Genomic DNA, 144179 nt, shown 5'->3' with positions numbered 1-144179 from the left:
TCCAACACCCAAATTAGCTATAAGACGTCTGAGCCACACACACTCAATTGTAGCTATAAAAGCTACCCTGTACTCAACTTCACAGCTGGAAGTGGCCACTGTAGGCTGCTTCTTGCTAAGCCATGATATACATGAATCACTAAGGCGAAAGCAAAACCCACTAGTGGACACTCGTGTGTCATAACATCCAGCCTAATCTGAATCACTAAAAGCATGCAGCTGTGACTCACCCCCCTTTGGATAAAATAATCCAAAATATTGAGTGGCCTGTAAATAGTCTTCAAGATTAAACGTCTTCAATAGCTTCTGTATATATTTAGACTATAGCACAACAATGCCATCATTGCAGTGCATAAATTGAATCCCCAAATAGTAATGCAAGGGCCCCAAATTTGACATCTCAAACGATGACTACAAATTAGCCTTAAAGGCTGAAATTTGATCTATATTGGGTCCCATGAGCATCATGTCATCAATGTATAGAACAATGACCAAAATGTGCCCTTACTCTTCTTCACATATAGAGGGTACTCTGTGTTGGACTTTTGCAAAAATCATTTGCAACCAAGTATGCATGAATCTTCTCATACCATGCTCTAGGTGCTTAAGGCCATAAAGCGCCTTTTTCAACTAGACTCTTCTCCTTTCACAGCAAAACCAGGAGGCTGCGATACATACACCTCCTCATGTAAATCACCATTCAAGAATTCAGTCTTAATGTCCAACTGATGTACATTCCACCCATGATGTGCTGCCAAAGCAATGAGACACCTAATGGTAGTCGTACGAGATGTGGGTGCAAAGATCTCATCGTAATCAATGCCCTTTTGCTATGCGCATACCCCTTTGCAACAAGTTTAGCCTTGTAGCAATCAATGCTACCATTTGCTTTGCGTTTTAACTTGTAAACCCGCTTAGTACCAATGGCCTTCTTGCCCATGAGGTAGATCTATCAAAGACCAGGTGTCATTATTAAGTATAGAGTTATACTCATCTCCTGCATAGCATGCATCCAATGATCATCATCCTGTGCTTCCTCAAAAGAAACAGGTTCCTCCTCATTACATAAAGTAGAAATGAGAATATGATCCACATGATGAGAACTTGCACGAGTTCTACTAGGTAAAGGAGCTGCCAACTTGCTATCCCTCAATGTCTGCACAAGCCATTTTGGCATACGCCTAGATTGTTCTATGGCTGCTCTCTCCTCATCCACTACATCCTCAATAATTGCCTCATCAAAAGGCTGATTTTGCATCGACAAAGGCTGAATTTCAGCACTTGGTTAAGCATTCAATTGCTCTACATATGGCTACCCTCCGTTAAACAAAGGTAGGATCGAATCAAACATGTCATGTGAGCATACATTCTAGTGTTTTTTGCATGAAAGCATGGGCTGAACTAATTTTTCAACAAAAGTAACATCTCTACTTACCAAAATCCGCTTTGAGTCCGGATGGTAGAGTCTATATCCCTTGCTTTTTAAACTGTATCCTACAAATATGCAATTAATTTCCTTATCACATCAAGCTTACTACGTTGTTGCTCAGGCACAAGAGCATAAGCAAGACAACCAAAAACACACAAATGAGCCATAGAAGGCTTCCTGCCATGCCAAGTTTCATAAGGAGTTTTAGACTGCAAGGTCTTGGTAGGGCATTTGTTCAACACATAGTTTATGCACATAGTTGCCTCTAACAAAAAACCATAAGGTAAATCTTGGGCTTTCACCATACATCGTGCCATCTCCAATGAGAGACCTGTTCTTCCTCTCAACCACACCATTTTGTTGAGGTGTGTATGGCACTGTACATTGATGCCTTATGCCTTTTTCAGCCATATGTGCATGAAATTCCTTGGACGTATACTCCCCCCCTCGATCTAAACAAAAGATGCCAACTTTACATTCACATGCATTTTCAGCCATGGATACAGCGCCTAAGGCACATAAAAACCTTTGACTTCTACTTTGATGGATACACCCAGCTATATCTAGAGTGATCATAAAAGTGACAAAGTAGAGATATCCCCAATAGATGGTGTCCTCATAGGACCACATACATCACTATGTATAAGCTGTAATTTCTTAATAGCTCTCATAGATCCATCCTTTGGAAATGATGCCAGATGCATTTTACCAAGAATACACCCCTCACATACATGTCTAGTAGGGGTCTCAAGAGTTGGCAACTCGGACACCATATCATGCCTTTGAAGGTGTAACAAACTGTCATAATTCAGATGGCCAAATCATGCATGCCATAATTCTGTATCACTCATAGCACGAGTCATAGAGACTGAGCAAGCGTCATGCTGCAACTTCTCAAATACATCCATCTGATATAGGCCATGAAACAAGGTACCTGAGGTAATGATAGAATAACCATCATTTCTATCCTGAACTGTACATCTGTCATCCACAAATTTCAGCATCAAGCCTGACAAGGCTAAGGCTGAAACTGATAACAAGTTCTTCGTAAATGCCTGGCACATATAAAACTTTAGAAAGAGCAAATGCATCCTCATTTGCAACAGTGAGCACAACTCTACCAACTCCTTTGATAGGATATGAGGAACCATTTGCACATGTGATGGTTCCTGCACTTGGGACAAATTCCAAACATGAGAACAAATTTTTTCGTGAAGTAATGTGCTTACTAGCACCACTGCCAAAGTACCAAGCATGTGATTCTGCCACTAGCATGCATACATCATGAACAGAAGGGTCATAACTGCAATGTACAGTCCATGCCTAATCGTCTTGAGAAAAACTTGTTGATTCCTTCTTCTCTGCACTTGGTGCAGATATGATCAACCATAGCCATGCCCGATTCTTTCTTTTTCTCCTTCTCTATCTTTTTCTTGCAATCATTTATGTAGTGCCCTGGTTTCCTGCAATAGTGACACTTTCCCTTCTTTTAAAGCTTATCACCTTCTTTCTCTACATCCTTACCTAAGGATTCTGATTTTGGCTTATAGCCACCATGAGAAGAAGCTTTACCTTTGCCTTTCTAACTGTCAACATAAGTTTGATCACCAACTCGCATAACATATCTATTTTTCCTAGACTGCTCTCTTCTTACAAGAGTATTGAAACCAGCTCATCAAATGTAAGGGCATTTGGATTTCCCTTCATCAACATGAGTCCAAGGGTAGAGGTAAAACTCTGATAAGAATCCGACAATCCATTGAGAACTATGGGCACCAATGTAATATCAGGATATATCTCATCCACACTAGCAATCTTCTCCTTAAAATCTTTGATCTTGGTCAAGAAGCTATCCATTGAGTCTCCCTCATTAATGTGCTCAGCCTCCAACTGTTTGCACAGATATGCAACACGTGCTTCATTGCGCACCTGGTACAATGTAGCAAGTGCATCCCATTCTTGTTTTGAAGTCTTACACGACCGAATATGAGAAATAATGCTTTGCTTCACAGAAAGTGCAAGTAATGCATGTGCTTGTGCATCTTTCCATCCCATCTTGTTTGAGCAGTAGTGGGAGGTACTGGTGGTGCATGTGGAGGAGCCATATCTATATCAGATTCTACTTCAGATATACCTACAGCACCTGGTCGCAGTAGTAGTTGTGAAACAGGATGAGTTTCACTACCACTGTGGCCACATTCCAAAGGCCTTTAGCAACCAGTACATGCCTCATCATATAGGACCAGAATGGGTAGTTAGTCCCATCAAGTTTGTCCTCAGCCAGACACCATGTTGAATACATCACTACTGCCAGCCATGACTGTCTACCAAATGCAAAATCTTTCAATACACTGCAAGCACTCAGTATTCACTGAATGCAACCCCAGATGGCTACCAACTGACTAAATCACCTGCAAAGTATATGAAAAATAACACAGAGTCGAGAATAGAGTGTTATTGGCGAAAGTATGATGGTCAATGTTGTTGAAGACACTGTAGATGTTGCTACACACCAAATCTTTGCTGCTACACAACCCAAACACCCAAAATCGAGTAGAACCAATCCAAAATAACGCCTCTTCAGAACGTCTACAGAAACCTTACGGTGCCCAAAACGTGCCTGAATAGCGGCGAACCCCGAAAACTTAGTATACTTTGTATATAACACTATAGTATATACCTTCTTCTCCTAAGAGGATATTATCTCAATTGGAGACAGAAAAATAGGGTCGTTGAGGAGGGAGGTAGACTACTAGATCAAGTGTCAAGGAAGCTAGCTCTGATACCAATTGTTGGAATTAGGGTTAGGATCACAACAATGCACACACACAAGATAGAGAAGCTTGAGAGCACACAAACTCACTAGATTAGAATAAACAAATGTGTGCCAAATACAAAAGATAAGTACGCACCCCAAAATGAGTAGATAATAGGGTGTACATATGCATGGGGGGAAAAAACCTCCTAGTGAGGGAAAAAGTGCCCAAGCGGTCCTAAGTGTGTTCACACACATCACTATCATATAATGCTACATCATTGATGGTTACTTGTCTACTGTACAAGATGTGCTAGTAGGGTGCTCAAGACCATTACAATTCAGATTCTTTCATATGTAGGAAAAGGTTCTAGTCATGTAATATAAAATTCATCCTAAATCTATTGATTAGTTTCCAAAGGATGGTGGTATTGAATTATGGAAGAAGTATAGTGATAGTAACACAATACTAAGATAAGGGATTCATGTGTTGTTCTAATGTTTGAGAGGATTACATATGATATTGGAAAAGTTGGGCTGATGTTCAAGGATCTGATGTAGCTTTCACCTTGTACATATGCCATATGATTGAGTGTTGGGAGACCATGGTTCAGAGACGAAGTGTTCAGGATGGAGGCTTCTATCAAAACTTTTGGCCAAGAACTTTAACCACACATGTGGATGATATAGCTATTGATATTGATGTGTTGAATTCTTGGGATTGGAGGAATTTGATGATCACTATTGCGAAACACAAAGTAAAAGGTCGAAGAAAGATTTTTAGCCCATGTTTGATGTTAAACAGGGAGCATTTGTTCTTATTCGACATTGGAACCAATATATCCTATATGGTTGGGTGTAGCTCAAAGTAACATAGATGTGAACAAATCAGCTGAAAACTACAAGAGGATTTTAATACAATATTGGGCACGTGTGTAAAACAAAAGTGTTAGTGATATTAAGGTTTATAGAGATTGATGCAACAAATTATGAATGTGTAACAAGAAGGATCCTATGCATTGAGAACTATCAGACATGATAGTTTTTACATAGGTCACTAAGGGGCAAAAAGTTCCACAAAAGATTAAGATTCTAGAAAATGTGTGTGCTAAGGCAAAGGAGAGTTTGGAAACATCTGAGGATTATGATGAAGGCCATTTATTTTAGATTATTAGAGTACTATTTGGATCTATGTTGGTCACTTTTTGTTTATGAGATTGTGCATGTTAGTCCCCTACTATTTAGAATTTGATTATTTTTATACTTTTCTTTCAAATTTTATGGCTCTTTCCTTGGCTACATTGTAGGTTAAATGGTGTTTGTAAACACCCCATATGCATTATTATCAACCTTGAGTAGCAACGCTTTCTCTTTCAAATTTAGTGAAATTACCAAAGTCATCAAAATCATCAAATTAATTTAAAAAGACAAATTTAGGAATTTTGGAAATTATTCAAGTCCCATTTCTTATAGGATTGGTTGGAAACTCAGTATTTTTGTGTAGTTTGAGCTAACATCTATTTGTTGGTGCACTCTTTATGCCATTAGATTATATCTTGACACAGCTATTTGGCGTATTTGTTTGTAGTTGTATAGATACATACGTCAATGCAACAATATTGGAAGGACAAGGGAAACATGACACTAAACTTAATTGAGATTATACAACACCTTTCATATGAAGAAGATAATGTTAGATACTATCTCCACTTTGAGACATTGAAGTAAAAACAAGGGGTTTATTTAATTTGCCAAAAGAATTCTAAATATCATTAAAAAAGGAACCTTAGAAATGAGAGATCTCTAAAGGGTGTGGTGTTAGAAACAACAAAACAAAAAGTAAATCTCAATGACAGTAACAATGTGCTAAGTTTACAATTGATCCACAGATAAAAACCCATCTTAGACACTATATCAAGATTATAAATCATGATATATATGCTCAAATTTGAGGGACATTGAAGTAAAAACATGGGATGATAATGCCAAAGAACACTTGTTACATTCAATGAGATTGTTACATTCAAGTTTACAATTCATCTGAAGACAAAAACCCTTCGTTAGACACTTTGTCAAGATAATAATTGAGTACAAATTGTATCTCAAACATAGCGTTTTCTCTGTATTGCTCCAATACATACAAAGTTTCTCTATCATAAGCTACTTCAAGTGTTGCAAGTATACTCCCGTTTGTTCTTTGCATAAATCCTACCAAGTAACCATGCGCTGATTGTTGTCTCCAAAAAACTTTGAAGCTCCTCTATATTTTGATTCCACATCTTTGGAAAAATCAAGTAGGTTCCGGGCATATTCCACATTACATTGTAGAGGGTATCATCAAAAATAAGCATGTTATTTCCATCCAGGTCATGAAAAATTCTCCATGCTACATCCAAGTTTTTGTGGTATACAAATCGATGTCCAATTAGAAGATTCGTCTTTTGACATGCTGCCTATCCTGCTACGACCTTAAACTTTTGATGGTGCCGAGGAAAGCACAACTCAAGAATGCGTCGAGTCCTTTATAGTCTATTAGTACTCCAGATCCATACCTCAAACCATTGCATACAAAAATCAAGGAAATGGAATGCATCTTTGCGAATCAAATGCCAAACACTTGTATTCTCTTCCACAAGATGCATATGTTTGGCCCAGTCTGGACATACATCACCATGCTACATCTCAATGGTCTTAAGTAAAACACCATTGAGTTCAAGTATCAATACTCTTCTTTGTTTCCTTATTGTATCTAGGGGTGGTGGAACTCTTTTGCTTCTAGGTACATGAGTCACCAATGGTTGGTGGTGCCACCTCAATAGTAAGTTTTCTGTACACTTGAAATCAAAGCTATATGCTTCAACATATCCTATTGAAAACAAAATGTTTGGTTAATGGACATTCAAAATTTTGAATAAATATATTATGTGCCAACAACATAAATTCATCCATGATATGGATGGTCTTAAACCTTCAAAGACAAACGCTCCAATACCTCATTAGTTCAACCAAAAAAATAAAAGAGCGAGTATATTGTCAATGCTAAATTTCATCAAATTTATTGAATATGATGTATAAAAGATTTTCATTGTTGAGATAATTGAGTCTATCCAAATTAAATTATGATATTCATAGCCTTACACCTTGACAAGGCAATATCTTCAATAAAAAACAAACACATCTTCATTGCAATCGAATTGCAAATATTGACAAAAGAGATAATCAAATGACAGTAAGTTTGGAGACATTTGATTTCTTGATACAATAGTGTAAAGATTTGGCTCGTACAATCCAAAAATTAAACCCATCTAAGCACATTGTTTTGGCCAAAGCCTAAGTCTATCTTATGGGCTTTTAGTACAAAATGGCTCCAAACATTCTGCACCCCACAAGTCTTGATATTTGTGCAGATCCCATACTTCAAACTGCACATTTAGACCTCAGAAATGGTTTCCTTCGCCCTTGAGCAACAACTAGTATGGGTTAGGTTGGAATCTGATTATACTGTCACTCAATGTTTAATGAAACCAGACATTATCCTACCCATAAGCTCAAGTAAGCCTTTTGTAGCCTTGATATGTATGCTTTTGCCTGCAACTCCACTTATGAGATGACCACGATCATATCCCAAGTGAGTAGCATAAGCAATAGCGTGTTGATCACTCAAAATCCTTCTTTTGTAACACACTTTTAACAAGTTTAGTTGGTCTTTGGATAGTAATGGTACTCCAGCTTTGGATACCAACATTGCTAGATCCTTGCTTATGGATTCTACTTCTCTTTTTTCCCCTCTTGATTGGACATACTTTAGCTTATCACCATACAATGGTAAGTGTGAAGATGCAGAAGATGAGTTTTCCACTTCATCTGAATATTCATTGAGCTCTTCTCGCAAAAATAGGGAGGTGAATTGGAGCCATTCTTCCAGTACATCTTGAAAATCGATAAATAAATTATGGCCATGTGTGATAGGAGATTGACCTAGCCGATTAAGCAAAATAATAGACCTAATGTCATTTGTATTATTTAGATTTAAAAGGTAGGGTAGAAGGTCATTGCACAGTACGTAGTCGTGTCCTCCTTGAAAACTTTCAGGGAAGAGACAGTTGTCTTTTGGATTAACACATCCCTTGAAAGGGCTATCATCACAATAAGCAATGTATTCTTCTTATTGCAAATATCTTGGCACTGATTCCAAACCTTGAGTAAAGGTTTAAACATAGCCTCAACAGTAGGCTTATCTGGCCTATACACTTTTCGAAGATATGGATATAACATTCTTCTTGTCCCCACACCATAAAGAAATGATATTTCTTATGTGCACACTGTTCAAGAGTGTTTACATAGGCACAAACATTCTTGTGTAGCATGGTGGACCAAATACCAACATGAAAGTACTGGCAAATCTCATCCAAAAATTCAAAACACCCGGGGCGAATAACAACTAAAGTGCGACCAATATCAATTTGAATACAATTTGTTTGTGGATGCCTCTTCTCTTCCTTGTTGAGTAAAACTCCATTAAGATCAAGTATAAGTGCATGTTTCTTTTGGTGATTGTTACAGGAGGAATATTTTCTGCATACAATACAGAAGAATGATAACACTTTAATGTGTTTACATACTTAATAATATTAAAACAAGTGATCCTATATTATCAATGAGAGCTAATTACAACAAAACATCCACAAGTTTACTTTCGTTTCATGCTCCCATACTCATCTATGACGATGGCTCCTAGACTTGATTGAATTTCCCTATTGATTGGTGAAGATTGAAATACTAATCTATCTCCATCTCTCTCAAAAGAATATAAACTTCCTAGAGGCCTACTCTTTTGTGTATCGGAACGTAGCTCCTCAACACATTGCTCTATTTCTTGCGCACTTAACTTGTGATTGTTAGAAGCAGCTATACCTGCAAAAACAACTCTCGCTGAGAAACATACTTTTTAACACACAAAATTGCTGAATAAATCATCTTAAATAACATCCTATTGAAAAAGATCTACCTTTAGTTTTCTTGGCACCCTCTGCCAACAGAGTCCTTGATTTCAACTATTCTCTCTTTATTCGTAGCATATGTAACCTCGTCAATTTCTTCAACACCCTCTGCCACAGAGTCCTTGATTTCAACTATTTTCCCTTTATTCGTAGCATATGTAGCCTCATCAATTTGTTCGACAATCTCTTCTTGTCTCTCCTTGGTTGCAAAAGTCTCTTGAAGCTCTTCATTAACTTTATCTTTATTCTCACTAACCTCAACATTAACTTGCAAATCAAGAATGTCCTTAGTCTCTTTAGTCCTATCACTTGAAGGCCTTGAAGATGTTTGCAAAGCTGAATCATCGATGTGATCTACCTCCACCATGTTGTCTTCATTATTTCTAGCATTTGAATCATGAGAGTTGATCTCTCTACTAGTAGGGCTTTCATGATGATGTTCTAGTTGAGCAATGTTATCTTCATCTTTCCCTTCTTTGTATATATCTGTAAGATTAAAATAAAATGCTATTACTTTTAGGATTTAAATAATACACCAAGGCTAATACAATGCTAGTCATTTTTATATCTACACATATACTTTGTATCCAAACTTAGATTACTCAACTTCGAGTGATGTACCATAATGAATTAGGAACCATAACATAAGGGTCAAACTTGAGTTTGAGCCTCACTTACAAGGGCAACGTAAAAATCGCTCAACTTGAGATTGTGCCTTGTGTTGGAAGACATCCCCAAGGTTGGACATAAGTGGAGGTACGGCTGAAACTTAAGTTTGAGCCTCACCGCTACACTAGGATATGGAGTAAGTATAATTTCTTAATAGTAAGTGTGCGTCATCATTTGTATTAGGCTCAAACTTAATTTTGAGCCTCACTGCTGTACTAGGATATGGAGTAATTTCTTAATAGTAAGTGTGTATCGTCATTTGTACCAGACGTTGACATGAAATAAAGGATAAATAGAATAGAAATATTCACTTTAATAGAAAAATGTTAAAAGTGAATCCAAAAAAGCCAATGTATTAATCAAAAGACTAATAATTATTTCAACAAATCCACACTTTGAACAAAACCTATGCTAATATTAGTTGTTGATAAGGTCCTTTCAATGATCACCATTCGTTGTACATTCATAATAAGCACTATCAATGCACTTTTCTACCTTTATTTAGTTGAGAGAATGATGGACTATGAGCATGGAAAGCCTTGTTGATATCTATATCCCCAATCTTCTCAACGGCCATAGCAATCCCAACATTTGTAGCTTCCATGGCTTTTGCAGTATCCAATATATCATCACCATTCCCACCTTCATCATCATTTTCATGCCTTCTAATATCTTCAAAATTGTCTTCGGCATCCTCATTGAATAGAGCATCATTCCCTTGGTCCTCTTCATTCCTTTGCCCTGCATCTTCAAAGTCTATAGCATCCCCAACTTCTTTATCATCATCTGTGTCATTTTTGTTGTCAATATCATCACCTTCGTCTTCCTCCTCTGTAGTTTGTGGGTCGTCAATGTGAAGATTTTGAAGGTTCTCTTTTTCTGCATCATCTAGTGTTTGCTTTTTTGTGCCGCCACTTGCACCACACCACTCTTGCAAGGACGGGTGACCGTCTAAAAGAGCAGAGCACTTTGATTCTAATGCCATCGCTTCCAAATCATCTTTGCATAAAGCAATACATCGTCTCTTCTTTAGCAAGCTCTCCTCTAACACAACTCCACCACAATATATCTCTACAACATAGCTCTGTTCAGGACAAAACCCTGTGATGAGACCGTCAATAAAGCCTTTGTCGATGAATTCTCTATTTTGGCCACTAGAGCCTGAGATGAATACATTTTTTGTGAGAACCTTATCAATGGCCTCAAACTTGTCAACCTTGCTGTTGAAAAGAATAACAGTTGCAATCTCAACTGTTCCAGATGTCCAGGCATCATCTTTTTGTGTGTGGATCACGCCAAATTCATAGTGCACCTTTGTTGACTCGCTAGAAATCCCTTCGATAAGCATTCCAATGGTGATGAAATCAACAAAACACACAAGAATATATTCATATTGTGAGTTTAGTGTGTTCAAAGTAAGTGCCAACTTGGAGAAAAATTCTGACGAGAGCTGCTCCTTTGTACCATGTAGGTCCATGATTGCCAGTTGAAATGGTACATGCTCTTCACTACAGAAGGCTATAATCTTTGTCATATCAAAACCCACCCCCTAATTGTCCAAGGAATAGACTCTTGTTGAGATACAATACCCATAGATGCTCTATATAGGTGACTCAGTAAAGTTACTACACTTTTTGGAAGTGAAGGATTTTTTTTTGAATGATTGAGAGCATCCCTAACAAAGGACTGGCTGTAGCTCCTCAATTGATTATACTCATACTCCCCTAGCTTATATGTCTCACACACCTGTTCCCAAGTCATCTTTTCCCTTGTCAGATCAAAATAGAAGGTGATTATTGCATCTTTGAGAACTCGATCTGTTTTTAGCTTCCAAGCCATCTCCTCCATATCCATTCTTTGATGGGTTTGCTTTCCCTTTTTAAGCAATATTCTCTTGTCAAGAAGTGTTGTTTGAATATTCAAAACTTCACTCTTTTGAAGGCCTAAAATGCACCTAAACAACGTTGGGCCTAGTGTGACTGTTCCTGGTGCCTGCTGCTGAATTTGCCCACTCTTCAAAGTTGGAAGTTTGGGATTTTGATCAAGACCTTTAGTTTGAGTTTCGCCCTTTGTATTTGGTAGCAAGCCTTTTGCATATAGCCTCATGATCTTAACCCAATTTTGCACCATACATCATCATCACATAGAACCAAGTGTAAATCATTTTTGACAAAATTCTTATGTAGTGTGTGCTCCGTGGTCTCCACAAAGGCCTACAAAGTTGCAAAGTAAGAAGTTAGCCCCCTCACTATAGATATCACAAAATATTAGGAGGAATCATGCATCTATGGGTTTTCAATCATTTAGAGCTTATGCTCAAACTTGAGTGTGAGCCTCACTTGCCAGTGCTAAACTAGTATATAATGGTGATGCTCGATCTTAGGTTTGAGTGTCACCTCCGTATGCAAATCTAGCACTTGCAAGTGAGGCTCCAACTTAAGTTCGAAAGCCACAATTAGATGTGCAAGTGCTACACCATCACAGAGAGGTGAGGCTTGAAGTTCAATTTCAAACCAAACTATTAAGTTTATGCAGTTTGAGAAGAAGCCTCACATGCATCTTTCTTATACTACTGCTACACTTGAAACTATAGATCCGTAAAAGATATTATGAAAAGTAAAGAAGAAGTAATGTATGTCTATGATTTACCAAGATATAGCAAAGAATCAAAAGAGTACCTTCCAAGACTCGTCCATCTTGGGTTGATTGACACCAGGCAAAGGTTTACTAGGACGATCGTTTGCATGCCATTGTGCTCGAGCTTGTAGAAGTTGATCGAGAAATGGATCCTTTTGCATTGACTTTACAACAGATAAATTTGCATCCTTGAAAATGTCACGAGAAATCTTGGGCGGGCAATTTACAATTATCTTTGATCTCCTAAACCTAAATTGCTGACGTACTTGAGGGGTCACTTTAGCCATATTTAGAGCCTGCAAGCTTTTTGTAGCACTAATGGAGTGTTGACCAGAGATAATCCAATATTCAACTTTATGAATATCTTCTTTTGCGAGTTTATCAAGGGGTTGTTTCGTAGTACGATTACAGGGCATCAAAATTGCAAGTATCTCCTCTTGCTTTGGATCCTCACAATAAAGTCTTGGGTCAAAATATGAACCCAATCCTTATTTAACCTTCTATACACATAGTTTGAAGGAGCAGGATAACATTTCATCACATCAATGCTGTTGAAGACCTCATTTAGACCAAAGGGATAATATCCCTTCTTTATTTCTAATGAGATAATTGCTTTGGTGCCCTTGTTTAGAGTCTCAACCTCCATTAGCTCGTCATTGGACGCATCTATCTCCTTTGAACCACTTGCTGGTTTTGTCCTTTGCCTCTTTGAAGAGATTTCTTGAACCTTTGTAGAGTGCTTTGCCTTTCTCTTCTTTGCAAGTGCTTGCTCCTCTTCTTGCACCTGAGAGCCTGCCATGTCTTCAGCTGCTATTGTGTTTACATCAAGGACTTTTATTTTGTCACCCTCCTTTTTATGTTTTGAAGAAGTTGCACCAGCATTTGTAAGTGCACTCTTCACTATGGCCCTGCGTCTTTTTCTCCACAATTTTCCTAACTTGAGTGGTTGTTGTCTCCTTTTCAGGTATGGACTTTTTCGTGAATCCAAAGCCTTCTTTGCATGCCTCACCGCTTTCACCAGGTCCTCCACATTATCCACCCCTGAGTCTTCTTGATTGGAAAAGTTAATGATCTTCAATCCTAGCTTTACAATAGAATTGTCCTTTCCCCTAGTTTACTGCCAGTCATGTCTACTGAGTGAAAAGTGTCCAATGATAAGCAAAACTTATTTGCTTTTATAGTTTCTCCTTCTGGTAATACAGTGCATGCGAAGCATGGGTTTGCTCTTGCATCCACATCATCCTTAGTGCCTACCACAATCCCCATATCTCCATATGATGTATCACCTTGAGACAGAAACAAATGGAGGACTCCTTTGAAGTTTGCACTAGCATCGTAGCTATCCACAAACCATTTTACTCCTTCTTTGTTACTCAATTCAAAGGTTTTATCCACCTTAATTCTAAGAGTGACACTTTTAGCTTGAGTTGTTGTTTCGAGAGCATCCAGAGTAAAGATTGGTGAACCATGTGGTTGCGAGGTAGCGGGCGCTCTGCTAGCTTCCATTGCTGTGAAGCACAAAAAAAGTTTCAAAACCTTAGAAAAAAATGGATTTAAATGCTACATATCAAATCAAAACCTATCAAACTTAAGAAACTTAATGCATGCTACAATTATTGATGCTTCACTTAGTTTTCTTGAATAGCGGGGGCCTCACTTACATTTACTTAATCCATATAGAAGCTCGACTTAAGCTCGAGCCTAGATCCAAGTTGTGCACTCATATGCTAGGGGTACGCTAGCATAGAGAGGCAAGGCTCAAACTCAAGTTTGAGCCTTAAGGCGAAGTTCCATGTATAGGAGGCTTGAACTTAAGTTGGAGTCTAGATCCAAGTTGTGCACTCATATGCTAGGGGTACACTAGTATATTGGAGCCTTAAGGCCAAGTTCCATATATAGGGGAAACCCGAACTTAAGCTAGAGCCTAGATCCAAGTTGTGCACTCATATGACAAGGGTACACCACCATATAGAGACAAGGCTCAAGCTCAAGTTCGAGCCTTAAGGCCAAGTTTTATGTAGGAGAGGCTCGAATTTAAGCTGGAGCCTAGATCCAAGTTGTGCACTCATATGCTAGGGATACGCTAGCATAGATAGGCAAGGCTCGAACTCAAGTTGGAGCCTTAAGGCCAAGTTCCATGTAAAGTTAAGCATGGAGAATGAGCCTTAACACATAAGTTCCATGTAGAGGAGGTTCGATCTTAAGGTGGGGTCTATATCCAAGTTGTGCACTCAGATGCTAGGGGTGCACTAGCATGGAGAGCAAAGGCTCAAACTCAAGTTCAAGCCTTGAGGCCAGAGTACACTAGCATGGAGAACAAAGGCTCAATCTAAAGTTCGAGCCTTAAGGCCGGTGTACACTAGCATCGAGAGCCAAGGCTCCAACTCAAGTTCGAGCCTTAAGGCGGCCGGTGTACACTAGCATGGAGAACAAAGGCTCCAGCTCAAGTTCGAGCCTTAAGGCAGGTGTACACTAGCATGGAGAACAAAGGCTCAATCTGAAGGTCGAGCCTTAACACCGGGGTGTACTAGCATGGAGAGCCAAGGCTCCAACTCAAGTTCAAGCCTTAAGGCCGAGCATGGAGAATGAAGGCTCAATCTAAAGTTCGAGCCTTAAGGCCGAGGTGCACTAGCATGGAGAGCAAAGGCTCAAACTTAAGTTCGAGCCTTAAGGGGCCGGGGTGCACTAGCATGGAGAGCAAAGGCTCAATCTGAAGTTCGAGCCTTAAGGGGCCGGGGTGCACTAGCATGGAGAGCAAAGGCTCAAACTCAAGTTCGAGCCTTAAGGCCGGGGTGCACTAGCATGGAGAGCAAAGGCTCAAACTCAAGTTTGAGCCTTAAGGCCGGTGCACTAACATGGAGAACAAAGACTCAATCTAGGTCGAGCATTAACACATAAGTTCTATATAGGGGAGACTCGAACTTAAGGTGGAGTCGATATCCAAGTTGTACACTCAGATATGTGACACATATACCATGTTTATATAGGGAACCCTTGTCATTTAGATTATATAATGTGCACAAAGATCAGTTTTACAGGTTCAATCTAGGTCGAGCATTAACACATAAGTTCTATGTAGGGGAGACTCGAACTTAAGGTGGAGTCGATATCCAAGTTGTACACTCAGATATGTGACACATATACCATGTTTATATAGGGAACCCTTGTCATTTAGATTATATAATGTGCACAAAGATCAGTTTTACAGGTTCAATCTAGGTCGAGCATTAACACATAAGTTCTATGTAGGGGAGGCTCGAACTTAAGGTGGAGTATATATATCCAAGTTGTGCACTCAGATATGTGACACATATACCATGTTTATATAGGGAACCCTTGTCATTTAGATTATATAATGTGCACAAAGATCAGTTTTATAGGTTCTCGACATATGTGAAGATACAAAAGAGAGCAGCAAGAAGTGCAAACAATCTACGACGAGCAACGAGTGACAAATGGCACACAGCGCGTGCAATCAAGTAAGCGTTTATATTGATATAGACAATCAATTAAAGAAGGACTTACTTGCTGCGTAAAGTATTCAATTAGATGAGGGAACACATGAAACACAGATGGACGCACGAAAGTCTCCGATGTCGCACAGACGTGACGGATGCTTGAAGTATCCGATGGCGTGTGGGCGTGATGGTTCTGCAGGAAACAGAGATCGGAACCAACACAGACGTGTCGATTGTGGGAGGAAAAGAAACTGTTTGAAACGTAGGGTTGAGCGAGGACTTCAGAGACAGGAAATAGAGATGATTATTGCGCACGATGGCGTGTACGAGCACTACATGCTCACCACACAGAATCGTGTTCACTCACCACACAGAATCGCTCCAGGGTTCCTTTTGTCTGGTTCAAACGTGAGGTCGGCCGCTTTTTCGTGTGAGGTTGGTGGGGGGAAGGCAGAAGGCGAAAATTTTGTGAGGTTGGTGGGAGGAAGGGAAGGTGGAAATTTTGGATTTGGTTGGGGGGAAAATTTAAATTTTAAAATTCAAATTTGGGGGGAAGGGGGGAAATTTTGAAATTCAAATTCGGGGGGGGGGGGGGGGAGTTTGAATTTCAAATTCGGGAGAGCAGGGGCGTGTGCTACGCCGAAGAAGGCCGCGGGGATGTGGGGCGCCGCCGGACGGGGCACGAGAGAGGAGGCGGTGGGCGAGGGCTGCGCCGGATGGAGGAGAGTGGGCCGGCGCCGTGGGGCACGAGGAGGCAGTAGGCGGGGGCTACGCCGGATGGAGGAGCGGGGAGAGCACCATAGGGCATGAGGAGGCGAGGGCGGGGGCTGCGGGCGGACGGAGGAGAGGGGGCCGGGCACCGTGGGGCTGTGCCGAATGGGAGAGGAGGAGGCGGGGGCGTGGGCTGCGCCGAACGGAGGAGAGGGGGCCGGCGGGCAGGGGCGTGGTCGGACAGGGCACAGGAGAGGAGGGGCAGGACGGGGAGGAGGCCGAGAGCAATAGAAAGTCGGAAGAGCGTCGTCCCATCCCAGTGCAGTAGAAAGTCGGGTTTCGGTTTCTTCCCCAAACCCAAACCCAAACCCAAACCCAAACCCAGGCCCAGGTGTCCCAGGTCTTTTGATTATAGCTACTTTCACTTTTGGTTATATACCCATCTTCACCCACACCCCACTTGTTCTATGGGATTATCCTAACTTCCCTCTCTATTCCTACTTACTTGTGTAATAGACAAGGCTCAAACTCAAGTTTGAGCCTTGAGCTTGTCCTTGAGCTTGAGATTTCTTCTTTTCTTCCCCAAACCCAAGCCCAAGCCAGCCCAGGTCCCAGGTCTTTTGATTATAGTTACTCTCACTTTTGGTTATATACCCATCTTCACCCACACCCCACTTGTTCTATGGGATTATCCTAGCTTCCCTCTCTATTCCTACTTACTTGTGTAATAGACAAGGCTCAAACTCAAGTTTGAGCCTTGAGCTTGACCTTGAGCTTGAGATTTCTTCTTTTCTTCCCTCTTTCCCCATACACCCAAATATACTTATAAACTATGCGAGTAAAAATTCAACTAAAATCTATATAATGCACAATGGCTCAAACTTGAGTTTGAGTCTCACGAAGGAGAAGAGTCTCAAATCCAATGTCCGTTTGCTCATTTCCATGTCACATTCTCTTCACTAGCATATTGTTTCTCTCTATTGCTTTCTCTTTGCCTTTGCTGCTATTGTTACCACTCATCTTTGCCTTTTGTAGCTATGAAACATTGATGGCTAATTGACACCATACCTTGACTCAATATCCCAATGAAACGGTGTGGCCAGATGCAGAGGGTGATGAAGCCTACCTCTTGGGAAACTAGCATATACATGAGGTGAGGATTATTACTTCAATTGGGACCTCTTAATAGCAAACTAGCATATGAAGGTGAGGCTCAAACTTTGGTTGGAGCCTCCAAGCAAACTAGCATCTGCTGTGGGTGAGGTTCAAACTTTACTTTCAGCTTCCTAGAAGCGAACTAGCATCCGCGGGTGAGGCTTAAACTTTTGTTGGAGGAGCCTACCCTTCTAGCTAACATATGCAAACTAATATATGATGCAAGTGAGGATGATAACTTTAACTGGAGCCTCCTAGCAAACTAACATATGATGGGGAGGCTCATGGAGCCTCCTACTAACAAGCTAGTATATGCAGGCAAAGGCTCAAGCTTTAGATGGAGCCTAGCTTCCTAGCAAACTAGCATTGATAGGTGAGATTCAAACTTTGGTTGGAGCCTCAACTCATGTTGAGATTGAATTACATTTATAGTTTTGTGTACTACCGCAAAAACATCGCTTCAATGTTTCTTATTGAGATTTTGATTTTCTCAGGGATTGCAGGGTCTAAAACAAGGTGCTTCAGTGTTTCTCATTGATGGTTCTGCAAGGAAGGCATGCGGGGTTATTCATTCCATTGATGCATCTCAAACATGTGGTTTTCAATTCATTGGTGAGACATGTGCAGCAATACATGTTCAACAAAGCTTTGATGACACATTTCTCATTCCATTTACCACAATGGATGCAAGAACAATGTCTCAAGCAATTGGAAGCATCATCAAATGGCCGTTGGTCAACCTTGTTATGGACAGAGACATTACTAATACCAAAGAGGATAATTTTGCGAAACTTCTTGTTGATCAAGAAGATCACTTTATAGATAGGGAGAGCTGGAAAGAGAAAAGTGTCATCCTCTGGGATGACAACAGATCTACAAAACTTGGCAATGGAGTAGTATTGCTGGTCCACCCATACGAGGCTATAAATTGTAGAGAACTAGGGGAGAGTAGCTTGGGTGTCATTATAGAAGGATCTTTGCATCCAAGTTCAACTTGTGTTTCAGGTCTGAATTTGGTTAGTTGGCCGATCATGCAACTCACATTTGAGAATGGTGAACCATTAGTGAAGGACACATAATCTTCTTCTATTGATGAGGGTATTCAAGATCACTTCATGCAAAAAAATATTGATGAAAAAGAGGATGATGATGTAGAGGGTATTCAAGATCACTTCATGCAAAAAAATATTGATAGCCTAAACAATTCAAGTGATGAAAAAGAGAATGATGATGTAGAGGGCAATGATGGCGATAGTTCTGATGATAGACACCATGATGCCATGATCACTGACTATGATATCATTGAAGGGACAAATAAGAAAAGGAGCTATCTATGTCCATAGGGTAAGGGTAATGAAAAATTACGATAAAACCCATGGAGCTAGCAAAAAATGTGATGTTGCAAATATTCACAACGTCGCAAGCATTGATTGTTGCGAGAACCGATGTTGTCAATTTGGAGATAGATCCAAAATCATGCAAGCTAGGGTACACTTTTGGGGACAGAGCTATAGTACACAATACACATTTGTACTAGATTGCATGGGCATGGCCTATAGACAAGGTCAAGATGACGAGTGCTTTGAGTTCACATTTGATGGGAAGAAGGTTTGTAGTAAAGCATGGTATGTAATGTATGGCATGGGTAAGTCAACGTTCTATAGGCTCAGAAAGAAGTTCTTGAATGGTGCATGTAATGTCAGTCATGGCAACAGTGGGATAATACGGAAGGGCATGACACATGTTGAGATGGCAAAATCAATCATACAGGGCTTCATAGATAATAATGCCGATCAAATGCCACATAGGTCAAGGACAACTATGCATGGAGCCCGCGAGACCCAACGTGTTCTACCAGCAATGTACAAACAGGTGGACATATTGCGTGAAGTGAATGACACATTGTCTCATTCAAATACCGGCCACTGTCACAACCATCATTCTCAAGATTGTGGAACACAGAGTTCAAGACAGTTAGTTTATCAAAAACCAGCACCTTCTCAAAATGCGACATTTGTATGGCAATCAAGGTCAAGTTGGAATCAACAAAAAATCAAGAGGAGCGTGCCAGATACATGGCACAAAGAAGGGCACACATGTTGCAACAAATGAGTTGTAGAAATCTATACTATGCTTGGAGAAGCTCTTCCGAAATGAACCCAAACAGGTATTTGTGTATTATACATGATAAGATGGACCAGAGCAAGACTGCCATACCACAAATTAAACCAGTTCCTGAATCTCTCAATGGGGTTGAGAGGCTTCCAGTATCCTTAACAGGAATGCTCACTCATGGACATGGACAAACAGCTTATGGTCACTTTGCCTTGGGGTTATGGCCAAGTGATCCCAACTTCACAATTTCATCTCTCTCAAAATGTTTAAGAAACTTAGAAAGAGGAGAGCAACACATGTATGGTGACTTGAGCTCACAAAACTCAGATGCTGAACCACGAACAGATCTTTTTTATTATGTTTTGTCTACTATAGCCCTGTATCAGCATATGGAAGTGCTGAAGGAGAGAAACGCATATTGCAAGCAGAGCATTGAGGATGCAGATGAAGAGACAAAAACAAATGTGGATACAGAGGGAAATTGTTCTTCACATATGCAGTCAGTCTTCCATACTAACACACATGTGCAGGATAGGGGCAATGGAAATGCCTCAAGTTTAATGCCATCAAATTCAAGGACATTTTTTAAGAGATTGCCAAGGACGTTGTTGTTGCAACTTGACAATTGTGGTTCTGAAAATAAGAACCGTTATGTATTTGCCTATCTATCCCTATTGGTTGCACGAGGAGTGTTTGACATGGTGCAGCTTGGTTTTCTTATGGTTGGTCATACTCATGAAGATATTGATGCATTGTTTAGTCGCTTCTCTGAAAGTTGAGGAAACAAACCATTTTTACATTTCCACATTTGATAAAGATCTTTAATGAGTGTGTTAGCATGCATCCAGCACCCTTTCTCCTACACAAAAGGTGGCAGACTTCAAAGGCTTTGTCAAGGGATGCTTACATGATGGAGCCGAGAGCTTGATTGGACATTCAAAGCCATTGCAATTCAGGTTTTATATGAGTGATGGAATACCTTTGATGCAATACAAAGTACATCCCAAAAATGTTGATTAGTTACTAGAAAGTGGTATAGAGTTATGGAAGAGAAATGACCAGGGAGGACCCAAGCTTGATTGGACATTCAAAGCCATTGCAATTCAGGTTTTATATGAGTGATGGAATACCTTTGATGCAATACAAAGTACATCCCAAAAATGTTGATTAGTTACTAGAAAGTGGTATAGAGTTATGGAAGAGAAATGACCAGGGAGGACCCAAGCTTCCTGAAGGTTTTCCAAAAGTATTGCCACCCTTTGAGTATGTTAAGGAAAATGAGAAGGTTGTGGAGGGCTTAAAAAAACATGTCAATTGGTGGAAAGAGCACTTGCAAGAGAAAGGAGACCAAAGTGATTATGCTAAGTGGATCAATCCGGTCCTTGCCTATTGGGAGAATCTTATGCTAAACATGCAAACCCCTAGTGCAAGAGAAGACATTGGATTTCATGACTTTTGGCCAAGGAGTGTATGCAAAAAAGTTGAGCCTCTTAACCTTCAAGTGGAGGATAATGTAGATGAAGGGTTTGATGTAAATGAGGACCATTATTGTGGTCCAATGCGCAATAGACCTGCTGAAGAGTTCAACCCGACTCTTGATATGTCTAAAGGAGATTTTGTGCTTGTACAACCTTGTGATGCAAATTACCCAATATGGTTGGGAGTGACAATAAGTGATGTTGATCAAAACAACAACTCGATAAACTACCTACAAGTTCAGATACAATATTGGGCACCAATTTCAAAGAAGAAGAATGCAAGTGATGTGGAGGTTTATAAGGATTGCTGGAACAAGTATTGGCGAGAGAATAGAAATGATCCTCAGCACTGTGGGAAGACACTAGCTGCATCATTTGGGCATGGAATCCCAAGGGTGGACGACTTCCAGAGAAAATCAAGATTCCAAAGGCTATAATACTCAAGGCCAAACAGAATCAATTGAATCAACATGAAAGTGAGGCACCATCACACGTCAGTGCAGTTGAGCAAGAATGATTTGTTAGCACATGGGCAACTAGCTTCATAATCTTTTAGCAATGTTGTATGAAGCTACCAAACTCATAGTTCAATCATTATTCAGATTGTAAGGCTTTCTTAAGCTTTTAGATTTATGGTTCACCCATTGTTCAAGAATTTTGATTCAATACAGATGGTGATCTTGTTAATTCTATCACCTAGTCTTTCTTACAACTTAAAGTTACATTGAATATCCTTTCTTTGTTAAAGTTTCTATGTTTGATGGTCAACTGGAGGCTATGTGATATAAACAAACTTAATTCTTGGTGTGCATGTGTGTGTGTGTGTGTGTGTGTGTGTGTGTGTGTGTGTGTGTGTGTGTGTGCAGGCAAATTTACATCCCACCAACATCATATATACTTGTTACAAATGTACAATAGTATATAAATCATATCGCGTTATTCTAATGCTTGTTGAGAACATCCAATAATAAATCTTGCATATCGCACAGTAAACATTGTATTGGATCTAACAAAGAATTGTCCCAAAATTATGCATATTTTTCAAAATTCCTAAATTTAAGTGGTGCAAGCATTCTCTAAAGAGGCTGTGTGTAGCACCTGGCATTCAAAAAGGTTTTCTTCAACCATGGATGGTAGTGATGATTTAAGAATAATGACATATATGATGGAATTTTAGTTTATGAGAGTTAGAGAGAAAAATCTATGTTGTTGTGATCAGAGGGCAAAGAGAATGTATTGTGGTCAAAGGGCAAAGAGAATGTGTTGGAAAAGGGGTCATATTGTTGGTCTTTACATATGAGGCCATTAGTTTTGAAGTTTTAGGGGGAGATGATGTGGTGGTGGTGGTTGATCAAGCCATCTAATAAGTTCAGTCATCACTAACTTTTTTCGATAATGGTACTAATCTTAGAAGTATGTTCAAGGTCATGGTATGAGATGCATGGTATTTTAAAACATTTTACAAGTGCAGGTGTCAATTTGAGAATAGTATTATATGAAGATCAATGGATAGAAACAAGAGATTATAAGAAAGGATCACATTAAACTAGGAAGGACAATGATTCAAGAATTTATACAAAACAATTCTAAGCAGATACCTCACAGGAGTAGGACAATGGTGGCAGATGTTCTAAGAGAACCCAGCTAGTTATCCCAGATTTCTACAAGTAGGTGGACATTTTTAATGAGGTTAATATGACATTGAAGCATCTCAATCGGAAAGAAATATCAACATCAACATTTGGTAGGTCTAGAATACAGAATTCAAGAATGTTAGCCTTATCAAAACAAGTGAGTTTTCAAAGTGCACTGTATGCAATGGTATAAAGGAATAGTTGGGAGCCACAAAGTGCCAAGATGAATGTAATATATTAATGCATCAAAGAAAATCCCACATGTTGCAATAAATTAGGTATAGAAACCTCTACTATGCTTGGAAATTGACCTCACAATTAGATCCTAATATGTGCTTATGCATAATACATGACATGGACAAAAGAAAACAATGATACCAAGATTGAAGGTGCATTCCAAGGAGACTAACAAGTTAACATAATTTCTGTTGCCACTAATGGGAATGATATGGACAAGGGCACTATGGAAATTTTGCTATCATCTTTGGTCATCTAATCAAAATTTCACAATAGATTCTCTTACCTTGTGTCTAAGAAACCTTGAGAGGTGTGATAAACATGAGTATGGAGATCTTGCCAATGATGGTATGCCTAGATCTACTACCACATGGTTGAATGGTTTAAACTCTAGAAAGGCTCTTGATCACCATTACCCACATGTTGGATACATGGGTGCTTGTTCAACTACATTTAATGATGTTGGGATAGCAACAAAAGTATTGAACACAAATCCTAGTTTAGAATTCAAGAAGTTGCCAAATAATTTCATGTTGCAATTAGACAATTGTGCCTCAGAGAACAAGAATCAGTATGTGTTCACTTGTCTATCATTGTTGGTTGCCAAAGGAGTATGTAAGATGGTCCAGTTAGGATTTTTGATGGTTGGTCATACACATGAGGATATTCATGCAATGTTTAGTAGGCTTTTTGAGAAAATGAGGGCTAGCCATACGATCACCTCCCCACATTTAATGAAATTATTCAAGGATAGCCAAGTATTTGCTCCAACCCCATTCTTGATAATAAATGTCCCAAACTTCAATGGATTCATTGTTGGAATTAGGGTTAGGGTTGCAACAATGCACACACACAAGATAGAGAAGCTTAAGAGCACACAAACTCACTAGATTAGAATAAACAAATGTGTGCAAGATACAAAAGATAAGTACACACCCCAAAATGAGTAGATAAGAGGGTGTACATACGCACGGGGGGAAAAACCTCCTAGTGAGGGAAAAAGTGCCCGAGCGGTCCTAAGTGTATTAACACACATCACTACCATATAATGCTACAAATCCCCCTTGGAGTGATGATGTGAACATGTACAGGGTATGGCCAATCAATCCTAAGAAGGCAGTAATACCAAAGCTTTACGAAAAGCTTTAAACTTTTCATGAGAAGGAGCCTTCGCGAACAAATCTGCCATGTTGTCATGTGCAGGCACATAGACCAAGTTGATTTCTACTACAGAGTCTTTCCCTGACATAGTGATAATGCATCTCAATGTGCTTAGTATGAGCATGAAACACTGGGTTCCTCATAACTACTAATACGCTCTGGCTGTCACAATGAAAATCATAGTACTAGATGACTGTCCAACACCCAAATCAGCCATAAGATGTTTGAGCCACACACACTCAATTGTAGCTGTAAAAGCTGCCCTGTACTCAACTTCACAGCTGGAAGTGGCCACTGTAGGCTGCTTCTTGCTAAGCCATGATATACATAAATCACTAAGGCGAAAGCAAAACCCACTAGTGGACACTCGTGTGTCATAACATCCAGCCTAATCTGAATCACTAAAACCATGCAGCTGTGACTCATCACCCCCCTTTGGATAAAATAATCCAAAATATTGAGTGCCCTGTAAATAGCAAAAAAGCCGCTTAATAGCCTGCCAATTCTTTGTACCTGGGCTATGCATAAATCTGCTCAACTGTGAGACCGCATACTGTATATTTGGCCTCGTGTTACACACATAAAGAAGGGATCCAACAGCCTGCTAATACAAACTAGCATCAAAAGAGTCTCCTTCATCTTGAAGACTAAGTTGAGTACATGTCTCCATAGGTGTAGCCACAGGTTTACAATCTTCAAGATTAAACGTCTTCAATAGCTTCTGTATATATTTAGTCTATAGCACAACAATGCCATCATTGCACTACATAAATTGAATCCCCAAATAGTAATGCAAGGGCCCCAAATTTGACATCTCAAACGATGACTACAAATTAGCCTTAAAGGCTGAAATTTGATCTATATTGGGTCCCATGAGCATCATGTCATCAACGTATAGAACAATGACCAAAATGTGCCCTTACTCTTCTTCACATAGAGGGTACTCTGTGTTGGACTTTTGCAAAAATCATTTGCAACCAAGTATGCATGAATCTTCTCATACCATGCTCTAGGTGCTTCAGGCCATAAAGTGCCTTTTTCAACCAGACTCTTCTCCTTTCACAGCAAAACCAGGAGGCTGCGATACATACACCTCCTCATGTAAATCACCATTCAAGAATTCAGTCTTAATGTCCAACTGATGTACATTCCACCCATGATGTGCTGCCAAAGCAATGAGACACCTAATGGTAGTCATACGAGATGTGGGTGCAAAGATCTCATCGTAATCAATGCCCTTTTGCTATGCGCATACCCCTTTGCAACAAGTTTGGCCTTGTAGCAATCAATGCTACCATTTGCTTTGCGTTTTAACTTGTAAACCCGCTTAGTACCAATGGCCTTCTTGCCATGAGGTAGATCTATCAAATACCAGGTGTCATTATTAAGTATAGAGTTATACTCATCCTGCATACCATGCATCCAATGATCATCATCCTGTGCTTCCTCAAAGGAAACAAGTTCCTCCTCATTACATAAAGTAGAAATGAGAATATGATCCACATGATGAGAACTTGCATGAGTTCTACTAGGTAAAGCAGCTGCCAACTTGCTATCCCTCAATGTCTGCACAAGCCATTTTGGCATACGCCTAGATTCTTCTATGGCTGCTCTCTCCTCATCCACTACATCCTCAATAATTGCCTCATCAAAAGGCTGATTTTGCACCGACAAAGGTTGAATTTCAGCACTTGGTTAAGCATTCAATTGCTCTACATATGGCTGCCCTCCATTAAACAAAGGTAGGATCAAATCAAACATGTCATGTGAGCATACATTCTAGTGTTTTTTGCATGAAAGCATTGGCTGAACTAATTTTTCAACAAAAATAACATCTCTACTTACCAAAATCCGTTTTGAGTCTAGATGGTAGAGTCTATATCCCTTGCTTTTTAACCTGTATCCTACAAATATGTAATTAATCTCCTTATCACATCAAGCTTACTACATTGTTGCTCAAGCACAAGAGCATAAGCAAGACAACCAAAAACACACAAACGAGCCATAGAAGGCTTCCTGCCATGCCAAGTTTCATAAGGAGTTTTAGACTGCAAGGCCTTGGTAGGGCATCTGTCAACACATAGTTTATGCACATAGTTGCCTCTAACCAAAAACCATAAGGTAAATCTTGGGCTTTCACCATACATCGTGCCATCTCTATGAGAGACCTGTTCTTCCTCTCAACCACACCATTTTGTTGAGGTGTGTATGGCACTGTACATTGATGCCTTATGCCTTTTTCAGCCATATGTGCATAAAATTCCTTGGACATATACTCCCCCCCTCGATCTAAACAAAGGATGCCAACTTTACATTCACATGCATTTTCAGCCATGGATACAGTGCCTAAAGCACATAAAAACCTTTGACTTCTACTTTGATGGATACACCCAGCTATATCTGGAGTGATCATAAAAGTGACAAAGTAGAGATATCCCTAATAGATGGTGTCCTCATAGGATAACATACATCACTATGTATAAGCTGTAATTTCTTAACAGCTCTCATAGATCCATCCTTTGGAAATGATGCCAGATGCATTTTACCAAGAATACACCCCTCACATACATGTCTAGTAGGGGTCTCAAGAGTTGGCAACTCGGACACCATATCATGCCTTTGAAGGTGTAACAAACTGCCATAATTCAGATGGCCAAATCGTGCATGCCATAATTCTGCATCACTCATAGCATGAGTCATAGAGACTGAGCAAGCGTCATGCTGCAACTTCTCAAATACATCCATCTTATATAGGCCATGAAACAAGGTACCTGAGGCAATGATAGAATAACCATCATTTCTATCCTGAACTGTACATCTGTCATCCATAAATTTCAACATCAAGCCTGACAAGGCTAAGGCTGAAACTGATAACAAGTTCTTTGTAAATGCCTCGCACATATAAAACTTTACAAAGAGCAAATGCATCCTCATTTGCAACAGCGAGCACAACTCTACCAACTCCTTTGACATGATATGAGGAACCATTTGCACATGTGATGGTTCCTACACTTGGGACAAATTCCAAACATGAGAACAATTTTTTTTGTGAAGTAATGTGCTTACTAGCACCACTACCAAAGTACCAAGCATCTGATTCTGCCACTAGCATGCATACATCATGAATAGAAGGGTCATAACTACAATGTACAGTCCATGCCCACCAATCGTCTTGAGAAAAACTTGTTGATTCCTTCTTCTCTGCACTTGGTGCAGATATGATTAACCATAGCCATGCCCGATTCTTTCTTTTTCTCCTTCTCTATCTTTTTCTTGCAATCATTTATGTAGTGTCCTGGTTTCCTGCAAAAGTGACACTTTCCCTTCTTTTAAAGCTTATCACCTTCATTCTCTACATCCTTACCTGAGGATTCTGATTTTGGCTTATAGCCACCATGAGAAGAAGCTTTACCTTTGCCTTTCTAACTGGCAACATAAGTTTGATCACCAACTCGCATAACAGATCTATTTTTCCTAGACTGCTCTTCTTACAAGAGTACTGAAACCAGCTCATCAAATGTAAGGGCATTTGGATTTCCCTTCATCATCATTAGTCCAAGGGTAGAGGCAAAACTCTGATAAGAATCCAACAATCCATTGAGAACTATGGGCACCAATGTAATATCAAGATATATCTCATCCACACTAGCAAGCTTCTCCTTAAAATCTTTGATCTTGGTCAAGAAGCTATCCATTGAGTCTCCCTCATTCATGTGCTCAGCCTCCAACTGTTTGAACAGATATGCAACACGTGCTTCATTGCGCACCTGGTACAATGTAGCAAGTGCATCCCATTCTTGTTTTGAAGTCTTACATGACCGAATATGAGAATATGATGCTTTGCTTTTCACAGAAAGTGCAAGCAATGCATGTGCTTGTGCATCTTTCCATCCCATCTTGTTTGAGCAGTAGTGGTAGGAGGTACTGGTGGTGCATGTGGAGGAGCCATATCTATATCAGATTCTACTTCAGATGTACCTACAGCACCTGGTCGCAGTAGTAGTTGTGAACAGGATGAGTTTCACTACCACTGGCCACATTCCAAAGGCCTTTAGCAACCAGTACATGCCTCATCATATAGGACCACAATGGGTAGTTAGTCCCATCAAGTTTGTCCTCAGCCAGACAACATGTTGAATACATCACTACTGCCAGCCATGACTGTCTACCAAATGCAAAATCTTTCAACACACTGCAAGTACTCAGTATTCACTGAATGCAACCCCGGATGGCTACAACTGACTAAATCACCTGCAAAGTATATAAAAAATAACACAGAGTCGAGAATAGAGTGTTATTGGCGAAAGTATGATGGTCAATGTTGTTGAAGACACTGTAGATGTTGCTGCACACCAAATCTTTGCTACACAACCCAAACACCCAAAATCGAGTAGAACCAATCCAAAATAACGTCTCTTCAGAACGTCTACAGAAACCTTGCGGTGCCCAACACGTGCCCGAATAGCTGCGAACCCCAAAAACTTAGTATACTTTGTATATAACACTATAGTATATACCTTCTTCTCCTAAGAGGATATTATCTCAATTGGAGACAGAAAAACAGGGTCGTTGAGGAGGGAGGTAGACTACTAGATCAAGTGTCAAGGAAGCTAGCTCTAATACCAATTGTTGGAATTAGGGTTAGGATTACAACAATGCATACACACAAGATAGAGAAGCTTGAGAGCACACAAACTCACTAGATTAGAATAAACAAATGTGTGCCAAATACAAAAGATAAGTACGCACCCCAAAATGAGTAGATAATAGGGTGTACATTTGCATGGGGGAAAAAACCTCCTAGTGAGGGAAAAAGTGCCCGGGCAGTCCTAAGTGTGTTCACACACATCACTACCATATAATGCTACATCATTAATGGTTACTTGTCTACTGTACAAGATGTGCTAGTAGGGCGCTCAAGACCATTACAATTCAGATTCTTTCATATGTAGGAAAAGGTTCTAGTCATGTAATATAAAATTCATCCTAAATCTATTGATTAGTTTCCAAAGGATGGTGGTATTTAATTATGGAAGAAGTATAGTGATAGTAACACAATACTAAAATAGGGGATTCATGTGTTGTTCTATTGGAAAAGATGGGCTGATGCTCAAGGATCTGATGTAGCTTTCACCTTGTACATATGCCATATGATTGAGTATTGGGAGACCATGGTTCAGAGACGAAGTGTTCAGGATGGAGGCTTCTATCAAAACTTTTGGCCAAGAACTTTAAGCACACATGTGGATGATATAACTATTGATATTGATGTGATGAATTCTTGGGATTGGAGGAATTTGATGATCACTATTGCGAAACACAAAGTAAAAGGTCGAAGAAAGATTTTTAGCCCATGTTTGATGTTAAACAGGGAGCATTTGTTCTTATTCAACATTGGAACCAATATATCCTACATGGTTGGGTGTAGCTCAAAGTAACATAGATGTGAACAAATCATCTGAAAACTACAAGAGGATTTTAATACAATATTGGGCACGTGTGTAAAATGAAAGTGTTAGTGATATTAAGGTTTATAGAGATTGTTGCAACAAATTATGAATGTGTAACAAGAAGGATCCTATGCATTGAGAACTATCAGACATGATAGTTTTTACATAGGTCACTAAGGGGCAAAAAGTTCCACAAAAGATTAAGATTCTAGAAAATGTGTGTGCTAAGGCAAAGGAGAGTTTGGAAACATCTGAAGATTATGTGATGAAGGCCATTTATTTTAGATTATTAGAGTACTATTTGGATCTATGTTGGTCACTTTTTGTTTATGAGATTGTGCATGTTAGTCCCTACTATTTAGAATTTGATTATTTTTATACTTTTCTTTCAAATTTTATGGCTCTTTCCTTGGCTACATTGTATCAAATTAATTTAAAGATGATTTCATTTTTTCCAAAATGCATGGATTTTTCCAAATTCCCGAATATGGACTTGAGTGCAAATTTTAAAAAAATATAATGTGTTTTAATAGACAAGTTATTGTTTGGCAAGCCCTATATGGTATGCAAAGTGTGAGTACCATGAGTGATACCACAATCGTGTCTATATCTCCTTTAGGAAATTATTTTGGCAAGAATTTCTTGCAAGCTTTTCACCAATAAGATCAAGTTTGCAATATTTTATGGGAGTTTATTGAATAGTGTGCTTTTGGTAGTCCTTCCTTTTGCATAATGATGGAAAAATGCGGAAGTTACAACATAGAGAATGTCTAGCTCAACCCTTGCATAAAAACCTTGGAGATTTTAGAAAAATCTTGTCTACACAACTCTCATGGAGGAGAATGATAAACTCCCCCCTCCATTATATTAACGTCAAAAATACTTTCAAATTTGCTATCCTTTCAACTAATTTAGCTATGTTTAGACAATATACAATTAATTTAACTATGTTTAGACAATATCCTTTCAACTAATTTAGCTATGTTTAGACAATATACAATTAATTTAACTATGTCTAGATAATAAACACGCACACACACACATTGGAGGAAGTTTTTTTTTTAAATGGAGAAACTAGGGGAGAAGAAAATAAACCATCCTAAATCAAGTATACTATCCTTTAGAAGACATGCTAGCAGAGAATCGCAATTTTTTAGAAAGGGGATATCTCACTCTTTTTAAGGGGGATTAAATTCTATTAAAGGACTATTAAAGGGGGATTAACTATAGAGGAATAGAGGAAAGGGGGATCTAACTCTTTAAAAGTTCTATTAAAGGGGGATCAATAACTATAGAGGAGGTCAACCCTATATGTATATCCCTTAGTTGACATTTTAAAGATAAAGCACCTCTCATCTAAATATTCTGGACCAAGAATACTACATGGATCTTCTTTTCAATAGCAATAGACTATCGAATCCTTCTTAAGATGACATTTTAGGTGCTTTTTCTTGTGCCACAACTCTTCTCAATCTACAAAAATAGTCTATTAATTGTTGTTGCTTCTCTTCTATGACAAGTAACTCTAGGTAAGCATCTCTCCCTTATATTTGTAGAAATAGACACCTTCACATCTATGCTACAAGGACATGGCCATTGGTTGCATTTTTTGGAAGAAGCATAATAAATAGATCTCATTTTCAATAGCAACTATCGAAGCCTTCTCAAGGTGACATTTTATGTGCTTTTCCTTGTGCCACAATTCTTGTAAATTTACTCAAAAAAACAACACGATTATGTATTCAAAACAACATTTATGTGCTTTTCCTTGTGCCATAATTTACTCAAAAAAACAACACTATTATTAACACTATTAATTATTATTGCTATCTTGTATGCCAAGCATATCTCCCTTGTATTTTTTAGAAATAAACACCTTCATCTATGCTTACAAGGACATGTCCAAGGGTTGCAGTCTTTGAAAATTTATGCACAAATAAGTGATTATCCCTACGAGGGGTCTGTATGCTAGTGGTGGATACCCTAGGGGTCTTTTTTGCATAAACCATTATAAGGCCCTTTCTTTAAACATTTTGAGCATGGCTAGAAATGCTAAAATTCCTATGAACTTGCCATGGCTTTGAAACCCTTAACCTTTTTAAGCATTTTAGACCCAAGGAAGCCTCCTAGTGGTCTATGCTTAAGGGTCTTTTTTTCTTAAATTGTTATGAGACCCTAGCTGTGAACATTTTGAGCATGGCTAAAATTATTAATATCTCCATTACATGGCTTTAAAAACCTTCACCTTTTTTAACATTTTAAACATTTATAACAAAACATCTTGGGCACTTACGAACGACAAGGGGTATACCCTTTATGCTCTTGATTAGGAGGTGATATAACAATGAGCATGGGTAAAATTGCTAAAATTATTAAGATCTCCATTACATGGCTTTGAAACCCTTTACCTTAATTAACATTTTGAGCATTTAAAGAAGCAAAACATCTTGGGCACCTTTGAGGGTTCTACCCTTTATGCCCTTGATTAGGTGACAACACCTTAGTGATATGACAATGATAATTTTGTGAAATGCCTCATTTAGAAGAAGGTAGGGATTTTTAATTGATTTACTGCCTACATGCATTTAGTGAGCACCACCTAGAATAATCTCTATTTAAGAGCATAATTATAAAGTAGAATTTAACGGTAATAATAAAACTTTATGTGTTCTTCATGGAAGCTATGCCTCCTTGTAATTATTATGCTTGTGTTATCTTGTATATAATTGAGAGAATCTATGTATTCTACTTTGAGAGAGAGAGAGAGAGAGAGAGAGAGAGAGAGAGAGAGAGAGAGAATATATGGTGTTAGTGGTGTTGTTTCTATGTTGATCATCATCATCTTGGAGAGATCTTGGAGCTATAAGATTGTAAGACAATATATGTGATATTTGGTTTTAGTGGTGTTGTCTCTATGTTGATCATTGTTCTGGCTAGCTACAAAGTCATGAGATGATATATCAAATTTCTTTCAAAGAGCTTGATGCTATGAGCATTGGATATGGTATTAAATGTTGTTGTGTCTATGTTGATCATCATCTCATAAGACAATATTATGTGATATATGGTGTTAGTGGTGTTGTCTATATTGATCATTGTATGGATATAGCTACAAGATCATGAGATGATATATCTAGTATCTTTCAAAGAGCTTGATGCTATGTGCATTAGATATGTTCTATTATGTGGTGATTATCGTCACTATTTACATAAGTGGTTACACATATGTGGTGATTATCATCACTATTTACTTAAGTGGTTTCACACATGTTCTTTATAGCATGGCTCTTTATACTGCTCGCCTACAATTTTTTAAATGGTGATTATCATCACTATTTACATAGCATGATAAATGGTGATTATCTTATCATCACTATTTACATAAGTGGTTTCACAATGTTCTTTATATAGAATGGCTCTTTATACTACTCACCTACAATTTTTTAAACTACTAATGTCTACAAATAGCCATCGAGACCCCAAAACCTTGAGGTGTTATGTGACCTTTGGTTATCCAATTTGTAGAAACCTTTGCCATCTTCATGAACCAATTAAAGGGGCTTCTTCAACAACTTTTTCGAGATTCCTCCAAGTTTGGAAATCCACTTACAGATTTATTTGACAATTGGAGACGATGTTTGAGTGGTGGACTATGTGTTAGTCATGGATTCAATACGAGTTAAATGAGCTTCTGACTTCTTACAAATCGTGGGTGAAAGCTAAGTATTATTATAATTTCAGCAATTTTCATTTCTACATTTAAAATTTCCACATCTCTCGTTCATCATGAATCCTCTACCCCCAACCATTCAAGAGCAAATTCAGCAAAGTGGATAACAATCTTGACGGTGGAATTTTTCTATGAGAATTTCATGACTCTTTTAAAGACTTCTCAATATTTACTTGGTTTATTTCATGACTCTTTTAAAGACTTCTCAAGCGTGTATTTACTTGGTTTATTTCAACATTAGAGAATCATTATGCTAGGTATCTTCTATGTTAGACTCGTTTCTTGGGCAATATTTTCAAGCTTTTGAAGATTTCCACAACCATGGCTTTCTACTGATTATTCAACATCAATAAATTATTTTTTCCAACTTCTCAAATTCAACCATAATAGGCTTCAAAGATTATGTTTTCATCGACTTAAAGTGGAACGACAAGCTTCTCACCAACAAACGACAATCAGATAAGTTTACTTTTGAAATTTTTGCACAAAAAAGGTACTAAAATTCGACAACAAAGAAGATGACTTCTACTACAACGAGTATTTCGACTCCTAAGGTAACATACTCATTTCATTTGATTATTTTTACAAAATTTATTCAAGACTTTTTTTTTCAAGGAGAGTTTTTATGCATCAACAGTAGAACAGGAACCGGCCCTTCCATCTTAAACTATACTTAATGAATTTTTCACTATGTATTAGTCTTGTGGTATTGGACACAAGATTAATCCTGTGTGAAGGATTTCGATGCGTACTTATCTCTAGATGTATATATGTGGATAAATTGTGGTGGTATAGGACATTAGAATTTATTACACAACATAGAAGTCTTTGATATAATGTCTCTTTGTCATAATTAGAGAAGATACTAGAATTTGTATATGGTAAGACATTAATCTCCTTCCCTTACAATAAGCAAACATACAACTAAGGTCAGTTGCTTATCTAGGCAAGAGGGATGTTACATAATGTCCACCCTTTTTGCTAAGCGGGGATGCCCGAACACTAGTGTGCCATCTTAGTGAATTGGTATCGTGGGTGACCCCGTATTAAATATTGGTTACCTAGTGTTATTGGTATAGCTTGAGACCATGCTTGACAAGTGTATAGTGTTGAGGTGTAACAAGTAATGCTATGCTTGATGACTATATTGTGGTCAAAGTGAAACAAGTGGACTATCCTAGACAACTGCACATGGTCAAAGTGTAACAAGTGATTTATACAACTGATGTGCCATGCTAATTGAAGTGTAACAAGTGGCAATACACACCATGCTAGATGATGTGTAAAATGATACTCTCATCGGTGAAACAAGTGGTGAGTATATGTTGTGTTTGTGTCTATCAAACATTTCATATTGGGATTAATTATGGATACATCAATTAATTGGAACAACTAATGTGTTTGTTTACATTTATGAGATAGGTGAAGAGCAGTGCGCGTGTCACACATGGAGGATCTTGTCTATATCATATCATCTTGGATTATTAATATTTTATATTATTCCATGTGATTTGATTCATGTGATTTGATTCATGAGTGCAAGGGTCACCAATTTAGGTGCCACACGAGTTTTATGCAGTCCTGTTCACCCAAGCCTTTGAGCCATGCCTTTGTGCCTCTAAGCCATGCTCGGTCACTAACCTTCTAATACCATTTGTGGTATTCCATGTCCATAAAAACCTTTGAGCCATGCCTGATTAGCCTCTGAGCCATGTTTGGATCTCTGAGTTTACCTTGGCAGGTTATGTTGTCATCACTAGCGAGACAAGCACGATGTTGTTGTTGGTTGTAACATTTTGTGTTATTTGATTTCTTCTACAAAACTGAAGACAGTTGCTCTTCAAACAAGAGGACTGTTATACATGCATACATTTTATTATATTTTTAAAGCACAATAATTGTAGAAAAATATGTTTGATTAACTATGTGCATAAACAAGCTTAATAAATGGAATGTGCAAAATGTGCACAAGTTTATTTTATGTAAAGCAAAAGCCCAAAAGTGAAAAAGCAAGCCCAAATTTGTAAGCACAACTATTATCAGCTCCTTGGGCTATATATCAAATACAATTCTCAAAATACTCATGTTGGGAAGTAGGAGCTACACGCATGAGGGGGGAGATTGCACCCAATAATGTGTTGATGGTGATGTTGCTCTATTTTTCTTGTTCTTTGCTATGCTTTAATCTTGTCAATTTGATTCAAGTCTTTGGTTTAATACTTGATGTATATGTGAGTTTGATTAATTCTTTAAGAAGTACATGAGGTCCGGTGACAATTGATTTGACTTTTTCACTGTTAATGATGATTATAACCTCCCTTGCTTTTTGTGGCCCCACCGCGTGATGGTAGAGTCTTGGGGCTTAAAGTGGTTAGAAGAGAAGCTCCCATGGGGAGCCGTTAGAGTGGTTCTTGGCTATGCTTCACTTTGCACCCACCCTAAAGCCACTCTCGTACTGAGTTTGGCCTTTTTTGCTTGTGATGTTGATGCACTCCATGTACCAATGGCTCAAATGGTTCTAGTGTCTCGTTTCCACCAAGAGATTAGAGGTTCAAGTTCTCTTTGGTGTTTGTATCTTTGATCGTTTACATTCTATTTACTAATATCTTAATACCATTATATTTGAAAAACACCATTAGTATTGCACATGTGAAATCACCTATTTGTCACCTGGCAATGATGGAACAAAGCTAAAAAATAACTACCAAGATAGCTTATGACTTAGCTTTGTTGATTCTTGGCATTATTAATTGTTTCTTTTGTTGTATTTGCCAAGTGTTGAGGTAGAGTTCCATTTGTTGAAGTTGCCTCCTTGCAAACTGGTCCCAGCAATGGAACCAATGTGTAGCCTTTTTATGCTCGACGCCAATGGAAGACATTAAGGAGGCTAGGCCCTAAATGCTTGCCTCTCACACAAGTCCTCGGGAGAGAGAAATGAAGAGAGAGAGAGAGGGTTGGAGAAATCCTACACTACCTAACACCCTAATGAATGAAATTAAAAAAGGAATAATCAACCATAGGACACACGTTTATACACATCCCTTGATAGCCCTTGCTCCAACACTATGAACAATCCTAAAGATAAGATTAAGGACTCACTCACACATAGAGTGCTCTCACCATTCCACATGCAAGGAACCCAAGAAAGGTGACACTCTCCCAATCTTCCTCCAAGCAAGATGCAAACCCTCAAGCACACAACCTCCCTCTTGCAACACAACCTCACACCTCTCACTAGCAAGACATGTCAAGAGTTGGAAGGCAAGAGATCTCTCTCTCACACACACTAGTCAACACTCTCACACAAGCACTACCAAAAGGGCAAGGGGAACAAGAGGAGACTTTTCATAAGAACAAGCTCACACTCTCACTCAAGGATAAGACACAAGAGTGGATTCCAACTCTAGGGTAGAGAGAATGAGCTCTCTTTCACCCATGCTCTTATTATATAGCAAAAACAAGGCTATCCATATGCCACATGGCAAGAATAGGTGAGTCACACAAAATATAACCAATGAGGTGTGGACAAGCCCATCATCCCCATTACCTAAGGCAAAATACCTTAGGCTATGTGCACCAAGTAAATAATACAATGTGTGCAATGTGTAGCACCAAATAGATAATACAATGTGTGCAATGCACATGTACCCCTAGAGGGGTCAATGAAGCTCAATGTCGGCCTAGGTGTTAACCCAAGGGGTTGACACCTATGACGAGAAGTACTTGAAGCCATATAAAACAATCAAGAGTTTTAACATATGTTTTTACACCATATTTTAGGAGGTAAATGCATGGAAAATAGTAATTTGATCATGTTGAATGCAATTTTTAACTTGTGAGGTCCCGTCAAAGAGGTCCTGCTTGGTGTAGTGCCTGTCTTTAGTAGTACCCAAACTACATCTCCCTCCCTCCTCAAGTTTCCACCACCGAGGGGGGGGATGGGGGCGCTTCCATGCTGCTATGCTACTCATTCCAAGTTCCACCACTCCTTCCTTCACCCACACACCTCCTCCTTTTTCCCTTCTTTTGATGAAGGATAGAGAGCTACATACATAAGAGATTGGTGGGACATGCACACACTCATATTCTAAGGTTTTATTGAGAGAGAATGGAAGTATTAGGGTTTCACCACACAAACTAAGCTCAACGTTTCACACAGTGTGTACGGGAAGGTTTCAGGTCTTGTTGCAAACAAGCATAGGTTTTTGCACAAGAGAGAGGCAGAGACGCACACATTCATACCATATGGTCCTTCAATGAGAGTAGGAAAGGACTTTGTCAGATTAGACAAATTGGAACCTTCTTCATACCCATGAGAAGTACTTGAAGCTGTTGGAATTAGGGTTGCAGGAAAGCACACAAAGCTTGGAGAAGAAGAAGCAAGAATGCACACAACACAAAGTATTAGATTGTGTCAATGTACAAAAGATAAGTTAGCCCTAGAAGGATGGGCGTATATACAAGCCGGGGGAAAAAACCTCCTAAAGAGGGAAAAAGTGCCCCGGCGGTCCTAAGTGTGTTCACACACATCACTGCCTATATATATATATGGCAACAAATCCCCCCTGGGAGTGATGGTGTGAACAAGAGCTGGCACTCATGTATAGGGGAGTGCCATGCCCAAAGTAGATCAGTCCACAAAGGGGAGCAAGCCCAAAGCTTTGCGGAAAGCTTCGAACTTCTCACGAGGAAGCGCCTTTGTGAAAAGATCGGCTAGGTTGTCCTGTGTTGGCACATAGACCAAGCTGATCTCTCCTGCTGAGAGTCTCTCCCTGACATAGTCATAATGCACCTCAATGTGCTTTGTGCGAGCATGAAAAACTGGGTTTCTCGCAACTGCCAATGCGCTCTGACTATCAGTGAAGATAGAGGTGGCAGACTCCTATCCAACACCCAAGTCAGCCATAAGCCGTCTGAGCCACACACACTCAACCGTAGCTGTGAAAGCTACCCTGTACTCAGCTTCACAACTAGAAGTGGCCACAGTAGGTTGCTTCTTGCTCAACCAAGATATGCATGAGCTACCGAGCATGAAACAAAAACCACTTGTGGACACTCTTGTGTCATAGCAACCAGCCCAATCTGAGTCCGAAAAAGCATATAAATCTGGCGGCAACGATCCCCCCTTGGGATAAAACAACCCAAGATGTATGGTGCCACTCAAGTAGCGAAAGATGCGTTTAACTGCCTTCCAATGCTGAGACCCTGGGCTATGCATAAACCTGCTCACCTGTGAGACTGCAAACTGAATGTCCGGCCTCGTAATGCATACATAAATGAGGCAACCAACAGCTGTTTGATAGAGTGTGACATCAAAGTGATCTCCAGCATCATGAAGACTCAACTTCAAACCTGTCTCCATTGGAGTAGCAATAGGCTTGCAGTCTTTAAGGCCAAATCTCCGCAACAATGTCTCAATATACTTTGTCTGACACAAAGCAATACCTCCATCACACTGCTTAAATTGTATCCCCAAATAATGATGCAAATGCCCCAAATCTGACATCTCAAAAAAGGCATTCAAATCAGCCTTAAAATCAGCAATATGACTCTCATTTGGTCTTGTGAGCAGCATGTCATCGACATAGAGAGCAATGATTAGATGTACACCATCCACACGTTTAACATACAAAGTGCTTTCTGTTGGACTATTCTGAAATCCATGTGCAGTCAAATATGCATGTATCTTTTCATACCAAGCTCGTGGAGCTTGCTTTAAACCATATAAAGCCTTTTTCAACCTGCATACTTTGTTTTCCTGCCCTCTTTGAACAAAACCACGAGGCTGCGATACATACACCTCCTCATGCAAATCTCCATTCAAGAACGCAGTCTTTATGTCCAGCTGATGTACATTCTAACCATTATGAGCTGCCAATGCACAAATGCTACGAATGGTAGTCATACGACAAGTGGGAGCAAAGGTCTCATCAAAATCAATGCCCTTTTCTTGAGCATAACCCTTTGCAACAAGTCTAGCCTTATAGCGATCAACACTGCCATCTGGCTTTCGTTTCAACTTAAAAACCCACTTACATCCAATGGCCTTTTTACCAATAGGCAAATCACACAAAGACCATGTACCATTCTTCATTATAGCATCATATTCACTTTGCATTGCAGCCAACCAATTTTCTGATTTTTGTGCCTCATCAAATGAAAGAGGTTCTTCCTTTTCACACATACTAGACACAGCCAAAGCATAACAATCTGATGCATAAGAGGCATGCTAAAAACCTGAACGAGTACGACTAGATATAGGTGCATCAATTTTACTATCACGCAAGGTTTGCACCAGCCATTTAGGCATACCTCTAGCCTGCTCATTTTCAGCCCTATCCTCAGAAATTACATCCTGTAAATCTGCATCAGAAATAGGCTGATCTATGATGTCGTTTGAAATCTGCATAGGCTGAATATTTACCTCATTAGGACTTACATTTGAATTCCCACCTGTAAAGAGAGGCAACAATGTATCAAATACATCCCGTGAGCTCACACCTGTCTCTTTGGTACATGATAACAAAGGCTGCACAGCATCTTCCACAAAAACAACATCTCGACTAATCAAGATACGCTTTGACTGCGGATGATACAATCTGTAACCCTTGCTCTCAGCACTGTAGCCAACAAAAATGCATTTGACAGCCTTATCATCTAATTTTCTGCGTTGTTGCACAGGCACTAAAGCATAGGCCAAGCAACCAAAGACACACAAGTGACCAATAGAAGGCTTTCTGCCATGCCAAGCTTCGTATGGAGTAATAGACTGCAAGGCCTTAGTGGGACACCTATTGAGTACATATGTAGCACACATGACAGCCTCAAGCCAAAACGCATGTGGCAAAGCTTGGCTCTTGACCATACATCGTGCCATCTCCATAAGTGACCTGTTTTTCCTCTCAGCAACACCATTTTGCTGAGGGGTATATAGCACTGTACATTGGTGTTTTATCCCACGACTAGCCAGAAATGCATCAAACTCTTTAGACATGTACTCCCCCCCTCGATCAGAACGGAGGGTGCCCACAGTACAATTGGATACATTTTCAACCATAAGAAAAAACTGTTTGAAGCACAAAAACACTTCGGACTTTGCCTTCAGTGGATATACCCATGCATGCCTTGAGTAATCATCAATGAAAGTCATGAAGTACAAGTGTTTACCAAATGACGGAGTTTGCATAGGCCCACATACATCACTATGTACAAGTTGCAATTTGCGAGTGGCCCGCACAGAACCATCCTTTGGAAACGCAGAACGCTACATTTTGCCCAAAATACAGCCTTCACAAACATGTTTCAATGGTGCCTCAAGAGGGAGCAATGAAGCAACCATATCAAATTTTTGCAAACGCAGCAAACTAGCAAAGTTCAGATGACCAAAACGAGCATGCCATAGTTTTGCATCTGAAACTGCCTTTTCATCAGAAACTGCATTTGCTGAATCTTCCACACACTTGTCATAAGAATTGAGCCTATACAGCCCACGAAACAAGGTGCCAGATGCAATAATCGTATCACCAGAAGTCAAATCATGAACAGTACATCTGTCATCCACAAATTTGACTACAAGTCCAAGTCTAGCAAGCGCAGAGACAGACAATAGATTCTTCTTTATCCCTGGCACATACAAAGCATCTGAAAGTGTGAAAGCGCTGCCATTTGCAGCAGTAAGCATAATTTTACCAACGCCCTTCACTGGGTAAGAAGCATTATTGGCACATGTGACAGTATTCCCATTAGAGACAGCCTCAAGACAAGTGAACATATCACGATGCGAGGTAATGTGCTTTGTAGCACCACTGTCAAAATACCATACATTAGAGTCAACAGAAACTGCCAAACATGCATCATGTACAGATGGATCATACTGGCAATATACGCTAAACGCCCATTCTGTATCCTGCACAACATTTGCAGAATCTGCATTTGTAGAAGCATCCGCTATTGTGGCTGCATTTGACTCTTTCTTCTTTGCCTCTTTAGCCTTTAGCTTAGGGCAATTCTTAATGACATGATCATTTGCCTTACAATAGTTGCACCTGGTCTTCTTCTTGCCTTTATCAAGAGCCTTCTCAGACTTATTGTTGCTACCTGTGGAAGGAGAAGAAGTTGCAGACCTACTAATAGGAGAAGAAACATTGGAAGGGGCTACCTTACCACTTCTTCTCTGCTGGGCAGCAATAAATGCTTGATCAACTGCACGCTGCCTGGCCTTGTTTTGCCTGGACTGTGCTTCTTGCAAGAGCTTGTTGACTAAAGTATCATACTTGACAGCATCAGATCTGTCCTTAGTAAGAAGTCTCCACGTGGAAGCAAAAGTCTGATGTAAAGCATCAAGAACAGTCTGCACAAGAGAATGATCAGGAATAATCTCACCTGCAGAAATCAACTGTTCTTTGAGATCTTTAATCTCAGCAAGAAAAACATTCATGTCATCATCTTCCTGCATAATCTTCAATTCTAGCTCTTTACGCAGGTAAGAGATTTTTGCCTCGTTACGACCTGCATACAAACCAGCTAGAATATCCCAAGCCTGTTTTGCTGTTTTAGCTGAACGAATATGTGGGGTGATGTTACGTTTGACAGAAAGTGCAATCAAGGCATGAGCCTGCGCATCTTTACCATTCCAACGAGCTTGTTCAGCAGTGGGTAAAACAGCAGCAATAGTAGAGCTGCTAGATCCTGCAACATCCTCAACAGATCCTACATCCACAGAACCTGGACGTACATCCATACCCTGCACAATGTTCCACACTCCTTTTGCAACCAAAACATGCTACATCATGTATGCCCAAAGTGGGTAGTTGTTGTCTCCATCCAGTTTGTCTTCAGCAGACAACATGCGAAACACATCATTGTTGTTATCAGCCATGGCCACTGACTGAAACTGATGCAAAAGCTACCTGTAATGAAGCAAAGACTGAACAGAGAACAACTCGTGCTATGTAGCACGGTCCACAATAGAATACGTATGCCCGTTTTGCAGAAAATTGCACTGTCAAAATTTCTCAATCGGAGAACGTGAGTCGGAGGGTGCTGGCGGCGTAGCCCTGGGAGCCGATGCCTGCTCTGATACCAATTGTTGGAATTAGGGTTGCAGGAAAGCACACAAAGCTTGGAGAAGAAGAAGCAAGAATGCACACAACACAAAGTATTAGATTGTGTCAATGTACAAAAGATAAGTTAGCCCTAGAAGGATGGGCGTATATACAAGCCGGGGGAAAAAACCTCCTAAAGAGGGAAAAAGTGCCCCGGCAGTCCTAAGTGTGTTCACACACATCACTGCCTATATATATATATGGCAACAGAAGCCATCTGAAATAGTCAAGAGTCTAAACATATGTTTTTACACAAGTTTTTTTTTTGGGAGGTAAATGCATGGAAAGTAGTAATTTGATCATTGCAATTTTTAACTTGTGAGGTCCTGTCAAAGAGGTCATGCTTGGTGTAGTGCTTGTCTTTAGTAGTACCCAAACTATATGATCCAAACTACATCTCCCTCCCTCCTCAAGTTTCTACCACCGCGCCCGGGGGGGGGGGGGGGTGTGCTTCCATGCTGCTATGCTACTCCTTCCCCAAGTTCCGCCACCCCTTCCTTCACCGACACACCTCCTCCTTTTTCCCTTCTTTTGATGAAGGATAGAGAGCTACAGTCACAAGAGATTGGTGGGACATGCACACACTCATATTCTAAGGTTTTATTGAGAAAGCATGGAGGTATTAGGGTTTTACCACAAACTAAGGTCAACGTTTCATACATAGTGTAGGTGAAGTATCAGGGTTTTACCACAAACTAAGGTCAACGTTTCACACATAATGTAGGGAAGGGGTTTTAGGTCTTGCAAACAAGCATAGGTTTTTGCACAAGAGAGAGACGGAGATGCACACATTCATGCCATATGGTCCCACAATGAGAGTAGGAAAGGACTTTGTCATATTAGACAAACTAGACCCTTCTTCATGCCCATGAAAAGTACTTGAAGCCATCTGAAACAGTCAAGAGTGTTAACATATGTTTTTACACAACTTTTTTTTTGGAGGTAAATGCATAGAAAGTAGTAATTTGATCACGTTCAATGCAATTTTTAACTTGAGGTCCCGTCAAAGAGGTTGTGCTTGGTGTAGTGCTTGTATTTAGTAGAACCCAAACTACATCTCCCTCCCTCCTCAAGTTTCCACTACCGAGAGAGGGGGGGTGCTTCCCTGATACTATGCTACTCCTTCCCCAGGTTCCGCCACCCCTTCCTTCACCCACACACCTCCTCCTTTTTCCCTTCTTTTGATGAAGGATAGAGAGCTACAGACATAAGAGATTGGTGGGACATGCACACACTCATATTATAAGGTTTTATTGAGAGAGCATGGAAGTATTAGCACAAACTAAGGTCAACGTTTCGCACATAGTGTAGGGGAAGGTTTTAGGTCTTGCCAAAACAAGCGTAGGTTTTTGCACAAGAGAGAGATGAAGACACACACATTCATAACATATGGTCCTGCAATGAAAGTAGGAAAGGACTTTGTCAGACCCTTCTTCAGGGCGATTCTCTTGGAGAAGAGAAGAGAGGGAAACAATGAGGGACCATGGGTGAGTTTCTTGCTATGTCAAGGTGGATTTTGCATGTGCATGTATTAATGTTGAAGACCATAGTCCTCAAGAATAATATTTGATTTTCTTTTTTGGTGAATTGATGGAGGGGTATATTTTTATTCTTTAATTAATCAATTTTTCTTTAAGGGGGAAGGGGGGTAATATCATAGATATTCCCTTAGTACCCATCCTTCACAAAAAAGAAAAAAAGGGGGAGGGGGGGTTAATATTGTAGCTAGTTAACAAATATTCCCTTAGTACCCATCCTTCGAAAAAAGAAAAGAGGAGGGGGGTTAATATTATTAGCCATATTCATTAATTAGTGCCCGCAACTAACTAATGAATAAACTAAGGTTCAAGCCTAAGGTTTGAACCTTAGCCTTCCTCCCTCTCCATGAGTCTGCATCCCACCAACCTCAGCCTTAGTTTATTCATTAATTAGTACCTGCAAGCGGGCACTAATTAATGAATAAACTAAGGTTCAAACCTAAGGTTTGAACCTTAGCCTTCCTCCCTCTCCATGAGTCTGCGTCCCACCAACCTCAACCTAACACCCTACTAGTCACGCCTCACACCTATAGAAGACCCGAGGAGAGGGAGAGCCCATGATACGCCCCACGAGAGAGAGAGAGAGAGAGAGAGAGAGAGAGAGAGAGAGAGAGAGAGAGAGAGAGAGAGAGAGAGAGAGAGAGAGAGAGCCTAGTAGACCCGAAAAAAAAGAGCCCACCAAAAAAATAAATCTTGTGAAGAAAGAGCCAGAAAGATGGGTAGAGTTTGAGATGATGCAAAGAGAGAGAGAGAGAGAGGCGATTAAAGAGAAAAAGAGAAGGGAGAATAAGCAAGAGAGGTGATGGAGCCAAAAACGTCTGGAAAAATCTCACCGCCTTCATTCTTTCGAAAGCATCATAAGATTTCGAAAAAAATAATAATCAAAAGCTTCTACCTCAAAGGTTTAAGCTCCTCTCAGTAATTACATAATAGCTAACAGAATTTGGCACCCATATATATATTTAGATGTGTGTATAATTTTAAGGGGGAGGGGGGTGGTAATGTTGTAGCTAGTTAACAAATACTAGTCCCCCAACCCGTCCTCCAAACGGGAGAGGTTTGGATACCATAGAGTAGGCCTTAAATTTGAAGACCATTTTGGTGACTTTGAAGAAAGCATCAAAATTGGCATACTTGTATATCAAGGCACCATGCTTTGCATATATTATATTTGATCCTCAAGCACTTTGTTTTCTTTGAACAGAGCACAAAACTTGGCATACATAGATACATGGAGAGAGATGTGTCCTCTTTTATATATAGTAAGAAGTGGAACGACCCATCTCCGACAGGAAGTAGCCATCTAATGAAACATAAAATTAAAAATAGACTCCTAAGCTTCCACCAAATCTATCCAAATATAACCTCATAAGGATTCCCCCTTAGGTAGATTACCTTCATGCAATGGAGTAAACAAAATGTCTTAGTGATCTCATAGAAAGGACCATGCTGCCATTATGAATAATATCTCTCTCTCTCTCTCTCTCTCTCTCTCTCTCTCTCTCTCTCTCTCACACACACACACACACACACACACACACACGAACATGCGCGGTAGCAAAAATACATAGCTCTTCCTCCCTCTTTCTCTCTTTGATCTCTCTCTCTCTCTTCTCCACATACATAGACAAAGACACATAGAAAACAATCTCTTTCAAAAACAAACCAACACTGTCTCTCTTTGCATTTTCTATGTAAAGAGAGAGTAAGAGTAAGAGAGATAAACTGATGGGCCAGGGAAACAACATCCTAGTAAATAGGAAAGCGGTAGAGTATCATTCGAAAGAGTAAATGCATCTTCATCTGGCAGCATGGATCCAAGAAGGTGGAGTGCAGTGAGTGGCCTTGAAGTAGGCAACAACCTACAGGAAAACCAGACTTCAAGCAAACAAGAGGCCACGATATCGAGCACAGAGCCAGCCGCCACCTCCTCCTTCACGCCCTCCCACTCTCCAACACTAACGTGTAGGGGTAGTCTCGGCGTCACCTTCGACTTCTACTCCCAGTCTCCGGCATCACCTCCGACTTCTGGTCCTAGTCTCCCGTCACCTCTTACTTTTGCTCCACCTCCATCACCTCTGACTGCTGCTCCACCTCCAGCACTCAACCTCTCGCCACCTCCTCCTTCACGCCTTCCCGCTCTCCAACACCTCCACCAGTATATGTTCGACCATTAGACACTCCCTCTTCTCCAAGCTTACCAAGAGGCTATGCAGCTGAGGACACCTGCCATTCTAGTTAGGGGAAGTGTAACGTGCAATCTCGGTAAATCGTGGGTTGCCTAGACAGGTTGGAGTGGCAGCTAGATAGGCAGAAGCCTCATCTTGCTTTTGCCATGACCCTGGAAAAAACACACAATCAGACACACACTATATTAGTGAAGCCTTGCGAGAGAGAGAGAGAGAGAGAGAGAGAGAGAGAGAGAGAGAGAGAGAGAGAGAGAGAGAGAGAGAGAGAGAGAGAGAGAGAGAGAGAGAGAGATATTAACGTCTCCTAAAGGCCGAAATGGCCCATGAGACCAAAACAAGGTACAACTGATGATGATGATGTCTCATCATAACAAATGTGAAAGAAAGAATGAAAATAGTAATATCCTAAGAGTGCTAAGAGTTGAAAGCTGAACCGCTGAATCATTGCGGTAAACTCCTCTGGTGGCGGGCAATGATGGCTCGAATTTGTCGATGGTGAGGGAGTCATGGACGCGATCCTTGTGGTCGTGGACGTCTTGCTCTACAGATGGCAATGGCTCTGTCCAGGGTGACTCCTCTGGAGGGTGGTCTGCCAGGTAGGCCTGTAGATGGGGGAGTAGAGGCTAGTAGGTTTACAGTGTTGGCTCTGAAAAAATATATGAGGGCTCTCTGTCTAGGCGGCTCACTGTCTAGGCAGCTCTGGTCCCACTGCCCTCTTGTCCCTCAATAGGCTCTCTCTGTGGCGTCTAAGAGAGAGAGAGAGAGAGAGAGCTCATTCTCTCTCATCTTGCTTTGGGTAGGGCTAGCAAAACATACACAACAACACACAAACATGAAGAGAGAGAGAGAGAGAGAGAGAGAGAGAGAGAGAGAGAGAGAAGAGGGGTGTTGTGCTGCAAACAGCCTAGAGGTCAGAGAAGCCAAACGGCTCTCTCTCTCTCTCTCTCTCTCTCTCTCAGAAAATGAGCTTGCATGCGTTACTACCTTGAGACTTGGAGTTTGAAATTTGAAATAAGGTGATCCTCCACCTACATATGGCATGAACAAAATGGTTCTCCTTTTATGTTATATAAGACATATTCGGGCTATTGATCTATTCATCGGGCCTATCGGGCCTGATTAATTAATGTATACGAGAAGTGAAGGTTTAGACCTTCGCTTCTGAGGGCCCCCATCTCTGCTCCTCTCTCAACAAGCACACCCGTCTGTCTGAGGCCATCGTCTCTTCCACACTCTCTCAGATGCGGCCGTCTGCCTCACTCACCCTCTCTCCGCGCTCAACTACGCCTGTCAAGCTCGCCTAGCATCTCGCACACCCTCTCAGCATCTCTCCGTTCACGTCTCTCCCTGTCTCTCAGGCTTCCATGCCATCTCTCCCTCTCTCTCAGCCAGCCTCGCACGGTATCTCTCCCTCTGTGCTCGTCTCCCCTTTCCCAAGGTCTGTAGGCATCTCTCTTTCTTGGCGCTCTCTCCCTCTCTTACACCTTTTGCACAGCACCCATTCTAGAAAATTCGAGGGGCCCTCACTGCCACAAGTCAAACCCATGTTCAATGTAGTGTTCCTAAGGTTCTCTTCTCTGAAGTAATTAATTAATGCTAAGGAAAATTTGGTACCCATATAATATATATCGCTCAGTACCATCCTTCGCATACACACATGCTGACAATTAAAAAATATACACGTGTGCGGAAAGCTTACATGGCTATGGCGGAAAACATAAGAACGCGCACACAAGCGTGGCTATGGCGGAAAGCATAAGAAGGAACACATTTTCTGCGAAGCAACATTATTTCACACCAAGAGATCCAGGGTTTACATTCCCATACGACACCTCTTTAGGGTTACGGTTTGCAAATCCTTGAATCAGGGTTCTCATTCTGCAAGAACTAGGGTTTTTAACAGTGTATCGGGAGCTCGTCTTACAGATTTTCCCCAACAGTGTACGAGAAGATCGGTTGTGTTTCCAACAGTGTACGAGCAGCTTGGTCGTCGCAGACTTTCTCTGGCAGCCATGCCTCCAAAACCTAACCCTAACAAGGCTGCCAAGGAGAAGCACAAGGCTGATACTGCAAAGAAGCAGAAGCAGGTGGAGGACAAGACATTTGGACTGAAGAACAAAAGCAAGAGCAAAAACGTCCAGAAGTATGTGCAGAGCTTGCAGCAATCGGTCCAGGCCCGGAAGCCTGAGGATGATCCCAAAGCTGCTGCTAAGGTTAGCTATGGTGATTTTTCTATTCATGTTGTACAGTATTTTTTCTGTCGAGATCTTTTCTGGTTCTCATGGCAGTTATTTTCGTGTTTCTCTATCTTAATACCTTGTTTGCTGGCAAAATAATCTGGAAAATTTGCGATTTTTTCTGATGTTATGGTTGTAATGAGAATTAAACTGAATAGAATTTTATACTTTGTTACCGTATATTTGGCTAATAATCTGGATAAGATCCTTTTAATTGCTATCATGGCACCTTGAGTAGTGTCAATCATGGATTTTCTTGGCAATTAATGCAGATCGGTAAATTTGATTGGAAATGGTGGTGTTTATAGTATTATTAGGGCCTTTACAGGCAAAGGCTGGTCGCCAGCTGCCTGTTTAGTAGCTTGAAGGCCTGCCAACAAGTTGGGCAATTGGCTTCACACACTGTCATGGATGGCCACAAACGCATATATGAGGTAGGTAGAGGTGGTTTGTTAGAAGATTGGCGGGCTGGTTTTCTGTTGCCAATACTTCTGGAAGCAGTGTAACAGTCCAGTCATGGACATTATCGGGTGAGAGATGAAAATAACGTGGCATTCCACATCAGCTTTTTGCCCGCTGCCTGGCTGCTGACCTTGTGTGTGAAGTGCATTTTGATTGTTCCACCACTCCTTGCACCACATCAACCTTGAAGGTTTGACATTCGGCTATAGTTACATGTCTGAATTTTCAACTGGTGTGCTTTTTCATTGTTTGCCTACATCTGCATTTCGTGCCATGAGGCTATGCGCTGAGGTTGAGCCATCCCCTCCATGCAGAAAAAGAAAGAGGAAGAGAGCCAGCGAGAGAAGGAGCTCAATGAGCTTTTCAAAGTTGCTATCAGCCAACCTAAGGTGCCTGTCGGTATGGTTGTGGATCTCATTGTGGCCTTGTTGTGTTTATTTTAGTCGGCAGTCCTTATCACAAAGCTTTTTGTTGTTTCTCATATACACATATATTCATGTGTGTGTGTGTGCACGCGCGCATGCATGTGTGTGTGTGATGCTTGTATGCATCTACATATTGTGCACGTATTTACTGTGCAAAAGTAGGTACGCACTTACGCCTGTATGTATGTCTCTATGTGAATAGATAGGGTGGTCCTGCCCACTATTACATGCATCCATCTTATGCTTGCATAGCATGTGTGTATTTATTATGTATGCATTCATCCTGCCCACTACTAGCATGCATCCATCCTATGCTTGCATAGACCATTTGTAAGTATGTAGGTTTGTATGTAGATAGAATCGTCTTGCCCAATACTAACATGCATCCAACCTATGCTGCAGGCGTGGACCCCAAGTCTATTCTTTGTGAGTTCTTTAAACGAGGGCAGTGTGCAAAGGGGTTTAAATGCAAATATTCTCATGACCTAAATGTGGAAAGAAAGGGTGAAAAGATTGATCTGTACAGTGATCAACGGGATGGTAAGGACTAAAAACACGTCTTATTCTTGGGTAGATTGACTTTGCTGTTTTGGTATCCTTAAATCTACCTTTCTAAGTGACAGACAGATATTGTTGTCTTCTTACTTGTACCTCTTTATCTGATTCTCAGGAACTATGGAAGATTGGGACCAGGAGACTTTGGAAAAGGTCGTGCAATCCAAAGGCACGGAGTACAGCCAAAACAAACCAACAGAAATAGTATGTTTGTCACCTTTTAACATGCCACCTTGCTTTATTGCATCCTTCTTAAATGTTAGCAGTGCTTGTGGGGATGCCACGTTTGCAAGTTGTGAACAGACACATGTCATATACAGGCCGCATGGTTCTGTCCATATAGCAGGTACATTCGTATAGATCATGTACTATAGTCCATACAGGCAGGTACAGCAGGCGCACTCGGTGATTCTTGTCCAGAGGAGAGGTTGGCGATGATGTATTTATATATGCGCCTAGCTTTTTCTTCTCTTCACGCTTTTCTTTTCCTTGCTTTTGCTTTCCGACTATGACTCCTGAGTCCCAATAAGAACATCCTTGCATTGACTCCCCACTTGTAGCCTATATAAAGGAGGTTTCAGCCCTTATTCATGTTTGCAAGAACCCTCACATAGAGGGAGACAGACTGAGGCAGCATTAGGCACCAATGCAAGCATTCGGAGAGTGTAATTTGCCCAGGAAACGTGGGAGTGGGTGTGCATCGCTTGACCATGAGCACAATTAAACATTTCGGCATTTAATCACAGCCATAAAACAATCCACAAAGCATAAAATAAAAGTTGCACATATAACTCCACATTTAGGCTAGAATGGGCCGACCCCCCCTTGGAGTATTTGATTACCCAAGGAGAAATATAACATGTACAAGCTTTGAGGGCCTTACTCTCCACGGGGGATGCCGGATTTTCCATATACAACTATAAACTTGTCCTTCATCCAACATGAATGATCCATACACTTGTGAACTTGCTAAATTGCCATATGGGTCTTCCATAGCCGTAAAGAACCTATACATCAGCCCATATGCCTCATCCATATGTCAATAAGCTTGTAGGGTAACACATGCCTCTTCCATGAGTGCATAAACCTGTAGGACAACACATATGCCTCTTCCATGAGTGCATAAACTTGTATGGTAGCTTGTACGGTGCATCCATAGGCATAGAAAACATGTCCATCAGTCTTTGTGCTTCCTCCATAAAGCAAGAAACATGTATGAGAACTTGTATGGCACATACATAAGTCCATACACCTGAATAAAAGCTTGTATGGCTCATCCATAGGCTTCGAAAACTTGTCCATTAGCCTTTGTCCTTCCTCCATAAAGCAAGAAACATGTATGAGAACTTGTATGGCACATACATAAGTCCATACACCTGAACAAAAGCCTGTATGGCTCATTCATGAGTAAAACAGCTTGTTTATTGCATAAAACCAGAAATTTCAGCAAGCTTTAGGACTGTTTTGTTGAAAAACAGCCATCCGGGGTGTGCAAGATGGTATCGAGTAGTGAAAATCATCTTCCTCAAGCTAGATATGGCTATGGGGGCTTAGAAATGAAGAGAAATGGTGAAAAATCAGAGTTTTTAGCCTCCAAAAACCTGCTTGAAGCCCAAACTCGCCCAAGAGATGACTCTCTCATGTTCAAATAAGCAAGAAAATGTTACAATGCCATGTGTAGAGCTGAATTGACAAGTGTAAGGACACACTTGTCTCACTTTTATCCTCTTATTTGCGACATGTCCCAAATCCAAAGACCAAAAATTCCACAATGTTCAGCTCTAAAAATATCCCACATGATAGCTAATTTCACAATGGCGCTTTGGCAATCCACGATCTCTGCCAAATTCTGGAGGTAATGATGTGAACGGAAATTCCATCGGAGATTGCCAAAAATAGCAACTTTCCCTAAAATTTAGAGATGATCTCTTTGTGTTCCATCACATAAGAAATACACGTAAGCACCGTGTAGAAACTTGTTTCATTGCTTGATCTCTCCCAAATCCTCAAGAGTTCGCCATACATACTTTCCACTTGATACTTGAGCTCCAAAGCCCATTTCTGTGTCCAAGAAATCGTGTTGAGTGCTTGGACTATGCTACCAACACTCGGTTCTCTATACTAGATAATCCCCCATCCCCAAAGCTTGTACATTCTTGATCTTTTGGGCATCCAAAGCCCATCCACACACATGAATTTTGGACATGCCCGAAATGGTGACAGACAGCAACCAAGGTGTGAAATCATTAGGAATCTTTTGTATGCATCATAGGTTATTAGCATGCACAAACTGGATCTAAGTTTAGATCCAAGGTCATCATTGTAGGTATTCATGTTTTGGTAATAAAGTAGATTAGGGTCTTTTTATGTGTTTTCTAAACATAGGATTAGCGTTAATCTCTTTTGCTTAGTGTTAATCACGATCATGCTTGTTACAAAGTAACGGAGTACATTGCTAAACTTCTCCACAAATCGGCTGAAGCCAATGCTATTTGCAAGGCTCCAAAAGTGCTTCTTTGCTTGTAGGAGTTTTGGCTAGTATCGAACCGTTAATTGCTGGGGCTGTGATGGGGCTAAGGGCTGAGAGGGCTGAATGGAATAATGGGAAGAGTTGGTGACAATTAATATAGGTGGTTGGCCTGTAAAGGGCCCTTTTAAAAATAAATTGCACCAATTGTGCTTGTATTGGGCATTTTATGTGGGCCAGCCTATGGGTACTTGGCGTGGCCTGGCCTACCTATAGGCTTCCCAATGGACTGTAAACAGCTTGTTAAAGGCTGCTTGAAATGCCCACCTCTTCCATGCTGATGCGGTGGCTGCCATTGATGTCCACTGCACTCAAGTAGTTCCTTAGCTTGCACAGTCTTATAGGCCTTTGTCCCAGGCTGTTGAAATCTCCCATCACAAGCTCACGTACTCTACCGTACTACATCCCTAGCCACCATGTCAATCAATATCCCAAAATTCCTATAGTTTTGGGCTCTTAATGGTCTTTCCAGGATAATCCCCCATTCCCAAAGCTTGTACTTTCCAAATATTTAGATGTCCTGGAGTCCACTGGGCCTCTTTCATACTGGGAAATGTCCAGGCTGGTGAGACACACACAAGAGCTATCAGGTACAAAATTTGCAAAACCCAGCCTTGATGGAAAAGAATGCAAACTTGAGTGAAAACACAGATGTGATGGGGTTCTTCTCGATGGATCTCCACCCCCTTGTTTCTACTATCAAAAACTTGACACTGTAAAACCAATGTAACATGGGTGCTTGCGGACGCGTGTTCACTGTTCATGAATTGATTGATTGCGATTAGTGTCTAATCACAAACTTAAACCCATGCCCAAGCCCTAAACTGCTTCTTCATGCTCAATACATAGTAGAGAGAGATGACCTAATTTACTATGTTTTACTAACATGAAATATATGCAATGCTGAATAGAGATACTCACTGGTAGCATTGCTCCTGAGTTCTCAGTGAATATATGCAATGCTGAATAGAGATACTCACTGGTAGCACTGCTCCTGAGTTCTCAATGACTTAATGATGACTCATTGAACAATGAATGAATATGGCTATGGCCTAGACTTCTATTTATAGTGTCTAATGTTGGTGAGTTGGCTACCAACGCTACCAACTGTAAGCGGAAGGGCAACTGTACACGAAAAATCTTATCAATCATGAAATCTGAAAATACACATAAGCATGCCAGAAACAAGAGAAATCTGCATAGTACACCACATTAGGGGCCAGAAGATGGGCTGACCACCCCCCCCCCCCCCGGCGCTCCTTTATGGTTAGATTACCAAAAAGGAGTCTGCTTCCAAATACAACTTCACGAGTGCCCAAGGATTCTCCATTGGCCAGCACCTGTCTCTTCCAGTACAATATGAAAGTAAAACAAAAACACAAGCAGAATTTGTTGATGATCTTCAGCACAAGAGAGCATTCCCGGCATAAAGCATATGTAGGACAACCATGGACAGTCCATAGCACTTCCACATCAGCCCGGGACAGCTTTGCATCTTCATCTTCCTCCTGTTTGGCTCATAGAACTAGTTGACCAGCCTTATAGGGCTGTTAGCAACAGTTGACCAGCTCTAAGAATCCATAGAAGGGGTCGACTGGCAGCAGCACACATTCCAGGAGGACTCCAATCAGCAACAGATGACTCTCCCTCAAATTGGCCAGCTTTCTCCCCTCTTTTGTGCCCTGACCAGCAGCTTTTTAAGAGCTGTAAACAAGCAGCCAGCAGCAAGACAGGCTCCTAGGAGTAGTCGACCAACTTCTGCCATACACCTGGATGGTTTCCGTCGCGATGGCTGGTGAGAGAAGGCTGCCCACAGCTGCAAAACTGGTTGACCAGCTCCCATGCACCTTGAAAAACAGGCGCATCCTCCAAATTTGAGTTTTTTGCTAGTAATAAGGGCTCCCCGTCGGAAAAAGCTCAAACGTGTGCTTTTTAGGTCCAAAAAGGGGGCGCCTACTAGAAGTGGGTATAAATGAAGTCTGGTGCCCACCTTATGGCTGCCACATGTATTAAATAAGTTTCGTCCAGTGTGTACACCTTATAAGTTGTCTGGCCACTAATAAGTGTCTGTGAATGTGCACCCATATTTATTAGTATGTGAAAACGTAAAGCTATAAATTGGGTTTTTGGGGACACTTACCATGTGCAAAACACATGTAGACCACATGTCAGTCCCAAACAGGTGTGCACATATATGTCCACAGGGTGGTCAGGCGTCCCCGGCCCCATGGACAAACACAGGCAGAAAATCCAGGCATTGTCCAGGCAAACAAGACAAGTCATCCAAAGATAAAATCAAAGTCATGCACGCACACGAGTGCAGCTAGACCGGAAGAAACACCCAATTGCCCAGTTGTATCCGATAAAATGTCCAGGGCTTATGATCCTTCCGGAATCTTTCTATAACATAAATGCAAAAGATCTCCAGGATAGCTAGTCCCAGGGACTTACATCATGTCAGGCTCATATACATGTACACCATGTCAGGCCCCACAAGCCACACATGTACTATCATGTGAGGCTACACCAGCCATACATGTACTGTCATGTCAGGCTCCATGTGCCACACAGACACACCATGTCAGGCTACACCAGCCATACATGTATGTCATGTCAGGCTCCACATGCGATGTCACCAGCCTAGACATTTTCGAGTATGAAAGGGGTCTGGTGGACTCCAGGATGTCTAAATATTTGGAAAGTACAAGCTTTGGGAATGGGAGATTATCCTAGAATACAAAGGATCACGCTCCTTAAATTTAGGAGGGTTACTATTTTTGGCCTGACTTTGATGGAAATTGTGTTCGCGTCATTACATATGGAGTTGAGAAGATACCAAGAGTTGCCAAAGTGCCTATGATAGAATGTCTACCAGGTGGGATATGTTTAGAGAGAGTTTATGGAAGGACCCATCTCTTAGATTGGGACATGTGGCAAGAAAGTGGACCAAAGTGAGACAAGTGGCCTCACACTTGTCAGAAAGTGGATCAAAGTGAGACAAGTGGCCTCACACTAGTCACTTCAGCTATTGTGTGGCTCTCCACTTGTCATTATAGCCTTCTTTTGCCATTTTAGCTCATGGGAGGTCCAAATCTATAAATTGGGGCCCTCTCTCTACATTAAAGGAGGCTCTGTGAGGGCAAAAGAGACCAAAGGACCAAATATATGAAAGATCAGAGTAAAACACACAGCATGCAATGGTGATGTGAATATAAAAGACGAAGTCCAGTACAGGAGCTCTATGTGAGACTCTGAATAAGCAGAGAGAGCTGCTGTCCCATAAAACGCAAATAACAGAGCTGGAGTGACCCTAATGAAAGCGCTGATATGAGCCTGATGCAAACGCTGAAGACAACCTGATATAAACGATGAAGTCAGCTTGATGTAGGCGATGTAAACGCTGCTGTGAGCCTGATGTAGGCGGCCAGTCTAGTAGCAGTAGGCATTGTAGGTGAACCTGATGTGGGCGGTGGAAACGCTGATGTGAAGCTGATATAGGCGGCCAGTTTAGCAGCAGTTAACGCAACAGATGAACCTGATGTAAGGCGGCGTATTCTGACTAGCAGGAGGTGGTGATGCACATAGTAAGGTGTAGTCCACGAAGAGTCCAGCAGGCGATGAAACGCAGCCTGAGGTGCAGGGCGCCAAAGTCCACGTGGATTTGATGATGTTCATGAACACGTGGGAGCCTTGTATTTATATGAGGTAGTGGTCGGCTAGCATAGGAGTCGGCCAGCATTGAAGTCGGCCCTTTTTGGGTTGGATTAAATACTTGTTTTGGGTATATTTTCACGCCCCCCCTCTCAGACCAAAAAGGGATCATGAGAGAAGATGAGGGAAAAAAAATAGATTTGGTTGTCGAAGATGAGGATTTTTGTGATTGACCAGAGTATAGGCATCTGGGATTGAGAGGTACTGGAAGAATGCCACAATGCAAGAGGTTTTCACATGCATGAATGCCCATTTTTGGGTTTTCATTCATACATGCGCCCCAAACATAAAAAACAGAATGTTGTGCATAGGGAATGCAGGATGGAAAAAAATGCAATGCAGTGGGTTTTCATAGGAGCCGTGCCCTCATGGGGTTTTCACTGACTCATGTGCCCGATACAAAAATGGTAAAAAAAAGAAGGGAGAGGAAAATCCCCCTCTCAATGACTGGAGGGTGATGGTGGTGGACCAATGCCAATCCGATTGCGAAGACGCTCGAGAATGGGGCGGTTGACGGACTTCGTAAGGATGTCTGCTTGGTTGTCTACCGTGGAAATGTACTGGAGTCAGATGGTACCAAGCTCAACCTGTTCCCTGTTAAAGTGAAGTTACACCCACATGCTTAGTACGGTTAGAAAAAATAAGGTTGCCAGCAAGGGCAATCGCACTTGACTGTCGACGAAGATGGTAGAGGCGGTGTCGATGGAGATGCGCATGTCGGAAAGAAGTTGACGAAGATACATAACCTCAATGGTGGTGTAACTTGGTTGAACACAATGCTAATCAATACACTTAAATACACTAAGATTTGAAGGACACTTGCTCAAATACAAGAAGTAAAATTGCTGAATTTGACAAGAGACACACAATGAGCCGGAACGGCCGACCCCTCCCTTGAGTAAATTGTATTACTATTGGAGAAATTCAATACATAGCTTCACGGGCATCCATTGCCAAATCCTCCATGCCAATGCATATGAAATTCAGCATTTAGAAAACAATGGTATGTCGATGTAGATCACCAAGGAGCTGCCTTGATGCCCGGCCCGACTTCAGTGCCCATATTCTCTACCATTGGCTCTATGTTCTACCAAGCAAGGTAGCAACATCTTCAAGAGCACATAGGACAAGAGAAATACTACACAGGGCGGCTAAACAAGGAGTCCTGCCCTTCTACTGAGTAAGTAATGACAACACATTGTCCAATTAGCTTACCAGTCTTCATAGAAGTTGTTGCAAGCGGAAGCCTTCGCGTTGGAAGCTTTAGAAGTGTTGATATCTTCGATTTGCCGCAATCCTTCGCAACAAAAGTCTTCAAGAGGATGAAGGGAACCTTGGGAAAGCTTCCCCTATGGTTCAACTTGAGAAAGGAAGGCTGAAATTAGGGTTTTCAGCAAAAAGACCAGAAATTACAGCAAAAATGAGAGCTGTTTTGCTGAATTTCAGTCATTGGGAGTGAGTAGGAGAGTGATTAGCACTTGGAAACACTCCTGGAAGCTTTGAAAACACCCTAGCAAGTTGGGTATGGCTATGGAGAGCTTGGAAATGGAGAGAAATGGTGGAAAAACAGAGTTTTCAGTCTCCAAAAATCCTCATGAAGAGAAAACACGAATTTCTCTTAATAAGTAAGTGAATTGGGGTCCAATCAGGTGAAGGGACATGGGGAGATGCCCATTTATGAGTAAAAGGGGAGGATCAGGTCCTGGACATTGAGTCTTGTCCGCCTCGGGACTTCAGTGAGTGTGAACTTGGAAGCGGTCATAATTTATAAGTGACTTTTGGGCGCCCAAACTTTAATGAAATGGGAATGCACTCACTTATAAATATTGGCTAAGTCCTAAGGGCTATTTGAGCCTAGATTGGGTAATACTTACCACCTGTTCACATGCCACACAACCATGTCAGCAGACAGTTTCACACGCACGGTTCACGGGCGGGCGTCCCCTTACCTGGAACTACACATAGGTCATGCAGGCATGAAAACAGCATGCAATTTCATTTGCAGGCAAGCACATAAAGATGCTATGCAATGCAGCATTGGCATGAGCAATTTCCGTTCATGAAACCATATAAGACCAGGCGTTTCCAGGCAAGTATATGCAATACCAGACCCAGTGGAAAGCCAATCCTCCAGGCGTTTCCGGGCATGTACACAAAGGCACAAGTCCCAGCGGAAAGCCAAGTCCTCCAGGCGTTTCCGGGCATGTACACAAAGGCACAAGTCCCAGCGGAAAGCCAAGTCCTCCAGATATTCCGGGCATGATAACATCAAGTCCCAGCGGAATATCATATCCAACTATACAGCATGACACGTGTCAATCACCTGCATAGGCATATTCCATAAGCCATGGACACCAATCCAATATGTACATAGTGTGAAAGCAAGAGTGAACCATTTGGGTGGCCAAATGGTGACATTCCCCCCCGCTTCTAAACAGTTGTCCGCAACTGAAATGCATCCAAATATGTCTGAAGCACATGCGGGCAATCTTTGAAGAACTCTTCATCTACCCATTTAGCATCAATGGGAAGATAGTTCTTAAACTTCACAAGGTAACGCCTCACAACTTTGCCTGCAGCAAGCTTGCGTTCCTTGTGATACACAATCTGCTCTGGCTGCAAGATCTCCTCAAGCTCATCCACTTGTGGTGGATCCTCAATGACCATTTCACTGGGCTCCGGCCGTACATACTTGCGAAGGAGACTCACATGAAAAGCATTGTGTATGTGCCAATGACTAGGTAATGCCAATCTGAAAGCCACTTCATTGATCTTCTCGATCACTCGAAAAGGCCCATAGTACCTGGTTGCAAGCTTAGGATATGCACCCTCTTTGCCAGGCCTCTTTGCAAGTCTTGCTTTCTCAAATTTCAGCAATACCCAATCATTCTCTTTAACATCCAATTGCCTTCTATGCTTGTCGGCAGCCTTTTTATGCTTGTCTTGTGACCTTGTAATGGCTGTCCGCACCTGAGCAAAAGCAATATCCAAGTCTCTTACATACTCATCAGCTGCAAATATCTCATCCTTTGTGCGAAGGATGGGTGGCAAAACCACCTTACCATAAACAATCTCAAACGGGGCCTTTCCCGTAGATGCATGCACCGTGTTGTTGTATGCAAATTCCACAAGCGGTAAGTACTTCTCCCAAGAAGACTTCTGATCCGCCACATAACATTTCAAGAGATCCAACACGGCTGAATTTGCAGCCTCACTTTGTCCATCCGTTTGAGGGTGATAAGCTGATGAGAAGTCCAATTTGGTGCCCATATTATCAAATAAGGCCCGCCAAAAGAGACTTGTAGTCTTGGGATCTCTATCCCCCACAATGGACTTCGGCATTCCATGATGTTTGAACACTTGTGCAAGATATATTTTAACCATATGCTCAGCTTTGATGGTCTTTTTGACCGGGGCAAGAAATGAGCTTGCTTGCTAAACCTGTCCACAATTGTCCAAATTGCATCATTACCCTGTTGGGTACGTGGCAAGTCCATAATGAAATCCATTGTAATACTTTCCCATGGCTGCGTGGGAATAGGCAATGGCTGAAGCAAACCTGGTGCCTTTTGCCTATCAAATTTGACCTTTTGACAGGTGATACATGCACGTACATGTGCCTCTATGTCCTTCCGCATACCTGGCCAAAAGAAATACCGCTCAATCATGTGCGTAGTAGGTATTATGCCTCTATGACCAGCATATGGAGGAGCATGGCACTCATCCAAAACCTTTTGCCTCATGTCAGACACCACACACAGGCAATTATCTTTCATGAGATAACCCTCTTTGATCACATATGAGGCATGTGCATGACCAGCCATCAAATCAGCCCAAATAGTGGCAAAATCAGCATCCGTATGATACAAATCACGCATGGTAGACAAGTCCCCATGAGAGGCAACCGAGATAGCTGCTACATACGGCTTTCGTGACAATGCATCGGCCACTACATTCTTCTTTCCCGGGGTGTGCAAGATCTGAAAATGAAACATAGAGAGGAAATTGGCCATCCTCATATGCTTCTCTGACAATTTAGTTTGAGTAAGAAAATATCTCAAACTCTGGTGATCTGTCTTCACAGTGAAATCAGTCCCAAGAAGGTAATGTTTCCATATAGTAAGTGCATGAATTACAGCCAAGAGCTCTTTCTCATAAATGCCAAGAGATAGCTCTGCATCATGCAATCTACGACTGTCATAAGCCACGGCATGTCCCTCTTGATTAAGGACAGTCCCTATGCAATTTCCAGATGCATCACATTCCACACAAAAAGGCTTTTGCAAATCTGGAACGATCAACACTGGACCATGAGTAGTTGCATCTTTCAATTTGAGGAATGCATCTCTCTCTACATTAGTCCATTTGAACACGGCCTTCTTCTTTGTCAAATCATGCAAAGGAGAAGCAATCCATGCAAAGTGCCGAATGAACCTGCGGTAGTAAGAGCATAATCCAAGAAAACTGCGGATCTCATGCACCGAACTCAATTCGGGCCAATTCCGAATTGCATCAATCTTTGCAGGATCCATCCGCACTCCATCTTTGGACACAATATGCCCAAGATTATGTATCTCTGACAAGAAGAACTCACTCTTCTTTGCATTTATGAAGAGTTTATGCTTATGGAGCTCTTCAAAAACAATAGCCAAATGAGCTTTATGCTCTTCTTCGGTCTTCGAGAAGACTAGGATGTCATCAAAGAAGACACCTGTAAATTTCCTGTACCCACGGAATATGCGATCCATCATTCTATTGAATGTAGCCGGGGCATTTGTAAGACCAAAAGGCATAACAAGATACTCATAAAGCCTAAATGCTGTCCTGAAAGCAGTTTTGTGTACATCCTGAGGGACTACACGCACTTGATGATATCCACTCTTGAGATCAATTCGGCTAAAGCATGCCGATCCATCCAACTTGTCAAGGATGTCGTCTATGCGTGGAATCGGAAACCGATTCTTGATGGTAAGCTTATTCAAAGCTCTATAATCCACACACATACGAAAGGATCCATCCTTCTTTTGAACCAAGAGGACGGGTGAACAATATGGAGAAGAGCTTGGCTGAACCAAACCCTTCTCAAGAAGCTCATTCACTTGCTTCATGATCTCCTCTTTTTGGGATGCACTTACACGATAGGCTGGCCTATTAGGTGGTGAGCTACCCGGCACAAGATCAATGCGATGATCTTCCGGTCGTACAGGTGGTAACTCATTTGGTAACTCATCAGCAAAACAATCATTGTGCTCTTGCAAAAATTTCATTACAAAGAGTGTTTACATGTACATTAATTTTCTCAATAAGATCTCGTACAAAAATCAAGTACGCAAAAATACTCTTTTTCATTACTTTCTTAATTTATACATGAGATACAAGGGGAATGGTATCACCCTCTTCACCAGCATCAATTACATGTTCTCGGCCTTTATGCATGAAGGTGATCCTGTTAGTCTTGTAAGCCTTGCACGGATCAATACGTGTATGCCAAGGCTTTCCAAGCAATACATCACAGCCATTCAAAGGCGCCACAAGAAAATCCTCATGATCCACATAGCCTTGAATGTGTATGCGCAACTTGCCAAAAATAGGCATGACCTGCACTTCTCTACCAACAAAGGCAGCCCCTGCTTCAATTTGAGGACCCATGTCCTCCACTTCAATACCCAAAGCAGCTGCCATTTGAGTGGATATGAAATTCTCCGATGCACAATCATCAAACATGAACAAAGCTTTGAGCTGTCCCCAAGCTTTACATACAACCCTATCTTTGCTATCATGTGAAGTGTTGCCCTGCACATCCGGAACCATATGCACATTAGGCTTCGGTACATTAGCATTTTCAGCTTTGTTCTTCTTATTTGGGCATGCTCTTGCCATGTGCTCAGTGCTGCCACAAGTAAAGCATTTGCCTTCACGCATATATTGCTCCTTCTTCTCAGCACTAAGACCAAAGTTTGCCGGCTTATAAGGGCGCTTTTTAGCAAACTTATTTTCAGCTTTTGGACCTGATTTGGCTTGGTTTTGGTCCCTTTTAGGTGGCTGTCCATCATTTTGCAGGTTTTGGACAGCCCTCTCTTTGCCTTGAAATGAGGGTTTAGCCTTATTGGATCGACTCAATTTGAGTTCCAATTGTTCGGTGGCGGTGGCGGCTGCGATTAATTGGTGTAAGGTATGACCAGGATACATTTGTAATCCCGCTTTGTACACGGGTTGCAATCCCGATTGAAACCTTCTCTTCCTTTCCGCCTCGGTGACATGCATAAATGGAGACACCTCCAAAAGCACTTTCCAAAACTTTTGTACATATGCATTTACCGATTCCCCCTCATTTTGCTTTACCCAATCCCACTTCATTGTTATCTCATTCAATGCATTGGGAGGCAAGAATTGAGCATAAAACCTCTCCTTGAACTCTTCCCATGATCTAACGGGATTCGGTGAGAGCTTCTCCGTGAGCCACCAATGGGCAGCAGTGCCTTTCATGAACATGCTTACATGCCGGATCATGGATTTCTGAGTGAAATCCTCATCACTGAAAGCAATATCAAACTGGGCAATAAAAGCAAGTGCCTTTGATGCATCGTATTCCCCATGATATGTGTCAAACTTCACAGATTTGTCTCCGGCTTTGAAGTCACGAGACTTTGATGCATGTGTGTGCATCTCAACATGTTTTCCCCCATGTTTGTCCATTGGGACAGCTCCTGTGAACTGGCATCATTTTTGGACCAAAAGGTGATGCATAAGGCATAGATACATGTGCCCTATAAGCATGAGGCATGGCTGGCCCCTCAACATGCACTGATACATTTTCAGCCATAGCTTCTCCCTCACGAGCACACTCGAAGGCATGAGTGGCATGAGAGATACACGGAATACCTGCACCAACAGAAAATTGCAGCCCATGTTGCATGTGTTGTGCATGTACATTTTCAGCTGGCAATGGCATTTGACATACATTTTGACCACTGCCATAAACATTGTATCCTTCACGGGCTACATGAGATATTCCTGCATGGCGTGAAGTCACTGATTGTTCCTCTCCCATCGCATGGAGGTTCATCCTCTTAGACATAAGTTCTTGTTCGGGCACCAGTGGGGATTCCAAGACATGTGGGATGGTTGCCTTTTCTGCATAGGCATCCTCGGTACGAGCCAAGTATGCACGTGCTGCATCCCTCGGTTGCATGTGCAACTCTTGAGCAATCATTGCCATTGCATGATCCATATAAGATTCAGCTTTCTTGGCCTTCAAACGATCATGTACCAATGGATCCTCGCGGCGATAGAGATTCAATTCTTCTTGTTGTGCATGAAGAAGAGCCTGCATACGAGTAAGTTCAGCCCTCAAAACTATGGACTCTTCTTCTTGCATCTTCTCTTTGCCACGGGACGGCTGTCCCACATATTCATGTTCCCTATTGTGCACCACATGAGTTTGCTCATCCTGTAAAGCATTGGAGGCATGCATTTCATTGTCCCTGCCTCTTGTATTAGCATCTCCAACATTCATTGTATGGTTGTCCATAATGTTCTAAGTGTAGAGATAGCTAGTGTTCACGGTGATCGTCTCTCACGATAGAAGTGAAAGAGGACCGTATGCTCTGATACCAATGTAACTTGGTTGAACACAATGCTAATCAATACACTTAAATACACTAAGAGTTGAAGGACACTTGCTCAAATACAAGAAGTAAAATTGCTGAATTTGACAAGAGACACACAATGAGCCGGAACGGCCGACCCCTCCCTTGAGTAAATTGTATTACTATTGGAGAAATTCAATACATAGCTTCACGGGCATCCATTGCCAAATCCTCCATGCCAATGCATATGAAATTCAGCATTTAGAAAACAATGGTATGTCGATGTAGATCACCAAGGAGCTGCCTTGATGCCCGGCCCGACTTCAGTGCCCATATTCTCTACCATTGGCTCTATGTTCTACCAAGCAAGGTAGCAACATCTTCAAGAGCACATAGGACAAGAGAAATACTACACAGGGCGGCTAAACAAGGAGTCCTGCCCTTCTACTGAGTAAGTAATGACAACACATTGTCCAATTAGCTTACCAGTCTTCATAGAAGTTGTTGCAAGCGGAAGCCTTCGCGTTGGAAGCTTTAGAAGTGTTGATATCTTCGATTTGCCGCAATCCTTCGCGACAAAAGTCTTCAAGAGGATGAAGGGAACCTTGGGAAAGCTTCCCCTATGGTTCAACTTGAGAAAGGAAGGCTGAAATTAGGGTTTTCAGCAAAAAGACCAGAAATTACAGCAAAAATGAGAGCTGTTTTGCTGAATTTCAGTCATTGGGAGTGAGTAGGAGAGTGATTAGCACTTGGAAACACTCCTGGAAGCTTTGAAAACACCCTAGCAAGTTGGGTATGGCTATGGAGAGCTTGGAAATGGAGAGAAATGGTGGAAAAACAGAGTTTTCAGCCTCCAAAAATCCTCATGAAGAGAAAACACGAATTTCTCTTAATAAGTAAGTGAATTGGGGTCCAATCAGGTGAAGGGACATGGGGAGATGCCCATTTATGAGTAAAAGGGGAGGATCAGGTCCTGGACATTGAGTCTTGTCCGCCTCGGGACTTCAGTGAGTGTGAACTTGGAAGCGGTCATAATTTAGAAGTGACTTTTGGGCGCCCAAACTTTAATGAAATGGGAATGCACTCACTTATAAATATTGGCTAAGTCCTAAGGGCTATTTGAGCCTAGATTGGGTAATACTTACCACCTGTTCACATGCCACACAACCATGTCAGCAGACAGTTTCATACGCACGGTTCACGGGCGGGCGTCCCCTTACCTGGAACTACACATAGGTCATGCAGGCATGAAAACAGCATGCAATTTCATTTGCAGGCAAGCACATAAAGATGCTATGCAATGCAGCATTGGCATGAGCAATTTCCGTTCATGAAACCATATAAGACCAGGCGTTTCCAGGCAAGTATATGCAATACCAGACCCAGTGGAAAGCCAATCCTCCAGGCGTTTCCGGGCATGTACACAAAGGCACAAGTCCCAGCGGAAAGCCAAGTCCTCCAGGCGTTTCCGGGCATGTACACAAAGGCACAAGTCCCAGCGGAAAGCCAAGTCCTCCAGATATTCCGGGCATGATAACATCAAGTCCCAGCGGAATATCATATCCAACTATACAGCATGACACGTGTCAATCACCTGCATAGGCATATTCCATAAGCCATGGACACCAATCCAATATGTACATAGTGTGAAAGCAAGAGTGAACCATTTGGGTGGCCAAATGGTGACAGGTGGCATCATAGAGGGGCCGGTATTCGGCCTTTGCTGAAGAACGTGCAATGGTGTCCTTCTTTTTGCTAGACCAAGAGAAATGGGCAGATCTGAGGGAGAACAAATAACCACCATGCAAACATCGGGAATCGAGGTCACCAGCCCAGTTGGAGTCCGTGTAACCATGCAAGGTGATCCCGTGATTGTAGTGAAGTCCATACGAATAGGTACCTGCTAGATAGCGAACAACCCTCATTGCTGAACTCCAATGTGGCTCCTTGGGAGCATTGAAATACTGACTTAAAATGGAAGTGCAATAGGAGATATCAGGATGAGAATTTGTGAGCCAAATAAGTTTCCCAACCACTTGTCGGTAGGCTTGCTCTTCATGTGGAGGTGAGTCCACTTCCTTTGACAGTTTAACGGTGGGATCCAATGGAGTGGCCACGGGGATAGCACCATTAGGAAAATAGGAAGTAATGAGTTGGAGACAGTATTTCTGTTAGAGACACGAAAATACCATCCAGATGTTGGATCACCTCCATGCCAAGGAAATATGAGAGAAGACCGAGATCAGTCATCTCAAAAGTTTGTCTGAGCTGTGCCATGATATCAACCATTTTGGCTTGATGGGAACCTAAAATAATTAGGTCATCGACATACAGTACAAGGTAGCAAACCATCACCTAATTAGTGTGAATATAGAGATTGGGGTCACAGTGTGATGGGTGAAAACCTTGGCTGTGAAAAAATTTGTCGATGCGATGATATCACGCTCGGGGTGCTTGCTTAAGCCCATAAAGAGCTTTATGTAGGCGAAAGACTTTGTTCTCAAGACCAGGGAGAGGGAAGCCCGGAGGTTGGTCAACGTAGACCCTCCTCGTTAAGAATGCCATTTAAAAAGGCACTCTTAACATCCATCTGATAGATTGGCCATTTATGGTGGGCAGCGAGATTGAGTAAAAGACGGATTGTGGTCATTCGAGCAGTGGGAGCAAAAGTCTTGTCGAAATCAATGCCTTCTTTTTGGCGAAAGCCTTGCACGACAAGCCGGGCTTTGTATTTGTCCAATGTTAAATTTGGTGCGGAAGATCCATTTGGTTCCAATGACCTCCTTATGATGAGGGCGATCCACAAGGGACCATGTGCCATTAAGGTCAATGCTTTCGAGTTCGAGTTCCATGGCCTGTTTCTAGGATGGAATTTTAATAGCATCTTTCCACGATGTTGGCTCATCATGTGCCACATAGTCTCTGGACAAAACAGAGGCAAATGAGGCACGAGGGGCGAGTCTGGTGGATCAACAAGGACTGTCCAAAGGGATATTAAAGGGAAGTATACCAGAATCACGCATGGTTTGTTGATACCGGCGACGTAAAGGGTCCCTGGGTGGTTGTCGAGAGGAGGAAGCCTCCTCAAGAGGTGAAGTTGTAGGTAACTGATGGGGTTCATTTGGCACAGTCTGAGATTCTTGTTCAGTTGGTATGGGGAGCGGAAGGCGAAGTAAGTCTCGCTCATCAAAAAACAATGTCTCGACGAACGAAAACTTTGTTTGATTGTGGATCAAAAACTTTGCGAGTCTTTGATTCAAAAGAGTAACCCACAAAAATGAGCAACTCACTCCTTGGCTCAAGCTTGCCCCTTGTATCATTCGGAGTGTGAGTATATGCTCGACATCCAAAGACACGGAAATGGGAAACGGTTGGCTTTTCACCAAAGAAAATCTCAAATGGGGTCTTGTGGGGAACAACAACTGTGGGAAAGACCTCGAACATGGCTCTCCAATGAATGAGGAGTTCCATCCTCTCTGTGATCTATATCGGAATAAGGGGAGTCAATATCTGGTATGAAAAGTTGATCCTCCGGAATCGAGGGTAGACGATCCAACTTTCTAGGTCTTCGATCCCTTTGCTCACGATCGCTCTGATACCATGTGAGGGCAAAAGAGACCAAAGGACCAAATATATGAAAGATCAGAGTAAAACACACAGCATGCAATGGTGATGTGAATATAAAAGATGAAGTCCAGTACAGGAGCTCTATGTGAGACTCCGAATAAGCAAAGAGCTGCTGTCCCATAAAACGCAGATAACAAAGTTGGAGTGACCCTGATGAAAGCGCTGATATAAGCCTGATGCAAACGTTGAAGACAACCTGATATAGACATTGAAGTCAGCCTGATGTAGGCGATGTAAACGCTGCTGTGAGCCTGATGTAGGCGGCCAGTCCAGTAGCAGTAGGCGCTGTAGGTGAACCTGATGTGGGCGGTGGAAACACTGATGTGAGGCTGATATAGGTGGCCAGTTCAGTAGCAGTTAACGCAGCAGATGAACCTGATGTAAGGCGGCGTATTCTGACCAGCAGGAGGTGGTGATGCACACACAGTGAGGTGCAGTCCACGAAGAGTCCAGCAGGCGATGAAACGCAGAAGAAAAACGCAGCCTGAGGTGCAGGGCGCCAAAGTGCACGTGGATTTGATGATGGTCATGAACATGTGGGAGCCGCATATTTATATGAGGTAGTGGTCGGCCAGCATTGAAGTCGGCCCTTTTTGGGCTAGATTAAATACCTGTTTTGGGTATATTTTCACACAGGCTCTCTTGCCGCACACTAGCCTGTACCACCGTTACAGGCTGCCCAAATGATGGCTACTCTCTCTCTCTCTCTCTCTCTCAGGCTGCCCATGAAGTATACCGGCTGTTGGGGACTGTTTTGGAGGCTTCCATCGTGAAGAAATACTGAAGGCAAGGGTATTTAATCATTTTATTATGATTTCTAGCCACTATACTTGTTGTACTAGTCCTTGTACTTGTTGCACCTGTTGTACCAGCCATTGTATCGGCTATACTAGCATTTGTACTTGCTGTACCAACCACTGTACCTGTTGTACCAGCCATTGTACTTGTACCGGCTGAATGGAGAGTTGTACATTCTGTACCAGTTCTATTGCATGAAGACCCGTGGTTTTTGGGAAAGAATCAGTACCCACACAGAGGTATATGGATTATATTGTTGGCTTGGCATTTCTATAGCCTGTGTTCCGGTAGCCTCGTGTTGGACTGTGTTATGGCATTTGTATATGGATAATCCGGCATCTCTCGTGGGGAGAGCGGGCCCTCAAAGCTTGTACATGATATTATTCTCCTTGGATAATAAAATACTCCAAGGGGGGGGGGGGGGGGTCGGCCCATTCCGGCCTTTATGCGGTGTCACATGTGCAAGCTCCATTTTCAGCATTTGGAGCTTCCATTATGAAGAAATACTGAGGCAAGGGTATTTAATCATTTTATTATTATTTCTAGCCACTGTACTTGTTGTACTTGTTGTACCAGCCATTGTACCGACTGTACTAGCATTTGTACTTGTTATACCAACCACTGTACCTGCTGCACCAGCCATTGTACTTGTACCGGTTGAATGGAGAGTTGTACCTACCTTACCAGCTCTATTGCATGAAGACCTGTGGTTTTTGGGGAAGAACTAGCACCCACACGGAGGTATATGGATTATATTGTTGGCTTGGTACTCGTGTTGGGCTGTTTTACCTTAGAAGTTAGAGTGTATAAACTTAGACTCAAATCTATCAAGGATACAGACAAAGCCAAGCTTGCTCACAAACCACCGTGTTTTTTTGTGCTCTATGCTTTGCTACGACATGCTAATTTTTCTTTAAGAGGGAGTAGCTGAGTCATTTTGGCAGCTTATTAACCCTCAGGAGGGGAGCATTTGTCACTGAGGCAAGGCCTATATTTCCTGCATCTGTGAACTTTGCATGCTGTTGCTTGTTATTCTCCCTTGTCTTAGTGATCTTTGTTTCATCTGCAACCTCAATTCTGTGTCAACATCAATCTGATGCCCTCTAACTACTTTTACATCTGTTGGAGGGAGGCAAGCTTGCAATCATTTATTCATTTTGCTCTCACATTAATGCTAATGCTGTTTGTTTTGGGTTAGGTATGCAAGTTTTTTCTTGATGCTGTAGAGAAGAAACAGTATGGCTGGTTTTGGGTTTGCCCAAATGGGGGTAAGGATTGCCATTATCGACATGCTTTACCTCCAGGGTATGTATTGAAGTCTCAGATGAAGGCATTGCTTGAAGAAGAAGCATCCAAAATTTCAATTGAGGAGGAGATAGAAAATGAGGTGAGCATGGGTATCAGAACCCAGGACATTTTGATAATGTTTCTGCTGGTGCTTCTATTTAGTGTTTGCAATCTTGGTTCCAGAGATCTAAGGTCAAAACAACGACTCCAATAACACCTGAGCTTTTCACACAATGGAGAAAGAAAAAGATGGACCAAAGAGAAGCAGAGCTGGCTGTCAGGAGGGCCGAGCGAGCCAAAAATGATCGCATGAGGTTATGTATTTCTGCAGAGATTATTCTGCCTTAAACATGTGGTTGCCCACACATATGCACACTTAAGTAGTTTACACGTGCCTGTCGTTCCTACCAATCACATGCTAATTAACTAAAAAGTTATGCTTCTTATGGAGCAGTGGACGGGAGCTTTTTGCATCAGATGCAAGCTTGTTTGTAGACGATGCTGAAGCTTATGACAACTACCAGAGAGGAGAGGAACATCAAGATGAAGATGCAGCTCAGTCCTCCATCCAGAGCAATGAAGTAACTCCTCCCTTTTTTCCATTTTTTCTGATGTGTGTATCAATCCGACTTTATCTTCTCCATGATACTGCATTGGTTTTTTTTCTCTTGATTGTATCTTTTTTAAGTAAAGAAGGTGTGACCAGGCTATCATACATACCGTTCTTGTCAATTGAGGTGCATCTTAGCTATTTTCTCTCTCTCTCTCTCTTTCTCTTCAGAGAGGGCTTTGGACCCTTATCTAGGATCATGGATTACCTAGATCAGCGGTGCCTGGGCCTCTTCCTACTAGAGCTTCACCGTCATAGAGACTCACTGATTAGGGAGTTGAGATCCCATGGGAGACACCCACCCTGGCCCCAGGCGACCATCACTTAGTTCTTCCGAGCACTAGAGGATGCTCCACCAGCTATGGATGACATACCCACAGCCTCATCGAGCCACACATTGCTAAGTGCCCGACCCCGTGCCAGACCCCACTCTGGCGTGACTCTAATCTGAGCCACGGCACTACAGCGAGCCCGACGCCCTCGACTCCCTGGACCTTGCCAGCAACTCAGACATCAGCCCCAGCTTGAGGAGATCTTGGAGAGGCACAGAGCCACCTTCCCACGCCCGGCGGATGTGCAAAGCCTTCTACAGGCTAACCCCATGCTCGATATCCTTGATGGCCCCCTCCCCTTACCGGGTCCATAGGTTGTATGATGATGGTCCCATTTTGTATCATATGGCTCGGATTTGACATTCTCAGCTTGTAGCTCTAGTCTTTATTTTCTTTTGTACCATGATGAGATTACATGGACACTATTGTGTCACTTTTGGTCTCATAGACCCACCGGGTCTTTTGAAGATGTTTAATATAACTTTCTCTCTCTCTTTCTCTCTCTCTCTCTCTCTCTCACACACACACACACACACACACACACACACACATGGGGGCGCGTGCACACATACAGAGAAGAAAAAGAAAGAAGAAAGTTACATTGACGTCTTCAAAAGACCCAAAGCGTCTATGAGACCAAAATGATGTATACATAGTGTCCATGAAACCTTGTCATGGATGGAAAAAGAAAAAGCAACAGTAAACTAAAACTGAAAGCTGCAAGCTAAGATCTCAGACTTTGAGATTATACAAGATGAAAAATCTGGGCAAGGGCCCATCTGGGATGTCCATCATGGGTGATACAAGAAGGCTAGAGACGTTGATAGTCTGTTGTGACTCGTGAGGATGAGGCTTCTCGATGGTGGGCGAGGATCCCTTGAATTTGGGGCTGATGAGATGGGGTGGCTAGGGTCCGACGGGATGAGGGTGTCTAGCTCTCTGGAGTGTGCGTGCGTGGTCTGATGCGACTCCCATGGGCCTGCTGTGAGGGGGCACTGTGGTATATGCTCTTGTATCCGCTGTGGTGGGTTCTGGTGCCTCCCTATCCACCCCTCTAGGCTGGAAAAAACTGGTGATGGGAATCTAAGAGGAGTGTTGGGGGCGAGGATTTCTGAGTAGTGGCTCTCTGTGTCGGCTGGGCTCTAGTAGGAAGAGTCCAAGGCACCTCTGATCTGGGTACTCCAGGATTCAGGATAAGGGTCTTAAGCCTGTTAGAAGTCATCTCCTGTCCAGTTGTATACACCAGGGCCTTTGTTGTGGGTGTGCCCGCCCGTATATCATTTTTCCACACTCCCCGTATTTTTTCCCTATTTTTCCCATTTTTTTCTAGTGGCTGGAGGGCTGCCAGGTGATGCCAGGACCACTCTGAGGCTGGCCGACTGCATCTGTAGCAGTCGTGGGCTATCTGAGTGCTGGCCGACTTGTTCTGAGCAGATGTGGGGCACCAGATGCTGGCCGACTGCTGTTTTTCAGCAGTCGTGGACATTTTGTGAGTCGTGGGCCTCTTCCAGAGCTGGCCGACTGCCCTCATGGGCTTGTATATATTCCCCCCCATCCTCCTCCACTTTCTCATTCAGTTTCTTCGGGATCTTGTGTATAGAGAAGAGTTTACACACATCTCTCAGTGTTTCTTGTGCTGATTATTTTCTGCAGTCTACTTGCTCTTGTCTACCCAAGTTTGGATATCATTTCCGCTGCATATTCTGACATGGTATCAGAGCCCTAGGCTCTAGCAGATCTTGGGCGTTTTTCTGAGCAAGAGGGGGAGCAACAGGTTGCTGATCGGTGGACTGTTTCGGGCTGAACGGGAAGTGAAGGTGCAAGAGGAAGGCGGGCAAAGGGGCTGGACAGCCACTTGCATATATTCTGATTTTCAGATTTTTTTCCCACCCACCCACCCTTTCAGGTTACTCTCCGAGATGGCAGATTTAATCGAGATGGCTGAGAAGCACGTGAAGATTCCGACTCTCCCCACGTTCCCAGTGGATCGGCAGTTGGACGGGTCCAATTACGGCATCTGGAAGGTCATGATGGAGTCAGTTTTGGAGTCATATGATCTTGCTGATTTTATTATCAAAGGGGTGCCAAGGCCGGAAGCTGAGGAAGGGGAGTTATTATCGACGAGGAAGGACCGGGAGCCACAGGCACAAATGTGGGACCGTGTCAACGCCAGGGTCCGGTCGTTTATATTCCTCAATTGCACACCACAGGTGATCAACCATGTGAAGCACATGACGCTGGCGAGAGGCATATGGGAGCACTTGGCTTCTTTGTACAACAGGGTGTCACCCATGAAGCGGATATCCTTGGAAGTGCAGATGCGGGTTATGAATCCTGCAAAGTCTTCGACGATGCGGGAACACATTAACAAGCTGCAGGCCCTTCAGCAGGAAGTCCTTCAAGCTGGGAAAGAGATATCGTCCGAAGATATGGCCATCACGTTACTTTCCCACTTGCATGGTCAGTATTCTGCTTTCTATTCCTCGTTGATCACTAGTGGCAGGCTCAGCACCATTACTTGGGAGGAGCTTGTGCCAATGGTCTTGGACCAGGAGGAACGTTTCACGAATCCTCCTCAGGGTGGAGGTTCGGAGGCCTTTACTGGCCAACGGTCGAAAGGCCGTAACTCGGGCAAGGGGAAGGCTTCATCGGAGAAGTCTTCTGAGAAGATGTCCGACGCTGACCGCGAGAAACTAAAGGCAGAGAGGACCTGTAATGATTGTGGCGAGAAAGGCCACTACTGGAGGCAGTGTCCCAAGCGGAAGACCGAGAAGGGTGAAGACTCCTCAGCAATCATGAAGACTCCGGCTTTTGTGCACCTGGAGGTGATGGACACCGATGCTTCATTTTCTTCAGGCAGGGAGGAGATTGGAGGACTCTCTGCAACGGATACTCGGGAGTGGATTCTCGATAGTGGTGCTTCCAGGCACATGACTCCTTCCCGTTCGGGTTTACAGGATCTCTGCAGGTGTTCTGGTCATATTCTTACTGGTGATACGTCCACTATCCCAGTTCACAGTGAGGGCAGGATGGAGATAGTTCCCAATGGCAGAGGGGGGAAGCATTCCTCCCAGGTGTTGTATGTTCCGGCACTTGGTTTTCATCTGTTGTCAGTGCATCAGGTTTGCAAGACTGGCGTACGGGTGGAGTTTGATGAGCATTTTGTTGCTCTCCGGGACAAAGCAACAGGCCAAGTGGTTTGGGAAGGTGGAGTGGAGAATGGAGTTTACAGGCTTTCAGCACTCTCTCTCCCAGGTCCTCAGGATTGTGATGAGTGGCAGTGTGGTAATGGCTACTCAGGTGTGGATACGCTGCAGGAGCGGGCTTTCCGAGACCAGGTGGTGGATAGTTTGCCAGTAGATGGCAGCAGTTGGCAGGAACTTTCCAGTACTGAGGTTGGTAGTTCTTGTGTTTGTGAGTCAGAGGAAGCTGAACAGGTCACTTATGCTCTGATGTCTCGTCGTGTTCGGGACATAGAACTTCCAGTAGTTGAGGATGTTCTTTCCACGGGGACCTTTCGAAAAGCCAGGCAGGTGACAGGTGTTTGCTTGCAGAAGGAGGTGGTTTCTCCAGGCTTTGTGGTTCCGGATTCGGAGGGGGTGGTTGACAGGTTTCATCGGGCTTCCAGGACTTGTTTATGCACCGTAACAGGTGTTGATCCTTGTGAGCAGTGTGATGTCTCTGTTACTCAGAAGCTGGATGGTTCATTGATCTGGTTGTTGGACACCGGATTGGACGGGAGCTTCCTGATGAGGCAGTTGAGCTCTTGGTTGCAGATGTCTCTTTGGGAGGCAGGATCGCGTTTCCTGTGGTTTCTGCGGCATGCGAAGGATCAGAGACTCTTTTACACAGGAGGGGGATTGTTGGATGGAGTCCGACTCCGCGGTTGGAGTGACTCGGTTTGGGGAGGAGTTCCGGACACGAGGGGATCTACTTCAGGCCCAGGAGCAGTTTTACGGAGCAGCACGAGGAGGTTACATTGCAGGTTTGGGCTTCCATTGGAGGAACCCATGGTCATCCAGAGGCACTTTGTTCGTGATCAGATTGTTGCTGATGACATCTTGCTGGAGTTTTGTTCGACGGAGGACAGTACGGTGGACCTCTTCACGAAGTCGCTCTCAGGATTTGCTCAGGCGGCACCCCAGCTCCCAGTGGTTGGTTACACAGCCAGGAGCTGAGAGGGGGTGTTAGAAGTCATCTCCTGTCCAGTTGTATACACCAGGGCCTCTGTTGTGGGTGTGCCCGCCCGTATATCATTTTTCCACACTCCCCGTATTTTTTCCCTATTTTTCCCATTTTTTTCTAGTGGCTGGAGGGCTGCCAGGTGATGCCAGGACCACTCTGAGGCTGGCCGACTGCATCTGTAGCAGTCGTGGGCTATCTGAGTGCTGGCCGACTTGTTCTGAGCAGATGTGGGGCACCAGATGCTGGCCGACTGCTGTTTTTCAGCAGTCGTGGACATTTTGTGAGTCGTGGGCCTCTTCCAGAGCTGGCCGACTGCCCTCATGGGCTTGTATATATTCCCCCCCATCCTCCTCCACTTTCTCATTCAGTTTCTTCAGGATCTTGTGTATAGAGAAGAGTTTACACACATCTCTCAGTGTTTCTTGTGCTGATTATTTTCTGCAGTCTACTTGCTCTTGTCTACCCAAGTTTGGATATCATTTCCGCTGCATATTCTGACAAAGCCCTCTTTGAATAGACAACGGAATCTCCCTTTGATCTCATATAGACTGGACACTGGCAAACATAGTGCTCCTCTAACTCAACCCCCGTTTAAGAGAGAGAGAGAGAGAGAGAGAGAGAGAGAGAGAGAGAGAGAGAGAGAGAGAGAGAGAGAGAGAGAGAGAGAGAGAGAGAGAGAGAGATTTTATTAACGTCTTCCAAAAGACCGAACTCGGCCTATGAGACAAATCAGTGTACCTGTGTGGGGTATCCTCTGTCATCCCAACAAAATGAAAAAGTACTGAACTAAAAAGCTGAATCTGGGTGTGCAATAAGTACAATGAGTGGGGGAGGTGATGGAGCTCTACTACTAGGAGAATGCAAAGCTATATGCATGGAGTATACAATCATGATATGCAACCTAGCTAGCTCCATCCTGTACCATACTGGGGGTATAGAATGGTATACATCAATGAAGGGGGTGTCCACAGCTCCCTGAAGAACATGCCTAGGTCTGCTCTGAAGCAAGCCAGTCGCTCCGCACCCTCTCTGTGAAACTGAGCTCTGATCTCTGTCATCTCTCTCTGGTATAGGCGTGGTGTCCGAAAGCAAGGTGTCCTCTGTCTCGTGCGGGCTTTGAGTGTCTTTGCTCTTTGGAGAGTAATTCCCTGCTGTGTAGGGGCTGGGAGTGGGGTGGATCTCTGAAAGAATGTAGTAATATGTGTCTGTCGTCCCCCCTCTAGAGCTGTCTGAGCCTGTAATGACGTCTCTCTGTGACGCTGTATGTCTAGAATGAATCTCCCCAGTATGCGCTGGTCTGTTGCCTCAAAGATCTGGCGTAGGGAATGTGGCTCTCTGAATAAAATGGGATATCTCTCTCTGATGGCTGTATATGCTCTGCATCTGCATACATAATGCTCCTCACTCTCCACCTTCTCTCTGCACAATCCGCATACCCTCTCCTCTCGGGGGATCTGTGCTGCTCTGCCAGTCTACAAAATACCCGAAGGGCCTATATGAGAGAGAGATCTATTAATGTCTACAAAATACCCAAAGGGCCTATGAGACCATATACAATACAATGATACCATGGGTATACAGTGCCATGGACAAACTAAAATAAGGAGGTGAAAAATGAAAACTGAAACATGGCACTATAAGCCTCTTGATGGTAGATGTGACTATGGTGAGGGCATGGAGAATCTCATGGATCTGTCTTTGTGTGGTGGAGATCGTCGGTGCTCTGGGTCAGGGGCGCTTGGCACGTAGAATGGACTAGGACTCCTCTCGAGCGCGAATATGGCCCTTGTTTACAACTGGTATTAGTTGATAGCGATGCGGTGGTGTCTGGTTGGGTGGCTGATGTGGATGCTTGTGCCATGAAGAAATCAGTGAGGGGTGTCTTGTATAAGCTGGCCTTCTCTCTCAGCATGTCCTCTTAATACTCCGTCCCTATGTTATCTAAGCTCTATCAAGTACATCCTGAGACATCTCTGGTCCTCATACTGCATCGCTCGTGTGAGTGGCCTAAACCCCTCCCCCTAGAAGTGCTAGTGAAATCTCCCCCAAATCTCATACTACGTTGGGCACCTGAATATATATAGTGGGCCTTGTTCTCTCTCTGCCCTATGTGGGATGTTCTCGGCTCTCCCAGTCTCTACTCGGAGGCGATGGGAGGATACTCTGAGCTGACCAATCGTGATGCGAGCTGATACAATTCTTGTTCCCATCTGGCAAGGAATCTTCTTGCACAAGGTGAGTCGGCACTATTTTGCATCTAACGTATTGTGATATGTTTGTGTTCCCTGTTGGGAAAATCAATGTAAAAGGAGTTTTGTATAAGTATGTGTGTACTAGGCCTTAAATAAAGCGATTCGTGTGTGTTAACAACCGCTAAGTGTGTAAGGGTTCTTTGTACATGGGAACAGTCCCTTAAGGACTTACTAGTACTTGACCCGTGCATTGCAGCATAGGGGTGGGAGGAAATTCAAAAAAAATCACGCTTCTTCTATGGTCGTCACGTGTCAAGGTTGGAGCATCACGTGGCAAGAGGGTGAATTAGCATACGTAAAGTAGCATAGTAAGCAATGATGTGTAAAGGTGACACCTCAGTGGACACCCGGCACCTCATCGTGACATGTGCATATGAAGCTACATATCCCTGTGTCACTTTGGCATGTGCTGCAGGAAGCATGGTGAAGCGTGGGCCACTGAAATTGACACCAAGGTAGACGTAGGATGAGACAATCTCCACACGATGCCCTCTGTATGCGAAGCTCAATCTGGATGTGAAGGGGCGGGAGGTATTGAAGACCATTACCTGGTTTTACCAAGGTCAACAGAGAGGTCCCGCTGAGTGTAGAAGTCTTGTAAGGCATCTAACTATCTCTAAAGCTCCTCGGCTGAATCTGAAAGGAGGACAATGTCATCTACATAAAGTAGTAGGGGCATCAATATGCCTTCCAGTGTGGGACCAGCCCCACCTAATCCGTTGATGAAGCTTGAGATCTCATCAATGTAGAGGCCAAAAAGAGTGGGTGATAGAGGGCAGCCTTGTTTCACCCTCACCCCAATAGTGCTGGAGATCTCCTGCGATGTACCTCCTAGGGCTCTCACTCATCTGGTGATAGACTCATAGAGGGCGATGATGCTTCAAACCAAGTTATATGGGACTCCTATCTCTTGTAGACGGTGTAGGAGGCGGACTCAAGGTACATTATCAAAAGCTTTGTGGAAATCCACAAAGTAGCAGTAAATCCTTTGATGTCGTGCTCTACCCGCCTCGATGATGGCACGGAAGGACCATGCCCTTTGTGAAGGTGGTGGGGCGGGGATCTGGTGGTGGGGGTAGAGGTGGCTGATAGGGGATATGATAGGAGTGTGCATAGGAGTGCCATGTGTCCGGGTAAGTGATAGGTGTGGGGGGGCGATTTTTTCGGAGTTTCCTCCAGACTTATTTGCTGTTCGGCCCTAAGAAAAGTCGGTGTAACTCATCCTCTTTCCGAGCGTAAAAACTCCCGTTTCTTGCGTTGGGTGAGGCGTTGAGAAATCTGTTGCACTTGGCGCTTTGTGATTTGCCCAACCCCTACCTCATGCTTAAGACCGGAGCATGTGGCTCGGCATTCGTCATTATACCAACAGTTCTGGGGCATGGAACAGTGGGGTGGCTTGGCAGTAGACCGCCGCATGCAAATGAAAGAAGTGGTAGATGTGTGGAGTATGGTGGTGAGTTGTGATGTGAGGGTGGGTATGGGGACGATAGGTTCCATATCTTGCAGTCGGTGATAGATGTGATTGGAGTAAACAGGGTCAAGCTTGTGATCAAAATAGACCTTGGGTGTAATGTGAGATGGGGAGTGGTGGAGGGATGGGTGGTGTTTAGGTAAGAGTGAAAGCGAGGTAGGCATGGTCAGCTACAAAGGGGGGTGGTTGGATGGAGAAGTTGGGGAGGTGTGCCAAAGCTGGAGATGAGGCGTCGGCACATCCTATTATAGATAAGAAGACCATGTGCAGCTCATGTCTCCCATACACCGTGACCTCCTCACGGTCCTGTGATGATCTCTACAGGCCCTGTCAGTGATGTCCAGCTCCTGTAGTCTGATAGGGTAGTCCAAATCGAGAAGTGGGACCTGTTGACTACCCGTCTTGGCGTTGAAGTCCTCGAGTAGGAGGACTTCCCCTAGGTGTGAGAACTCCATAATATCCCCATATAATTGTAAGTACAATGACTGGCCATGCTTTGTGGAGTAAGGGGAGTGGCTCGGTGCAAAATAACACGCAACAATGTGGATGACTTTGTCACCGCTAAGCTGTAGTTGCGCCCAAAGATACTGTGCATCGTCACCCTTCCAAACGATGTTGAGAATCTATCGCAGGTGGGATCTAAAATGGACAGCTACCCCTCCTGAGCCACATACTCCTCTTGATGTGGAGGTCTCGCCTCAGAAAGCTGACTCCCACTCATACCCGGCTATGTATGGTAAACCCCTCTCAGGGCTCTGACGAGTCTCTGTATAGAAAATGACATCCCTGCTTGTGAGAACCTCGCTCAAACCTCTTGGATTCAACCAGAGGGTCCCATTGCAGTTCCATATTGCTAACCTGAGGTGTTTGGTCTCATAGACCCCGCGTCCCTGTTTGGGATGACGCTCAGTGATAATGACCCTACCATATCTGTAGATAGCCCACTTACCCGCTCTACCGGCCTCAAGAACTGTTACCATTGCCTCATGCTGGTGTGCCACTTGTGCTAGGGTGAGATCATCCCCATGTACATCTGTGTGCCCTTGAGGGAAGCCCGTCTGTCTAGGAAAGCTTGTCTATTGGTGGCATTAAGGAATGTGATGATGAGGGGATGCGCTTGTGTCATATCCTTGCTTGCCCTCCATTTATTTGCAAGGGGGGGGGGGGGGGGGGTTGGATCCCGTCCATTCCTATCATCTGGCAAAGCGTCATGGCATCTACCTTGGGGGAAGCCCTCACGTGTAGCCCCCACACTTGCACATGGAGGGCCCTATCTTTTTGGCTGATTATCTTCTATCTGTCAAGCAAACAAGAGGATATGCAGAGATAATGTCTACATTTGTCTCCTTTACCACCTCCACCCAATCTTTCTTGGTGGTTTTGTAGTTCTTTCCACAACTTATCACTCGCAGCCTTCAGCTGCTCCAAGTCTGTCCTTAGACCCTCTTGAATATTCAGTTCCCCTTCCTCCACTGTATGGTTCTTGACAGTAGCCTTTAGGGCTTCCATTTCTGCCTAGAGCTCTCCATCACTCGGGCAGCCTCTGGCATTGCCTTTTGTTGCATTTGGGTCCCTTTCAACATCCGAATCTCCTCCTTGTGTTGGTTCACCTTTGCTGCCAATTCTTCAATCTTGTTATTCTTGCCCTGTATCTCCTTGTGGAGGCCTTCCAACTATTTTTCATCTTCGTTCAAGACCCTATCCAGCACCTTCTTCTACTCGCCCAATGCCTTCTTAGTGTTGTCCTCCATAGTCTTGATGTATGCCTCTAGCTCTTGTAGATTCATCTTGGCTATTTCTCTCTAGTTGCTGCCTTGGGGTCTCACTGACAATCTGATTGATTTCGTCACCAGACATGTTTTGCTCCAACAATAAAAAAACTGCAACAGACAATTTGTGTATGCAACCTGTAACACAACAGTATCTTCTGTGACTACTGCAGCGGTACTTCAGCACAACCTGTAGGTCACCAGAACTGACCAAAGTACATGTACATATATCCAATGTCAACAATACATGTGCAAATACTGTTGGCACTCCCAAAATGCACACCAGAACTGACCAAAGTACATGTACATACACCCAATGTCAACAATACATGTGCAAATACTGTCTGCATTCCCAAAATGCGTTGTTGCAGTGCAATAACCAGATTTCGACCAGAGACAGTTCTGAATCAGATTTTCTTGAAACTGTCGAAAATACCTTTGCAGTGTCAGAACGGAGACCGAGACGCGATTCTGGCCGCAAAAGTTCACTACAAAGTACTGCGTACTACACAGGCACATCGAAGCCTGCGAAGACAACTCCTCAATTGGAGATGTGTAGCTCCCGAAGCTATCGAGAAGTGTTGTATCTAAACCAAGAAGGGAAATAGATGATGATGCCCTTATCCGTGTATCGCTTCCTTGCTTGCTTGTTCTTGTCTCTTGCTTGCCTCCTTAGCTCTCACACGAACCGGGGCTCTGATATCCTAAAGAGAATGTGGGGGGAGGAGAGAGAGCTTGAGTTCCTTGCAAGCAATCACACACACAAGAGAGTGCAAGACACAAGAGAGATGGATGGCTGAATTTTCTTCTATCTTCTTCTCTTCTCTACAACCATATAACTAAAAGATAAGAGTACATACATAAAGGGAAAGTACTCTTCTACAATAACATACAAAATGGTTAGTCTACAGAGTAAACCCGACTATATGAGCTGGCGCTATAACTATGCCATAACTCTAGTACTCCAAAGTGGCTGTCAAATAGCCTGTCATCCACTGGCGGCATATCGACCATAATCTCACCAACCATGCCAGTGGCATAAGTGCGGAAGCTGTCACCGAGGTGGGTCATCAATGTCCGTCGTCGTAGCACTAGTTGAGCTCGATATCTCAACAGGAGGGGTGGAGGGGTGGTGTTGGTGGGTTTTGTGGTATAATGCATGTGTATATTAGTGCTAGATGTGTGATTGTGATGCAGGTGGGTAAGTGTTCCCGGATCCTATGCCAAGCCTCGTCATAATTCCCGCTTAGGAAGAGTTAGTATTAGTCCTGCTACTACCATGGTGATGTTAAAGAAGTTGCCTTGGGCATCCTCATATGAGCTTGTATCGCCTTGATTGACTTAAACTCTCCTAAGGAAGATCTGTTTATTACACTTGGAGGCTAAGTTACAACCGGCTTGTGCGAGCTCTTGAACTCTCAAGGACTCTATGAGGTCCTTGTGCTCTTATTGGCATGCTAAATGATCGGGAGTCCTGTGTAGGGATATACATATTTCCCTCTAGGTCTACATAGAATTTGTCTGTCATGCGATGCGACAACTTTTGAGTCGTCTAGGATCTCTGGTTAATGCCGTGGCATCGCCGGAAGTGACCATCGCTCCAAGAGAAACTGTTATGGTCAACGTAGATTGGAACGTTCGCAGTTTCATGATAACCATAGTGCTGCAACACATAGGTTTCACTTGCTGTTCGAATTTGAACTTGTTTCCTTTCATTTTCACTAATGCCTCGGCTTTCTCGAGTTTGACGAGCTGCTTGAACTTTTTTAGCCCTTCTTGACAATTCACCCATGAATGCCTGGCGCTCACATTCTCACTTGTGGACCCCACGATACTGATCTCGTCTCTTCCGTTGTGAAAGACTCTTGGTCTTGGCCAATCACAATACGCATAGCATGTGACATGTGTGTTTGTATGTATCCCGGGATCTCCATGAATCCATCCTCGCAGAGTCACAAGAAGTGATCTCTGTAGAGAATGGGTGATTTCCATTATATTAAGATGCATTATGCATTAAGTGCATGCATTGATGAATGCCTGGCGCTCACATTCTCACTTGTGGAAGCTCTACAGGGTTTATACCCCACAATATTGATCTCGTCTCTTCTGTTGTGAAAGACTCTTGGTCTTGGCCAATCACGATACGCATAGCATGTGACATGTGTGTTTGTATGTATCCTGGGATCTCGATGAATCCATCCTCGCAGAGTCACAAGAAGTGATCTCTGTAGAGAATGGGTGATTTCCATTGCATTAAGATGCATTATGCATTCAGTGCATGTTTGATGAATGCCTGATGCTTACATTCTCACTTGTGGAAGCTCTACAAGGTTTATACCCCACAATACTGATCTCGTCTCTTCTGTTGTGAAAGACTCTTGGTCTTGGCCAATCACCATACGCATAGCATGTGACATGTGTGTTTGTATGTATCCCGGGATCTCCATGAATCCATCCTCGTAGAGTCACAAGAGGTGATCTCTGTACAGAATGGGTGATTTCCATTGCATTAAGATGCATTATGCATTAAGTGCATGTTTGATGTTCAAATTTTGTAGCTGAGATTTCTATTTTTGTGGTTGCCGAGTTGCCGAGTTGCCAAGGGCGTGCACTTGTTGATGCCCCGGAATAAAGTCTTATATGCATAGAATGAGTTGTTGGTCAGAGGCCATGACACTTGAGACGCTCAAGGGATGACTCCACTTGAATAGGACTCATGGCTTGTTAATTCACGGAATCACTAGTGGAGCTTCCTTCTTGTACTTGCAGATGCTATGGGCGGAACCCTCTCTTGCTTATCTTCTAGCACCCTACTGATGATACCCACAAATGGGGCTGGCGAAGGAGACTCTTCTAGAGGAGAGTGCTCAACAAATGAAATATTACGGGAGAATCTTGGACCTAGGGCCAATTGAAAACAATGGAGGTGGAGGGAAATTGGGAAGAAATGGATGGGGAAAATTAGGCAAATTAGTAGAAATTTGCCAAATTGGGACATGTTTGAAAATGAAACAACTGGTGAAAATTGTAGGAGCTAGGAAAAGTTTGGGAAATGTTGGGTGGGGAAATTAGGCAAATCAAGGAGAAATCAAGGAAATTGGGAAAATTAGGAGCTGGCAGCACGTGAAGAAGAGACACGAGGTAAAACAGCCAATGCATGTGAAAAACGGACATTTTTGGGAAAGAAAAAAAACGTTCCATCCCCCCCCCCCCCCCCCCCCATCTTGAGAAAGGGCAGTTTTTGGAGGTTAAGATTTTTTTAAAGAAACATTTTGAGGTTTCATTAGCTCGAAACATGGTTTTGTCACATGATACCCAAAACCGGCTATGGCCGTATCTACTGGAGTTAACTTTTAAGCGAGTTCTAAGCACAGCTTGCTCGGAGCTAACAGCCTCTGTACTGCTGCAGTCAAACAAGATTACAACTTGCTCGTTATTAGTCTTTAATTCACGGAATCACTAGTGGAGCTTCCTGCAGGCACTATGGGCGGAACCCTCTCTTGCTCATCTTCTAGCACCCTGCTGATGATACCGACAAATGGGGCTGGCAAGGGAGACTTCTAGAGGAGAGTGCTCAACAGCTGAAATGGTAGAGGCGGACATATTAGGGGGAGTAGGCTGCCTCTTATGGCACTCATGCTTGGGGTGTCCCAAAGTAGGCTGCCTCTTACAGCGCTCATACTTTGGGATGTCTCAAAGTATGACAGAAGAAGCACATCCGCTCCTGTTCGTATTGTTGTACCTCTGTAGGGGACAATCTCCCTCCTAAAATGTCACCGTTTGGTCCTAACCCCTAGGTTTTCTCAAAGGTGCTACCCAGTGAGTCGAGACTTGAAATCCACATGAATTTTCCAAGCTAAGAACTCACACATTTTACCTATCTCTAACGGTGACACCCACGTCCAATGTATGTGTAGTCCAAGTAGATCTAACTGCATGATCCGGTTGATCTCATGTCATGAGAGGTCGAGGTAGGGGGAGACGGTCCATTTGTATGCCATGAGCATGAAACCACTCAACTCTGAATACCATGCGTATATCAGTAATGGTGGTGGCCGTGTGGACGAGGAGGGCAGTCCAACTGGCCTCACCTGCTCCCTCCCTCTCGAGGTATAACTGCATAGAGGACTCTAGCCGTGGGAGATATATATATGAGAGTCGGCAGCCCTGCGTAATCCCAATAGTGCAACATATGTCTCCCGAGAGGGGAGTGGATGCACACATTGGGTTAAGTGTGCCGCCACATATATCATATCATGTGAGTGGGGTCTTGCTGTCCTCTCCTTTGTGTGTGGAGGTGCATTGGGGCCTCTTGGTGTCAGCTAAGTACATCCCCAAGCATCTTTGATCACTATAGGGCATCACTCGAGCATGAGTGCCATATCCATCTCTGAACAGGTAATGAAACTTGAAACAAGCCTTCGTAAGGGCTGTGGCACGGGTACTTAGCTTATCTTCAAGAAAATAACAATTTCACAAGTAAAACCTTGAGAATAAACAAAAGAGAGAGAGTAGAGAGAGAAGACACCACACTAGGGGTCGAAATAGCCTTGGGCCCACCCCTTTTTCCCCCCCCCCCCCCCCGGAAAAACGGTCCTTCTATTAGTTAATGAGAAAACGCCATAACGCTACAAAGCTCACCTCGCAAGGAGGGATAAAAAACACAGTGAACACCTGAGCTCCACCCCCGTGGCTGGCCGCTCTCTGGGGGGGGCTACCTAGTAGTACATGTGGGAGGTGAGAAAAGCCAAACTGGAGGCCTATAGTGCCAAGTGACATCCTCGCCCCTCGCGGTGAGGAAAGGGCCAGGCTGCCAAGTGCGGAGGAAAGCCTTGTGACGCCCTCTCATGCGATCCGAGTCGCCCTGGAGTTTCCCCCAGTGTCCTCTCAAGGTGTGAATGATGTCCACCCAGAGGGCCTGTATGACCTCCGCCGGTGGAGTCGCCTGGCGGTCAATGGCCTCCCTGCATCGGGCTCTCCATATGTGCCAAGCCGTCATGCTGTTGATCATCTCCCATCTGTGTCCGACCCCCTCCTGAGGGGCTGCCGAAGAGAAGTCTGGCGTCGGAACCACCGCCATCGCCCTGTCAGAGACCTGGATGGTCGCATTGCCAGGGACGTCCTCATATCCAAGGGCCGGGCCGCTGTCCGTGGCCCAAGCCACCGCACCCCATGTCACTAGCATCTCACCTGGTGAGCCTGCAAAAACCATCCTGAGAGCGCGCTGCCAGACCTGCTGTGCCTGTGGGCAATCCCATAAGCAGTGCTGCTGCGACTCCTGTGCATGGTGTCACAAATCCCTATATTCTAGGGACATGCGGATGCGTGTCAGGCCTAGAAACATGCGGATGCATGTATGTATTATATCTGGGCATGTGTATGGATCATATGAGTGGATGCATATGAGTCCAAGGACATGGCAGGACATTTGTGGACTTTCGGGCGGTGCCCGTGTGGATTCCGGCCATGCACACATGGTGTGTTATGATGGCAGGCGGAATATTTTCAAGTACAAGAATGATGATAGGTGGTTCTCCAAGTTTACATGTGCACAATGCATAAATGATGCATGCCATAACTTTATTTTACTTTGCGTGACATTGTCTTGCTGCCTGGACAATGCTTGTTATTTTGGCTTGTGAAGTCCGAGGGACCGGGGACGCCCGGGCACCTTGTGGACACGTGTGTGCACTCCTGCTTGGGCCTAAAACTGTGGGCTTATGGGTTTTGCAGGTGGTAAGTGCGTCCACACTCAATTTACAGCTTATTTCATTTACTACTAAGGTTTATTGGTTTGCAGGTCCACACTCATTAATAAGTGGCCGGACAACTTATAATGCGTTCACATTTGGTTGGACCAAAATTAATGAAGTCCGGACAGCTTATGGCCATTTCCCATTTGGTTGGACCTAAACTTATACAAACAGGACAAATGGAGCACTATGGGCTGGACACCTACCTGGACACCTTATGGGGACACTTGTCAGCCTGTATGTGAACCCACCAAGCCCCATAGGTGGCACTGGAGAAAGGCTGTTTTATTCATAACTCAACACATTGGAGAGCTGATTGAAGCTTTGGGAGTTGCTACAGGGCTGGTTGCTTGCTTCCCGGACTCACACAAGCTTGGATAATGATCCCCACACTCTTCTAAAGGGCTGGTTGGTAAATTTCAGACCTGTATTTTCTGGTTATTGCGAGTTTTGGGCTGGTTACAGGTGTCCAAAGTCAACTTGGACAGTACAGGACAGCTCTAGGGACCTCCACAGGGCTGTAGGACCCTTTACAGGTGGATTTCTCGCGAGAAAGTTGCTGTTTTGGACTGGTTATTGCACAAAACAGGCCGGACAGCAATGGAATATGTGAGCATGGATGTGTCTCAAGGATTCTTGGTGTAACAGGTGCTTAGGGCAAGCATTGGGGACACTTGCTCGCGGAGAACACAGGTTTCTGGATCAGTTTCTCGCGTGGAAACAGGGCCTAAAGATCCATTTACATCTTGTGCAGGGCGGAGTACCTGTGAGGATTGTGATACTCTTGTGCAGGGCGGATGTACCTGTGAAGAGGCTTGTGCAGGGCGGATGTACATGTGTGTAGGGCGGATGTACCTACAGATTCTCTTGTTTGAAATGTATTCATTCATGATGTATTTGGAAGAATCAGGTGCAGGCTGGTGGTGAATCCCCAGGCACCGGTAAACTTGTACTTGCAGACTCTTTTGGTAATATAACCTAAAGGGGGGGGGGTCAGCCTATCATCGGCCCCTTTATGTGGTGTACTGTCATTTTCAGCTTTGTGGTTGTAATGCTCAAGTGTTAAGTGCTCAGAATCTTGTTCACATTTATACGATTCCAATACACGCGTCCGCCTCCCGTTACACATGGCCGCACCGAGGGCAGGACGCTGGGTGTCTGCCAAAAGCTAGCCAAGCCCCCACAGCCAGTCCTCTATGCGTTGTGAGCCAGAGAAAAAGCGTCACCTTCCGGGGCCGGAAGCTGGCCCAAAGGCGCTGCCAGAAGTCCCTAAGAAAGGCAGGGGAGAGCCCCTGTCGCCGCCAATGCTCGGCCGCCGCCGGGGTGCTCGCTATCCTGTGCCTCTGAATCCGCCGCCCCAGCCTCGCTGTGTACTGAAAAAAGGGGATGCCTGGGCTGGTAGGGGCCGAGTAGGGATCTCGCCAAAACCACTCACCTGGATCCCACTGAAGGCGAATAAGAGGCCTGCTGTCCCAAGCCCATAATCTCCAAGAACAGTCCTCCCCTATCGAGGCCGGTGAGGGGTCTACATGCCACTGTCTCTGATCAAAGCCGACCACCCGCACCCTCTGAAGAATACAACCCTGGAGCCCATCCAAATCTAGTCGTGTCCTCTGAAGCTGGCCACCCTCTCCCACCTCGAAAGTGAGTGGGGCGACTCTCTCCGCTGTGCCGCAGACCGCTAGAAGGATCTCATGCCGAGTAAAGACACCCATCCACTGTGGAGGTGGAGGGTCCTGTACTGGGGTCCGCCACTCCCGGGGGATGGCCGCCTCAATGTCCTGTCTCATCAACTCTCTGCCCCTCATCCCACTGAGTCTCCTCTCCTGGGCCTCTAGAGGCAGCTGCTGAAAACATATCCAGTCGTCTAAGGACTGGGCTGGGCCGGAGCTCAGCGGGCCCCACGACACGTGAGACCGCGATCCAACCATATGGCCACTGGGAAGTCGAATCAAGGGGTTCCAGATCAATGGCTGCCTCAGGCGCTCCTCATCGGTGCCCGGGGGAGTCTGGAAGAGTGACGGCCTCAGATGCGCCCAGGCCCTTAGAAGGCTAGCTGCAAAACGCTCCTCGAAGCCAAGGCCCACTCCTCTGGATCGCTGCTCTGTAAAGATCCACCTGATGCTGGGGGTCCAGGGGCCGCTAAGAGAAGGAGTGCGGCTGAGCATCCTGGAAACAAGAAACTCCTTCCACGGCTCAGCGCCTGGTAGGAGGCCACGAACTACCAACTTGCCAAGCAAAGCTCGGCTTTGGCAAATAGGATCAACAATGCCCAGGCCGCCTCTCTCCCTCGGCTGAGTGATCACAGCCCATGCCACCTTGGCCCTGGCGGGCCGCCTGTCGCCACCGGACCAAAGAAAGTTCCTGATGAGCCTCTGCACCTGGCCAATGCACGCCCGAGAGAAGGCCCAGCAAGAAGTGATGTACCACATGGTAGCAAGCAGAACCTGGTTGGCCACAACTACTCGGCCAGCCAGAGATAAACGAGCGGTACTCCAATACAGAAGCTTCTTCCGAATGCTCAGAAGAAGGGGGGCTATCTGCTGCTCTGGAGATATGTCAATGCCCACATAGCATCCCAAATAACGCACTGTAGTGCCGGGGGGCAGCCACTGAAAACCATCAACTGGCCTCCAAGTCGGGGGGGGCATAGAACTGACCCACAACCCACACGACTTGTGCCAGTTGATCAAAGCGCCCGAAGCTCTGCAAAACCTGTCCATGGCTAAGGCGAAGCGGCGGAGGTTCTCCTCACCTCCCTGAAGATAGACAGCAGTGTCATCCGCAAACTCCGAGTCTAGGAGCTCCTCCGAGGTGCGGATGGGAAGCTGGAGGCCCCGGAAACCTGTATCCTGTGCCGTCAAAAAAGTGCTCATGGCCTCCGCCACAAAAAGAAAAAGAAAGGGCGCCAAGGGGCACCCCTGCCGCACCGAGCGCGAGAGCTGGAACCTCTCTCCGCGCACGCCCTGTATCAGCACCTGGCTATGAGCCGATGTGTAGAGTGCAGAGACCCCACGGATCCACTGAGGGGGGAAGCCCATCCTCTCCATAGTGCCTTCCAAGAAGGCCCAGTCCACCCGATCATATGCCTTCTCGAAGTCGAGAAGGAGCACTGCCAGTTCCTCCTGCCGAAATCTAGCCAAAGCCGTAGCCTCCCAGAAAGAGAAAATGTTATCCAGAATGCTCCTATCCTGGATGAAGCCTGTCTGCGTGGAGTGGATGATGTCCGGAAGGTGAGGCTGAAGCCGCCTGCTGATCGCCTTAGCTAGGACCTTGTAGGCTGTGCCTAGCAAGGTGATCGGTCTCCACTGTCTAATCTCCAGTCTGTCTCCTCCCTCTTTGGGGATCAAGTGGATCAACCCCTCTGCCAAGCTGTCCGGCATGACTCCCGACTCCATAATCTCCTGAAATGCCAATCTAAAGCCCCTATGTAAGAGGCCCCAGTACCTCTGGAAGAAAGCCACTGAGAGACCGTCCTCTCCTGGGCATTTGCCCCGAGGTAATGCCTGAAGAGCCTCCTCCAGTTCCGTATCCGAGAAGGGGGAGAGAAGGGAGTGCTGCAAATGGGCCGGCACAATCGGTCTCGTGAAGCTCCAGATTGCCTCTCGAGCCTCTCTCACCCTGTCATCTGCTGGCTCAGCAGAGAGAAGATCCCTGTAAAAATCTGTGGCTATCGCCCGAACCCGGGGGGGATCAACCACAACCTGGCCATCAGCCTGCCGAAGACGCCTGAGACCCTCTCGTCTGAAGCGAGGCCCTGTCGCCTCAAAGAAATCTCGAGTCACTCTGTCTCCAGCCTGTGTCCAAAAAGAAGCCCGAGCATGGAATCGGAACTCCACCCTCCTCTCCTCGATGGATCTGATCTCAGTGCGAGCTGACTCCATCTGCTCTGAGATCCAAGGGCTCGTAGGATCCCTCTCCTGGAGTCTCTGGAGGGACGCTAGACTCCTCCGTAGGCTCCTCTCCGGCTCTCTGAAGGCCTCCAGACGGTCCAAGGCAGCCTGTCTGAGCATCTGACTGATCTCCTGCAAGCCACTGGCAAGATCGCAGGCTGCCGATCCTCTCCTGAACTGCAGCTCCTGCCAGACCTGCTCAAGTCTGATCGCAATCTCGGGCTCCTCTATGAGACAATCTGGAATCCGGACGCTCTGGCCTTGCTCTCCCCTCGTAGGGTCCTCGATCTGGAGAAGCACTGGAAAGTGGTTTGAAAACGAGGAGCCTGCAAGTATGCCCACAGTGCCACCTCTATCACAAGCCCACTCATCAATGTAAAACCTGTCGATGCGGGAAAGGTTAACTCCTGTGGCCCGTCTATCCGAGCGCGAGAAAGATAGACTCCCCTGCAACCTGCCAAACTCCGGGAGAGTCCACGGATCCTGGCCTCTCACCTGCAGCACTAGTTCCTCCCAGGCAGCGAGCTCCGGCCCATGAATGGTCTCCTGGCTGCCCCCCATCCTGTCCTCTGCATCCTCCAGCATGTTGCAATCCCCTCCGAGGCACCAGTGGTCTGCCAAGGGGAGGGACTGCCTAATGGTGCTCCAGAACTCGGCTCTCCCGATCGCCCCATTAGGGGCGTAGAAGTTGAGGAAGCCAATGCGGTCTTCCCCAACCCGAAGGATGATCCACTGCGCTCGACCCTGGACCAGAGTGCCAGAGTCCACAACCTCCGATAGAAGCTGCTCGCTGACTGAGATGCATACTCCACCCTGGTTCCCCTGGGAGCCATATGCCGGTGACCAAAAAGTGTGACTCCTGCCTGGCAAGATCTTCCCGCAGGTGCGGGTACGCCCGGCAGAAAGGTGGTGCTCCTGGATGAAAAGGATATCTATGGGTCCTCCAACGAGAGCCCTCTGGATCTCCTGGCGAAGTCTGCCCCGACCAATGTAGCAGCGATGTCCACCGAGACCCTGGATGTTCCATGAGAGGATCCTCATGGATGAGCTACGGCAAGTGAAGCCGCCTCCACTGGCTCACCCCTCTCAGCTGGCCCGGATGATCTGCCCTCCACTCTGTGAGTCTTGGGCGCCGGCTTGGAGGGAGAATAGTCACTGTCTGTCCGGGTGCGGAGTCTCTCCAAAAAGAGGGTGACCTGTCTCTGTGTCCAGCCCCACTCCGCCTTCGCCCTGTCCAGGGCATAGGCGTGAGACCAATCCTCTGCATATATGTATCTAAAGGTAGGCTGCACCCTCGGGGCGGCATGGAGGAGAATCAGTAGCACCGCCTCAACTGAGGTGTGGACCGGATCCGCCCGCCAATCTCCTATACCAAACAAGCTCATGCGGGCTGAGTGTAATCGGGTCTGCAATAGGTCCGTGAGCTCCAAGTCACTGAAGTGGTGAGAAAACTCCAGTATCTGATCACGCAAAACTTCCTCTACAGTGTTGCAATCCCATGCTGTGTCTGGGGCAACACTGAGAGGAAAGGAGAAAGCCACCATGCTGCTCACCACTGAAGGAGAACGAGAGGGATGGCACACCACGCAAACTCGCAAGGGCGCGACCAGTGTCTCGAACGGGCCAGCATCCAGCTGGAGGCACCTGAAAAAACCTTAATCCACTGGTAGCCCCATCACTCGCGGGGGCCCCCAAGGGGAGGCTGGAGAGAACTCTGTGGCGGGCGAAGCAAGGATTGCCATCTCCACCGGCCCGGAGTGGCGGTGGAACAGCCGCTGGACTGAACTCTGGCCTACCCAGCTGCGCTGCCCTGGGGCAGTGGGTGGTCTGGCGAAGTATCCTGGAGAGGCTGAGGGAGGGATGGGGGCTCGCGGCGAGGAGGGGGGAGAGTGAGGAGAGGATGGAGAGGCATCTGCCAGAGGATAGGTTTCAGGGGGGGCCGCCGGGGGAGGCGGGAGGGGGGGGGGGCTGGGGGGGGAGAGGGGGGGGTGGAAGGAGTGCTCTCCGGGTGAGGGGAAGGGGAGCCGGGGGTCGTAGAGTGCGGCCCGGGATCCTCAGGAATCTGCTCCAAGGAGGGGGCGGGGCCCCCCGCGGGGGGAGGCGGGAGCGGGGTCTCCACGTGGGAGGCTCCACCAGCGGCCTCAACGGGCACTGAGTCTGAATCCTCGTCCATCGGGGTGGGACCTGCTGGCCGCCTATCCCTGACTGGAGCATAAGTGCGGGTAGGTGCCTGTACGCCAACCGGAGTCGCCTGTCCGCCAGCCTGTGCTGCCTGCTGGCGTCTGCGACGGTCCCTGCGGGCCGGGCGTTTCCGCCGGCGAACCTCCTGCCATCCGCCAGCCTCCTGGGTCTGCGCGGCATCCTCCACCGGGGCCTGCTCGTCAGATGATGGCGCCTGCTGTGGCGAGCCAGGGATGTCCGGTCTCTGAGGTGGATGGCCACCCCTCGGGTCTCCTGCAGGGGATCCAGAGGCGGCATAGCGTGAAGGATGAACCCCCTTGCGGGGACAGGCGCGTGCGAGATGGCCCATCTCCTGACATGTGTAACACTGGCCGGGGAGGCCCGAATACTCCACGCGCTGTATCAGATGTCCTCCAGAAAGACAAGGGAGAAGGATCGTCTTCGGGAGGGACTCCGGTGACGGAACCACAACACGAATGGCCGGGAGTCCTGCTGCCCGAGCAATCACTGAAGCCGCTGTCTGAGGCGTCTCCACCACCTGCCCGAACGCCTTGCCAATGGATGACAAGAGGGGCAAGTACTCCCTACGGAGTCCAGGAAAGCAGATAGTGACGGGGAAACCTGTCGCGCCTGCTAGCGGGTCAGAAGCGGGGTCGAAACCATGAGTCCATCGCGCCAGGAACGCCCGGGATGAGCGGAGGGCAATGGGGCTCCGAGCCAGCACCATTTGAGCTGCCTGGGGGGACTCGAAATCCACCTGGTAGTAGCCACGTCCCAAAAAATCTACGCTGACGATCTTGGCGGGCACGCCAACAAGGCTGCCTTGCAGAAGGTCGCGAAGCTCTCTCCGCATCGGACGGCTACCCACTATCTTGCAGACCAAGGAGGAGGCCTCAAGAGCGGATACTGTAGAAACAAACAACTGAAGATCTTCAGCTGTGAACTCCAGACGGAGACCGGAATCGGCAGGGGTAGTCGGAGCGGCTTCCATGGAGTCCTCCAGAGGGAAAAGGCCAGAAACCGGGGTCACCAACGGGAGGGACACAGCCCTGCGAGGAAAAAGAGAGGCGGAGGGCTACAGGATAGCGGGGGCGGGGGGGGGGGGGGGGGGGGAGGGGGGAGCTGAGGCGGGGGGGAGCTAGCGGTGGGGGGAGGGGCGAGACGGAAAGGGAGGAGAGGGAGAAGGCGGAGGGGAAGAGGCGCGCAGCGGAGGAGAAGGCGGAGGGGGGAGAGGTGGCGGGGGAGAGAAGAGAGGCGGAGGAGGAGGAGGCGAGGGGGGTAGAGAGGCGGGGGAAGAGATGTCGGGGGAAGGAAGCAAGCGGAGGGGGGAATGGCGGGGGAGGCAGCGTGGAAGGAGGCGGAGGAAGAGAAGGCGGGGGAGGGAACGAGGAGGGAGGCGGGGGAGCGATGGCGGGGGAGGATGCGAGGCAGAAGGCGGGGGAGGGATGGTGAGGAAGGGCGCAAAGAAGGAGGCGGGGGAGAGGACGGAGGAGAAAGCGGTGGACTGGCGGGGGGGAGAGGGGGGCGCGACGGCGAGAAGCAGCGCGGGGGGGGGGGGGGGGGGGGGGGGGGGGAGGCGGAGCTCGCAGGAGAAGTCGTCAGTCGTAGTTCGGGGGCCCACCCCCTTAAACCTTTGTATAATAAAATATAAGCTGTAAATTGAGTTTGGGGCCACTTACCACCTGCAAAACACATAAGACCACTGCCTTAGTCCAAAACAGGTGTGTACACACGCGTCCACAGGTTTCCAGTTGTGTCCCCGGAGCCCATGGACAATCACATGCAAAAATACCAAGCATTGTCCAGGCAGCTAAAACAAGTCACTCATGCATGTCAAATCACACAAATGCTTTATGCACAATATTCTAGATTCCATCTCCCAACTTATTCATCTTGTACAATACCTGTCTCGGGCACCGCCCATACAGGTACCAGAAATGCTCACTAGGGTGTCCACCCTTCCATGAGACTTCATCACCATGCTAGGAACTCTCACCAAGGTATCTACCCTTCCATGAAGCCCTTCCACATGTACTAAGCCATGCCAGGAACGCACACCAGGATATCAATCCTTCCATGGAGCCCTTCCACATGTACTAAACCATGCCTTGAACACACACCAGGGTCTATGCCTACCCTTCCATGGTGTTCCTCCACATGTGTATAGTCAGGAATATGACACCGCTTGTGCGGTTTCCATGTGGATGGCTATCCATGTCTAGAGTCTACACTTGGAGGCACTTGACATTCTCGCTTCTTACTATGCAGCGAATACAAGGCACTTGACATTCTCGCTTCTTACTATGCAGCAAATACAAGGCATTTCATCACTCATCACTTGGTATAGACTCCATATCAAATAACCTTCCATTGTCCCCATTTGGCATCTGCTTTGACTAAGGGTCTTACGTTCACTAGAGTCGCTGATTTTGTAGTAGTCTGGATATACCAAGGTATATAATGATCACCCCATTCTTTGTTCTCATGAATGGCTGCACTTGGAGGAATGCACTTGAGTCTCTCTGTTGGAAAGCCGTGAGCTGACATTGCACTAAAATATATAGATTGTGTATAAGACTTTCGGTTCCCAGCTTGACATTGCACTTGGAGGGATGTACTTGAGTCTCTTTGTTGGAAAGCCTTCAGCTTCTGGTTTCCCGCTTGACATTGTACATCAAGAAAGCCCTGCCCTACCCTTATCTGTACACTCTACAGAAATCGTGCAGCATATTGTACATCACCATAGTGCTGCACTGTTGTTCACGAGGATGCCATACATTATCACACCGGCAACTCTTTGTGATGTGGCTTCCATACACTTGCGCCTTCATCTCTTGGCCGTACTCTCTGTTGTACCAGTTCCCATCTTCTTGAACTACTGGTACCTGGATAAGGCGACTTTGAAAAACACAAACAACACGCAAACCTTGCTTTTTTCACCTCTACAATTAGGTCAGCTTTGATACCAACTGAAAGGACTCCTCCGAAGGATCACCTAATACACAGACATAAACAAGGTTAGTACAAACAATATAGAAGGGTGCATGCAAGCTCACCACCCAACCGTAGGTTGCGTCCACAACCACCCTTGAGCCAAGGGCTAAAGGTTTTACTTCTACATGCCAAGCTAGTCAACCATGGCATCCCATACCACCAAAGCCTATCCTAAGGGACCCTCGGCAAGACCACCTGTGATCCGCCATGCCCATGGTAGGAGCATGAATACTTTGGTCTAGGCTCGGACCAATAATAGTCAATACCAATAATAACCCATGGCCTCACTTATATAATGACAACTTCCACCATAATTTAACCCTAGCCACTTGTATCTGCCTGCTCTTTGGGATCCTCGGCAAGACCACCTGTGATCCGCCATGCCCATGGCAGGAGCATGACTACTTTGGTCTAGGCTCGGACCAATAACAGTCAATACCAATAATAACCCATGGCCTCACTTATATAATGACAACTACCGCCATAAATTAACCCTGGCCACTTGAATCTACGTGCTCTTTCCCTAATCTTAGGGTCCCCTAACTCTACCAGATTAAGCCCTAATCCCAAGGTTTAGTGTTAGGTACATAACATTCCTACCTTCTTCAAACATTTCCACTCTTGGAAAGAAGTGAAGGAGAACCTAGCTACCGCAAACAAGTGTCTTTGAAATTAGGTTCAAACCTGTCTAAACAATCCACATAGCTGCATATATGAGAACCAACTCAACTGAAGCTGATGTTCCAACAGACTATCATCATGGAAACAAAACAAGAAACCAGAACCTACTCACGTTCTTGAAGAAAATAAACCATCCTTCAATCCTCCAACTCCTCACAAATTGGAAACCTGAAATCGCCGAGACAACTATCTGTTAGCTGCAACATAATACCCACTTGTGGTGCAGTTTTTCTTGACTTTAGAACCCAACTGTAGGGGTTCCCTTCGTAGAAGCCTTGTGCTTCTAACAACCTCGTTGGGACCCAATGGAATGTTGGCAGCTACGGGGTTGAGCTGAGGTTTGAGGCCACCACCTGACTCTCTTTGGCTTTGGAGATTGGGGTGCAGACTGCAAGGTTTTTGGGACTACGATGAAAACGTTTCCATCGTAGAAGTCTTAAGCTTCTAACATCTTGACATAGATCCAATGTGTGGGTAAAACTTTGTTGCTTGGGGCCCCCACTTAACAGATTTCCACTCATGGGTAGGCTTCTGGCTAAATGGCGACTTCCAGGTCCTTGCTTTAGCATCGTACCTACCTTGGCTTACCAACGGTACTCTTGGGTACCTAGTGGCCTCCTTGAAAGATTATTAGGGATGACGTTTGTTAGGGGATCGTCTTCGTCTTTGTTGGTGGGGAAGGGGTAAAGAATGATGGTGAATTCATAACAAGTAGCCTGAAATCGGGGATAAAGAATGATGGCCAGGGTTGCAACCCTTTGCACTGGGAAAGGTTGGGGTGAGTGGAATACCGGAGGCCACCTATACACTAGAAAATTCTTTATACCTGAAATCAGGGATAAAAAATGATGACCAGGGTTGCAACCCTTTGCATTGGGGAAGGGTGGGTTGAGTGGAATATGAGAGGCCACCTATACCCCAGAAAGAACCTAGATAGTGACTTTTCCCAAACCTAGACTTGTGCACTCCTAGAACCTAGGGGTTCTACCCTATCCAAGCAATTTGCAGGTTCACTAGGCTCTGGTACCAACTGTAGAATCCTTGTGCCGATGTGCTAGGATTTTCAGAGATAGAAAAGAGTGTGGTGTAATTACACATTCAGCACACACAAGAATCCTAAACTAGTGCTCTATATTTATGTACAAGAAAGAAGTGTTAGAACTGTACTTCAAGTACAAAAGAATACTGGGAATGAAGACGTCAGTTCTCAGCCCACACGGTGCCTAAGATCTCCTTGACCAGCCTGTATAGCAGAGAGATGCTTGAATGCAGATGAGAAATCATGAAATCCCACGTACGTATGTGTAGCATCATTTATGCTGGTCGGCTTGCTAATACCATTGTCAACCTATGGTGAGGATTGTCCATGATTGGTATGACCTGACCAACAACTGTCCACTAGCCGACAGCCACATGGCACTCGTGCTGGCAAGTCTCTCATGTATGTTCCTGTCTGCTCCCACACATGTTGCCTGATTACTCCCGTGCCTACTCCCCGATTCCTATAGGCCAGCCACCTGTACCTAGGGTGAGGTGTGTCGCACTCTTTGAGGTATAAAGAAAAAAAGTTACCAACTCTCTATGAAGAATCTCATAAGAGTTTACGACCTTATAAATGCCTCAATGCATGCATAAAAGCATCTACAACATACTGCCATTTATTTTGCACATAGAGTATCATTGCATGCATGGCTAGTCATCCATGAATAAACCATATGCCAAACATTTTGCATGCTACATAGAGGCTGTCCATGCTCCTCAACATGAGTCTTAGTTGTAGTCTTGTTTGACTGCAGCAGTATAGAGGATGTTATCTCCGAGCAAGCTATGCCTGGAACTCACGTAAGAGTTAACTCTAGTAGATAGGGGCCATAGCTGGTTTTGGTATTGGCATCATGTGACAAAAACCGCGTTTTGAGCTGACGAGAAACATTTCTAAAACAAATTCGAAACCTCCAAAAACTGCCCTTACTCAAGTTTTTTTTTTTTTTTTGGGGGGGGGGGTGGATGGAACATTTTTTTTTCTTTTTCAAAAATGTATGTTTTTCGCATGCATTGGCTGTTTTACCCTGTCTCTCTTCTTCACGTGTTGACAGCTCCTAATTTTCTCGATTTCCCCAATTTCTCATGATTTGCCCGACTTCCCCAACCAATTTTTCCCAATTGCTCCCAGCTCCTCCAATTTTCTCCAGTTGTCTCATTTTCCAACGTGTCCTAATTTCCCCAATTTCTCCTAATTTGCCTAATTTCCCCACCCAAATTTTCCCAATTGCTCCTAGCTCCTCCAATTTACTCCAATTGTCTCATTTTCCAACATGTCCCAATTTGCCTAATTTCTCCTAATTTGCCTAATTTTTCCCATCCATTTCTTCCAAATTGCCCTCCACCTCCTTTGTTTTCAATTGGCCTTAGGTCCAAGATTCTCATGTAGTTATCGTTTTTTGCCGCCCCTAGGCGATGCCGTTGAGGAATCATCTTGTGGGGTTTGAATCCCAAGACCTCCTAGTCCTAGACAAGCACCTTCACCACTTGAGCTATCACCTCATTGGCCCCTTCATCTCCTTCTTAATTAAACAGTTTTGAAATTTAATCAAGCAATTTACCCATAATGCCCGCTGTGTTTTGAAGTGGCTTCTATAATTATTTAAATATTTATAATTTATGAAAATATTGATTTTTTAAACCTTGTGGTCTCTTAGTCGAGGGACGAAACCTTTTGAAACAAAACCCCAAAACCTCAAAACGTTTCTTGTGACTATGATTGGCATGTGTCGTAGAGTTGAGTCAATAGCACGTAGTGCTAGCCTCTAGGTTAGTGATCTAAAGGTGGATTTCGTGCGTGATTTCATTGTCACACTCTTATTAGGTGCAGATGTGATTACTAGCATTACATTGACTGGAGCAAGCTTGTATTGAGCCTAACATAACAAAAAATATTCAGGATCCAACCTTGTACTAATAACCCGTGAAGTCCACTTATTTCGAGTTTGCAACGGGAAGAAACACCTAGAGTTTCGAGTCCTAATTTTCACCCTCCATTGCATTTATAATTTGTTTATAGTCATGATAGTGTGGTAGTTCTCATTTTCCTGTCGCTAACCGTTGTTGGGGGACTCACACACTCACACACAGATTAGGATTAGATGTAGGAAGAAGAAGCTCACACAAAGAGAGAGAGAGAGCTAGACACAAAATGTGTGGTGATCACAAATGCAAGTCAACCCTTGCATGTGAGTCACATCCATATAATATATTAGTACAAAGTTATATGGATAGTGTCCTTTCACACTTGATATCTAAGGGAAAAAACCACATGGAAAAAAGGGCCTTGGTTAAGCCCTGTTCACACGTAGCACTACAATAAGTGAGCATATGTTTACAAATCCCCCTTGTAGTGGAAGTGTGAACTTGTACAAGGTAGCAGATCACTCTCTGTATGAGAGTAAGCCCAAAGCTTTGCGGAAAGCTTCATACTTCTCTTGAGGTAAAGGCTTTGTGAATGGATCTGCAACATTATCGTGTGTAGGGCAGTAAGATTGATCTCTCCTGCATGTAGCCTCTCTTTGACATAATGATAATGAATCTCAATGTGCTTGGTACGTGCATGAAATACGGGATTTCGTGCCACGGCCATAGCACTCTGGCTATCAGTGAGAATGGTGGTAGGTGTCTGCTGACACTCACGAAGATTAGCCAATAATCTCCTCAGCCATACACAATCTACTGCAGTTGTGAAGACTGCCTTGTACTCAGCCTCGCAGATGTGGCAACATTGGGTTGCTTTTTGCTCAACCAAGATATGCATGAACTGCCAAGAAAAAAACAATTCCCATTGGTGGATTGCTTGGTATCAAATCTGAATCACTGTATGCATAAAGCTGCAAGCTGCCCCCCGGGATAGAACAAACCAAGATCCAGGGTACCCTAAAGATAACGGAAAATGCGTTTGACTGCTTGCCATTGCTTTGTGCCTGGGTTGTGCATGAATTTTCTCAACAAAGACACCCCAAAAGATATGTCAGGTCTCGTGTTACACAAGTAAATGAGGCATCCCACTGCCTGGCTGTAAATGCCGGCCTCAAAAGGCTTTCCAATATCATGCATAGTAAGCCGTACACCTGGTTCTACTGGAGTAGAAATTGGCTTATGTGAAACCTTTTTAGCAAACTTTTTATGTACTTAGTTTGCTGCATAACAATGCCATCATCTCTATGCATAAACTGTATGCCAAGGTAGTAGCGTAAAGGCCCCAAATCTGACATATCAAATTCAGTTTTCAAATCAACCTTGAAATCTGAAATTTGTTCTTTGCTAGTCCTTGTTATGAGCATGTCATCTACATACAAGATGACTATGAGAATATCGGCACCAGTTTTCTTCACTTACAATGTGCTTTCAGGTGGACTATTCACATAACCTTGGCTGGTTAGATGAACATGTATTTTATCATACCAAGCTCTTGGGGCTTGCTTTAACCCATACAATGCTTTGTGTAACCTGCATACTTTATGTTCCTCACGAGGAACTACAAAACCAATGGGCTGATTTACATAACCTTGGCTGGTTAGATGAGCATGTATTTTATCATACCAAGCTCTTGGAGCTTGCTTTAACCCATACAATGCTTTGTGTAACCTGCATACTTTATGTTCCTCACCAGGAATTACAAAACCAATGCGTTGATTTACATATACTTCCTTCTGTAAATCCCCATTTAAGAATGTAGTTTTGATGTCCAATTGTCACCAGGGGGTGAAACTTTTGGCAGTTGTTTTCTTTATTTACATTTCTTTATAAACATATATTTTTCTTTTCTTTCTCTTTGGTTGCTGTTGTTTTCCCCCGGGATCTCTTGGAAGGGCTTGGGCCATTGCAATGTCAGAATGGGTCAGCCAGTGGGACTTTGGACCAGTGGTTGGCTAAGCCTGAGAACTGCACTGAAAGATGAATGACAGTGTCCAGGACATGGGCACTGAAAGATGAAGGACAGTGTCCAGGACATGGGCACTGAAAGATGAATGACAGTGTCCAGGACATGGCCACTAAATGAGGGTATAGGCCAGTTTACACTAGTAAGTGGCCGCCACCGAAATGTGAATGTATCTTGAATTCTAAGCAAATTTTGAAGTGACCATAGTGGTCCATAGTTGTTTCTCGTACGCGTACAAACCTGTTCGTACGTACGAGTCGTACGGTACGATACCGTACGAATTCGTACGATATCGTACGGTACGAGTTAAGTTCCCCCCCCCCCCCCCCCCCCTCCCCCAAATTTTTTTTCCTTGAAAAAAAATTTCCAAATGCTAAAAAAAAATAGAAACCCTGCTTTACGAAGATCCCAATTGCTCGCAATACTTCGCAACTTTCGTGTCCACTCGGTATTCCATATGGGGTTGTGGAGAGACCTAAAAAATCTGGCGAGGTAGACTGGTAGTGTACACTTGATTGGTAGGATGAGAGAATCTTGCTACATCACTTGGGGATCCCTGGTATAGGTAGGCTAGACAATTAGATTCTCAAGTTATGCACGAGGGAGAACATTTGGACATGGCCATTTTGATCTAGAGAGGAGTCCCTAAACTTATCACCCTAGATGCACTCCTCGTATTTGTGCAAGGACGGTCCCTTAGTCATAAACGCTACACTGGGAGACCTTTGGTATTGCATTACCCATCCAGGTTCTTTTTTGGAGACAATCGGGAGATCCAACCGGGAGAGACACATATCCATGTACTGGTTTCTCAAGCACTGTAGACTCCTCCCCTCCAAACCTTCCCTCACATTCAAGCTTGAAGCTCCATAGCTTGTAAGTGTAAAAAATAAAAACCGTATTTTATCGTACCGTATCCCAAAATTTCATATCGTACCGAATATTTCTGTACGGTATCGTACCGTACGGTATCGTATTTTCGTACCGTGACAACTATGTAGTGGTCAAAGATGGTCAGGAGACCAGAAGGAATGCAGATGACATCATCCCTAAAATCTAGGAAACTGCTATTTTTGGCAGTGTCGGAATTGAAAAGTGTTCGCGTCAGTTTGTGCGGAATGTCAAGGGGACCAAAAGCTGACAAAGGACTGTTGTGAGAATGTGAACCAGTCAGGAGATTTTTAGCCTGGAAGATTGCATGTGGAAAAGGCTTAAAAATGTGCCAAGTGTCAAATTTTGGTGCATTTTCCTCATTGAGAAGAGGGAAGCGTGGGAATTTGGGAAGAGGAGGCTCATTTGCAGCCATCGTGTGGTTTTGTTGCAGGAAAAACAGCTATGGTGGTGCACTCCCTTGCCCTACAACTCATGAATTGAGGGTTGAGCTTGCTCCCCACAGCCTCTCTCTCTCTTTCTCTCTCTCTTGCAGACTATGGAAATGCTCTCATCAGATAAAATCAGGTACAGTTGTGTGAATTTCATGCTTATATGCAAAGGTTAGTTGCCTCCTTGAACAGGAACAGGTGTAGTTGGTTCCTACACCAAAGCAGGGACGGAAGAGGGTGATAACCTCTTCAATACAATGCTGTTTCAGCACTGTTTAGGTGCTGTTTTTGGGCTGTTATGTTGCCCGGTTTTGATGCCAAAATGCAGTAGGACTTTGCTAAAGTCATCCTGGACAGTACAAGGGTTATTTTGGGCTGAAAACAGAGCTGAAAACAGGTCTGTGCAGAAAATTACAGCAAGCTGAATTGTGATGTTTTGGACTCCATTGGGTAGCTTGATGCCTATGGAAGTGAGCCTGTCAGTTGGGACTCATTCTGAGATGTTATGGAACAGTTTTAGTGCAGTTATGCTGGCAAATTTCTCCCAGAATTTGTAAAACTCAGCTGATGTAAGTAGAGTGCTTTGTTGCACTTGTGCTTTGTAATTTCCAACCTTTTAACAATAAAGAAATACCGCAAGGGGCGCCGGACTTCGGGGCCAATGTGTTGTTGAGCAAGGGAGCGAGGATTCTGTGATTGTGTGTCTGAGTAAGTCCAGGTTATTTGTGAATGAATTACCGCTTTATGTGTCCATAGACCGGTTTCATGGTTCCATTGCCGGGATAGGGTCCTCTTTTCTGCAAGAGCCCGGACACGGATTGGATTGGGTGAACAGGAGACACACATAGTGAGGTACAATTGATTACAGGTGAGAAAGAGTACGGTCTCTTTCTTTGGATACAGGTTCCCTTAAACTTTCAGTTGACAGTATGACAGACAAAGGGAAAGGCAAGCTCCCTGCCGAAGAGAGTTCCTCTTCTACTCGCAGACAGCATATAGAGGTGACAGGTGCCCAGGTGTCAGCCTCTGCTCGGATGGAGCCAGTAGTACAGCCAGCCTTGTTAGAGGAAGAACAGGAACAAGAGGATTTATTTCATGTGCAGCTCCTGAGCATGGTTGGTACCTTTGAACAGTTGGTGAAGAATCCGAGGATGAAGAGGTATTTGCAGCCAAGGACAGGGGATTCCCAGGCTGAATCATCTCAGCATGCAGTTGAGAGGGCACAGGAACAAATACCAAGGATGCCACAGCATGTAGAGCAGACACCAGTAGTGGCAGCTGATCCAGTACAGAATCTTACACAGGCACAGGTACATGCATTTAATGGCCAGGGCAGTAATGTGCAAAGGGTCATGCCGACCATTCCTTCATTCATTGCTTCCCAGCCTGGCTATTTTGGTGGTGGGTCTGTTTTCCAGGCCATGGCTAGGCCGCCCACAGTTTTGCCAGGACTGATGTCAAGAGGGTCACCAGGAATGATGCCTATGGAAGCTGTGAACCCTCTTTATGCCAATATAGGTGTGCAGCCCGGATTTCAAACTTATTTTAGTCCAGTTTTGGGGCCCGCAGCACCTGTCAGTGTGGCTGAATTTTCTCAACCTAGTGGACGAAGAGCAGTAAGGACTGATGCAGAAAAGGTGCAAAAGGATTACAAAGAAGGAGGTCAAGCAGTAAAGTTTGAGACTTTCAGTGGGATGCAGGACAAATTGAAAGCGCTGACTTTCATTCAACAGTTTGATGCAGCATACACTGGGGGTAACTTTACAGAGTCTTCTAAGGTGCGGAAGGCTGCTACTTTCTTGAAAGGTAATGCATTGCAGTGGTGGACTTCACTGTTGATGCAAGGACAAGCACTTGCTACATGGGTTCAGTTTAAGCAGCAGTTCTCTTTTGCCTGGCTTACAAATACTTTTGAAGTGGATGTTATGACAGCATGGCACAAACTTGATGCAGCCAACTGTGTAAATTTGGAAGAGTATAATAAGAAGTTTTGGGATGCACTCTTGCCAGTAACTTCCTACAGGACAGTGCCATTGTCAGAGCAAATAGAGAAGTATTGCTGTGGTTTGCCCAAAGAAATCAGGGATTATTGCATTAAGACCAATGTTTCTAATATGACTCAGCTCATTGAGAATGCAAACATGGCTAATGCATTGCTACAGGGAGGTTCACGTGGCTTTAAGAGCACAGTGAAGAAGGAACCTCAAGACAAAGGACAGAAGAGGCCACTGTATGGCAAGTTATTTGAAGAGAGAAAGGCATTGATGCAAGCTGGGAAATGTTTCATCTGTGAACAGAAAGGGCATATGGCTGCAAAATGTCCACAACAGCCAGTAAAAGATGCGGAGGATAAACAAGGGCCACCCAAGAAGAAGACAATGCCGAGTGCAGGATTGATACCTGACATGGTTGGTGACCAGCCATGTGATGATGCGACAGAATTGTGCAGAGCATGGGGTAAAATCAGAGATGCTACAGTGCTGATTTTCTTTGACCCTGGTGCTCGAGCCAACTTTATTTCACCAGCATTGGCAGCCAAGTTAGGAATTCGTGCTGAAGAGATGGGACCAGTTGGACAGGCTGATTTGGCATGCCCTGGGCATTCAGTTCCTGTCACTCCCATACTTGGCAAACTTCACATGCATATACAGAGTTATGTCGACACAGAGGAGTTTCTTATCATGCCCTTGGAAGGATGTGATGTCTTGTTGGGAATTCCATGGTGTCATAGGAAACATGCAGTGTTGGATGCTTTCAACAGGAAAATCACAATTGTACATAGGGACAAGACTCATGTTCTGGATGTGAAGCTGAAAGGAGAGTCTGTCCCAGTTATTTCTACCTTTTGAACCTGAATTTTGAATGACCTATACATTTGTATTATATGTTTGGCAATGTACAGTTTTGACGTTTGTTGTCAATGACTTAATCAATGCATGAACTTTCAGTGCTTTGAAGTTGTATCTGTTACGCTTCAAATGAATGATTTACATGTTGTGACACTAATAGTACAAGATATATGCTATCGCCATGTGTTGCATCCGGAAACATGTATTTGAAAGGCTTGAACCTGCGATGGCACAAATGGTAGTGGGGAATCCCTATCATCGCCCCGTGTCATCCGTTGGCAGGAGATACATGCGATGACACTAATCACCTGCGGAGTCTTGTGATCGTCCTGTGTCATCCGTTTGCATGTGGACTTGCAATCGAGGTCGCTTGCTTCTTTCAAGAGGGGGGTATGTCACCAGGAGGTGAAACTTTTGGCAGTTGTTTTCTTTATTTACATTTCTTTATAAACATATATTTTTCTTTTCTTTCTCTTTGGTTGCTGTTGTTTTCCCCCGGGATCTGTTGGAAGGGCTTGGGCCATTGCAATGTCAGAATGGGTCAGTCAGTGGGACTTTGGACCAGTGGTTGGCTAAGCCTGAGAACTGCACTGAAAGATGAATGACAGTGTTCAGGACATGGGCACTGAAAGATGAAGGACAGTGTCCAGGACATGGCCACTAAATGAGGGTATAGGCCAGTTTACACTAGTAAGTGGCCGCCACCGAAATGTGAATGTATCTTGAATTCTAAGCAAATTTTGAAGTGACCATAGTGGTCAAAGATGGTCAGGAGACCAGAAGGAATGCAGATGACATCATCCCTAAAATCTAGGAAACTGCTATTTTTGGCAGTGTCGGAATTGAAAAGTGTTCGCGTCAGTTTGTGCGGAATGTCAAGGGGACCAAAAGCTGACAAAGGACTGTTGTGAGAATGTGAACCAGTCAGGAGATTTTTAGCCTGGAAGATTGCATGTGGAAAAGGCTTAAAAATGTGCCAAGTGTCAAATTTTGGTGCATTTTCCTCATTGAGAAGAGGGAAGCGTGGGAATTTGGGAAGAGGAGGCTCATTTGCAGCCATCGTGTGGTTTTGTTGCAGGAAAAACAGCTATGGTGGTGCACTCCCTTGCCCTACAACTCATGAATTGAGGGTTGAGCTTGCTCCCCACAGCCTCTCTCTCTCTTTCTCTCTCTCTTGCAGACTATGGAAATGCTCTCATCAGATAAAATCAGGTACAGTTGTGTGAATTTCATGCTTATATGCAAAGGTTAGTTGCCTCCTTGAACAGGAACAGGTGTAGTTGGTTCCTACACCAAAGCAGGGACGGAAGAGGGTGATAACCTCTTCAATACAATGCTGTTTCAGCACTGTTTAGGTGCTGTTTTTGGGCTGTTATGTTGCCCGGTTTTGATGCCAAAATGCAGTAGGACTTTGCTAAAGTCATCCTGGACAGTACAAGGGTTATTTTGGGCTGAAAACAGAGCTGAAAACAGGTCTGTGCAGAAAATTACAGCAAGCTGAATTGTGATGTTTTGGACTCCATTGGGTAGCTTGATGCCTATGGAAGTGAGCCTGTCAGTTGGGACTCATTCTGAGATGTTATGGAACAGTTTTAGTGCAGTTATGCTGGCAAATTTCTCCCAGAATTTGTAAAACTCAGCTGATGTAAGTAGAGTGCTTTGTTGCACTTGTGCTTTGTAATTTCCAACCTTTTAACAATAAAGAAATACCGCAAGGGGCACCGGACTTCGGGGCCAATGTGTTGTTGAGCGAGGGAGCGAGGATTCTGTGATTGTGTGTCTGAGTAAGTCCAGGTTATTTGTGAATGAATTACCGCTTTATGTGTCCATAGACCGGTTTCACCAATTGATGCACTTTCCATCCTTTATGTGCAACCAATGCAATCACTGATTGGATTGTAGTCATTCTCAAAGTAGGAGCAAAAGTCTCCTCATAATTTTTTCCCTTTTTCTTAGAATAGCCTTTAGCCACAAGTCTTGCTTTGTATGTGTCAATAGTACCATCAGACTTCCTTTTGACTTTGTACACCCACTTTGTTCCAATGACATTCTTGCCTTTCAGCAGACCATCAGACTTCCTTTTGACTTTTGACTTTGTACATCCACTTTGTTCCAATGACATTCTTGCCGTTCAGCAAGTCCACAAGATCCAAAGTATTGGTCTTCATGATAGAAGAGATTTCATTCTGCATGGCTTGCACCTAGTGCTCATTCTCCTGTGCTTCTTCATAAGAAGAAGGCTCTTCTGAATCAAAGAGACCACCCATGGCTAATGCAGACTCCCCACCATGATGCATATTCAATGCATGGTTGGAACTAGCCCTTGTTCTACCTGTGAGTGGAGCTGCAAGTTTACTATCTTGCGAAGTTTTCGGCAACCATCTTGGCACCGACTTGGCTGTGTCTTAAGGCTGTTTGCTCTTCCCTGACAAGATCTTCAACTTCTTCCATAGAAGGGGGCTGAATTGCTGGCTGTTCCACATGTTCTACATGAGGATTTTCTTGTGTAGGGGCTGGCTGATCTGAATCCCCCCTAGTTGCAATGGGTAATAGCCCATCAAACATGTCCTGTATGCTTGTATCATGACTTTTATACAAGCTGTACATGGGCTGTACTGAATTTTCAGCAAATACCACGTCTCTACTGACAGAAATCCGGTGTGTTGTTGGATTATAAAGACGGTATCCTTTGCTCTCATTATTGTAGCCCACAAAAATGCATTTTATTGCTTTATCATCTAGCTTTGTTCTGAGTTGTTCTGGCACATTTTCATATGCCAAACATCCAAATGTACGCATATAATCCACTGCTGGCTTTCGGCTATACCAAGCCTCAAATGGTGTTATGGTTTTCAAAGCTTTTGTTGGCCACCTGTTCAACACGTGAGTTCCACACATTATAGCTTCCATCCAAAAATTGTGAGGCAACTTTTGTGCTTTCACCATGCATCTTGTCATCTCCATGAGAGATCTGTTTTTCCTCTTAGCTACACCATTTTGCTGTGGTGTATAAGGCACAATACATTGGTGTTTGATGCCCTTTTGAAGCATATAATCCTTCAATGCATTTGACATGTATTCTCCACCTCTATCTGAGCGGAGTGTTTGGACTTTACATCCACACATATTTTCAGCCATTGCTACTAAGTGTTGAAAGCATGTAAACACCTCTGCTTTTGCTTTCAAGGGGTAAACCCAAGCAAACTTGGAGTAGTCATCAATGAATGTGACAAAATAAAGATGCCCCCCTATGGATGGTGTCTGCATTGTGTATGAGCTGTAATTTACTTTCAGCTCTAACAGCTCCATCCCTGGGGAATGGTTTTCAATGCATCTTTTCCGAAATACGCCCCACATACATGTCTTGTTGGAGACTCAAGAGACGGCATATTATCAACCATATGATGCTTCTGCAAAAGCATCAAACTCCGAAAATCTACATGCCCAAAACGAGCATGCCAAAGCTCTGCATCATGCATAGCAGGAGTGTGGGCAGCCATTGTATGTGCGTCATAAGTACACTTGTCATAGCTGTCCAGCTTATACAAGCCTTTGTATCGTGTTTCAGAAGTGACTATTTCATAACCCTTTGATGGGTCTTTTACCAAACACTTCCCATCTTCAAATTCAACCTTTAAACCTTGGTCGTTTATGGCTGAGATGGAGAGCAGATTTTTCTTTATCCCTGGAACATACAACACATTTGTCATACATATATTGGCACCATTTGCTGCAACTAGTATGACATTGCCAATTCCCTTTACTGGATATGTGGTATGATCTGCACATGATACAGTGCGGTCATCTGAAGCATAAACCAAGTGCTAAAATACATCTTTGCATGAAGTGATGTGGCTCGAAGCACCAATATCAAAATACTATGATACATCTTGTCTGTCAGATGCAATGCAAGACAAATCATTGTCTGAAGCACTTGGTGTGTTACTAGTGCATGTGACCAAAAAAGTGTACTCTTCTTGAATTACATTAGCCGATTGCTGTGCTTTGTCATCAGAAGGGTCTGCTACTGCATTGTCTGCATCTTTCTTTTTTTCTCTTTTGCAATCCGCTTTCTACATTCATTGATGTAGTGGCCAGGCTTATGGCAGTAGTGACATTTGTCCTTCTTTTTAGGCTTGTTTGCATCCCCTTTGTCAGACTTTTCACCACCAGAAGAGGGCTGTGCATGACCAGTCTTACCAGATTGCTGTCCCCCATGCTTAAAGCTCTTTGCTTTACCCTTATCCTTGGCTGTAAATGCCTTGTCTCCACCACGGTTGCTAGATAGGTTTGCTCTTGTTTTCTCTTCCTGCAAGAATAAACCCACCAGCTCTTCAAAAGTGACGGGATCACCACTTCCTCTCATAGAGAGGTTGAGAGAGGTGTGTGAGCCCAAGTAGGAAGGTGGTAAAGAATGAAGTGTTGGTGACCAGCTGTCTGTCTGGGATAACCTCATCAATGTTGAGCAATTGTTCCTGCAAAGCTTTCACTTTGGTGAGATGATCTGACATGGAGTCACCCTCATCCATAGAAAGAAGATCCAATTGCCTCTTCAAGTAGGCAACTCTTGCCTTGTTACGCACCTGATACATTGCTTCCAATGTGTCCCATGCAAGCTTCGATGTCTTGCAAGACCGAATGTGTGGAATAATAGACCTTTTCACTGAAAGGGCTATCAAGGACATGGCCTGTGCTTCCATGGAGTCCCATCTCTTCTGCTCTTATGTGGGAGCAGGTTCTTACTTAGGAGCTCTTTGAGCACCTTTCCTTTGAGGCGTTGTTGGCTGTATGGTTAGTGGGCGTGTGTCGTCACCACACACGATGCCCCAAAGCCCTTTGGCTACCAACAAATTACGGATCATGAAACACTAGAGGGAGTAGTTTGATCCATCCAACTTGTCCCCCTGGGTACACCAAATACATATGTAACATTTTGAGCCATGTCGACAAAATACACTTACAAGCAAACCAAGCACCAATGTGCACTGCCAAGCAACCAAATGTCCTATGCAAATTTTTGCCTGCAACTTCAAGCAAGTATAAACCTGCACCAAATTGTCCAATTATACTCGATGTGTATTCATATGTGACAAATCACCGCATGTAATGTCATGTGCACAGTGTGTATCTACCGTGTGCTACACGCACACAAGACTAGCTTCGAGGTTTGGGGAAACTTGGAGCTAGGCAGGCTGATTGGCGAGCTGAGTTAGGGATAGACTAACGGCGGGCGGGCACCCAAGTATGGATGGGTGGGCACCCAAGTGTGGACGCCCGATGACCGGCCAAGAGCCTATAAAAGGGTGACCAAGGTTAGTCATTAGTGATGTAGAGTCTCGCGTGTTTTGTGAGAGCTCTATGGTATGGAGCCTGGATCTAGTGCAGACGTGCACCTGCTTTACGCAGCCGAGGCCGGCAGCAATCTCGAGGCCTGCGAGGGTAGCTTCATGGCGGTATGGGACGTCGCAAGGTGGAGATTGGTCGGTACGTCAACCTAGTTAGCTCAGCTCGTGGCTCGGTGGGGACAGTCAAGACTGTGGGCTTGCCCTCGGCTGTCATGGTTGGGAGGTGAGTCAGGCGTGCACCCCCTTGTTGTTTGTTTGTTTGCAGGTTTCGAGTCTCGTACCAGGAGCGTTCCACGAGGAGATCCGATTAGGATTTGACATGTAATCCCCGATTACATGCTCCAAACTGAAAAGCCCCAATTTTTATGCATTGCAATTGCTTCAATGTGTAGTCAATTTCCCAATTTTCACAAATGCCCCAAATTTTTGCAACCGAAAGAGGCTCAATTGACTGATTTTGGCCTCAATTTGAAAACCCCCCAAATTCCAAGCAAAGCAGATGTTTAATTTTTCTAATTTTGCATCAAATTGAGGAATCCCCCAAATTCCATAGGGTAGTTGGTAGAAATCCCCACATGCTTGCACCTGCAAGTGTCTGAATTTGATTTGTGAAATCAAAAGATTTTTATTTTACCTGCAAGTGACCTGGAGAGTTGCATGTGACCTTTAGGTGGAGCTGTAGTGCTGCTGGGAGCGGAGGGGAAGCTGGTACAGAAGACGTTGGGTACAGAGGTGTCAGAGCTGCAGGGCGACCACGTTCGGAAGGCCTGAGATCTGCAGGTCGTCAGACGTGCAGGAGACGGATGGCGAGGCTGGTGGTAGTGGGAGTCAGGCGTGCTACAATGGGCACAGTTGGGTGTGGGCGACGGCGACTTCGACGGAAATCGCACGGTTGGGCGACGGGACCTCCACACGGACGGAAACGTGCCCCAAATTTTGGGAAAAAACGGCCCTTGCCATGTAAGCCTTAAAGGGGGCTGAGCTCCGCCCTGGCTTCTCTTGGTGCGGGGTGGCGGTGGAGCCCTCCGCAGTAGCTGCGCCCGGGCTGGTGGGTGCAAAGGGCCGAGGGCCGCCAAGGGGGTGGAGCATAGGTGGCAGGGGATCTGACGAAGACAGGGCAAGCGACGGACGGAATAGCTGGTGGCGACGGAAACAGTCGACGGACAGCACAGCTGTTGAGGATGGAACCAGTCGACGAACGGCACAATTGCAGGCAACGGAACGGCAGGAATTTCTGGGAGCAGGAATCAGTTGTGATACCATTTGTTGGGGGACTCACACACTCACACACAGATTAGGATTAGATGCAGGAAGAAGAAGCTCACACAAAGAGAGAGAGAGAGCTAGACACAAAATGTGTGGTGATCACAAACGCAAGTCAACCCTTGCATGTGAGTCACATCCATATAATATAGAAGTACAAAGTTATATGGATAGAGTGTCCTTTCACACTTGATATCCAAGGGGAAAAACCACATGTGAAAAAGTGCCCTTGGTTAAGCCATGCTCACACGTAGCACTACAATAAGAGCATATGCCTACAACCGTGTTGATAATCGTGAGAATGAGTGTTGTTAGGATTTTTTGGAGCATGGCACGTGCAGGAGGAAAGCACGAAGAGAAGCTAGAAAGATGCCCGGACATAAGCAACATTGGGAAGTTCAGGTGTTGGATACTCCGAGTCAGCTGCTTTTCACGAAGTCGGATCAAGAAGAAGACGGATTCCATCATCTACTGATGGATACTGAAAATTGAGAAGAAGGATTCTGTTGTCAACTAATGGATACTGAAGATGGGAATCTTTGCCTAGAAGTCGAGTCAAATTGAAGTTCAAGAAGGCAGTGTAGAGGACCCTCCAAGAGTTGACAAGAAGTTGTACAAGAAAGATCGGGCATTGTTGATGGCTTGTGTGGAAGTAATGATAGTCCTGTCAACAAGATAAGGAGGGGATGTCACATGTGCACAGGCTGTACCAGAGTGCCATGTGGACATTCTACTTAGTGAGTACACTTGGGACACCATTTGATGGGTATTGTGCATGTTGTGAGCCCTTATCCAGAAACAATTAGCCAAGCACTACTAGGTCCAGGGTCGAGTCAAGTGTTAGAAGTCATGTGCAGGTCCTGCACAAGTCAGATGTAACCCACTTGCAAGCTGTAAAGATGTTCCAGGCATTCGGGTTTGTGAGTTTTCCAATCACGACGGTTTGGTTCCCGTGCTTCGTGTCTCGGTGGCATTGCTCCTCCTGGATTTCATCTTGTTGTCGAGACCACTCAATAATGGGAGTCTGTGTCTACCATGAAGACAATGCCGAATGGGAGCATATGATATAGACCTAAACTTGAAACATGTAGACTACATGCAAAACTATGACTACATGCAAGACTATGACTACCATGAAGACAATGCCGAATGGGAGCATATGATATAGACCTAAACTTGAAACATGTAGACTACATGCAAAACTATGACTACATGCAAGACCTATGTAGGGAATTCTAATGCACATGCACAAAACTGGTTGCTTGCAGATGCAAAAACAAAATCCTGATTTGGCTGCAATTGCAAAAACCAAACCCTAATTTGTGGCATGCACCTGTTGCTAACCCCAAAGCAAAAAAAAAAAACATTGCCTAGGAAGAATCTAGAAGCTGTGATGGAAGTTGCACTTCTACTGCTGATGCTACTCTTGGGTACCGTATATCAACCTGCGGTTCTGTGGCTGAAACTTTGTCTCCATCTATGCTCCTAAGTGACCTTTGACCTGCCCTTTCGTAGGCTACTGTAGGGCTGGATAATCTGTCAACACATGGCTGGTCCATAGCGCCCTGTTTGGATGCCCAAATTCAGGCCAAATCTGGCCTTGAAACCTATCCTTTAGGTGGCTGCAAGTGGGAAATATGTGTACGTGCAACCCTATTGATGTGTTCATGTGACATAAGGCCATGTGACTCAAACCAACGGCTGATTCGGGAGTACCAGGAACTACTATGGCCTCCTCTCTCAGCTGTTGGGAAGACTTGAGAGCCAACCTCGGGAGGCGGTCTCTTTCTAGCGTGTAGACATGATAAATGTATGTGATGGTCTGAGAGAGAGAGAGAGAGAGAGAGAGTAATGTTTGTCATGAATACATGCAGAATAAATATGTTGGCAACCATTCAGAGGAGAACTCCGTGCTGGAAGAAGAAGATGAAGAAATTTATGATGATGAGGATGATGACGATCTAGATCCAGATGAGTTGGATGAGCTGGAAGCAAGTATTTCAAAAACTGCATTGGAGACCTGAGCTCATGTTTGCATGTAGTCCTTTGATTTTCAGGAGTCAGGGGGGCTCCTGTCTTTTAGAGGTCCAAATTTGTGTGACGCCTGCAATTCTAGATTCTAGATTCTAGATTAGCAGGTTTTTCTTGATGCGGAAGCTGTACCCTTGAAATGTGAAATTGCATAAAACTGAGGCCTGATGTGCCATGACCAACAAAACCAGCATCAGAAGCTAGAATGTGTCTTAGGGCATTTTCTGAAATGTGAGACACCATATGGTTGAAGAGGGTCAAAGACCTTTGCTTTGTTGGATAAAAGCTTGTATCGATCTTTGTGCCGTAATATGTGGGGGTTTAAGTGCAGTCTAGAGGGATCAACTTCTCGTTGGTTTTAAAGATGACAGGAAGGATTCACTCTTTGAACACGTACATGCATCGTATAACATGTTGCTGCTCACTATGTTTTTTTATAAAGCTTGTACGAAGGGCGTTTAAGGTAAGAGGGTATAACTTGCAGAAAACTTTGCGTATGTAGTAAGGGTAGTAAAAGGGTTTCTGTGTATAAGAAGGCAGATAGATAACAATGCTTAGTGACTGTACAAGGGTGTTTCTCTAGAGGTCATGCAGGCAAGTGACATCCATATATGTACTAGGTGATCCCCACAGGAAGTATATGTACTAAATGAACATTGCCGGAAACATGATTGCTGTGATTAAAGTAGGACATTTTAGTACTTTTGAAACAAGTATGTATGATTTTAAAAGCAGAGAACATTCAAAGTGAAAGTAGAACATGTAGAGCCAGCCCGAACTTTTCTTATTCTGCTCATCCCACACACTATGAATCCCGTGGATGAAAATGAAAGCGAAAGGTCTGCCTATTATCTACCTTAATAGAAAGGGTAGGATATTGCTGTTGGGTTTGCCTCAGTCATCAAGCTATTTCAGCATAACATGGAAATGTGAAGGTTTTGGAAACAAAGAAAAAGTCTGACATTGTTTGGTGGTACTCATTTCATACAACGCAAGGGATTGAGGGTGGTGGATGGGACGTAGTAGTGTATGCCTCAAATCTTTGTTTAAACTCAGAGAAGATCAAGGTCGAAACATGGATGAGAGGAAAAGAAAAGTATCAAGGGAGTTAAAACACATAGGTTATCTCAAGTCATTAAGCAAAGCCAAGTCTCTCAATGATTACATGGGGATTTTAACGAAAAACATTTCATCCACGACCCCTCCCCACACGCCTGCGACCCCGTTGCCATGCACCGAAGCCTCTTCAGCTCTGCACCCATCACTCTGCTTTTCGCCCTCGCCACAGCTAGCAGGCTGTATTCTATATATCGCCATCGCCAGTAGGCGGTAGGCAGTATATCACATCGCCAGTAGGCCATCGGCAAATCGTCGCCCTTCGGTGTGCAGAGAGAGAAGGAGAAGGAGAAGGAAAAGAACAAGAAGAGGGAGCCAACAGTGGAAAGAGGAGAGAAAAGGGAAGGAAACACGAGTTAATAAATATTTTTTATGAGTTCTATGATTCCTCTATTTTCCTCCAAGACCAACCCATTCTAGACAACTTGAATGGCATGACCCATTTTATTGATTATGAATTGAATGATATTTTAATTCGTCAAAGTGGGAAAAGTAATAGTTAACACCTCATAAAGGTAACCTTTATAGTAAGTAGGCAAATGCAAAATGTTTTTTGGAGAGGGGAGTCCCTAAACATTATTACAGGTCATTTGCCCATACTAATTTACCACTTATCAAATGTGAGTTGAAGAGGGGCTTTTTGAAGCTAGCCATGACTAGGGGGGATCCCCATTAGAGATCATTACACCTTGGTGTTTTGTGTCCAACTTCCCCCATCGTCTACGCTTCCCCACACGCTTGTGACCCCACTTGCATGCATCGGAGCCTCTTTAGCTTCTTTATGCCCGGCACTCTGCTTCCCGCTCTCGCCATTGCTAGCAAGCCATGGCTAGCATATCGCCACAATTGCCACTAGGCCGTAGGCAAAATATCATCATCGCCTGCAGGCCGTTAGCAAATCGTTGCCCTTCGGTGTGCATAGAGAGAAGAAGAAAGAGAAGAAGGATAAAACAGAAGGAGAAGGAAAAAAACAAGAAGAGGAAGCCAAAAGTGGAAGGAGGAGAGAAACATGAGTAAAAGTAAATATTTTTTTTTGAGTTCTATAATTCCTCTATTTTCCTCCGGGACCATGGAACTTGCCTCTGCCTCTAGAAGAGAAGGCAAGTCAAGAAATGTCTAACTCCTCACATGAAAATTTAGGTATTTGTAGCATTGATGAAGTCCAAAATAGCCAATCATTCCTTTTACATTATGGGAAGGTTGAGATATTCTTTAAGGGCCCTTTAAGGAACCTCATTAAACTTTTTGCTTAAGGAGACAACATCCTTTGAATTGTCATTCTCATTGGCATATTTTATTATAGCTAGTAGGTTATGATGATGTGTGACTTAAAAAGTGCATGCAAAAAACTTTTTGCCTAAGGAGAACATATTTTGTTTAAGGAGCCAACATAGCTTGAATTGTCATTCTCATTGGCATATTTTATTATAGCTAGTAGGTTATGATGACGTGACTTAAAAAGTGGGTGCACTTCTTGGAGTCCCTATCATCACTTTTTGCATTCCCCCCAAATTCAAAATTCAAATTCTATATTCTTCTCTCATCCTTTCTCTTCTCTTATACTCCTACCCAACTCTCCCTCTCCTCCCTTCCTCTAGCCCTCTCCTCCCTCAACGCCCTCAAAGCACCGCTTAAAGCTTGACTCAAATCATTCTAAGCTTTTCAATACCTTCTTAAAAGCACTAAAGGACAAATTTGGGCTCTTGCTTCTACAAGAGTATGCATCACTCCCTCAACCCCCTCAAAGGACCCCTTGAAGCTTAACTCAAACCATTCTAAGATTTGCAATAACTTGTTAAGCCTTAAAGCATAACTATAGGGCTCGGCATCACTTCCCTAAGGTTTCAAACCCCTCCTACATCTATTAACTTCCCTTCCTTTAATTCAATGATAGTACAAAATGCCTCTCCAAGAAAATGCCTCAAATTTAAATTGCATCTGGATCTTGACCATGAGTATGCAAACCTTTTGAGTGTTTGAGGAGGTCGAAATATTACAGATGATGACTTAGAAATAGTGCGTTCTAGAAATTGGAAGAGCTTTGATCTATGGTTGAGGTGGTATGATTTATCCAGTAGATCCTCCAGTTTAAATTGTTACTATGTCTCTACATTTTGGACATAATTGTCTTCTTGGATATTGTAGTAGGCTACATTCCCTTGCTCTTGTTGAGGCTTAAAGAAGGTTGCAAGCAAAGAGTTTTATTTTACTAAGTTAGCAAAAAATTAAAGTGATGTCACAAAGGCATGGGGAAGAATCAGGGCTATGGAGAGAACATGTGAATGAACTAAATGCCAAGGTCAAATCATTGGAAGGAGAAAATATTGTGATGCAAAAGAAGATTTTAGGATTAGAAGTTAAAAGGTTCAATTATGTAATAATCTCATGATGTCAAAGAGGTTTGCTCAAAACAACATAAAACACCTTTTCAATATCAGATACATGCCCTTGGGATTTCAAGAAAGAAAAAGGAAGCGGCATACGGTAGAGTCACTTGCTGGAATGTAGTACTACATGAAAGAGAAGAATAAGGGCCATAAACTATATAATTCATCCTTGATTTCCTTTTAGAAAACGTCATGAAATGTTTCTAGATTACCTAGTTACATTGTTATAAAATTTTACAAGAATTTTGCTGGTGAGATAATGGGGTATGGGAATGGAGGAAAGCAAACAAGGAGATTGGTTTATTGAAACATGTAAGAATACACAATCATGGAAGAAGAATCTTCACAACAGAAAGCACTAATTACAAATTGATGGCCACATATGTGCTCTAGGTAAGGAGTTTTAATGGCAATCTAGATAGATTCTGGATGTAGGATGTCTTCCTTTACAAGAGTTCTTGAACACAATGAACTCGATGATAAATAAAGGATGTCAAACTAGTCTAAATATAATGCCTAGGGTCGGCATGGATGTAGGTTGTCCATGTCCCCCAACTCATGAATTAGTCCAAAATGATTGATCGACCATATCATCTGACTAGGACCATATTAGACTATAACAAGATCCTATAGAGAGACTTTGTGCAGTCCCACAGTCCCATCCGAGATCGTCTAGACCTGCAAACGTGCCTCATAAAAAAACATGAGAATAGTGTGTTCTTAGTTTGTTGTCCAAATGCCCACAAATGCATTCACATACCCACATAAGCACATACCCTACTTGGTAGACTACTAAGTACCCACATAAGCATGTATCCTACTTGGTAGAGTGCCAATTCTACATAAGCAGTCTCCTAACCATCTGGCCACATTTGGCCACCATTAGCCACTATCTAGTGTCTAAACTGGGAATTGTTGGGTGCCTGTGTGCTCATCACCATACTCCTCTAGTGAACATTACAAAGCATCCATCACCCATAGTGATAACATGAGGATGGAGCATTGAGCAAGTGCTTTTCCAACACTCCCCCTCAATATCCACCTGTAGAACTACATCTTTGGTCCAATGTTGAGTTGATGAAGATAGTGCTCTAGCAAATCTTTCTCAAAGATGCATAATTCTTTGTCATCAAACTCCACCTCTCCATCCATAATAAGCTCACACACATAATGATATTGTATCTCAATATGCTTCTACGAGCATGAAACACCAGGTTCTTGGAAATTTCCATTTAACTTTGATTGTCACACAATAACATTGTCGCTCACACTGTCGCTCCATTTTGAGCAACACCCATGTCTCCTAAAATCCTCCTTAACTAGGCTGCTTCATAGGAAGCAAATCATGCTGCCTTTGTAGAAAAAAGTGCCATTATAGATTGCTTCTTGCTCATACGAGATGTAATGCCACACCCAATCAAAAAATAGTAACAAGAAAAAGATTTTCGCTATCACAATCTCCTGCACAATTTGAGTCATAAAATCTAGTCAAGGTATCGCCCATAAGTGATGCCATACTCAATGGTACCTTTGATGTACTTTAACACACACATCCTTGCCTTGAATTGAGAACCTACTATGGAAACCAACTACAAAGCTGATGTTAGGCCGTGTATTGCACAAAAATATCAAACTCTCCACCAACTTCCTGTACTCCTTCATATCCACAAGCAGACCCTGTAACTCCTTCATATACACAAGTCGTCCCTGTACTCCTTCATATCCAAGAGTGGAGAAGCATCTTCGATAGATAGATTTACATCAACCTCCATGGGTGCAACCACTGACTTGCACTTAGCCATGCTAAATGCCTTTAGACTTTTTCTTACAAATCTTTGCTAAAAAATAAAGATTTCATCTGACTCTTGCCATACCTCAATCCACAAATAGAAATATATAAGCCCAAGTTCTATATTTTGAAACTCTAAACTCAATATACTGGACATTCTCTTCATGTTTCCCCATCATAATAAGGTTGTCCATACATAGGACAATGGCCATGTACTTGACTTGTTCAGAGAAAATATATAGATTTTCATCTTATAGACTTTTAGAAAGGCTAATACTTACAAAGAAAGCATCTAGCCTCCAGCTGTTGCCCGCTTATACCATATCCCACCCGGGGGGGAGGGGGGGCATGTTTCACCTCATACAATGCCTTATGGAGTTTTCCGCTGTGGAATCGTATCCGAGGGGCATGTTTCAACCCATAGAATGCCTTCTGAAGTTTGCAAACTTTGTTTTTTGAACCAAGTATTTCAAACCCAGGTGGTTGCACCACATAATCTTCCTACTTGAGATGGATAGCTATTTGACTACATGACTCCACTCCAATTTGGATCTACTAATGCTTCCTCCAAACTAGATTCGTGCTCCTTGGAGTAGGCATTGAATTCTCTTGATGTGAATTCTCCTCGATTTATTTGAAACTTTTTCATCCTCTTTCTTATCTAATTCTCCACTAAACAAACTAATGTATCCTTCATATAAGGCTTAGGATATTAAACAAGCTTCTTATGTTGTATGTAAATTTATTATGCATAGAACATGTTAATTAGAACATGCAGCCCATAAGAGAGACGTAGATAGTGTATGGCTAAACTAGAGAAGGTTTTATACAAAAAGTAAGCTTGCATGGAGGGTTTTTAGGTTTGTAATTTGCAAAAGATGATGTTAAAACCATTTCGTAGGTTAACATGGTTTCACGTGCCAAACCTAATGTAAGGCGCCTTGCCATCTTATCCACTTGAGAAGACACTTATCTTTTGTAACCAACGCTAGAACATATAAAAGTGGCCTTATGTTAATGACTTTATACATTAACATGGTTTCACTTGCCCAAATTACTGTAAGGCGCTTTGACATAATACCCACTCGAACTGGCACTATCTTTTGTAAGACGACATTGGAACATATGAAGCAGCCTTATCATGAACTTAATGTCAAATAGGGAAGTCTAAGAACTTCGTGTACATACTTGCTTAAGACTAGTAATAGTAGCTAGACCATTTTTAAGTTTGGTTGAGGCCTAGTGTGAAAGCTAGTCACTTGATATAAGTCATTTTGACACTAAACAATACATATTCATTTCCTTCTTATTGCAACAATAGAATACTTATGATATCTTCTCTTCTCTACTCTTTCTTACTTATATGCTACTGGATTCTTGCATGCTAGATGGATGCTTTCTTGAATAGATTTGATTGTAGGTTTCCCTCTTTCATTAAATTCTTCCTTACCCACCTTTTGTGAGAGATAAAACCACCACAGATGTTCTCGTTTTAAACTACCTTCACCCCATTAGCACATGAGCATTCTAGTGTAACATCGGAGTAACGAGCTAGTGCACCCACATCGTGGAGACAAGCTAGCACACCCACATCAAGGAGTTGAGTTGTAGCTCAAGGCCCAATGACACATGATTTAGTAAGGCTAAGGTAAGCTCTTGACTTTAACATGCTTGGAGTCGCCTACTGTCGGGGACTAGCTTGGGGCTTAGATCCGCTCATCCGTCCATTCCAAGCTATTAGATATTGCCCAGCGTTGATTAGGAGGTCATACTACGAAAAACATACAACTTTGGCTCTTTGGATGTGTTTAGCTTTGGCTCTTTGGATGTGTTTAGGTTTTTTATTTTTTATTTTTCTTAAAGCTTGTTGCATTAGGGAATTCTAGTTTCATATCTTGGAAGGAAAAACCATGGCTTCTTGGTGATTTGCATGGTTTTTACGGCCCACAAGGCTTGGATTTCATTGCATTGAATCAAGAAATAGCTTAGCAATTATGATTAAGAGTGGAATCTACTCCAAAAACATATGAATTAAACTCTATTAGGTGCAGATCAAGAAATAGCTTAGCAATTGTGATTAAGAGTAGAATCCACTCCAAAAACATAAGAATTAACCTCCATTAGGAGTTGGATGATTAATTTTTGTTCAGTATATTTTTTCCATGAATTATTGGAATTGGTAGCTTAGAAGCATGCAAAGTCAATTAAAAAATAATTAAAAAACACTTACACTTACATAACCACCGTTGACCAGGATTAAGATCCTTAACCATCCCCATCAAGTCTAAAAAATCTAAAAATAAAAATAAAAGCTAGGCCAAACCCAACTTTCGGGTTGGGAGAGACGTGAGCCCACAATCCTATGAAAAAAGACATGAGTCAAACACATGTCTTGTGAGTGTGGAGATGTAAGTCATGAGCTTAGAGATGTGAGCCGTGAATTTGGACACGTGAATTGTGATTCTTGAGGTATGAGTCAACAAACACGAGTCAACCAGATGTGAGTCTAGAGATAGGTAGCCCTAATATTGAACCAACCAAATATTATTGCCTTAAAGACTTGTAAGGTTACACAATTTCTCTACCCTCTACATCATCCTACTCTTCAACCATGGGCTTATGGTCCGATGCACATCAAGCCATATTTGAGAGGCAACAATGCAAGCTATTGTGGAGGCTCCTATCCTTATGCCTCCTGATTGGGATGAGGAGTTCTATGTATCTTTGAGTGTTGGCAAAGAGGGTTTGGGGGCTATTTTATTACAAAAAGGGGAACAAGGTTTTAGGCGGCCAATCTACTACATTGGGCATGTGATGCTTCCTATGGAGACAAAGTATACGGATATGGAGAAGTTTGGTTTGGTTCTTCTCTTTATAGTAAGAAAGCTTCATTCATATCTTCTTCCTAAGAATTTGATGGTATTTACTACTTCAGCTGCTATGTTTTATTTGGTGAGAAAGATGAATCCATCGGGCAAGTTTGTTAAGCGGTTCATGGAGCTTTAAGAGTATGGTTTCTCATTCTTAATAGCTACCCTTGTCGACATCTTAGCAAGGAAGGAATATGAAAGTGAGGAGGAGCTGATTTCTTCCCCATGGATACTTTGTGAGGTTTCTTATGATTTGGCTCTTCTTGAGCATGCATATGTCCTTTATTTTGATGGGGCTTATTAACAAGCTCTTGCCAAAGGTAGTGGAGGTATGGTACTACTTGAAGTCTCTTCTTCCTCCTCTATTTTGGAATATACTCATACTAACAATGAGGCCAAGTACTAAATGCCATGAAGTCTCTTCTTCCTCCTCTATTTTGGAAGACCCTCATACCAACTGAGTACTATATGTGATGATTCATACATTAATGAAGTGTAAGGACCTTGCGATCACACGGCCCAACATCAAAGGTGATTCACTTCTTGTGATACATCAACATCAAGCTATATGGAAGGTATACGATGATTATCTATGAGTTCTTTAAGATGAACTATTTGCTTTGCTTAGTGCCTTTCAAGGGTATCATTTCATTCATGTGGCCTCCTTAGAGAATTCTAAAGCTGATGAGTTGGTGAATAGAATTCTTTATGTTAAGGTGTCTTCATGTACATTGGGGATTGGTTTGAAGTTCTTGGAAGGCATGCATGAGTATCTTTTACGGGTGTTATACCACCCAACACCCCATCACGTGAGAAGAAGAAGCTTCTCAAGAAGTCTTCATGATGATGTGCGTTACTATGTGGGTCCCGATAAAGTTTTGAGACAAGTTCTAAATGCTCAAGAAGCTTATCAATATTTGGAAGCATGTCATGGAGATTTATGTGGTGGGAATTGTGCCCATGATGCAATGGTCACCAAATATTCTTACTTCGGGGTACTATCGGCCTACTATGCATAAGGATGTTCATGAACGGTGTTGTACTTTGCAAGGAATGATATTTGGATGTCCATAATTGGTAAGTGGATCTTTGCATCCTATACTTGTATTTGGACCATTTGAGAAGTGGGGGGGTTGATTTTAGAGGGCCACTACTGGTAAAGTATGCAAACTTGTGGCTAACTAATTTTATGACATGATGGGCCAAGGCTATTAAGGCTACCCTTGATGCTTCTACAAAGACGGTGGTGAAGTTTCTTGTGGAGAATGTGTGCTCCCATTTTGGTACACCCTTGGAGATTCTTACTGACAATGGGCCATGTTTTTGAGGTGACCTTTTGGGAGATTTGATGACAAAATTTTATATGAAATATCAATCAACTCCTAACTATCCACCATGGGTTAGTTGAGAAGACCAATGGGATCTTGTGTGGAATAATTTATAAGATTGGCAAGGACAAGCCTTTTGATTGGAACAAAGATTATAAAGGACAAGCCTTGTCATTGGGATAAAGTTCTTCTTCATGCTTTGTGGAATAATATGTGTAGTAGATTTTTTTCAAAAGAACTTTTTAAGAAGCTTTAGTTATTTTTTACTAAGGGTTTTTTAAGCTATATGCTTTTTTGGAAGCCCAAGGTTATGTAAGCCTTGTGGTTTTATTTGTAACAGAGGTGGAGAATCAATTTTAGAAAAAGAAGAATGTAAGGGATAATAAAAAAGGCTTTGTTTTTTATCACAAGCTTTGAAAATTTTCAATGTATGCATAAGAGAGAGAGAGAGAGAGAGAGAGAGAGAGAGAGAGAACTTTAGCATACTGTGCATAGCAGAGAGCATCATTACCATCATTAAGATCACTCCATCGTCGGTGTACGAAAGCGACGAGCAGATATTAGAAGGCGAAGGGAGGTTGACATGCGGTTTACGTGTGGTGTTTTGGCCTTGTGAGAGAGCTTGGAGCTCTTGTGTGCGCCTCCTCCTGGGTTCAAATTGGCATTGCCATGCACTTTGGGGTGTGGTGTTCACATCAGTCATTGCTCAACCCTAGAGAATCTACAACCTACAGGAATTAGCAAAAATTGATGTGTACGGCCAGAAACTGGTTTTTTGATTCATTCTCCACCCACACTTGCAATTGGCCTAATTCCTCTTAAGGGTACTTTAGCAATCCTACTATAAGCTATCTACATCTCAAACCTTGTAAAGCAACCACCAAGCAGAAGCATCAAGTGGCATCATAGATAAAATCTACACCAAAGGCATAATGAAGAAGACAACGCCAAAAGGTGGACACGAAGACATGCAAGGATAAGCAATCAAGATCCAAGAGTCAAACCAAAGAGAAAAGACCAAGATCCAAGAAGCATTCAACAATGCGAAGAAGGACACAACATCGACATGAAGCATGAAGGAAGCAACAAGGGATCTTCATCAAGCAAAGCAAGGAGATCTCAAGCAGCAGCACTAAGCAACAAAGGAGCTACCAACCACTACCCTAACCTAATCAATTCATATGATGTAAAAGCCACCATATGAGTAAGCAAATTGATATGTTTTGAGTACACTTGACCACCTAAGAGTAGCCAAAAAGCACCCAGGGGAGGTGACACAAATGTTAACACTCCTAACCACCTGAGAGTAGTTAATCAAACACCTAGGGGGGAGATGTTCCATGTCCAAGTCCAAATGTCAATCCACCTATCACCTACATTAAGGGGAGGTGAAGTATTTGTAAACCTCGTATTTGACCACCTTGCAGTAGCCTAAGAAAATGGAATCAAGGGGGGGGAGGGAGGGGGGGTTTGAGAAATGTGGTGCCATTGAGCACAAGAAAGAGATAGGGAGTGAGTTGAGTAAGCCAAAGAAAATATTGCTTAGCAAAGAAGCCACATGAGCAAAGTTGAATTATCCCACATAAGCTAGCAAAGCTAATGTTATACCCACCCATGTAAATAGGGGGAATTTTAAGCAATAAAAAATAAAGCAAGCTCTTAAGCCTCTATACAAGGACATGTCTCAATCTTGTAATCTAATTATGCTTACGTCTCCTGCTTAATTAGTTTAGCAATTTGACATTATGAGTATGCTTAGACGTCACCCACCTTAGATTAGTTGAATTAACAAACTAATGTAGGATTAGTACTAATCACTTTACACATGCACATGATGATATCCATGATTTTTATAGCCACATGGCCGTGAGCCTACATGGCCATGTAACCCCTTTTTTTGTGTGGTCAGAGGCAAAGAGGGCCATGCGTGGACCACGTAGTGCCATTATCGGCCAAGTCTCCCACCACTGGGTCCTAGCCACATGACCCCCTTATATATATATATATATATATATATATTATGATTATTGTTATTCTCTTCCTCTCGCTCGTACTCTGTCTTAATGTTTCTCCTGAGATCTACTTCACATGCTATTGCTCACTCTTCTTGCACATTCTCACTTTTGCTCTTTAACTCACTCTCGATCCTTAGTGCTTCTTGCCTCTCACTCTTGCATGGTTTGCCACCCCTTTTTCTCTCTCACTCTCTCTTACAAGCATATTTTGCTCTCCTCTCGATGGTCTCACACTTGTTGCTTCCTGATCCTCCTTGGTGATTCTTGCCTCTCGATCTTGCTCTTGGTCCTTCTTTCAAGTTTTTTTCTTATTGGTGCATGCTCTTGCTCTTTCTCATGAGCACACTTTCTCATGAGTGTGCACTTGCGAGCTCTCTTTTTATCATGCTCTCTTGCAAGAAAAATAGAGCTTGCAAAAGAGCTCCCTTTTCTCGCATTTGGTCTTTGTGCGGGGGTGTTGTCCTTGTGGCCTGCATCTTTGTGGCCTCATGCATGTTTCTTGGTCTTGCAAGGCCACTCATTTTATTTACACGTGTGGTAAGATGATGATGTGTGTGTAGAGAGTGTTCATGTGTGTGCATATGTGTGTGTAGAGAGTGTTCATGTGTGTGTGTAAAAGTGTGTGCGCATGCAAGTGGATGTGTTTTGTATATATGTGCATGTGTGTGTGTGGGTGGGTGGGGATGCTTATGTGCATGTGTGTGTGTGTGTGTGTGTGTGTGTGTGTGTGATGGGAGTATGCATGTGTAGGTTTTTTAGTTTTTTGTTGTTTTTACTTTTATTTTGAGTTTTTAGGTCTTTGATAATTCCCAATGGATGTGACTATAGACTTGGATGGAGGTATTATATTACATATGTACCAACGAGGGTTTAATATTTATGGCTTACCACATGAGCTCAAGCAACGAAGGTAGAGAACTATTGCCCATCCCACGATGAAAGCTTAGACATTACCACCATCGGCTTCTTTGGTATGCTTGTCTAAACTTTTCCCTTCTAGATGGCAAATTGGTGTTGTGGCATGGCATATGGGGGTGTTGTGGAACCATGGCAATCCCTTTGAGCCTAGGGAATGCTTGGTAGGGAGTTTGTACATGGCTCTTTGAAAGACTTGGCACCAATGTGATAAAACACATGGATCTAGGCACACGGCTATGGTGGATTAAGGTGTGTAGAAATGGATTAGAATCAACATATTAAAATACTAGAAATGAAAGAAAGAGATTAAGATTAATGACATAATTAGATCATAATGACAAGATAAGAGATTTAGCAAAAATCTCACATGATAATCCATTAAATAGAGGACCCTTTTATAGGCTTGCATACATCTCCATTAGCCACTAATGTTGGCCCATAAGCTTGATTAAGTTGTGCTTAATCTTTCCTAGATTTCAGCACCATATCTCCCTTAAAGTAAGCACCCACTTGGCCTCTTTCCAACCTTCTTCTAGGTGCCTACTTTTGGCCTCCATATGAACTGGACATTCCACACATTCCTTCATATTTGGGCTCCCTTTAAGCCATTTAACCATAGTCTATGACTTATGCAAGTTATAAAATCATTTGAGGGTCACATAGCAACCCCCTTGATCTTAATATTTACCCAACATCACTTGCTATTTCAATACTCCCCCCTCAAGTGATGAACTAATACCACCATGCATATACATGGGATCTATACTCTTTAGTCATTTGCTAGAGTGGTCTATGACAAGTGCCTCATAGGATACAATGTTGACTTAGGGCTCAAAGTTTTGCACAAGGGTAGGAATACAATGAGTGGGTTAAACATGTTGGCTTTCATGGTTGATCAAACATGATGATTAAATTCATGATGAAGGCAACATTAGGCTAAGAAAAAAGATTAAAGCTAATTATATAAGATTAGGATTAATGACAACATAATGAAAATGTAAGAGCGAGAATGAATGTGTAGAAATACTTGTAAATATTCATTGGATCCCTACCTATTTATAGGCTTGGAAAAAAAGTAATTAAAAATGATTAAGAGATAATCCCATCTACCTTATTCAAAAGTGCATAAAAAAGAGCACCCATTGCCTAGAATGGAGAGCAACCTAAGATTCTTTCCACATATGGTATGGTTGTCTGGAGGTGTAATTATACCAAAAAACCTTATGCCAAATCAGGCCTTTAGACCATAGAACTATATTCCCATATCCCCAATGCACATGATATTTTGGTGTATTATTTCAACACCCTCTCTCAACAAAATATCCATGGCTACTATGATCTCAATGCTAGCTCTAGCTACTGTTTACAATGTTGTTTATGATGATCATCCAAGTGCCCGTAGGTCTTACTCATGGAGGTTTACAATGCCAATTATGATGGCAGATGCTAGACATTTAGTTATGATTGCATTTCACTTAGGATAGAGGAGTGACCACCACAGGTTGGGAAATAGCTAGTCTAGAAGGCCTAGTCATCTTGAGCATAGTTGACCTCTGATAAGGTCTCTACTTCTTTATTTGAAGATGCTTCCTTATTTATCTTGATCTTGTCAAAGTAGCTCTTGATGTAGCTCTTAATCTTCTTTATGTTTATGTAGATCTTGATGTAGATGTAGCTTTGGGTCTTCTTAATCCTTGATTTTATTGTGTTTTGAAGTCCATGTAGGCAAAGATATATCATTTTATCAATGTGTTCATGAAGCCTTACATGATGATGATGCAAATCCCTTCCAAATGATAAGGCAATAAATATACATAAGGGGGTCTTATCCTTATCAATGGCCAGTGTATTACCCTTGTACAATTGATTTGTAAGTATGATTGATGAGTTACATGATGCATACAAGCTCAAAAATCCCATTGTTCCAAGCAATGCTTGTGTTGTTTTATACCTTGCTTTGGATTAACAAATTGGCCACTCAAATCAAGGGGAAGGGAAATCTGATTTAATGCTTTACAGAGGTTAGCAACACTTGAATATCAGATATGGTCATAAAAAGCTTAGATGATTAGCACTAATCAAGATATTAGTGAAAGTCATTTTTTGTTAACGGAGTTAAAAAATCCTAATTTGTAGAGCACCATCTCGGAGGGGCAAATTAACGGGTTTTTTCAATATGAAGTTTTGGAAAGCTATAGGAGGTCCCCGAATGGTAGGGTTTTTGAACCCTTGATGGTTCAAAAACACTAAAATTAGTACTGATTAGTCACTAATTAGTGAAGGAATAGCATGTTCCCAAATGGTAGGGTTTTTGAACCCTTGATGGTTTAAAAATACTAAGATTAGTACTGATTAGTGAAGGAAATTTTGTTTCCTTCACTAATCACTAATTAGTGAAGGAAATTTTATGTTTGCACTACAGAGAATGGGTCAACTAGGAGTGATGATTTTTGAGTAAATAGGGTAATAAAAGAGCAAAAATATCTTTGTGGAATTCAATAGCAGTGGATTAGTCCTATTATAAATCTATTATTTAAGTCATTAACCTTTTTAAGCATGGATTAATGATAACTTTACCAAAGTATGTCTTTGAGGAGTAGATAGGCTGGAGGTGGCTGCTACTTCGCAAATCTAATGCCACAAGTGGATTTGTAATTCCCGGAGCCCAATGGAATACCTTTGATTTTGCTTCGTTGGTGTGTTGGAGTTTTTTTCCCCAAAAATTCAGGTGTGGAGCTTCCCATGCATTGGAGCTATCCGTGGGTTCATGTTTGAGTTGCGGAGAGGCCCTAAGTGTTGGCTTCAGCTTTGGTTTCTTTTGTGAGGAATAATCAAAGCTCTAATGGTTGTGTGGGTAGGAGAAGGAGATGTCCATGAGGTTTAAAAAGGATAAGAAAGAGATTACTCACTAATTGTAATTAGTGTAAATAAAGTGAAGGGATTAATGTAAGCATAATGGTTGTAGATCTAGGCTCCGATACCATGTAAGCTTTCATGGTGGATCAAACATTATGATTAAACTCATGTGATGAAGGTAACATTAGGCTAAGAAAAAGAGATTAAGATTAACCACATGAGATTAGAGTTAATGACAACATAATGATAATGTGTGTGAGAGAATGAGAGTGTAGAAAGACTTATAAATATTAATTGGATTCTAGCCTATTTATAGGCTTGGTATAAAATTAATTAAAAGGTGATTAAGGAATAATTAAAAGCCTATTTATAGGCTTGGTATGAAAGCAATTAAAAAGTGATTAAGGGATAATCCCATCTACCTAATCCAAAAGTGCATCAAAAAGAGCACCCATTGCCTAGAATGGAGTGCAACCTAAGACTCTTTCCACACATGCTACGGCTGTCCTGGAGGTGTGGTTATATACAGAAACCTTGTGCCAAATCAAGCCTTTTAATCATAGAGCCATATGCCCATATCCCCAATGTCACATGATATTTTGATGTATTATTTCAACAAAACACAAGTTGGGAGAGGTGACCTCAACTTTACTCGGTGAGTACGAGAGCCAAAGCTTGCTTTCCACATATCATAAAGTGATTCACATATACGTGCTCTTAAAGGTTGCATTTAAAAAGTGAAATATTTTTTGTTGAAGTTGGCTTTGATGAAGTCCTTATCGATGATAATCTGGTCGATGAAGAAATTGGTGAAGAATGAGTCATGAAGGCCCATGTATGTAGGACCCTTATTCTCCATGTAAACAACCTCTTGTTTAAGGCTTCTTTACATCACCCTTAATATCAACTAAGGGTATAATTCTAAGGATCTTTATTATACAGCCTCGCAAAAAGTAAAAAAAGTGTTCATTTAATGCTTTCACAATGAGCCGTTGACTGTGAAGATGGTTGCTATCGAGAAGAGGGACTTTTTTTCAGCTAGGGTATGGGCCTTAGGGTCTTCATCACAGCCTCACAACAGTAGAAAAAGTGTTCATTTAATGATCTTCAACAAGCCGTTGACTACTGTGAAGATGGTTGCCATTGAGGAGAGAGCCTTCTTTGCTTCTATTTTATGCTTGAATGCATGCCTTTTACAGGCCGCCGCTCCACATGCCATTGTGTGTGAATTTTAAATCTTACCTGCTCAGCTTGCATTAGCTTCTATTGGTGCTTCTCACACTACTGTGTTGCACCTACATTGCTAGGTGTTATTTTTTTCTATGAGGAGGTCGCGCAACTACCAAAACCCTTGTGGTTTCTACATCAACTTTGTGATCATTTTCTACTTGTTCCTTAACTTCATTAGCATGAGCAGCTAGCTACATGTTATTTGAGGATGTATCATCAACCTATGGACTGGTGATTGTGCACACATCCCTGTTCCCATTGGTGATAACACTTAGGTGGATTATTAACTCCTGGGTGACATTTTACATTCTGGGGGGGTTGTCGTGTCTACTTGGTGGTTTCTTCCTTGAGATGACATGGATGGCAACATGCTCGTCCTCGAGTTCTATGTGATGTGATGAGTTCATCAACATGTCATGAATGGCTATAAGCTAGTCTACATGTGGTGGCCTTTGTGATTCTTGGTGGTGATCTTCAGTGACTTGGTGCATATGATCTACTACAGGTAACAGTACTTCTTGAAAAGTGCATACTTCAACTATAGTGGGATCTGATCACTTAGTGACCTTTGTATACCTTATCTAGTCTTCAGTGACAATGCATATGATCTACCATACAGGTAGAAGTACTTCTTGAAAAAGTGAAAACTTCAACTATAGTGGGATCTTATCACTTGGTGACCTTTGTGATACCTCATCTGGTAATGGTTGTATAATTTGTGTTGTACTCCCTACCTTTCACATCCCTATTGTCTATGAATGAAGAGTTATGATATTGTCCAGACTATACAACACTTTTGTTATATAATCATTTATAGCCAATGGGCATTTTGTTTTATGTGAGCACACCCTGCAAGGTATGGATGCTTAGATCCAGAGAGGGTGTTAAATGGTATATATGATCTAACTTCCATGTGTTAGTGTGTATCCATATGAGCACACCCGCCGGCGAGGTATGGATGCTTAGATAAAGAGAGGGTGTTGAAAGTTTTACATGATCTGACATCCATGTGTGGGACACATTAATCTATGTGGACCTTAGTCTAGGTTCCTCAAGTTAAAAGCCTTTATAATAGTTAAATGTATCTTGGTGAAAGAATCAGTAGCATCTTCTAGAATCAAGCCTTACATCCTTAATAGAGGGAGGTGGAGTGAATCATGAAGAGTAGGCATGTACTTTTGGAGGCCTATTTAAGTGCTCGAACTCCCACCTTTGTATTATGCATCTTTATGCTAATAGAGCTATGTGTTTACTTTGTCTTGTGTCAAGATCCATTATGCTTGTTCTTAACTATTCCAAGTGAGTTTAACTCTTTGATTAATGTTTCATTAGTCTCTTAGCTCAAGATGCATCATTATGTGAGAGTTTAGCTTAAGGTTAATCCTCTTAACTTTGCATTAATGTCTTTGTGTGGGTATTGCATTCTGAAAACCCTAATTTCATATGGACTCAATTTGCATGGTAGATTAATTTTTTCATGATTGATGGACTCAAAAGCACCTATATAGTTTTTTATTGCATTATTCAATTTCTAAATATGAGATACTTTTATACTTTGTTATGTGGCAGGGCTAAAGCTAGACCCTCACATGTGAGAGACACGTATGTTTTCGAAAGTTAGATATAAAATTAACCCAATCATTTTAAAAAATCCACTAGAATAGCCATTGGATATTTACCCTTATTTTTTTTCTTAATGGTAATGGACCTATTAAGGACACTTGCAAAGAAAGTAGAAGCTAGATTTAATTTACCAAATCTCAATGTGTTCTAGTTTGCCTTGCCTTTGCCAACTCCTCTAACAACGTCACGATGTTGTCTTGGTTGTTGGATGGGTGCATGTTCCTCTTTGACCACTATAGATTCTTCCCTTTTACTTTGTAAATATAATCACAAATAAATCCAAAGAGTTTTAAGCTTCAGTAGAAAGATAATCTTTTAGAAAAATAATAATTTCAATAGAAACACCTTAACAAGAATTCCATGCAAAAGGTCTAGTTTCCTTATCGATCCACCACATACCTTCCCATGAAAAAGGTCTAGTTTCCTTATCGATCCACCACATACCTTCCCATGAAATATTTTTAAGTATTCATTATTATTGCTAAGTTGAGCCTTCTAGCATGGAATATTTATCTTCTATGTGGTGCACAAAGGTATTTTGACCTGGTCAATTTTCCAAAGCCTCTTATTGTGCATCTAATATTCCAACAAATATATCATTCTTGTGTACTATACTTGATAACACTTAAAGCCTTTAGCATGTCTAGCATCTTAGCAAATGTAAGGTCTCTCCCAAGCCATGTATGTGTCTCTTTTAATATAGATTTCAAGAAGGAAAGAGAGTGCACTTAGAGAAGAGTGAGACAATAAGGCTAGAAACATTAGGAAAGTGAAAGAGTAAAAATATTAGCTCCGAAAATCCTAAAAGAAATAAGAAGACAAGAATAGTTCTATTAAGAGATAAGTATCTCCAAAAATAGAAATTTTAAAAATATTTAGAATTTAGAGTACTATTATATATTTAGAGTCCATGCACACTAAAAATATGAAAAGCAACGTGTTTCTAAAGATGGCGCGTTTATGGCTATATACATACGTTTTTGCCTATTCTAGCCCACGATGGCTTGTAGACCAAATGCCTTTTGGTTCTTTTGAGTGGCTACATGACTATATTCTGAGTTTTTATATCAGAGAGTTATAGCCGAAACAATTTGCTGGTTCTGTCAAGGTCTCTACACAGAAAAACTGTAAGAATGCAGCTAGTAGCCACAAGATGATTCTAGACCTTGAGATGCATATATCCCTTCATTCTTATCTAATCTCTTGGAAAAGAAAACTAGCTTGCTATGAACTTTATGAGAAGAGACTAATACTCCATAGCTTTTCTTTTAAAGAAAGAATAGTATGCCGTAGCCCTGCAAAGAGAAGGCTACTTTGCCATAGACCTTCGAAAGAGAGAAAAGTCAGAGTACGAGTAAGAGGAGATAAAGCTTGGGGATGATCGGATGATTTCAATCGTAAGAGAAGGTATTATAAGACTCTTTATTCTCATATATCAAGTTCTCAATCTCTTATTAACGAGCAAAGACAACGATAAATGATAAATTTCTATAAGGTGGTATATATATATTTTATTTTTCAATTATATATCATTCTTAGGGGTTGAGGTATGGCCTCGACTTCTCTATTAATTGTTAATAATAGTGATCTATTTGATTGATTTACTAGTTACAGTTTTTATTCTTTTTTTAAGCAACAGCATATGCCTTAATAAAGAATGTCTTATCGCAATCTCAAATTGAAATTCTAAAATCTTTGTGAAAGGGTTGTTTTCTTAAGAAGGTAACGTGGATTCTAGTCCTATGGTTTAGTTGAGTAAATGGATTGTTATCTTGGTTAAATTAAGGTACAAGTACAACTTCTCCCTGCCTTGACGCTGCCCCGTTCTTGTGCTTATGTAGCCGGACGGCAGAGACGTTAGTAAGTCGGCCCATGGTATCTCTCATACCAATGAGAGAATGAGGTTTGCCGATTGAGGCGAGTAATTGTGATGCTACCTAGTTCTAAGGGCCCAAGCTAGTGCGGTGAATACGCCCACCTTGGCACGTAGACATCCCTCTGAGGGGTGGGAGGATCGAGTGACAAAGCCTGAAGGGGCGACATGCCGGCTTGGAGTCCTTGCCAGCGGCGGCCGACGATGAGGTGTATGGTCCCGTAGGGTTTTGCCTAGCATGTAGAGGCTGGAAGGCCAAATTCTAGATCATCGGCAGTATAAAGGAAAAGAGTAAGAGAGCCGGTTCGGCTTGTAAGGAATTGATTCTTGTATACTTTCTATAAATCTTGTCTTTGGCATTATTATATTGTGGTGAAAAGAGGCTGTTTTAACGAATCTTGTGAAAGAGTCTTAATTAAGGAACATGTTTATTTATGTTAAATAGTGTGGTAGGATTAATTAAAAAACAAATTGATGCGTGAGTAGGGTGGAAAGTGGGAGGATGGAATGCCCCGACGGCACCATTCTATGGACGGGTGGACTCGATTAGTTGGGTAGCTTTCCAACAGATTAAGTGAAAGCCCTACGCTAGATAAATAGGTTCTTGGGCAACTCTATTCTAGAAGACTAGGCCAGCCGCTGTGCCTTACTGCATGGATGAGAAAAAAAGTGTTGTCTCTAGGAATCAAGATTAGTAGCTGCCCAAATTATGATCAATTACCCTATGGGTGATTTGATTTTTAAAAGACCACGCTTCCTCTGCGCAGGATAGGACTAGGTCTTACCTATAAATCGTATCCTTGAATCTCTGCATGGTCAAGGTGTCGACAAGTAGGAAATTTTCTCCAAGTTAAGACTTAGTAGACTATCTTAAGTGTTTCCCCTATTTTGGAAGGGGGGAACCTTACAACAAAGGCATCATCTTTATAGCCATAAATTTACATGTCATTGTCTTTATCAAAATCCATGGTTTTCTCATCCCATCTGCCTCTATTTGGTCCATTGAAACAAGGGGGGTCTTCTTTACATGAACCAAAGAAGAAGAAGCATCAACCCAATTAGTAAAAAGTCTTCTTTTTCATGATTTCTATAGTGCTCCATAGAGCCCATGACCTTGAGAATCCCCATGCTTGAGATGGAATTTACTTAATTAATTAATTAAGAATTTGTTAGTTATAAAAATAAAACTTACACACACACATGGATTTTATATAGGTAAGCCCAAATTTTCTACTTATGTATACTACTCAGAGAAAAATGAGAACAATCCAGAGATAACATAAATTCTTTAGACCAAAACACAACATAATTGAAATTAAAAAAACCATTGTACCTCTACTCCAAATAAGGTCATGGTGGGGACTTCATCGATTAATCTACCTCAAGCCACACTCCAAGAGATCCACTCCTCCTTGGTAAGCTGCTTTGATCATTTCTCTTCCACGAGCATTGTCACACACAACATCATGTTGGACTATGGGTCCTCTCCCTCCTCTCACCAAATCCCTCCTATCATCGCCATGTTGGACTACAGGTCCTCTCCTCTCACCTCACCTCACATACAAGATTAGTAGCATGAAATTAGAAAGAGGATTAGAAAAAGGTTTAGGTAAAACGAAGAAATGAGAGAGTATATTTGTATTATGAGAAAAGTGGACTTATATACAAGGTCTTACGTATTCACATACACTTAAGCTATAGCCAACCGAGTTCTCATGGCTCATAAATGGAATATTGCATATGTAGTGCTTAATCTCATACTATATCCATAAAGTAAATCATTAGGGAGTTCATCCTAGCTTGTTTCCACACACTCCTAGGGTGGGAATTACCATTATATTAGAGCATTACAGGCTCTTGTCCAAGCAGTTAAAATGGACACTACTATAAGAAAACAGAGTACTAGGATATGGTGGCTTGAAGATATCCATGGTGGTGTGTGTAGAAGAGGGATAAAGCTTCAAGGAGAGAGATAATGAATCTTTAAGCCATGACAATGGTTGCATAGGTGAAGAGAAAGAGAGTAAGAGATGTTAAGATTCATGGTACCTCCTACAAGAAGTTAATTAGCCTAATGACATACTAAGAACATACTAATCACACATGATTAACTTAAACCTATGGTGGATGGTGCCTAAGTGCACTCATAATGATGAGTGTATGCATTAGACTCAAGCATAATTAGGTTACAAGATTAAGACTTGTACTCATAAAAAGAGGCTTGAGATGTGTGCAAGTGCTTGTACTTCCATTGCTTGAAAATGACCCCTTTTTTTATATAGGTAGAGTACATCTTTGCTTGCTCCTTGCATGTGGGATAAACCACTTTTGCCATATGGCATCCTCCTCACCTACTCACTTCCTATCTCTACATGTGCTCTATGGAACCACACTTCTTAAGACCCCCCCCCTTGGTGCCATATCTCTGGGCTACTCAAGGTGGTCGGATGCAAGGTTTACAACATTCATTACCCCCCTGGGTGCTCAACTGGCTACTCTCAAGTGGTTGGGTATGAGTTACAATGATCATTACCCCCCTTGGGTACTCAACTGGCTACTCTTAGGTGGTTGGGTAGATACACACAGCAAACAAGATGATAAGATGAGTGTCTACTCATATGGTGACCCTCTTTTATAACAGATGGCTAGGGTAGCGGTGGTGGTTGCCTCCTTGCTCTTTAGAAGGATTAGGAGTCTCTTCATACTTGGTAGTCAAAGTAGTCCCCATAAAGTTGCTTTCACTTTTCTTCAATCTGCAATCTTCTTCTTTGTGCTCGAACTTGTTGCAAAAGTTACACTTTGGCTTGTCTTTGAATCTGCATTCATTTTGAAAGTGCCTTTTCTTGCCACAATTGTGACACTTCAAATTTCTATTGTTGAGCAATGCATGCTTTCGTCACAATTGTGACACTTCAAATTACTTTTGTTCAACAGTGCTAGGATTGGTTCCTTTTAATTCTCTCTCCTTCTCCAAAAGGGAGGAGACACATCCATCAAATATTGGCTCTGGTAGATTCTTCAAGGTTGTGACAAGTGCATTGTATTCCCTTGTCATGCTTTTTAAGATTATTGTAATTACATCTTTATCACCAATCCTAGCATCTATGCCATCCGACTGGGTCATGATGCTTTTCATTTTATTGAGCCAAAGATTCATTAAATTTCATTTCTAGACCATAGAACTCAATCTTTAGATGAATCTTCAAGGTTGTGACAAGTGCATTGTATTCCCTTGTCATGCTTTTTAAGATTATTGTAATTACATCTTTATCACCAATCCTAGCATCTATGCCATCCGCCGACTGGGTCATGATGCTTTTCATTTTACTGACAAACTGAGCCAAAGATTCATTAAATTTCATTTCTAGACCATAGAACTCAATCTTTAGATGAATTTGTTAGTTCTTTGTCTTAGCTCTAAACATGAGATTCAATGTATCCCATGCATCTTTTGCGTGTTCCATAGAGTCAATGATGTGATGAATAAGCCTTGCGTGCATATGTAAACCAATGAGTGATAATGCTTGCTCATTTTTTTCAACCCACCCTTCACTTGGTGCATTCGGTATATTTTCCTTAGTGACTCCATAATTTCTTGTGCATTAGGAGGTACTTCATTTGTGTAGCCTAGGTGTGGAACCCTTCCCCATTGAACTTCTCTACATGCGAAGTGATGCTTGTTGATGTCGCCATTATGAGAAGGTCTTACCAATGAGCTTATGATGCTTCAATTTGGCAGTGTCTATTCTCGTACAACTTGGCAAATTTGGATGCTTTAAACAAGATGAAATGCAAGTTGTGCATGTGCTTTCCAAATTCCAATTTTTTGCTTCTAGAGCTTTCAGATGGTAGCCCCAATGCAAAAGTAGTGTTTTTAATGTGTACACACACTAAATGCAACTCTAATTACTCACTTGTATTCCCATTTTCTACTAATTACATTATAATCACCTTGATTAGTCTTAATCACAGTGATTAAGTGAGCTGAATCTTGGAGCTTCCAATTGTTCTAATGCAAGAAAAAATTTGAGGGGGATTTTTGCTCAGAGCTCTTACCCTTGATAGGAATCAAAGACTTGAATGAAGAGATCTAGCTCAAATACACGAAAAACGTGGATTTATGCTAGTAAATAGGCGACTGTATTTCTGCTTCTCTCGGCCAGTATGATGCACCAAATAGGGTGATATTCGGGCTATGCAATGCTTGTACTTATGTCTAACTAGCCCAATTTTCACTACACGCAGAGAATGGGCCAAATTTGCAGCCAACGGAAAAATGCAGAAAACGGCCGATTCTTGATGAAATAAGATGAACCCTTCAAGATGTGGGTTAGCAATGATGCACTAATTAAGGTCCTAAAATATCTTGGGAAATGGTAGATAGAGAAGTGAGAAATCAGCTCATCAAAATCTAGCCACACAAGAGGTGAGAAGGAGATAAGGTGGGATTAGTGAGAAGGAGATAAGGTGGGATTAGTGAGGCTAATGAGATATTAGTGCTAATTTAAGTGGAGATTAATGCAATGGAGAGTTAGAGAGGCTCATGGAACAAGGGTTGTCTCTGATACCATGTTAAGATTCATGGTACCTCCTACAAAAAGCTAATTAGCCTAATGACATACTAAGCACATACTAATCACACATTTTAAAGCTATGGTGGATGGTGCCTAAGGGCACTCATAATGATAAGTGTATGCATTTTCAAGCACAATAAGGTGTTACAAGAAGATTAATACTTGTACTCATAAGAGAGGCTTGAGATGTGTGCAAGTACTTGTATTTCCATTTCTTGTAAATGACCCATTTTATATGGGTAGAGTACATCTTTGCTTGGTCCTTGCATGTGGGGCAAACCACTTTTGCCATATGGCATCCTCCTCACCTACTCCGTACTACCTCTACATGTGCTCTATGGCACCACACTTCTCACACAACGAGAGAGAGAGAGAGAGAGTGAGTGAAGAGATGTGTTCACAACCAAGTGACATCAATAGAATGCATGACTCAAAGATTTGATTGATTGATTATTTTTAAGCTTACATTAAGTACATGCTTTTATAGGCTATAAGCCTTATGATTTAATTTATTGATTGATTCTTTTTAAGCTTTCACCAAACAAGTACATGCTTTTATAGGCTGTAAGCCTTATGATTTGATTGACACCAAGTACATACTTTTATAGGCTATAAGCCTTATCATTTAGCTCAAGGAAATCACACACACATACTAGACAAGTGACACATGGCACACTTATCATTTACACATGTGATGTTAGGGAATGATGGCCTTGGGACTATAAACGGCACTAGCCCTAGGATGATGATATCCTTTTGTATACCCTTGAATATCACTTGACATTGAATACCTTTATACTTCTCTAGCTTTCTCTCAGATCCAGTCTAATGAGGCTAATCCAATCTAATTAGGCTAATCTAGATATTACTTTATTGTATTGGTATGCAATCTCTTGGCTTAGATATTGATGGTTTGATTAGAAATTTATTAGTACTTAATCATTTTCGAAATTAATTTTTACACAGTTTTCAGATTTACTAATTTCTTGATTTGAGAAGATTAACAATAAAATTTGTGTTAATCATTTTTGAATTTGTATTAATCACTATTTTCAAAAAACCTAATTCACTTTAGTGCTTGATTTTCTTAAATTTCTTGATCTTCTTGATCTTGATTTCTTAAAATTCTCTTGATTCCTGAAATTAGGATTCACAAAAATTTTAGCAACCAATTTTGAGTGATTTCTTGCTTTATCTTGTTTAAAGGTTAATCCTTAGAGCCCTTATTTCTTAAAGATTAAAACCCTAGATTGCCAAATTTTTGAGTTCTTGAAGGAATATTGTAAGAAGAAGGTTGTTGTGCAAAATCTTGGTGCAGTTTCAAGAAAGTGTGTAGAATACAGTTTGCTATGCAGTTTCAAGTATAGAGTTAAGATTCAAGTGCAGAGAGCAAGATTTGTGCAAAGATTCACAATTGTGAGTGAGATTTGTCAAAATCCTACACATTCTTTGTATCTATTTGCTATTTGTTGTGGTTCTTGTTGATTTCTTACAAGAAAACGGTTGAAATACCAAGAAATGGTTGTATCCTCAGATTAGATTATTTACAACTTAATCAAGTGGAGTGTTATCTTATGGAAATTTAGGCAAACAAGTTCACAGAAGTGTTGACTTGATAAGCAAGTGCCGTTTTGGAAAAGATTAAGTGCAGATTACAACTTAATGGAGAAAACAGTACAAGATATTGTGTATTTGATGCATATACAGAGTATGGCCTTGTTGGAAATCAAACCCAATCTATAGGTGTAGGCTTGTGTGCAACATCTACCATAAGGTTCCTAACCTTATGGTGGAGAAAACAGTACAAGATATTGTGTATTTGATGCATATACAGAGTATGGTCTTGTTGGAAATCAAACCCAATCTATAGGTGTAGGCTTGTGTGCAACATCCACCATAAGGTTCCTAACCTATATTCAAACTGTTTGTAACCATGTGGGAAAGAAAACAAGCTTGAAAGGAAAACTTACATTAAAGTTTACACCAAACTAGATGTAAGATACATGTACAATGATCTACAAGTGTAATGCATAATCAAAGTGCAAACAAAGTGCATGATACAAAAGCAATAACCTACAAATATAGTAAGACATTAGCAAAATAGTTTGGAGAATGGATTAGTAGTCTAGGAACAATTGCTCAAAGTGGCACAACCAAAAATAATAATTTAAGCTATTAAGGAAAACAGAACAGCCCTGGAAGGGGATCAACAGCACACATGTTCCCACACAATGGTTGAGTGAAGGCGGGGAAAGGGATGCATGCTTAGGTAGATCAAAGTTAAGTTACCCTAGGAACCTCAAGCAGTAGGTCATACCACTCATGATGGTAGAAATAAGGGGGTTAAGATCACCGAATGTTGGAGTCTACCCTTCAAAACTAAGTTTTGCATCTTAGTTTGGATTAAGCGGTTCTTTTCCACCAAGGTAGAATGTGACTGTTCATTCCTTTTTCTTTTTCTCAAAGGCAAAGACACTTAGCCCCAATATAGAGGCAAAATTTAGTAAAATGTTACTCCAACTCTCATCATCTGAGGAGGCCCTCTAGCAGTTTGAGCTTCCACTACACTTCCTTACTTTCTTATACTCAGTGTAGATCAATGCCTGACACCATGAATGGAGTTCATAGGAATGTGGTAGGTGTAGTAGCTTGTTTATCTTGTAAGGAGAAAGAAATTAGCTATGTCTTTCTAAGTAGAAAGGTGGCAGTAGGTGGAGCAGCTTGCTTCTCTTTGCAAGGGGAAAATGCAGTTGTTCCCCATAATCGCTTTGAGAGCTAGCCAGCTACTTACTCTGGTGATTTAAGGAGGAAAAAAAAATGGACGCCAAGAGTGAAGAAATGTTTTTTCTCATATCAAGAGAAGTTTTTTTTTCCTTTTTAGCAAGAACACTTCAACCTTAGGGTTTGTGCATTCACACAAACCCTGAGTTTCTGGCCACTCCACACTTCCCATCAGTTAGTCAGCCCATTTACACTTTGTCCATTCCCACCATGCCCATCCATATTTTGTCCAGCCCTTACCTCGTCATACATATTTGGACCTTAGGGAGATTTATGTGCTTCTATATTGGTTTAGGCTTGTTCACATGTTGCTACACATTGTGGGTCTTGATTGTGGGTCTTGTCCACATGGGTTATTTATGGGCTTGTTCATGTGCATTACAGACTATTTCACATGCCTTGAGCTTGGTAAATTTTTCATGCGCATGCATTTGTGCTTTGCTAGCCCTTGTTTATATGCGTGGCACATTTTGGGTTACACATTTTTTTGGGAAATTCTATAGAGATTGTTCATAAGCAGTTATGGGCTATTTATTTTATTACGATCCTTCGCATGATCGCCTTGCTACTTAGCATCATCATTGGCGTCGACATCACTCAACACTATCTCAAAATCTCATTAGTTAACATCTACTCATGCTCTATTGAGATGGCTCTCCTTGATCTGTATTGAGCTACAATTTCAAGTCACGTGCTGCATATCATTTATCGAGTTCACACATACATTTGGCACCATGAGACTCCGACCTTTAGATCTTTCTTCACTGATATTATGTTATGATGGGGTAGCATATTCATGTCATCTCTATGGATGTATGAGCTTAAGCATTTATTACCTAGTTAGTTCAGACATCTACTCGATGAGGGAGCTATATATGTGCAAGATGGTCTAGATGATCTTCCACACATGGTGATTTTCTTGTTGACTTATGTGGCTATCTTGACATGGACGGTTCAACATTTTTTTCTTCATGATGTGCGTGGAGACTTGAGCAAGTGCCCTACAATCGTGAGTAGTTATTGTCATGTTCCTTATAGGATGTGGACTATTCAGATGATGATGATGTATCACACTAGCATACATGTGATGATATACCACACACTCACACTTATGATGATATTAATACACAAGCACATGATGTATCACACTAGCATACATGTGATGATATACCACACACTCACACTTATGATGATATTAATACACAAGCACATGTTGATACATATGGAGTACGTATGCACATGATGATGATAGTGATAGTGATGTGTGTGAGTTAGACCATGTGGATTTAGATATGATATTTATTCATTTTTCTTTATATTCTCTGGTACTAACCAATGGCTAATCATATTTCTCATTTTTAAATTCTTGATTTGAATAGTTATAAATGATTAAGACTTAAGTAGAGATCAAAATTAGGTTTCAAGATTGAGATTAAGATTAGAATTAATCTTTTATACAAGATTGAAATATGATAATGTTATTGAGAATGAACTCGAGAGTGGTCTAGTGGATTTAATACCTTTTTTGAGAAAGAATTATGTGATATGAATCTCTCTAGAGTAATATTTTTCTTTTGCTTCTTTTGATGAGATTGTAAATATAACACTCTATTTCTTTGAGAATACTATTGTTATTAAACTGGTGAAGTTTTTGATCACACACAATGATCAACAAGTGCACCTTCTATAAAGAAAATAACACCTGAAGAGTAGGATTATTCATTTTCAATAATTTCCTTGATCATCAAATTTTTGAATACATGAACTTGATTATAAGCCCATTTGATAGCATCCAAAATGCTATATAAATCGCACATTTTTTAATGCACTTATGGTTCATTTAATTACAATAGTAAGTTAAATTTATAGCTTTAACATATTAAAGTTTTTCAATTAATACTGTAAGACTATTTATATAGCATTTAATAGCATCCAAAATGCTATATAAATCGCACATTTTTTAATGCACTTATGGTTCATTTAATTACAATAGTAAGTTAAATTTATAGCTTTAACATATTAAAGTTTTTCAATTAATACTGTAAGACTATTAAATGAACACTCTTACAATACTAAGTTAAATTTGTAGCTTTTACATATTAAAAATTTCAAATTAACACTCTTAAAAATTTGTGTCAATGCATAAGCTTACTAATTTCAACCTTTAAAACAATGCTCATTCAGGCCACAATCTTCCAAAAATTTTAAAATACACAAGTCGTAGAAGCACATATTCCTTACTTGGAGCCTAAATATTATAATGTTGATTAATAACTATGTAAATGGATTAGTGATTCCTTTGAAAATTTCAAAACAATCTTTTGACTTGGTATAAGGTGAAGCATCACACTATCTCAATTAGCATATCATCGCTTTATCTTCCAAAAAGTAAGATGCACAAATCTTTAAAGCACATATTCTTCATTTGGAGCCTAAGGTTATAATGTTCAATACACCATTAGTGATTCATTCAAACTTTTCAAAATAGTCTTTTGACTTGGTTGATGCATCACACCATCGACGAACTCCTATAACATATATACTTGATATGCTACACAAAATCTTGGAAAATTAAAGATTATTTTAAACAAGTTCTTAGAGAGAAACTTGAACCTTTATTATTACATTACAAAATGCCAATTTTTAACTACATTCTTATAATGACTTGTAAACAATTAGACACTTTCTTGTTCAAAATAGTAGGTAGAAAAGATTAGTATCTCGGGATTTGGAATGATTAATCAAATCTATCTCATGATTTGGAATGAAAAATATCTCACAATTTGGAGTGAATAATTAAATCAATAGATTATTAACTATCTTTAATCAATTTAATGCTCTAATTGTACAAACACTTTGTGTGGCAATTGATGGATATAAAACATATAATTAATAGTTTCATTAATAAGGAGTAAGTTTTTAACAGAAGATGGGTGTAGAAATCAAAAACTTGGACATGAGAAATAGCACTTCAATTACATTAGATTTTTTTCCAATAACACTTCAGTTACATTAGGGTTTTTTCCAATACACATGAATTTTATAGCTTTAAAATAACATTTTTTAATCCACTTGGGGATTCATTAAAGAGAATACGGAGGACAGGGAGAGATTGAGGTCCTTGTAAGCAAACACAGACATACACAAGAGAGAGCAAGACACAAGAGAGAGATGGATGGCTGGATTTTCTTCTATCTTCTTCTCTTCTCCACAACCATAAACTAAAGAGATAAGAGTACTCAGTACATACTATAAGGGAAAGTATTCTCCTTCTATAACATATAATGGTT

The 144179-nt window shown here is 42.8% G+C and overlaps 1 protein-coding gene across 1 annotated transcript; it reads left to right on the top strand.

Moving 5' to 3' along the window:
• The first annotated feature begins 48099 nt into the window (after nt 1-48099).
• LOC147620575 (zinc finger CCCH domain-containing protein 11-like) lies at nt 48100-113915 on the top strand. Its single transcript, XM_086824816.1, has 8 exons — nt 48100-48663; nt 49464-49548; nt 49977-50114; nt 50245-50333; nt 69580-69768; nt 69852-69982; nt 70123-70249; nt 113373-113915. The coding sequence occupies exons 1-8, from the start codon at nt 48463-48465 to the stop codon at nt 113520-113522; spliced, it is 1110 nt and encodes a 369-aa protein (XP_086680942.1). The 5' UTR covers nt 48100-48462; the 3' UTR covers nt 113523-113915.
• Nucleotides 113916-144179: the final 30264 nt, after the last annotated feature.

Source organism: Cibotium barometz, chromosome 31 (genome assembly GCF_041138505.1).
Source record: "Cibotium barometz isolate CiBa-2024 chromosome 31, ASM4113850v1, whole genome shotgun sequence".
NCBI lineage: Eukaryota > Viridiplantae > Streptophyta > Polypodiopsida > Cyatheales > Cibotiaceae > Cibotium > Cibotium barometz.
The sequence above is the reverse complement of the archived record's forward strand: the minus strand, read 5'-3'. Positions and strand labels throughout refer to the sequence as shown.

Bases quoted from the DNA above. Each gene is read 5' to 3' on its own strand.
- LOC147620575 (XM_086824816.1), top strand. From the start codon at position 48,463: ATGCCTCCAAAACCTAACCCTAACAAGGCTGCCAAGGAGAAGCACAAG. The intron at 49,549-49,976 runs GTATGGTTGTGG...CCTATGCTGCAG, and splicing joins CCAACCTAAGGTGCCTGTCG to GCGTGGACCCCAAGTCTATT. The intron at 69,769-69,851 runs GTGAGCATGGGT...TCTTGGTTCCAG, and splicing joins AGGAGGAGATAGAAAATGAG to AGATCTAAGGTCAAAACAAC.